This window comes from Hyperolius riggenbachi, chromosome 10 (genome assembly GCF_040937935.1).
Source record: "Hyperolius riggenbachi isolate aHypRig1 chromosome 10, aHypRig1.pri, whole genome shotgun sequence".
Taxonomy (NCBI): Eukaryota; Metazoa; Chordata; class Amphibia; order Anura; family Hyperoliidae; genus Hyperolius; species Hyperolius riggenbachi.
In genome coordinates, this window is record NC_090655.1 from 204351796 (window position 1) to 204495974 (window position 144179).

The window sequence follows — 144179 nt, forward strand, 5'->3', positions numbered from 1 at the left end:
TTAAAAAACGTGTAGGTGAACACATTGCCAATATCAGTAGAGGGTTCAAGGGACACAATGTATCAAAGCATTTTTTAGAAAAGCATGAATGTAATCCAGCATTATTAAAATTCTGTGGAGTACAAAAACTTACAACGAAATGGAGAGGATGCCATAAGATTAGAGAAATCTCAGCAATGGAAACGAGGTGGATATATGATTTACAAACGATGGTGCCGGGTGGGTTGAATGTAGAGCTAGACATTAACTGCTTTATAGCTGATGATTAAGATCGTGGTGTTGTGGCTGTATGCACTACAGCTCCATCCGTATACTGTCTGCAATGTGTGTTGGGATGGTAACCACTAGATGGAGCTGAGAGGTGTAAGCTTTGTGGATTTGTGGCAATATGATTATAAATGTAGCTGATTTGATGGACAATTGCTTTCTAATATTATGGTTAATTGCTGCTATTATTAAGGGGGATGTCTATGGAAGTATGGGAGTGATATGTATACTGTACCTTGTATATATATAAAATAATTTATAAAAAAAAAGGGGGGCTATGCATAATTCATGAGCAGCTCATGCAAATGGAAACAGTTTAAATTTATTATCCCATAAACCTTGATTATATTTTATTACAATTTTATATAAATTTTATAATTCTTATGAATTTTGATACATTTTGGGGGACCGGTGGTTTGCGCAGTATTCTAGTGGAGTGAGAAGTGTGTAGACTTGGAGGGGTTAATAGAAACAACAAGCTTTCTTAGTATGTGGAAGCGGCAATCAACCTGTGTTTCCATAGAAGATACGGGAGGAGATGAGAGGGCTTCTGGGAAATGTAGTCCGTTTTGGGCGCATAGCGTTTATTGTGGGGGAAAAGAAAAGGAATTCATATGATGGTAAGCAACGTCTGACACTTAGCAAAGACTGTCTAGGTAGAGAGAAAGGGAGATCTAAGCAACTATTTGAGAAAGTAAGCTGTAGCAAGAGGGGAGTTATGGGTAATGTAGTCCGGATACGAGTAATGGCCGTAGCTCGGCGGGAACACTAAGACTCTGGTAAACGGAGGTAGGATACAACCAATCATGTAGCCGCTACTGATTACATAGGTATTGAGGGTGCTATTAGCCAATTATGGTTATTCAGGAAGCCGTGAGTGAATCATGCAAAACCCCGTGTACGCTGTTGATCATGTGATGGGTGGGAGGGAGTATATAGCGTCTCCTCGCTCTGAATGGCCCTAGCCCCTGATGAGTCATAGGACGAAACTAGTTGGGCGTGGCCTAAGGAGCGAGGGACGCTGAACGAGCTCAACTGATTTTTGTTATGTGCAATTGATTCTGCTAAATTGTGAGTGCACTACTTTTTAACACTTTTTAATAAAGAAGGTTTTACACTATGCCTGGCCTTGTTTGAGCCCTGGGATTAATGTCACTAAACGGAACAAGATTGATGTCATCTACAAAGTGATTGCTGCTGGTCTGTGCTGGTTCAGCCAGGCTATACGGTGAGAGGCTTTATTGATCTCTGGTGATGGAGCACTGGTGCTGATGTGAGAATTGGGAGCACTGGTGAAGTTTATTGACCTTACCATACAGTGTTACACTATTGGCAGAGCCGGATTAAAGCTAAATGGAGCCCTAAGCAAAATAACTGATTTGGGCCCCCCCCCCCCCCCCCATCATGTCGTAATAGAATCAGAAGATGCAGCTGCACAGCAACATGCCGCACACACTGGGGCAGCCGAGCTACTGGTTGCTATGGGCAACAGCCCGCTTTCCTCTGTGGGTGCACAATGCAGGGAATAGCAGCGGCAAAATGCAGAGTGAGAGATGAATGGCTGGGACATTTGCACTCAGGGGCTGGGGCACCCCTGTGAAGAGGGCGCCAGATATCACAGCAGCAGCACTTTCCCCCTGCATCTCCAGCCTGGCAATAGCAGAAAGCTCTGGACACCGCCAAACCGGAAGCCGTTCCCCAGACAGAAATATATAACCACCCCCACCACCGAACAACCGATTTCCTCCCAAACTAGACAGCCACCATGCAGCTTCCATCCCAGTGAATACGATAGTCCAGCAGAGAAGGCAGCCGCAGCGGGGGAGAATGACAGCACCAGATGACTCACATTCACCTATTGCGATCCAAGCAATAGAGGTCCCGTCATCCGGAGCCCATATGTCTCCTCTAGAGTGCTGCCGCTCTGTTACTACTACTATTACTACTTCCTACTTCCTGTCTGATCTGAGAATCAGGAAGTTCAGAGCGAGCGGCTGCACTGTAGAAGAGACAGATGGGTTTCAGATGACGGGATCTCTATCGCTTGGATCATGGATAGGTGAGTGAGCGTTTGCCATCTGCTGCTATCATTCTTGCTGCAGCTGTAGTTCTCTGTGGGAAGGGAGGGAGAAGTGGGCAGCGGCAGAGCGCACAGTAGCAGGAGGGGGACCTAGGAGGAGAGCCTGGCTCTGAAGACAATCAGTAGCACACGGCATCATTTGACAAGACAAGACAAATAACATTTATATCGCGCTTTTCTCCTGGCGGACTCAAAGCTCCAGAGCTGCAGCCACTAGGACGCGCCCTATAGGCAGTAGCAGTGTTAGAGAGACTTGCCTAAGGTCTCCTAATAGGTGTTGGCTTACTGAACAGGCAGAGCCGAGATTCGAACCCTGGTCTCCTGTGTCAGAGCCCTTAAAGGGAATCCGAGCAGTGCCTGTGTGTGTGCCTTTAAGCATACCCACAACTAATTAATTACATCCTCACACCTACCAGCATGATGTTTGTAATTATATCCCCCTGGGTTCCTTATATTTCATTGCATTGTGCTGAATCGAGCTGCTGACTTTGGAGAAAAGTCGTCCTGTGTAATACAATGTAACTAGGGAAAGATGCATATCATTTTGAAGCTCTCTTTCTCCTCTTTCCAATGATAGATAAACTGCCACCCTACGCCTTTTAGTTTTCGCTGTGGCCGCGATTTTGATCGTGAAAATAGTGAAAACTAAAAAGGCATAGGGCGGCGGTTTATATATCATTGGAAAGAGGAGAAAGAGAGCTTTAAAATGATATGCATCTTTCCATAGTTACTACACTGCTCAGTCCCTTTAACCATTATACCATCCAGCCACCGCTGACAGGATGGCGAGGGCTGGTTTATGTGCTGATGGGGCCCCTTTGACTCTGAATGGGGCCCCAAGCGACTGCTTTTGTTGCCTGGTCGGTAATCCGGCCCTGACTATTGGAGGTTTTTTCTTGTCTCTTATGGTTGGAGCGACCAGGGGAGAGGAAAGGACATTGAAATACCGAGGGATTGCTGGCTGGGCCAAAAGTGCTTTGGGATGATCCTGAGAAGGGCAGCTGTCATTTCTGGTAAGCATATATTGTAATTACACATGTCAGGAAAAGTGTGAAGTTCATCCTTGGGAAGGCTGGAAGAAAAGTTGTGGGACTTTTATACCCATTTTTTAACAGGGACATTTTACAAATGATTATCAATTGTACTGTATAATAACTATCAATTGTATTATAAATGCTAGCACTATACTTGTAACATACTGTAGAGCGCCCTGTTACTGCCCTATATTATGTATACATTTTGTATAATTATTCAGCTCTGAGTCTCTTTAAGTCAAAGTTTGCCAGGGGTATGAATAATTATGGGCAGCACTGCCCATATATTATTTATATATATATATATATATATATATATATATATACATATATATATATACAGTATAAGTATGTGTGTGTGTGTGTGTGTATATATATATATATATATATACTGTATATATATATATATATATATATATATATATGTATGTGTACTGTATATATATATGTATATATATATATATATACACACACACATATATATATATATATATATATATATATATATATATATATATTTATAATATAGTTATCTTATGGACTCAACTATTTTTAATATGTATGTCATATTTTTTTAATATGTATGTCATGGGGGTATATTACTATTCATTTTGCAAGTAACGACTTATAATTAGTGACTGACACAAAACTGAAAAAGTACAGCTTTATTTCCAAATAAAATATTGTCACCATACATTGTACTATGGACATAATAAACTTTGTAATAACTGGGACAAAAGGGCAAATAAAACATGTGGCTTTGAATAGTGTTCAAATCCAGAGTTCAGAACAGAACAGTTCTGTAGCTGCAGCTCTTGAGCGCTTTGAGTCTGACAAGAGGAAAGCGCTATACAAATGTTCGTATTATTATTTATCCACCGTAGCATTTTTTTTGGTTTTTTTTAACTGTAATGGCCAAAAACTGAGAAATAATTATTTTTGTTTCAATGTTTTTCTTATTATTCCGGTTAAAATGCATTTACAATAAAATAAATCTTAGCAACATGTACCACTCAAAGAAAGTCTAATTGGTGGTGAAAAAAACAAGATATAGATCATTTTATTGTGATAAGTAGTGATACATTTATTGGCGAGTGATTTGGAGGAGCGCTGAAAGGTGAAAATTGCTCTGGTCCTTAAGGGGAAAACCCTTCGGTGGTGAACTGGTTAAAGGGAAGGTTCAAGCAAAATAAAAAAATGAATTTCACTTACCTGGGGCTTCTACCAGCCCCATGCAGCCATCCTGTGCCCTCGTAGTCACTCACTGCTGCTCCAGTCCCCCGCTGGCAGCTTGCCGACCTCGGAGTTCGGCGGGCCGCATTGCGTACATTTTTACACATTAACACATACATTTTTACGCATTACTGGTTAAATGCATGTTCTTGCACTAGTGGGAATGCATAAAAATGTACGCAATGCGGCCCGCTCTCCTCCGAGGTCGGCAAGCTGCCAGCGGGGGACTGGAGCAGCAGTGAGTGACTACAAGGGCACAGGATGGCTGCATGGGGCTGGTAGAAGCCCCAGGTAAGTGAAACTCTATTTTTTTATTTTGCTTGGACCTTCCCTTTAAGTACTTTGTCCCACTGTTAAATAACAACAAGGTGTTTTCCGAACTCCAGTACCCAGCAGGAGGTATAGGTAATTTAATGAGGAGCTGTATGTGCTATGATTATGTACGTGGTTCAGAGGTGCCTCAGTAAAAATACATTATTCATTACTTGCCGACTGCGTCACGCCGATGGGCATGATCGTGACTGCAGCCCCAGGACCGCCTAACACCAATCAGTCCTGGGGCGGAGATAAGTCCTGGGGCAGGGATTTGCAGGAGATTGAGCGCTCCGATGCATGCGCATCTCCGCTTGGATGACGGAGCTCCGCTCCTCCATCAGTCTCCCAGCGGCGATCGCCGCTAGCAGACTGTTATTTAGTCTGTACAGTGCTGAGATCTACGGCAGCGCTGTACTGGGGACAGCCATGTGATAGGGCTGTCCTCCTGGGACGCAGGAGAGCAATCAGCTCTCATTGACTGAGGCCTATGACAGCCGATCACTGTCATAGGCTGGCTAGGCGAGGGAAGGAGGTGCTGCAATAAAATAAATAAAAAAAAATGGATACATTTATTTTAAGAAAAACAAATAAATATTTGTATAAAAAAAAATAAACATCCCTGCACTGATTCGCTTCCACCAACAGAAAGCTCTGTTGGTGGGCAGAAAAGGAGGGTGGGATCACTTGTGTGCTGAGTTGTACGGCCCTGCAGCGAGGCCTTAAACCTGCAGTGGCCTATATTGTAAAAAATAGCCTGGTCACTAGGTGGGTGTAATCCTATGGTCCTTAAAGGGAACCTTAACTGAACGGGGGGGAGGGGGGGTAAAGAGTTTCACTTACCTGGGGCTATTACCAGCCCCCTGCAGCACTCCTGTGCCCTCGGAGCCGCTCTGGAATCCTCCGGACCCCCGCTGTCACTTAGTTTCGTCTTTGACGACTCACCAGTCGGCCGGCCGCCATGCGTATTATTGGACGCATTCCCTACTGCAATTAGCGCTGTTGCGGACCGCAACGCGTACAAAAATACGCGTTGCCGCATTCCGCATGCGTAGATATGTGGCAATGCGTATTTTTGTATGCGTTGCAGTCCGCAACAGCGCTAATTGCAGTAGGGAATGCGTCCAATAATACGCATGGCGGCCGGCTGACTGGTGAGTCGTCAAAAATGAAACTAAGTGACAGCAGGGGACCGGAGGATTCCAGAGCGGCTCTGAGGTCACAGGACTGCTGCAGTGGGCTGGTAATAGCCCCAGGTAAGTGAAACTCTTTACCCCCCGTTCAGTTAAGGTTCCCTTTAAGTGGTTAAAAACAGTTTTAAAAAAAAACAGGTAAAGGTAAACATAAACACTCAATGGTAAGGTTAAGAACCGTAATCTTATCGAGCCAAATGAACAAAACTCTTATAGTTGCAACTATCTTCCTGTGTCTTTAGACATATAAAGACTAGGCTCTGCTATGGCTCATTGAGGATTTTACTCACTTTATATGCCTGAAGAAGCAGGAATCTGGTCCCGAGAAACGCATTGCAATATATGAGAATTTTGTTTATTTGGATCAATAAAATTATGGTTCTTCCTCACCATTTTTTGCCCAAGTTTTTTTTTTCTGTCTATACTGGCTAGGGATGATTGTAATTGGCTAATTATTCAAAATTGGCTAAAAATTCAATTTTTTTCAATTTTTTTTTCAATTTTTGTGTAATTCATTCATAATTTCTAGTAATTTTGCCATAATTTTGTGTCAACTTCAGTGGCTAATAGCAAAGCCCCCTTACATGCTATTGTCACCTAATGGCTTAATATATTAACGTATATGTAGCAATTTGGTGACAATAGCATGTATGGGAGCTTTGCCATTACCGTAACCACTAAAGTCGGCACAAAATTACATGAAAATGCGAAATTACGGTTCTTGATTATGATTACAGATGAAATTAATTACGTTTTTTCCACAACAGTTTGCATTACGATTTTGCATTAAAAATAAATCTTGATGCACAATTATGATTAAGCGAAATTTGTGCTCATCACTAAGACTTGCTACAATCCCCAGCGCAACTGACCAGCAACCCTGGCATCAGTATATCTGAATTGCCTACCAAGCCTTCTCATTAGTTGATTCTTCTAAGCCAATGACAATCCTCTGTGGCAAATTCAAATAAATCAAAGTAGGAATATTGTATATGAATTTGCTATCGAATGCCCTATTGGTGTAGATCCTAGGCTCTCAACACATGGTATATGTACCCCAAGGGGTGAGCTGGTCATAGTCTGCACCAAGCGCAGAGTCCAGTTTTGTATGGCCCAACTTTTCATGGAGTTACATGGATACCCATTCTGTTTAACAGAGACATAAATTTCAGAGGTTAAAGGAATACTATCAATGCCCAAGTGTTCTAAAATGACAATGTACAAATAATGTCTAAGTAGCTGTGTAAACATTTTGCTGCTTTTCATGTTAAATATCAGAGGCAAAAGCTTTAATTTATTGAGTGTAGGATTTAGCTATATTGGGACAAATCAATTGCAGAAGGGGTGTCTGCTTCAATGCACATCCAGTGTTGCATATCAGACTACAGAGTATTTTTCTAAGATAGCAAAAACAGTATGAAAAGCTGTGACAATTACAAATGTTTATAACAAGTTTCCTCTGCTCTCTTCAGACACTTCAGTCAGAAACACAGGACACAGAAGCTGCAGCTGTTCTGAGCTTTCTCTCTCTCACACACAGAGTTACACACAGGGTTAACTGATCAAGTGTGAGGGGGATTTCCCCTCTCCTCATGGCTCATCCTGCATTCAGTTTTGGTTTCCAGTGAAATGTATACACCAGTACTTAGCAGCACTTCCCAAACAATCCCTATCTTAATTGAAAAAAATATGTAAATCGATAGTGTTCCTTTAACTCCAGCCCAGGAAGCATTTGGCCTTAATCCACCTCTGCTATTTAGCAACATCCATATGTGCACACTAAATTCAAGGGGGAGAAATTCACATACAGACACACTGACCTTTTCTCCCCACTTTTGGGGCAGAAAAAGTGCATCTTATGGTCCAAACAATACGGTAGTTTTCAAACAAGCAGTCTGGCCATCCGGCATTTTTTATAGACTGTTTCCAGGGAGTGTTTTTATGAAGAATAGACAAAACATTGAGAACCCCTCATGAAGAGATAGACTAGTCCAAAACATATTAGATCAATAAGATAAAGTACTTTGTGCATAAAGTAAAGTGCATCTTGCTGTGGGAGAATTGTGCATTGTTTATGTATGTGTAAACATGTATTTTCAACTTTACATTTTTTTAGAATAGTGGTCCTATAGGATCTGCTTTATTTACCACTACTGGAAGCAAATCCCAGTAGCAATGTCATGTTCTGCATCTGAATAATAGACATGTTTTATTAAAATAGTTAAAATTCTCTTTTGTATTGAGAAAACAACACCTGTTTGGAAAAAAAAAATATTTTCAAGTCATAATGGAAACAATAATAATAATAATAATAATAATAATAATAATAACAAATAGGATGCATTAAAATTACTCTTTTTTACAGGGAGGAGGCGCCTGGAGATGGCAGCCTCGGCAGCTTGTTCTGTCTTTCTATGTTTGTTTTATGTATTTTTGTTTTTCAACATTGCCTTGTGCAACCCAACCCGGATAACCTTCACCAGTGAACAACTACTGAGCATTCACACTGTCTGTCTATGTATTGTTTTTGTTTGTGTTTGTTAAGCAACTACCAAGACAAATTCCTTGGAGGTGCAAACTTACTTGGCGAAAATAAATTGATTCTGATTCTGGTTCTGATTATAAACATATACATTTACTGTATATTATTGTCATATTTAGAAAAGCTACATTTGAATGTGCCATATTATTATCAAAGTGACAGTAGAAAGGAGTGTTTGCTAGTTAGGCCCGGTTCAAATGGGCTTTTCGCTGGCATTGCATTTAGCCAACGCTAAACACTTCATTGCAGATGAGTAGAGCAGCATTTGGCATTGATACCCACTGTTCACTAAACATGTCGGAATATGACCCCCACAGGGGGGCATGGGTATGTGTAAATATACACCCCAAAACACATTATACTACTTCTCCTGAGTACGGTGATACCACATGTGTGGCACCTTTTTGCAGCCTCGGTGCGGTAAGGGGCCCAACATCCTATGAGCACCTTTAGGCTTTACAATGGTGGTTACAATTTAGCAACCCCCAAAATGCCAGGACAGTAAACACACCCCACAAATGACCCCATTTTGGAAAGTAGACACCCCAAAGTATTCAGAGAGGGGCATGGTGAGTCTGTGGCAGATTTCTTTTTTTTTTTTGTCACAAGTTAGCAGAAATGGACATTTTTTTGTTTGTTTTATTTTTATTTCAAAGTGTCATTTTCCGCTAACTTGTGACAAAAAATAAAATCTTCTATGAACTCACCATGTCTCTTAGTGAATACTTTGGGATGTCTTCTTTCCAAAATGTAGTCATTTGGGGGGTATTTATACTATCCTGGAATTTTAGCACCTCATGAAACCTGACAGGTGTTCAGAAAAGTCAGAGATGTATCAAAATGGGAAAATTCACTTTTGGCACCATAGTTCGTAAACGCTATAACTTTTACCCAAACCAATAAATATACACTGAATGTTTTTTTTTAATCAAATACATGTAGCACAATACATTTGGACAAAAAATGTATATAGAAATTTTACTTTATTTGAAAAATGCCAGCACAGAAAGTTAAAAAAATCATTTTTTTGACAAAATTCATGTCTTTTTTGATGAATATAATAAAAACTAAAAATTGCAGCAGTAATCAAATAGCATCAAAAGAAAACTGTATTAGTGTCAAGAAAAGGAGGTAGAATTCCTTTAGGTGGTATGTTGTATGACCGAGCAATAAACCGTTAAAGCTGCAGTGGTCTGAATGGAAAAAAAGTGTCTGGTCCTTAAGGGGTAGAAAGACTGTGGTCCTAAAGTGGTTAAAAAAATGGAAATTGGAAATCTGTGTAAGCGGTAATTGCCATTGCCAGAAATTGGAATTTCTGTGGAATCAGAAACCACCATTTCCAACCATTCCTAATGATATCTAGCCCTTGGCAGTTCTTGCGCATTGCCTGTAGAAACTAAATGCAAGGTACTCCTCATTCCCATTGCTTTTGCCAATGTCATCTTCCTGAGGTCAGTGGTGGGGTAAAATACAAATACGAACACCATGAATAAGTCAAATATAATCAGATTTAGTATCGGTACAATTTTGAATCACACCACAAGCTGTGCAGTTTTTGGTGGAGCCATATTGTGCCACGTGGATCCCAGCCGTGACGCTGTGGCAGATTTTCTCATTACTACTTCCCATGTACATTCATTTGGGTTGCGACTTGTTGGCAATAACAGGGAAGGCTGTGGACGATATACTGATGAAATTCTCAAACACTAATACCTATAAACAGAAACATAAACATAAGACAATAATTTATTACTGTAGTGCAATATTAATAAGCTGTTTCCATTTAATTAATTAAGTAAAAAAATGATTTATTTTATTTTAGGCACATTGGGCTCAATTCTGGTAGGGGTTTGCCATGAAGAAAGACTAGTCAGGAAAATACCTAATTCGTTATCTTTTTTTTCCTTTGTTGAATTCTGATACATTTTCCCGCCTGTAAATGATGTTTGTTAAATTACCGACACAGGGGGGAAAACATGCAGCACTGAGTAGTAATCAGTGAGGTATTTTCCCGACAGTTATGTGCAGAGCCCACTGATCCTCCCCCCACCCGCACATTCCCTCCCGACGCCCAGCCAATTCTAATTGCGCCCCCACACACTCCCTCCCGGTGCCCAGCCACTATTTAATTAAAGTAACTAAAAGTGCTCAGATTCCTTAAGCCGCCTGCTGCCCCCCCTCCCCCCGCTCGATCCCCCTGCGTGCAGTGAGATGGGCACCCGTACTACTACTCACTGTTATGGCTCTCTCCAGCGTTGATGCCGCACCCTACTCATCCACTGTACAGCTTCGGGCTACTGTTCCCCGTCCCGGGGACGCGGCTTGATGACATCACCAAGCCGCATCCCTGGTACGGGGAACAGTAGCCCGGAGCTGTATAGTGGAGGGGCAGGGTGAGAGCCATAACAGTAAGTAGTAGTATGGGTGCCCATCTCACTGCACGCAAGGGGATCGAGCATGGGGTGGGGGGGGTGGGGGGGCAGTGGGCGGCTTTAGGAATCTGAGCACTTTTAGTTACTTTAATTAAATAGTGGCTGGGCATGGGGGGGGGGGGGTGTTAGGGGGTTGGGCAGTGGGCGGCTTTAGGAATCGGAGCACATTTAGTTATTTTAATTAGATAGTGGTTGGGCGTTGGGAGGGAGTGGGGGGGTGGGGGGTGGGTGGATATGTGGAATCGGAGCACTTTTATTTGTCTCCTTAGAGGGGCTGGCTATATACTCAGGCTTTTCACAGGGGGAATATTGCTATAAACACTTGCTGTATAGGGGGTTGCACTATATATATATATATATATATATATATATATATATATATATATATATAGGGGACTGGCTATATACACTGGCAATGTACATGCGGAATATTGGTATAAATGCTTGCTATATACAGGGGGGCTCTGACTATATACATACGTCTTCAAGCCGCGTCCCCAGTACTGTGAACGGCAGCCTGGAACTGTACGGCGGTGGAGGATGCACGGTCATCGCTGGAGAGAGCCATGGTGAGTAATACTCTCCATGCTCATCTCCCAGCGCCATTGGGGGGGGGGGGGGACCAGGAAGGAGAGGGTGGCTAACTGGGATGGAGGAAGGTGGGGGCTTAAAAATATAAATACGCTTTTTTACCTATAATGGGGACAATTATAACTTGTTAACCTATACTGTGGCACCTATAGCAGACCTACCTATACTGTGGCACCTATAGAAGAGCTACCTCTACTGTGGCACTTATAGCTGACCTACCTACCTATATTGTGGCACCTATAGCTGGTTAACCAATACTAGGACAACTCACTCTAACCTTAGCCCCTCACTCTCAACACTAACTTCAGACCCTCACTCTCAGCACACTCGCTCTCATTTCAGGCCCACATTCTCAGCACACTCACTAGGGATGATCAATGAGATGCAAATTTTACCGAGTTGATGCAAAATGATTCTAATGCAAATTTATGCAAATATATGCAGTTTGAAAATTGACCAATCAATTTCAACCTGGGTTTAAACTGATTGGTCCATTTTCAAGATGCATATATGTGCAAAAAAATTGCATAAACTTGCATCAACTCAGAAAATAATGCATCTCATTGATCATCCCTAACACTCACTCTAACCTCAGGTCCTCACTTTCTCATTTTCATCTATGACTTCTTACAAAAATGACGACCAGGTACGGGCAGGTCTTAAACTGAACGGTAAATTTTGTGCTAACATGCCCCCTTTTCTTCATGAGAATTCTGATTTGAGGTAAAATACCGCACAAATCACCTCATAATTTACCGCATGAGGTAATTCATGACTAAAATTTTCCTCATGAGGTAAAACATGACTAAAACCTACCAGAATTAGTAAATGTCATTACCTCATGAGGTAAATTACTTCACATGAGGTATTTTGTTTGATAACCCTACCAGAATTGAGCCCATTGGCCCTTATTCAATTCACTTTTTCTCTTAAGCTTTCTCCTAGGAGATCATTTTTCATTTTCTGTTTAAAATAACATTTCCGCGCCTTGCAATTAAAAAAGTACCAAAAAGTAGGTAAAAAAAATAAAAGTATTGTAAAAATTAGTATTGACTATTTTCAGCTGGTGGTTTAAAAGGCATTTTATTAATTAGGTGTGAAAATAACAAGAACAAGAAAGGGGGGGGGGGGGGGGGAGGCATGAGGTGTTAATCGCTCAGGCATGCACCATCTTTACTATGCTAAGAATGCATGCCCTGCATCCAAACAATGCTACATTTATTACGAGGTGTGAGGTAAAAATGTTACACATTTTTGCCTTGCTGCTCCCAGGGTTATACATATGTTGTTTAGGTTAGGCCTCCTGCCCGGAGGTTTACCTGATTGTGGTGCAAGAGTCCAGTAAATTATACTTTGCTTGCAAACTATAGTGGAAGCTAAAGTTCCTCCATAGTATAATAAATGTAGCATGTGTTTGGACCCAGAGCATGCATTCTGAGGCCTCGTTCACATTACACGCATTGCCGTCCATATTTCGGCAACACATGCGTGAGGCGGAAACGCACAACATCATAAGTGCATAGTATGCATTGTCCGATGTTCACACTGCATGCGTTCCGAACCAGAGCGGTCCGCAAACGCATGCTGCTTGCATTTTTTACAAAACGCGCAGCTGACGTTTTCAGTATAATTAATGGGATCAGCCAGGCAACGCATTGAAACGCAGATGGTGTGCGCTTAAATGCGTTGCAATCCATTCGCAAGGCCATCTGCCTTTGGTAATGTGAATGGGGCCTTAGCCTAGCAAAGGTGGTTAACGCCTGAGCGATAAACCAATGAATTTCAGCATGTTTGATGATTTGAATGTGACGTGCGCAGATAGCTTATTGGAGGTACTACACATGTGAGCTGTTTGTCATTTACCTGTTGTGGTATGCGCTGGCCCTCTCTTTGCTGTGAAAATAACACTTTGGAAAAACTTAGGCTATGTTCATAGTGGGTGTGCAGGAATGCAATGGAGGGGAACGTATAAATAGTACCACATGTTATCCACGCGTTGCTTTGCATACAGTGAAGCATACAATCAATTAAAAATATGCTTTACTGTCACCATTAACATGCAAGTTTTGCGGTAATGCACTGCCGTTAGACTGCACCAAGATACCAGATGCCTTTAGAATGCACCAGCTGTAGTGTGAACGTTGCATAGGTGGTGCATTGTTGTGCTGCCATTACATTGCACTGCAATGTCCCAGCATGAAAGTAGTCTTAGGAGAAACAGTGAATTTCATAAAGGCCACTGTGTCTTTGTATCTGATTATTTCTCTAAATAATCACTTTCTTTGTTTAAGCAATTATTTATTTATACCAGGTTTTCTATTTGTTGTAGTAGCATCACACTCCATACCTATGATTCGAAGGCATTAGGGATGGGGAGCTTAATGTTAATGCTACTAAATAATCAGTTACCAACATTCTGCAGTCACAAGTGGTGCAGGGAGAAAAGAGATTAACTTGACAGATGCAAGTTAAATTACACCAAAAGTATACCTTGTCTGGCAGATAAAGAAATTGGCTGTTACTTTTTGGATGACCCGTCTATGTACTCTATATAAACAAATTATAAAATAATTTGTTTGCACAGCTGCACTGGATGTCATGTCACTTGCAGATTTTTATCGAAGTAATATTCGCATCAAAAATGCTATTTTCAATTTTGAAAATATATTCCCCAAATTACATTGTATTTCCGCAATGTGAATTTTCCCCAAAACTGCAAATTGTCATTCATGAATTAAGAGAAATTTAGACCTTCTAAAGCGAAAAATCACAAAAAAGTTAAAAATTACACCTTTTAAGGTAATAAAAAAAAAAATCACAAAAAAATGTGAAAGAAGCACACATTTTAAAGTGAAAAATTGCAACAACAACTAAAAAAAAAAAAAAAAACAAAGCCCACAAAATTAATTTAGAAGGCATTTTTGTTCAAAAGTCAAGTTTTACATTATTTTTGTGAAGATTAAAGCGAAAAAATATAGACATTTTTGCTCATCAGTAGATGTCAAGCAACAGCATTGCTATGAGAGGAGGGGATGACCTCTTGGGACACCTGTGCACTCTTTAAGGCCTCTTTCACACCAAGACATTGCGTTTTAGGGGGCGTTAAGGTCTCATAACGTGCCCCTAAGGCAACGCATGGTGGTGTTGAAGTTAGACGTCAGATTGAGTCGTGTTATGAGGCTCTTGGTGCTATCCTGGGAAGTCCGGATCTTTTCAATGATCCGGATGATCTTTGAACCAAATGTTTGAATAATTTTACTAGGGAAGTAGGAAGCAGGGGTGCAGCAGAGTGAGAGGTGCAGGTGGATGAAGGCACATTGAGGGTGCTAATGGGGAAGGGAGAGATGCAGCAGGAAGATTGTGCTTGTGCACAGAAGCTGCAGTTCCTGTTTCTTCCAGACATCCACTGTGAACTGAATCATTCATTGTGATGATCTGGATGATTAAACTCACAAAAAAGATCCACAAAGATCTGAATCATTCATGATCTGGACAACACTACAGTGCAGTGAATATTAGCCATGTGGCTAAGAACAATAGCGACTCTCCCCTTACTGAGCATGTCTAACGCAGCTAAAACCACATATAATGCACAGCACGCTGCACTTTCTTTGAACGTCCAGCGTTACACTGTAACGCAACGTGGGCACCCATGCTGGTTGGGAGAAATATCTCTGTAAATGACAATTTTTTTAATTATTTTTTTTACACACAATTGACATTTACAGAGATATTTTTCCCACCCAGCATGGGTATGTGTAAAAATACACCCCAAAACACATTATACTACTTCTCCTGAGTACGGCGATACCACATGTGTGACACTTTTTTGCAGCCTAGGTGCGCTAAGGGGCCCAAAGTCCAATGAGTACCTTTAGGATTTCACGGGTCATTTTGAGGCATTTAGTTTCCAGACTACTCCTCAAGTATTAGGGCCCCTAAACTGCCAGGGCAGTATAGAAACTCCACAAGAGACCCCATTTTAGAAAGACTACACCCCAAGGTATTCTGTTAGGAGTATGGTGAGTTCATAGAAGATTTTATTTTTTGTAATAAGTATTATATTTATTTCTTCATCAGAAAGACAAATATATAGAACATGATTTTATATTATTAAGTTTTAATATGCAATTATATCTTATGTGATTAATTGTTTTAACCTCTTGCCGACTGCGTCACGCCGATGGGCGTGACCGCAGCGGCAGCCCCAGGACCGCCTAACGCTGATTGGTGTAAAGTCCTGGGGCCAGCTAATGCAGGAGACCGCACGCGCATCTCCTGCTTGGGGGCGGAGCTCTGCCCCGCCTTCAGTCTCCGAGCGGCTATTGGAGAGCGATCGGCTCTCATAGGCAGAAGCCTTTGACAGCCGATCGCCATAATTAGCTGGCTGTGGGGAAGGAGGGAGGGAATAGATTTAAAGAAACATATTTTGTTACTGTTTACAAACAGTAACAAAAATATTTGTAAAAAAAAAATAAACAATCTGGGGGCGATCAGACCCCACCAACAGAGAGCTCTGTTGGTGGGGAGAAAAGGGGGGGGGGGGGAATCACTTGTGTGCTGTGTTGTGCAACCCTGCAGCTTAGTCTTAAAGCTGCAGTGGCCTATTTTAATAAAAATGACCTGGTCACTAGGGAGGTTCAGCACTGCAGTCCTCAAGAGGTTAAGAATAATTATGTTATAAGCTTTATATTTAAATGAGTATATTAGAAGCCCTGTGTACTTCAATAAGCATTACGTTACTATATCTGTAATTCACAGATTGTTTGAGTCAACATGCCCTATTTCTTGCTTAGGAAAGTACAGACACATTCCAAACTAATTAGCAGAAGGATACATTATCAGAAATGCGTCATAAATGACATTGTTTACTGTTTGGAAGTTCAATGTTGGGGTAAAAAAAGTCAACCAGCAGACAAGATGGCTGGTGACGTCCATTTTTAATCAACTGCATCAGAAATGACCCAATCAGAATTTATAAACAATAATATTATGATTTAGGTATTCAAAACATGATAAAGCATTGACGCACAGAAGCTTTAGCCAATCAGAACCTGGGATTCTGGGAAATTCCAGATTAGACAGCCATATTGCATACAATCACTATAAAAGTAGGAGTTGAAAGCTCATAGTTTGCACTAGCCTACCAATCTCCTGAGAAGACACACGAGACAGAAGCTACCTTCCCACACGTGGTTCTAGATGCTGAAGTGATGACAGAGAATGGGTAATATTCTTAATATTCTGGTGATTTACTTTATAAATTTTTCAGCATTAAGTTCTGTTAAGATGTTAGCAAGAAGTTTTCTTAGAAGCTTTTTTTTATGTTATTTATTTAAGAAGATTACTACAAGTTTTACGCAGCTACTATATACACAGCTATTGATACAGATGAGACTACTTTTGATCTTATTCTACATAATACAACTGTTATATTCTTTTTTGAATGTACTTAGAAGATTGAGGTTTGCTTGGCTATATAGGCCATGATGAGATGGAATACCGTTAGAAGGAAACACTACGTGGAACTGTTCATATTTTGTATATATGCTGTATGATAAGCAAATACAATTTTTTATATAAAATTATATACTGAGTGCTCTTATTCATTTCAAGGTACACCATCAATCTATAATTACTGTTATAGAGGGTTCAGACCCCGCTATGCCGGATTTATATGATAGCAATACTTTAAAGGCTGGTCCTTTACTGAGTTAGCAATCATGAAAAAGGCAAGAACCGCTCAGGTTTTTTTACACCTTAGCGCACCTAGGCTGCAAAAAAGTCACACCTATGTGGTATCGCTGTAAAAATACACCCCAAAATACACCCCCAAAACACATTATACTACTTCTCTTGAGTACAGCGATACCACATGTGTGACACTTTTTTGCAGCCTACGTGCGCTAAGGGGCCCAAAGTCCTATGAGTACCTTTAGGATTTCACAGGTCATTTTGAGGCATTTGGTTTCCAAACTACTCCTCACAGTTTAGGGCCCCTAAAATTTCAGGGCAGTTTAGGAACCCCACAAGTGACCCCATTTTAGAAAGACGACACCCCAAGGTGACTTGTTAGGAGTATGGTGAGTTCATAGAAGATTTTATTTTTTGTCACAAGTTAGCAGAAATTGATTTTTTTTGTTTGGTTTCACAAAGTGTCATTTTCCACTAACTTGTAACAAAAAAATAAAATATTCTATGAACTCATCATACACCTAACAGAATACCTTGGGGTGGCTTCTTTCTAAAATGTGGTCACTTGTGGGGTTCCTATACTGCCCTGGCATTTTAGGGGCCCAAAACCGTGAGAAGTAGTCTGGAAACCAAATGCCTCAAAATGACTGTTCAGGTGTATAAGCATCTGCAAATTTTGATGACAGGTGGTCTATGAGGGGCCGAATTTTGTGGACCCGGTCATAAGCAGGGTGGCCTCCTGAAGTGCAGGAAGAGCAGGATGTTCTCAAATCGTGACCTGGACATGGCAGCAGAGAACATGGGCATGTGATGTATTGGTTGCGTAGACCAATAAGACTGCAATATATTATTTTTGACTAGACCCATGTGCCCCAAAAAAATGTTAAGTTTGGAAAGTTGGAGTGGTTTCCAACGAAAAGGCTGGGCATTGTAGTTTCTTGGATTGGCGGTTGCGTATTGTGTGGCATAATGGTTGGTCTCAGCCACAATTAAGTCGTAGAGATCCACGGTGCAGAACAGACGAAAAAAGTCTAGGGCCAATCCTAGATTATCTGTCTCCACCTGGATTCCAGACTGGTTGGTGAAAGGGGGCAGTACGGATGTGGCAGAACCAGGGGATTTCCAATTGGGATTTGCCAGCACCTCTGGGAGACTATGGGTAGTACAGGCCCGTATTGCTGGTGGCTGCGACTCGGGTCCTAATGCACGTGCCACCGAACCAGTTTCTACTACCATGCTGGTGCTCGCCACTTCACCAGGGTCTACGGTAGTACTGGTGCAAGGTCCAGGAGATGCTACGCTGCTGGTGCATGCCTCACCAAGAAACTCTCGGATCAGCGCTAGCACCACTCTGCTGCCCTTGAGTCTGATCCTGCGGTCCAGTGACATGGGGTGTGGTACGCCTGGCTCTAGCCGGGATCTCAACCTCGTCATTGCTATCGGTCAGAGAGCCACTGCTGTTCACCGGTTCGTATTCTGACCCGGATGATTCGTCGGATGAGGCTTCCCAATCGAACTCACCCCACTGGGCCAGAATCTCGGTGGCCTCTTCAACTCCTTTTTTTGCCATGGTGAACTGCTAAATTTAGGGGGTATTCCTCTGAGACTACCAAGGAAAAAGAGCACCTACCTAGTAAAACGGAGTACTTGTGAAGTAGAAAGCTGTGGTCACTGAGCTTTGATTTAAAAAAAAAATCGAAACTAATCTTTACAGCGCCACAGTTATCATACAGTGTTTTTTGCAGTGATCAGAAAAAAAAATTCTGTCACTGCGGTGGGGGTGGGTGAGGGTTTGGCCAGGTGATCAGAAGCCCGCAGGGGGCAGATTAGGGCCTGATCTGATGGGTAGGAGTGCTAAGGGGTGACAGGAGGTGACAGGAGGTGATTGATGGGTGTCTCAGGGGGTGATTAGAGGAGAGAATAGATACAATCAATGCACTGGTGAGGTCATCGGAAGGGGGTCTGAGGGGGATCTGAGGGTTTGGCCGAGTGATCAGGATCCCACACGGGGCAAATTAGGGCCTGATCTGATGGGTAGGTGTGCTAGGGGATGACAGATGGTGACAGGAGGTGATTGATGGGTGTCTCAGGGTGTGATAAGAGGGGAGAATAGATGCAATCAATGCATTGGGGAGGTGATGGGGGGGGGGTCTGAGGGCAATCTGAGGATGTGGGCGGGTGATTGGGTGCCCGCAAGGGGCAGATTAGTGTCTGATCTGATGGGTAACAGCGACAGGGCTTGACGGGGGGATTGATATGTGATCACGGTGTGATTAGAGGGGGCAATAGATGCAAGCAATGCACTGGCGAGGTGATCAGGGGAGGACTGAGGGTGATCTAAGGATGTGGGCGGGTGATTGGGTGCCCACAAGGGGAAGATTAGGGTCTGATCTGATGGGTAGCAGTGACATGTGGTGACAGGGGGTGATTGATGGGTGGTTGATGGGTGATCAGTGGGTGATTAGAGGGGAGAACAGATATAAATAATGCACTGGGGAGGTGATAAGGGTGGGTCTGAGGGCGATATGAGGGTGTGGGCGGGTGTTTGGGTGCCCGCAAGGGGCAGATTAGGGTCTGATCTGATGGGTAGTAGTGACAGGTGGTGACAGGGGGTGACGGGGTGATTGATAGGTGATCGATAGGTAATCAGGGTGTGATTAGAGGGGAGAATAGATGCAAGCAATGCACTGGCGAAGTGATCAGGGCAGTCTGAGGGCGATCTGAGGGTGTCCTCAAGTAATTGGGTGCCCGCAAAAGGAAGATTAGGGTCTGATTTGATGGGTAGCAGTGACAGGTGGTGACAGGGGGTGATTGATGGGTGATCAGTGGGTGATTAGAGGGGAGAACAGATGTAAATAGTGCACTGGGGAGGTGATAGGGGGGGGGGGGTCTGAGGGTGATCTGAGGGTGTGGGCGGGTGTTTGGGTGCCCGGAAGGGGCAGATTAGGGTCTGATCTGATGGGTTGCAGTGACAGGTGGTAAAGGGGTGATGGGGTGATTGATAGGTGATCAGGGTGTGATTAGAGGGGAAGATAGATGCAAGCAATGCGCTGGCGAGGTGATCGGGGGGGGGGGGGGGGGGCTGAGGGCGATCTGAGGGGGTGGGCGGGTAATTGGGTGCCCGCAAGTGGCAGATTAGGGTCTGATCTGATGGGTAGCAGTGACAGGTGGTGACAGGGGGTGACGGGGTGATTGATAGTAGGGATGATCGGAAAGTGCAATTTCCTTTCCGCCGGAATTCCGCCTGAACCATATTCCGTCGCCATTGTTTTGAGCAGCAGGAGTTGTCGTAGGCCATGGGACCTACTGGTTCCACGGCAGGCATAAAAAAATTGTGGTTTCATAGGAAAATTGTGAGCAGCAGGATTTGTCGTAGGCCAATTAGTGTAGTCAGTATAATAGTCATCTTATGAGTCAGTGAGAAGGGCCTTGTAATTGTCAAGTAATCATTCACCATACGCGCCAGCCGCTGCCGGTGACCACTTTGTCCCCTGGTGGTGCTGCTGCTAGGAGTTTCTAGCATTGGCTGGTAAAATTCCTTTAGCATACTCAGCAGGTTCACAGATTGGGTAATGATGCTGCTGCTGGGAGTGGAACCACCAGACATTTGCTGAGTATGATGATGACGAGGCTTGGTGGCTTGGGCCCGGGATACAGGTGCAGGAAAGCATCTTCTATCCAACGAAGAAGGGCATTCCAGATCTGGCTCATCCTGGCGTCTGCTTGGGAGGGGGGTATGAACTGGCGCATTTTCCCCTTGCACCAGGGATCTAAGATGGTGGCCACCCACATGTCGAGCCTTGATTTTAATTTTTTAATCTGGGGGTCTTTACGGAGGCACTGGATCATATGTGCAGCCATGGGGAAGAGATGTCTGCCATGAATCACCTCTTCCTGGCTGTCAGAACTGTCGTCGGACTCGTCATACTTCAGCTCCACATCAAAATCTTCTTCCCACCCCCGGACAATGGGCTCTTCTGCTTCCACAAGCTCTGCCTCCTCATCCAGGACTGGAGCATGTCCACTCACTCCCCAACTTGACTGACCACTGTTCAGTAAGACTTCCTCCACCTGTTCAAGCAGTTTGTCAAGAGCTTTTTCCATCATTAAGACAAGAGGGAGCACCTCCGATATGCTGCAGTGCTCCTGACTGACCACTTTTGTTGCCTGCTCAAATGGCTCCAATACTTTGCAGATGCCTCAGACAGGTATAGCCTGAGTTCCACCGTGTCGGGCAATCTGAAATAAGCCTGTGCTGCGGCAGGCTATGGCGGCGCTGCAGCAGTTTCATGGCCACGGTGGCTGTTGCGGAGTGACGGATTTGGGCTGACACCTTTCGTGCTGAGGCCACAGCGTCCTTCAACCCGTCAAAAGTGTTTAAAAATTTCTGGACTACAAGGTTGAAGACGTGGGCCAAGCAAGGTAAGTGGGTATAGCCACCTTTTGAAATGGCAGCCAGCATGTTGGCACCATAATCGGACACCACTACACCTTTGTCCAGTTTTCCGGGGTGAGCCACTGGCGAATCTGATCCTCAAAGGCTGCAAGGATTACAGATCCGGTTTGCCTGTTCTCCTCCATGGATTCCATTTTCAGCACTGCTTGGCATCGATGGTGTTGCAGACCAGTGTAGGAGCGGGGCCACTTGCTGGGAGGCTCAGCAACGGCAGACTGGCCCTGAACAGAATGGGTAGCAGAAGGAAAAGAAACCCACGTGGCGGCACCACCAGCTGAGATGCCCCAGATCTTGCACCCTCCTCAGCAGCACCATGGAGGGTGACTCAATGGGCGGTAAAAGTCAGATACTTTCCCTGCCCATGCCTGCTGCTCCAGCCATCCATGGTGAAGTGCACCTTTCCACCGACAGCGTGATCCATAGACCATCGGACACACTCCGCAATGTGCTGGTGAAGGACAGGGATAGCATTCCTAGCAAAATAATGGTGGCTGGGGATCCGCGCATTGTGAAACAACACTGTTCATCAGTCTGCTGAAGGGGGCACCGTCCACAAACTGGTAGGGCAGCAGCTGTTGGCCCAACAGCCTTGCCAGGAGCGCTTTATTTTTGACAACGAATGGATCAGCTGAAGGCACAGAGGCCTGACGCTGGAACACTGGCGATTCAGAGGACACGAAGGGTGAGGACGAGGTGCTTGCTGAGGTCTGGAGTCCTCCACCAGTCAGGCTTACAGAGGGAGTTGAACTGGAATGGGACTGAGCAGATTGGATAGGGACAGGAGTCACAGGACAAGTATATAAAAAAGAGGAGGGGCCTGTTGCTGTTCCTCCACCTATCTTATTGGAATTTTTCACATATTCAAACTCACGTTTGTGGTGGACACGCAGATGGCTTATCAGCCCTAAAGTGCCGAACCCGCTGCCCAGTTTGCCTCTGCTCGCTGATTTACGGCACACAGAACAGACTGCCCTGGATTCAGCCTCTTCCAGAATACTAAAATAATTCCATGCAGGGACGTGCATGCATGTCCAGCAGTGGTGTGAACTGGCACCTCGATGCTCAGCATTGGCGGTTACTGACAGATGGGAAAGCACTTGCAGGCTGCTGGTGGCCAACCGTCTGCTCTGTTTCTACAAGCTGCTCACGCCTGCTAGTGCCCAACACAGATGGCGACCACGTTGGATCAGTCGCCTCATCATCAAAAAATATCAGCCAGTTGAATGAATGACTCTTCTTCTGGACCCTCCACCCGGCCACCAAACACCTCTGTAGGTGACTGATGTTGACTGGTGACACTGGATGAAGCAATCACAGTGGCCATTTCTGTCACCACAGAACCCACCACTTCTTGGGAGCTTGGTCCCATGGTCTCCTCCAATGCCTCCCCCCAAACGTTCTCGACATCTCTCTCTGCGTAGGTGTGCTGTACTTCTGGAGCGGAGAACTGGGAGGAAACAACCTCGTAAACAGAAGCAGCTGCGGTCGGGTTCTGGTCAGGAGGAACCTGGCGGCCACTACTGGTGCTGCTGCCACTAGCTTGAAGTTCCTCGGACTTGGTAGGGGGTTCCCGGTCTAAGTAATCGACAACTCTATCTGCCTCCTGCTCTGTCAAAATTTTCCTGCGTGCTGCGAACACAGGGAAGACATTTCTGACCAGGGGGGAACGCTTCCTGCTGCTGCTGCCACCCTCAACCTGATCACGTACTTGCCGTGATCCACCAACACCACCATCACTCCACTGCCTTTTAGGAGTGTCAGTAAATTGCTGCTGCTCTCGCTCCATTGTTTGGGGGACAAAAACTTTATTGGAGAAGGGGTATGAGCAACAGAGCAGATCACAAAATAAGGGGATGAAATAAAGAAAATAAATAAGACAAAACAAAATAAAGAAAACAAAAAAAAACACAAAACTTGCACTACACTCACTCAACTAATCAATCACTAATCAATCAATCAATCAACTAATGGCCCATACTCACGGGCAGCAAATGTTGCCTGTCGCCAGCACACGTGAGCGTGTGGGCGACAGGCCGGCGACAGCTCCTCGCCAGGTCCCTCCGCGTACACACGCGGAAGAGGGACCAGCGGCATGACGGAAGCTGTCGCCGACGTTCCTCCTCCCCCCGCCGGAAGCTCGCCGGAAGCTCTGTGTACCTCAATGGAGGTTGCTGTCGCTAGTCCGCGTACTCACGCGGACTAGCGACAGCTGCGGCGGAGTTGCGGCGGCGACTGTCGCCAGGCGATTGAACTTTTCAATCGCCTGGTGACATCAGTGACGGGCGACAGTTCGGGGTGCGCGCCCATTGCGGGCGACAGTTCGGGGTGCGCACGGCCCATACTCACGGGCGACCTGTCGCCGCAACACGCGACAAAAGTCCCTCGTGAGTATGGGCCATTACTCACTCTCTCTCACTCTGTCAAACACTAAGCCTGCGGCCGACTGGCACTGCAGTAACTACTACTAGCACACTACACTACAATCTATCACTCAAACTACAATCTACTGTCACTCTTTCACAAATACAGCTAGCTTACTACTACTAATACAGCTCACACTCTAACTCTCTCTCACAGAGACTTTTGGTTTATATACAGTCTTGAAAAAGACTTTTGTTTTATGTTAAAACAGCTAGTATGGGTCTGTCTCTCCTCTGTCTTCAACACCAGACTGAAACCCACAAGCTTCGTGACTGCACACCTCTCTTATATACAAAATGGGTGGGATAGGTGCTGATAGGTAGCTAGGGAGCTGGTTGCTAACGTACGATTGGTTGGTAATTCTTAAGGCTCTAATTGGAGCAGAAATTCCTATTTTCATGCAGAAATCCATTTGTTAGCTTCTGTCTACAGTGTCTAGAGTCTTCCTTGTGAATGGCTTTAAAAAATGTGCATTCCGCCGGAAATACGAATCGTTCCGCGGAAATTCCGCCGGATCGCTAGACCAATTCCATTCCGATGCGACAGAATGGAATCGTCAATTTCCGACCGGAATCGTGGAAATCTTAATTCTGCGGAATCCAGCGACCATCCCTAATTGATAGGTGATCAGGGTGTGATTAGAGGCGAGGTTGAGATCTGAGGGTGTGGGCAGGTAACTGGGTGCCCGCAAGGGGCAGATTAGGGTCTGATCTGATGGGTAGCAGTGACAGGTGACAGGGGGTGATTGATGGGTGATTGGATGAGTGATCAGTGGGTGATTAGAGGGGAGAACAGATGTAAACAATGCACTTGGGAGGTGATCTAAGGGCGGGTCTGCGGGCGATCTGAGGGTGTAGGCGGGTGATCTGGTGCCTGCAAGGGGCAGGTTAGGGTCTGATCTCATGGGTGACAGTGACAGGTGGTGACAGGGGGTTATTGACAGGTGATCAGTGGGTGATTACAGGGGAGAATAGATGTATACAGTACATGGGGGGGGGGGTCTGGGGAGGATCTGAGGGTGTGTGTGTGTGTGGGGGGGGGGGTGATCAGGAGCCCCGAGGGGACAGTTTAAGACCTAAATCTAATATATAGCATTGACAGATAGTGACGGGGGGTAATTGATGGATGATTAGGGGGGTGATTGGGTGCAAATAGTGGTCTGAGGGGGTGATCGGGGGGGCTGAGGGGTGGTGTGGGCGATCAGGGAGTAGGGGGGACAGGATCAGTGTGCTTGTGTCATTACTACAAAGGCTGCCTCCTCCCCTGCTGGTCGCTCGATCACTGGGACCACCAGGGGAGGAGGCAGCCTGTATAATACAATTTGTGGGCGGGTAGGCGGAGCCTAATGCCGGCAGATGCGCGCACATCTATGCGTGTGATCCTCAGCTAACTAGCCCCCCAGGTGCTGCCGCCGATCGGCGTTACGTGGTCCTGGGGGAGCCACCTTGCCGACGCCCATAGGTAGTGGGCGGTTGGCAAGTGGTTAAAGTTGAATTACTGAAATAAATGGACTTTTGTACAATATTCAAATTTTTCTAGCTTCACCTGTATAATACTTGTAAAATTCTTTCTCCCATTAGACGACAAGTGCATTATATGTCTCAGTTCAGTAATTAGTGAAAACAGCTGTATGAGTGAATAGCAGAGTAAACAGGTAGCTTTGGATCTGTGTGAGACAGGACCTAGCTCCTGACATCACACTGTGGGAGCTTTGTTGCATTGTGGGAAATAACATCTGTTTCCAACTGCCAAGCAACCAGTATCTCCCTCTGTGCATATGTATATCTATAAACAAGACAACAATCGCAATGTTAGTGGGTGTGGTTATATATAATAGCAGTTGGTGCTGTTGTTTTTTTCATGTCTGCCAGTAGTAAAGATGATGATGTGCAGGTTGATTGTGGATCAAACAATAGGAACAAATTACATGGCGAATATCAGCCATTTCTTGATCTCTCTTCTATTTTTTAACTTGTATTTATTTAACTTCGCTAAAAACCCTCTTTAATCAGCAATTATTCTGAGGGTTGGGAGCCACAGGAGCTGTTTTAGCCATGCTTTACACACTGGCGATTCCAAAAGCGCTAGATTAATGAAAGCCAATGGAGGTGATTGCACAGGAGGGATTGCAATTTCCCCAAATCGCAGTTGTGGGTCCTGTCACGGAACAGCCGTGAGAAACGTGGGCGAATTGGAAGGATCCGCACAGTCCAATTTCTGATCGCTTTCTGGCTAAATTTGTGCAGCCATTACAGGAATCAGATCTGACATTCCTGGGGTTTTTTTCTTTCCCTCCTTCCACCAAAAGGCAAGAGCCTGCTGCAGAGTGTCCCTGGCTTTAAGCTGTGCTGATGGCCCATCCATCAGATATAGTTGATAGGCAGGATGGCAGAACCAATTTAGTTGAGAAGAAGTCAGACATTCTGGCTACCCTCCCAGCAGGGTTGCTGACACGTAGCTTGCTGCTGCAAGCTTCAAAAGAGCAGTCACCTAGGAATGACCTGCTGTAAATCCCAGATGTATATCATATTCCATAAACTGCTATATGTGTCATATTTTCTGTATTGCCAGGCTGGCAGACCCTCCAAACTAACAGAGCATGATGGGCCCTGTCTGGCGCTGGTTCTGAGAACGTTTCAGAACATTCTGAGGTAAAGACTGCCAGTTAGGCAGTTCAAAAGTGCCCTGATGATACCACAGGGGTCCCACCCCTCATGTTTGGTATCAGACTGTTGGGTAAATCGAGACAGACCTGAAAATGTTAGTAAATCTGCCCCGACCTGTATGGTTCTGTGAGATAGAGCCCATATATGGTTAGATATGATTTCTGGTCCCCAGGACAAGGGGAGGACTCATCTCATCTTCTAAGGGGATGTGTGGCTCCCGCCCTCACTCCCTCCTACTGGATCAGGTGCATAAGAATGGCAGAGGAGCCAAACTCAGTGTCCTTCACCCTGAAACACCATCTTGATCACATCTGTGCCAGCTTGAGGATATGCTGGCATCCACCTGGTCTGAACTCTGAACTTTGAACTGAAACAAAGGACTTTACCAAGGACTTTATGATTCGTCCCACAAAAGGACATCTTTCCGTGAAACTAAGTATTTTTTCTCCCTTTCTTGTAGTTTTCATACTGCGCTATTAATGTCTCAATAATTGTTGATTTTAATGATTGTCTGTATATATTAATTATTTATATTGTCCGTGAATAAAGACTTTATCAAAGTCATTCACTGTTTCGCTACCCTGCTTCTCAGCCGCACAAACTGAACCAGACTTCTGAAGAGACGCTACTGTTGATACTAGCCAGACAGAATAGAGTGTGTTTAACCGTTTTTATTTGCAGGACTAGTCAGTCAGTTGGGTCCACTGGCCCATACCAGTGGTGGTGGCAGATACCCTGAAATAGTGTGTAAGTTGTAATTACCGTACCTCACAGGCTCCCTTCTGGTCGGGCTGCTGCCCAAATTTCTGTCTGTTTCTGTGCAAAGATCGCGACCAAAGCTTGCATGGTCTGTGTGCTGAAACCGATTGGAAGGCAATTTGCGGTCTGACCACTAGGGCTCCTGTGACAGGTCCTGTCACAATTTTGGAGCTATTGTGATTTGACTCAAAGTATAGGATCAAATCAAGTTTGCTTTTCAATCACTGCACAAAGTGTTATTGCAGTAATTTTACTACTCAGAACAGAAAAAAAGGCAATTGCAATTGCTGTACAAATTGCTAGCATTACATTCAAGAGCACTTTACAATCACTTTGGAAAACGCTGCTAAAGTCACCAAAAAGGGCTTTGCGATTGTGTTTTGTGATTCCTTGTGGGCCCCCCGGCCCTGAATGCACACTTACAATCATCTAATTTAACATTTTGTAAAATACTTTATTATGCAAAGGAAATGTACATACCTGGGGCACACTTAATACAGCTTCTTGTAAGCGCAGCATCCAAAGCAGAGAGATAAGACGGAGAAAAATATCATAAACCCGTTTGTACCTTTGAGGCCCCAATAATAAGGCATTGCAGCAAACTGTAAATAAACAAAAACAAATAAGTACATACATACTATAACAACCAAACATTGTGCAACAAATTGCTTAAATGTAGCTATAGAACATGGAAAACTTCACAAAATGACACTGGTTTGAACATTGCCTGGGAATAGCCATGTGATGATCCGCTCAGCTGGCTGCACAGGCAGACAGCTGTTTGTCCATTCCTCTAGTCTGTGGGCTGCAGGTCTCTGGAACAGAGACCTGTCTTTCCATTGCAAGTTTCTGGTCTGTTCTCTTGCTGGGGAATTTGCATACATTCGTTATGCAAATCCCCTACCTGCCTTCTTTGATGACTGGCACTATAAGAGCTTTATGTTTCCCAGAAGGCTTTGCTGGTCATTTCCTTTCCATGGTCTGTTCCTGATGGACACTGCTGGAGTGTCAGCCATTGCTATCTAGTATAGTTAATTCCTGGGGGTTGCTTTAGGCTCCCCTTCTAGCCCAGTCAGGTTGTATTATCTGTATTGCCTGTTCTGTCTTGTCTTGCCTGTTGCCATTGTCCTGTCCCAAAGGTGGTCGACAGGAAATGGTTCTGATCTCTGTTCTTGGAGTATAGCTGGTGCAGCGGTTGCTACCAGCTATCTCTTCTGTTCTGTCTCCTGGGATCGCGCTAGCTACTTTTCGCTAGCGCTGGGGATCCTTCTGTTCTGCTACTCTGTACCTGGATCGCGCTAGCCACTTTTCGCTAGTGCTGTGGATCCTATCTCTCGCTTGTCCCTGTTTTCTTGTGTCTGTCTTGTCTGCTACGCTTGCTGGAGGCTCGGTGAGGTAACCGTTAAGCAAGCGCTCGCGTCCTCTGTTTCATGTTTGTCTGTCGATGGTTAGTTAGGCGTGCTTGTCTCTATTGTGCTTATCACGTGGAGACCGCGCATAACCGCGTGCACTGCTGTGAATGAGTGCGGTGTTCGCGGTTAGCTAGCGTTTGTTATTTTCCGTATCTCCTTATTGTATTATTTGCTGTGCCTTTGCTACCCTCGTATTCTATTCTGATCTGCCTTGTGTCACGTCTGGCGATCGCACCTCTCGCGATCGCGCTCCTATTTCATATCTGCTGTTGTGTGTGCGCGGTCACGGGGTGGCGACTGGATTGGCACACACACATACAACCTGTCCCTTTGCTCGATCTCATTCGCAATCGCCTCTCTTGCGATTGCGTTCTGCGCTTCGTACAATTCCTGTCTGGCACTTGTGGAGGTACAGAGGATTGGTTCCTCTGCACTCCTCAGTGCCATCTGCCGACAGGGTGGGTGCCTGCAAATATATACGCTTGTGGAGGATTTCCGCCGTGTCAGCGCACGCGTTATGCGCTGATCACGGAGAAAGTTCCACAATCGTTACAGAATGACCAGCCCAACCCAAAACCCCAGTGTAGACGGAATTTCCGATTTGTACGATTTTGTCGAATATGGCTCTTGTACCTTTAAGAGATTTAAAAAACTTGAACCTGAATCAGCAGATGAATTTTTGTCTGAGTGTACGAAACTGTTAGCGAACCCTGAATTCCAATGCACCCCAGTGTCTACCTGGGCCCCCCAAATGGTCTACATTCTGTTGGGGGGCGAAATGTCAATGTGGGGTTATGATGTGTTAGATCATACCACCCTGAGTCAAAGACCCCTGGAATTCTTGGCCTTTTTAATTCACAATTGGCTGAGATTACCTCAATTACCATACCCCCTTAATGAGTTGTTGTCAGCAGCTCAATCAGCTGTTCCATCTACTCTTTCATCCATAAAGCAGCCATCCAAAGCCTCTAAGTCTAAACGTAAAAGATCTAGGAAGGCTTCCCAGCGGAAAGATCCGTTGCCCATGGCAACCACAGATAGAGAGGTTATTTCTGTCAAGTCTGAAATGGGCAAAACCATGCAGTATGATAATGATGTTTATAATGCATTTGCTGATCAGTTTCCAGGTTTTTTGCCCCAATCCAAAGCTTATGTGGATCGTGCTATAGGTAGGATCGCACACTATATTAAAGCAGTTAAAAAATCTGTACTCGTTCCTGATCCCCACCCATATGGAGATTTTTTAGATACTGGGTTGTTCGAACCGCCATTTGCCTCATGGGAAATCGGGGCCTTGGTGGAGGAATTTGATTTGGATTGGAAAGCCTTTTGCGATTTTTACATCGCAAAAAGCGCAGATGTCCTGAACGATTGTCTTGACTCTGTGTGCCTTTTGATTGATTCTGATGAATGTGACGAGTGTGTTGTGGATCTGGTGATGTATGTGTGGCAGATCATTTTGGATGAATTACACACACACCAATTAATTGATCCCAATAAAGAGGTAAAAGATTCCCGTTCCGTTCCTGCTCCAGTTCCATCTGTAGACTGTGCGCACTATGATTGTTCATCCTTTGTTAAGTGTGCATGGGAGCCCCCGTTTGAGAAATGGGAGATCGAGCTCCTGGTCTATGAATTGGAATGTGATTGGAGATCGTTTTGCAATCATTACCGTTCTAAAAACGAAGCAGTTTTGTAAGCGTGCATTGAGTCTGCGTGCACTTTAATCAAGACTGGTGAATGTATCTCTGACTTTGTGACTCCGCTGTTTGACGTGTGGAGAATGATTTTGGATGAACTACATGCGCTTCAATCTGCTAAAAACACATTGTCAGCGGACGATTGTTCCAATCCTCTGGATTTAAAGAAAGTGAGTTTTGAATGCATTCCCTTTCCCAAAGCAACTGAGTGTTTGAAGTCTGAGTGGAAGTCGTTCAGAGCAGTTGCTTGTGTGGAAGTTGAACCAGTGCGGTCTGATGTCGCCACCGCACGTATGGCTGCAAAAGGTCTGTGTGGTCCTGTGTCTAAGGAAGACAGATTTTTTCCCTCAGGTTCTCTAAGATCGTCCGTTTGTGAGCCTGCCATGGGGAAAATTCCTAAGTTATGCAACTTTAACCACTTGAGGACCCACCCTTTACCCCCCCTTAAGGACCAGCGCTGTTGTAGCTGATCTGTGCTGGGTGGGCTCTGCAGCCCCCAGCACAGATCAGCGTGCAGGCAGAGCGACCAGATCGCCCCCCCTTTTTTCCCCACTAGGGGGATGATGTGCTGGGGGGGTCTGATCGCTCCTGCCTGCCGGGTGTTGCGGGGGGGGGCACCTCAAAGCCCCCCTCCGCGGCGAAATCCTCCCCCTCCCTCTCCTACCTGGCCCCTGTCTGGAGATCCGGGCTGCACAGGACGCTATCCGTCCTGTGCAGCCAGTGACGGGACGTCCCCTGTCACATGGCGGCGATCCCCGGCCGCTGATTGGCCGGGGATCGCCGATCTGCCTTACGGCGCTGCTGCGCAGCAGCGCCGTACAAATGTAAACAAAGCGGATTATTTCCGCTTGTGTTTACATTTAGCCTGCGAGCCGCCATCGGCGGCCCGCAGGCTATTCACGGAGCCCCCCGCCGTGAATTGACAGGAAGCAGCCGCTCGCACGAGCGGCTGCTTCCTGATTAATCAGCCTGCAGCTGGCGACGCAGTACTGCGTCGCTGGTCCTGCAGCTGCCACTTTGCCGACGCGCGTTATGAGTGCGCGGTCGGCAAGTGGTTAAGAAAATTATTGATGTGTCTAATAAAGTTTCTCCTGTTGTTGTCGCCACTTCTTTTGCAAATGAATCTATGTCTTATTCTGTTCGCACCTGTGCAGGCCTGTTGCCTGATGACAGTTGCTCCAGTGTTTCTGTCCTAGATGCCTTGCAGTCTGCTCCGCAGATCGCGGAGGTTTGCGATATGGAAGCGTCAGTTTCGCAACCTAAAGCGATCTTGGATCCGCAAATTTTGCGTTCTGACTCCTCGGATTCGACATTGTTAGCCGAATCTAAGAGTGAGACAGCGATTCGGTTTTGCGAATCTGATGCTGAAGCTTCTTTGCCTTGTCCAGAGATGCTTTCTCTGAACCTGCCCTGTACCATGAATGAAGGCATGATGTCCACTTGCATTGACATTTGCGAGTCTGATTCTGAAGAAAGTATTGACTCTCCACCCAGTACTCTGGATGAGTCAATATTGCCTTGTACAATATCTCCTGCCCTGCCCCTAGAGGCTCGTCTAGGTATTGCTGCTATTTTTACCTGTCTTTCTGCAGTTTTGGAGTTGCAAGCTAGTTTGACTGCTACGCAGAGTTCTGGGTGCAGCGAGATTAAAGTTAGGGAGTCAGTGTGTGGTCCAGTGAGTATTCCTGTATGTTCCACTCATGATGATGAAATTCAGTCTCAGTTTATGGTGGAACCTTCCCTGGGACATCTGCCCTGTTCTCAAAGTAAAGTTCCAGTTTTGCCCTGTAACATGGATAGTACAGAATCCTTCTTAGACAACTTGAAAAATGATGTTCCTGAGGTCTTGTTTGATGATCTGAAGGTCTCCGAGTTCCTCCCAAAGGGTGCAGAACTTGTAGGAGATGTCTCCTGCCTCCCAGGTCCTTCTGAGGTGTTGCCCACTTCAGTAGGCATTGCTGCCTTGCTGACTACTTTTGCAGCTCTTGTGGAGCTTCATTCATGTGTAGTCAATGATGATATTACAGTTACAGAAAATTCTGAATTTGAGTCCGAGTCTTCTTTTGAAAGACCAGTACCTGTGACCTTTACTCGTGATGATTTTCTGCCCGGTACTGGTTTTGGTCTTGTCGTGTCGGACTCTGAGGTTGGCAGTTCCCCGACATGTCCTGAGGTTTCTCCTGTACTAGTGTACCCCGATGTGCTCTGTGACCCAGAAAGCCCAAGTGTGCCTCGGTTACCAGCGTACTCAGATGCTTCCTCAGTGGAGACATGTTCTGATATAGCCTGCCTGCTTGCATGCCCAGAAGTGGTCCCTGAAAGTCCTGATCTTGATGGGTGTGCTGCTAATTTTGAGTCTGGAATGATCATAGGTTCCATAGGGGTTCTTGGTGGTTCTCCATGTGAGCCTGGTGAGCGTTCTGGCTTCTTGGGATCTCTGCGGAGCTTCAAGGCGTTCTGGGAGATTCCGGGAAAGGTTTTGCTTGGTGCCCTGAATACGATCAGCAATGGCTTTGGTGTTGTGAGGGACACGTATTGCGGCAGGTTTAGTATTCTTGGACGCTCCTTGGAAGGTGGTGGGTATTGTCTGGAGGGTGTCGATGGCTTCTTTTCTGGTGTCCACAGTCCTGATGGGTGTTACGCTGAGACTTGTAGTGCTGATGGGCATGTTTCGGTGGCTTCTGCTTCCGATGAGGTCGGTTTAGGATGGACTGACTCTGGAATTGGGCCTTGTCGGGCTGTCCCGACCTTCATGAGTCTTCAGTTAGAGTTTTGTGATGATACCAGTTTTGAGGGATGTCTGGAATCCATCCCTAGAGGGGGGGGGGGGGGGGTACTGTGATGATCCGCTCAGCTGGCTGCACAGGCAGACAGCTGTTTGTCCATTCCTCTAGTCTGTGGGCTGCAGGTCTCTGGAACAGAGACCTGTCTTTCCATTGCAAGTTTCTGGTCTGTTCTCTTGCTGGGGAATTTGCATACATTCATTATGCAAATCCCCTACCTGCCTTCATTGATGACTGGCACTATAAGAGCTTTATGTTTCCCAGAAGGCTTTGCTGGTCTTTTCCTTTCCATGGTCTGTTCCTGATGGACACTGCTGGAGTGTCAGCCATTGCTATCTAGTATCGTTAATTCCTGGGGGTTGCTTTAGGCTCCCCTTCTAGCCCAGTCAGGTTGTATTATCTGTATTGCCTGTTCTGTCTTGTCTTGCCTGTTTGCATTGTCCTGTCCCAAAGGTGGTCGACAGGAAATGGTTCTGATCTCTGTTCTTGGAGTATAGCTGGTGCAGCGGTTGCTACCAGCTATCTCTTCTGTTCTGTCTCCTGGGATCGCGCTAGCTACTTTTCGCTAGTGCTGGGGATCCTTCTGTTCTGCTACTCTGTACCTGGATCGCGCTAGCCACTTTTCGCTAGTGCTGTGGATCCTATCTCTCGCTTGTCCCTGTTTTCGTGTGTCTGTCTTGTCTGCTACGCTTGCTGGAGGCTCGGTGAGGTAACCGTTAAGCAAGCGCTTGCGTCCTCTGTTTCATGTTTGTCTGTCGATGGTTAGTTAGGCGTGCTTGTCTCTATTGTGCTTATCACGTGGAGACCGTGCATAACCGCGTGCACTGTTGCGAATGAGTGCGGTGTTCGCGGTTAGCTAGCGTTTGTTATTTTCCGTATCTCCTTATTGTAATATTTGCTGTGCCTTTGCTACCCTCGTATTCTATTCTGATCTGCCTTGTGTCACGTCTGGCGATCGCACCTCTCGCGATCGCGTTCCTATTTCATATCTGCTGTTGTGTGTGCGCGGTCACGGGGTGGCGACTGGATTGGCGCACACACATACAACCTGTCCCTTTGCTCAATCTCATTCGCAATCGCCTCTCTTGCGATTGCGTTCTGCGCTTCGTACAATTCCTGTCTGGCACTTGTGGAGGTACAGAGGATTGGTTCCTCTGCACTCCCCAGCGCCATCTGCCGACAGGAATTTCCCTCTACAGGTGCGTAGCACCTTTTGCTGGGTGCCTGCAAATATACGCTTGTGGAGGATTTCCGCCGTGTCAGCTCACGCGTTGTGCGCTGATCACGGAGAAAGTTCCACAATCGTTACAAGCCATTTTTAATTCAACTGTTTATTTTATATATGCATTTAAATATTTATATGCTATCATTCAAAAGTTATCAGCAGAAAATATAATAAACACCTTCTGTAGCCAATTAGAGGACTCTCCCATTTGTAGGAGATAACAAGAGAAGGGATGTCTTAATTTAGGGGAAAGATGGTAGTAAGTATTGTAAATGGCTATTTTAAGGCACTGTTATTAGCCTGAGGAAGGGGGCTTAGACCATGAAACGCGTTGCCTGTGCTAAATAAATATTGTAAAAACAAACAGACTGCGCTTGTCAGAATGGAAAAAGAAAAAACTTTAATAAGGTTGTCAATTGCACAACCCGAATATTGACAACCATATTAAAGTTTTTTCTTTTTCCATTCTGACAAGCGCAGTCTGTTTGTTTTTATAGTATCACAATATCAGGAAGTGGGACCCCCTCACAGTCATCGCTGCTGTCTAAATTGGGCGCAACACCTTATTTTGATTCTAAATAAATATTGGACTGTACAATGATATCGTCATTGTAAGCCACTTTTTTTTTCGAGTTTATCTTGTTTTTAATCCAATTTTATTCACACTGGGGCGCCTCTTTACCCAAATTGTTTCAAGAGCAAAAAGTTGTTTTCGTTCCACAAGTAAAGGAAGAAACAGCTTTCAAATACTGATTGTAGAACTAATTATAACTGAAGGATACCTATTTTTCCCTAGCACATCCTTGAGATATACTGTAAAGTAAATGTGTAGTGAAAAATAATAATGAGACTGCTAGCTTCTTGGTTGCTATACAATATTGGAGTAGCCCAGCAAGTTTGTGCATGTGAGAAAATACTTAAAGTGAACCCAAGGTGAGAGTAATATGGAGGTTGCCATATTTATTTAATTTTAAGCAATACTAGTTGCCTGCCTGGCTGTCCTGCTTCTCTTCTGCCTCTAATACTTTTAGCCATAGACCCTGAACAAGCATGCAGCATATCAGGTGTTCCTGACATTATTGTCAGATCTGACAAGATTAGCTGCATGCTTGTTTCCGGTGTGTGATTGAGCCACTGCTGCAGCCTAATAGATCAGCAGAGTTGCCAGGCAACTGGTATTGTTTAAAGGGAAATAAATATGGCAGCCTCCATATCCCTGTAACCTCGGGTCCACTTTAAACTGTGGTGCAGGGGTGTGTGTGTGTGTGGGGGGGGGGGGGGGGAGTGCTCGGGTAGTACTTTTTAAAAACACTTAACGACCGCCTAACGCCGATAGGCGTCGGCGGGTCGTTAGTGGTTTTGCATGGAAACGGCCGCTCGTTCGAGCGGCCTTTCCATGCTAGTTCACGGAGGGTGTCTCCGTGAACAGTGTGCGAGCCACCGATCGCGGCTCGCACACGTAATGTAAACACGTGGGGAAGAAATCCCCGCTGTTTACATCATACGGCGCTGCTGCGCAGCAGCGCCGTAAGGCAGATGGGCGATCCCCGGCCTCTGATTGGCCGGGTATCGCCGCATTCTGATTCGCTGTCATCTGTTCTAGGTGGCGCAGGACGGATCTCCGTCCTGCGCTGCCCATAGCAGGAAGGGGAGGCACGGAAGGGGACGGAGGCAGAAAATGGCTGCGGAGGGGGGCTTTGAACAGCCCCCCCTGCCGAACGAACAGAGCCGGCGGCGATTAGACCCCCCCAGCAGGACATCCCCCTAGTGGGGAAAAAAGGGGGTACGTCTGATCGCCCAGCCTCATTGCTGATCTGTGCTGTGGGCTGTAGAGCCCACGCTGCACAGATCAGCCAAATCACCCCTGGTCCTTAAAGAGACACTGAAGCGAAAAAAAAAATGATGATATTATGATTTGTATGTGTAGTACAGCTAAGAAAAAAAACAATAAGATCAGATACATCAGTCTAATTGTTTCCAGTACAGGAAGAGTTGAGAAACTCCAGTTGTTATCTCTATGCAAAAAAGCTATTAAGCTCTCAGACTAAGGGCTGGTTCAGACGGACGCTTGCGGAGCGTTTACCGCAAGCGTTCGGACCGTCGCGGTAAACGCTCCCATTCAAGTGAATGGGAGCGTTTACACCGAGCTTTTGCACGCTTTTACCCAAACGCGGCGTTCGGGCTGCCCCTGGAAGCAACATGTAGCTTCCAGGGAGCGGCCAACCGCGACGGCTAATGTTCCCCTACGGGAAAAAAAAACGCGACCGCATCACGACGCGACCGAAGGCTACTGAAAGCCTGACCGCGCAGCCGCCACAACGCCCCCAGATGCGACGCTACGCAGACGTCCGTCTGAACCAGCCCTAACTTAGTCCTGGAGAGGGCTGTTATCTGACTTTTATTATCTCAACTGTAATTGAACTGTTTACTTTTCCTCTGCTAGAAGAGAGTTCATTACTTCACAGACTGCTCTGAAAGACTCATTTTGAATGCTGAGTGTTGTGTAATCTGCACATATTATAGGATGATGCAATGTTAGAAAAAACACTATATACCTGAAAATAAAAATATGAGAATATTTTCTTTGCTGTTAATCTTCTAGTAATTATTCATAGTACACAACCAATTCATCATATCATATATTTTTTTTCGCTTCAGTGTCTCTTTAAGTGGTTAAAACCCACCCGGATCCGGGTACCCAGATATCCAGATCCGATTCGGATATCCAGATCCGACCTTGCGGATATCCGAATCGGATCCGGATATTCGACCAAATTACACGCGGGTACCCGACCTATTCGGGTACCCGGATAGAAAAAACGGAAGTGCCCTTTAAATAGCTTTAAAAAGGGTTTTTAGGGTAAATGATGCATGTAGCATCATGTTTTTTTTAAAGGGAAACACTATTTTATTATTTGTTGGACATAAATGAAGGAAAAAAAAAAAGCTGTCAATTAACATCAGGACTAGGTTCCAGACAGCGGTCGTGCAACCCACATTGTGTCCAAAGTCCAATCGCACAACTGGGACATGACAGTTTTCAGCCCAGACACCTCCAAAAAATGACGCAAAAGGTGGATCAGCGCAACACCAGGCCGCCTCCGAATGGCCTCCATCAGAGATGCGCTGAGCCCCCCCAGGAACTACATACGCACCTTGAACCCAAACAGAAGCTCTGCATATACACCAAAAGCATGGCTGTTAAGTGGGAGCAGCTGACCAAAAACGAATTACATTAGTACATAGCAAGGAAATGAGCAGCGCTACTTAAAAACAGACTAGTGCCTACCTGAAAAGAGTGCAAGCCCCACTTGTGGGGTCGAATACACACCGAGCATACACATGACCTGTCTACCACTAGAGGAGGATGTTGGGTTCCATTAACAGCTTGCATGCAACCTATTAAGTACTCGTCCCTCCCACTGCGAAGAAGTCAATCCTCCATGGGAGGGGCCTAACACTAACTAAATCCTAACCTATGTATATGCATAGCCTGGGTGCGGCTAATCAAATAAAATCGAAAATTGAAAATTGCGCAAAAGGTGGATCAGCGCAACACCAGGCCGCCTCCGAATGGCCTCCATCAGAGATGCACTGAGCCCCCCCAGGAACTACAAACGCACCTTGAACCCAAACAGAAGCTCTGCATATACACCAAAAGCATGGCTGTTAAGTGGGAGCAGCTGACCAATAACGAATTACATTAGTACATAGCAAGGAAATGAGCAGCGCTACTTAAAAACAGACTAGTGCCTACCTGCAAAAGAGTGCAAGCCCCACTTGTGGGGTCGAATACACACCGAGCATACACATGACCTGTCTACCACTAGAGGAGGATGTTGGTTTCCATTAACAGCTTGCATGCAACCTATTAAGTACTCGTCCCTCCCACTGCGAAGAAGTCAATCCTCCATGGGAGGGGCCTAACACTAACTAAATCCTAACCTATGTATATGCATAGCCTGGGTGCGGCTAATCAAATAAAATCGAAAATTGAAAATTGCGCAAAAGGTGGATCAGCGCAACACCAGGCCGCCTCCGAATGGCCTCCATCAGAGATGCGCTGAGCCCCCCCAGGAACTACAAACGCACCTTGAACCCAAACAGAAGCTCTGCATATACACCAAAAGCATGGCTGTTAAGTGGGAGCAGCTGACCAAAAACGAATTACATTAGTACATAGCAAGGAAATGAGCAGCGCTACTTAAAAACAGACTAGTGCCTACCTGCAAAAGAGTGCAAGCCCCACTTGTGGGGTCGAATACACACCGAGCATACACATGACCTGTCTACCACTAGAGGAGGATGTTGGTTTCCATTAACAGCTTACATGCAACCTATTAAGTACTCGTCCCTCCCACTGCGAAGAAGTCAATCCTCCATGGGAGGGGCCTAACACTAACTAAATCCTAACCTATGTATATGCATAGCCTGGGTGCGGCTAATCAAATAAAATCGAAAATTGAAAATTGCGCAAAAGGTGGATCAGCGCAACACCAGGCCGCCTCCGAATGGCCTCCATCAGAGATGCGCTGAGCCCCCCCAGGAACTACAAATGCACCTTGAACCCAAACAGAAGCTCTGCATATACACCAAAAGCATGGCTGTTAAGTGGGAGCAGCTGACCAAAAACGAATTACATTAGTACATAGCAAGGAAATGAGCAGCGCTACTTAAAAACAGACTAGTGCCTACCTGCAAAAGAGTGCAAGCCCCACTTGTGGGGTCGAATACACACCGAGCATACACATGACCTGTCTACCACTAGAGGAGGATGTTGGTTTCCATTAACAGCTTGCATGCAACCTATTAAGTACTCGTCCCTCCCACTGTGAAGAAGTCAATCCTCCATGGGAGGGGCCTAACACTAACTAAATCCTAACCTATGTATATGCATAGCCTGGGTGCGGCTAATCAAATAAAATCGAAAATTGAAAATTGCGCAAAAGGTGGATCAGCGCAACACCAGGCCGCCTCCGAATGGCCTCCATCAGAGATGCGCTGAGCCCCCCCAGGAACTACAAATGCACCTTGAACCCAAACAGAAGCTCTGCATATACACCAAAAGCATGGCTGTTAAGTGGGAGCAGCTGACCAAAAACGAATTACATTAGTACATAGCAAGGAAATGAGCAGCGCTACTTAAAAACAGACTAGTGCCTACCTGCAAAAGAGTGCAAGCCCCACTTGTGGGGTCGAATACACACCGAGCATACACATGACCTGTCTACCACTAGAGGAGGATGTTGGTTTCCATTAACAGCTTGCATGCAACCTATTAAGTACTCGTCCCTCCCACTGTGAAGAAGTCAATCCTCCATGGGAGGGGCCTAACACTAACTAAATCCTAACCTATGTATATGCATAGCCTGGGTGCGGCTAATCAAATAAAATCGAAAATTGAAAATTGCGCAAAAGGTGGATCAACGCAACACCAGGCCGCCTCCGAATGGCCTCCATCAGAGATGCGCTGAGCCCCCCCAGGAACTACAAACGCACCTTGAACCCAAACAGAAGCTCTGCATATACACCAAAAGCATGGCTGTTAAGTGGGAGCAGCTGACCAAAACCGAATTACATTAGTACATAGCAAGGAAATGAGCAGTGCTACTTAAAAACAGACTAGTGCCTACCTGCAAAAGAGTGCAAGCCCCACTTGTGGGGTCGAATACACACCGAGCATACACATGACCTGTCTACCACTAGAGGAGGATGTTGGTTTCCATTAACAGCTTGCATGCAACCTATTAAGTACTCGTCCCTCCCACTGCGAAGAAGTCAATCCTCCATGGGAGGGGCCTAACACTAACTAAATCCTAACCTATGTATATGCATAGCCTGGGTGCGGCTAATCAAATAAAATCGAAAATTGAAAATTGCGCAAAAGGTAGATCAGCGCAACACCAGGCCGCCTCCGAATGGCCTCCATCAGAGATGCGCTGAGCCCCCCCAGGAACTACAAACGCACCTTAAACCCAAACAGAAGCTCTGCATATACACCAAAAGCATGGCTGTTAAGTGGGAGCAGCTGACCAATAACGAATTACATTAGTACATAGCAAGGAAATGAGCAGCGCTACTTAAAAACAGACTAGTGCCTACCTGCAAAAGAGTGCAAGCCCCACTTGTGGGGTCGAATACACACCGAGCATACACATGACCTGTCTACCACTAGAGGAGGATGTTGGTTTCCATTAACAGCTTGCATGCAACCTATTAAGTACTCGTCCCTCCCACTGCGAAGAAGTCAATCCTCCATGGGAGGGGCCTAACACTAACTAAATCCTAACCTATGTATATGCATAGCCTGGGTGCGGCTAATCAAATAAAATCGAAAATTGAAAATTGCGCAAAAGGTGGATCAGCGCAACACCAGGCCGCCTCCGAATGGCCTCCATCAGAGATGCGCTGAGCCCCCCCAGGAACTACAAACGCACCTTGAACCCAAACAGAAGCTCTGCATATACACCAAAAGCATGGCTGTTAAGTGGGAGCAGCTGACCAAAAACGAATTACATTAGTACATAGCAAGGAAATGAGCAGCGCTACTTAAAAACAGACTAGTGCCTACCTGCAAAAGAGTGCAAGCCCCACTTGTGGGGTCGAATACACACCGAGCATACACATGACCTGTCTACCACTAGAGGAGGATGTTGGTTTCCATTAACAGCTTGCATGCAACCTATTAAGTACTCGTCCCTCCCACTGCGAAGAAGTCAATCCTCCATGGGAGGGGCCTAACACTAACTAAATCCTAACCTATGTATATGCATAGCCTGGGTGCGGCTAATCAAATAAAATCGAAAATTGAAAATTGCGCAAAAGGTGGATCAGCGCAACACCAGGCCGCCTCCGAATGGCCTCCATCAGAGATGCGCTGAGCCCCCCCAGGAACTACAAATGCACCTTGAACCCAAACAGAAGCTCTGCATATACACCAAAAGCATGGCTGTTAAGTGGGAGCAGCTGACCAAAAACGAATTACATTAGTACATAGCAAGGAAATGAGCAGCGCTACTTAAAAACAGACTAGTGCCTACCTGCAAAAGAGTGCAAGCCCCACTTGTGGGGTCGAATACACACCGAGCATACACATGACCTGTCTACCACTAGAGGAGGATGTTGGTTTCCATTAACAGCTTGCATGCAACCTATTAAGTACTCGTCCCTCCCACTGCGAAGAAGTCAATCCTCCATGGGAGGGGCCTAACACTAACTAAATCCTAACCTATGCATAGCCTGGGTGCGGCTAATCAAATAAAATCGAAAATTGAAAATTGCGCAATTTCCTCCTCTAGTGGTAGACAGGTCATGTGTATGCTCGGTGTGTATTCGACCCCACAAGTGGGGCTTGCACTCTTTTGCAGGTAGGCACTAGTCTGTTTTTAAGTAGCGCTGCTCATTTCCTTGCTATGTACTAATGTAATTTGTTTTTGGTCAGCTGCTCCAACTTAACAGCCATGCTTTTGGTGTATATGCAGAGCTTCTGTTTGGGTTCAAGGTGCGTTTGTAGTTCCTGGGGGGGCTCAGCGCATCTCTGATGGAGGCCATTCGGAGGCGGCCTGGTGTTGCGCTGATCCACCTTTTGCGCAATTTTCAATTTTCGATTTTATTTGATTAGCCGCACCCAGGCTATGCATATACATAGGTTAGGATTTAGTTAGTGTTAGGCCCCTCCCATGGAGGATTGACTTCTTCGCAGTGGGAGGGACGAGTACTTAATAGGTTGCATGCAAGCTGTTAATGGAAACCAACATCCTCCTCTAGTGGTAGACAGGTCATGTGTATGCTCGGTGTGTATTCGACCCCACAAGTGGGGCTTGCACTCTTTTGCAGGTAGGCACTAGTCTGTTTTTAAGTAGCGCTGCTCATTTCCTTGCTATGTACCTCCAAAAAATGACACCGCAATTGTGTTTTGGGTTGAATATAGGTGGTGGTATCAGCAGCAGTGGCCTGTGGCACCGTGGCAGTGGGAGCCAGCGCCAGCTTGCTTCAGCCTCTTGAACTCCTCATGCTCAACAACATTTTTTTGGCCAGATGGGTGATGAAGCTGGAGGTGCCATACTTGTAGGGGTCACAACCTCTGCTCATCTGTAGTTTGCACACATGGGGCTCGATTCACCAAGCGGTGCAAAGTGTTAGCACCGTGGTGAAAAGGCCCTTATCACGCCTAAAGTCACTTTAGGCATGATAAGAAGAAACTCGCGCGAAGTTGCCGCGCGCAAAGTTTTGCGCGCGCAACCACGCGCGCGTGCACGCGCAGCGTCCCCGCTTCGCGCGAAGCTCCCATTAAGCCCTATGGGACTTTGCACGCGCTCTCACGCGCGAACGCGCGTTCGCGCGTTCGCGCGGTAACTTCGCGCGAAGAGCAGGAAAAAGCGGTGATAACTCAGTGGTGAAAAGGTCATCACGCCTAAAGTCTTTTAGGCGTGATAACTGGGTTATCACCGCTTTGTGAATCGAGCCCATTGGGCCTGATTCACAAAGCAGTGCTAACAGTTAGCACCCTGGTGAAAAGCCCTTTATCATGCCTAAACTCAGTTTAGGCATGATAAGTTTAGGTGTGATAAGTTTAGGTGTGATAAGTTTAGGCATGATAAGTTTTGGTGTGATAAGTTTAGGCATGATAAGTTTAAGCGCCAACTGCGTTAGCACCGCAGTGCACAGCTGATCAAAAGTTTTACGCTAGCAAAGTCTGGTGCACTTCGTATAAAGTTTAATGGCGCTGCTTTGCGTGCGGGACTTTGCAAGCGATCTAAACTTATCTAAACTTATCATGCCTAAACTTATCACACCTAAACTTATCATGCCTAAACTTATCACACCTAAACTGGCTTTTCACCAGAGTGGTGCAATGGTTATCATGCCTAAAGTCTCTAACTGGGTTAGCACCGCTTTGTGAATCGAGCCCCAAAAGTTTTGCGCTAGCAAAGTCTGATGCACTTCGCATAGAGTTTAATGGTGCTGCTTTGCTAACGGGACTTTGCGCGCGATCTAAACTTATCATGCCTAAACTTATCATGCCTAAACTTATCACGCCTAAACTGGCTGTTCAACAGCGTGGTGCAATGGTTATCACGCCTAAAGTCTCTAACTGGGTTAGCACCGCTTTGTGAATCGAGCCCATTGCTTATTAGAGATGTCGCGTACCTCCGATTTTCGGTTTGCGAACCGGGTTCGTGAACTTCCGCGGAAGGTTTCGGTTCGCGGAAAAGTTCGCGAACCGCAATAGACTTCAATGGGGAGGCGAACTTTGAAAAATAGAAAAAATTATGCTGGCCACAAAAGTGATGGAAACGATGTTTCAAGGGGTCTAACACCTGGAGGGGGGCATGGCGGAGTGGGATACATGGCAAAAGTCCCGGGGAAAAATCTGGATGTGACGCAAAGCAGCGTTTTAAGGGCAGAAATCACATTGAATGCTAAATTGCAGGCCTAACGTGCTTTAAAACATCTTGCATGTGTATACATCAATCAGGGAGTGTAATTAGAGTACTGCTTCACACTGACACACCAAACTCACTGTGTAACGCACCGCAAACAGCTGTTTGTGTAGTGACGGCCATGCTGGACTACTGCGCAACATGGCGAGATTGCTCTTCCTCACTCAGTGATGTCAGGTAATGTGTGACTTTCTTCTCAACTTTCCATGGCATTGTTAAAAAGCTTACGTTTTGTTTTTAAATTACATTTTCTAATTGCTGTGTACTTGTTCAGTACCGCTACAATGAGAATCCTGTGGAGGCGGGCAAGTCTGCCATTGTGACCCCGGGTAATGGCCGAGGAATGAGGGGTTTGAATCTGGTGTGGAGCCTGAGCAACGGCTACCACTACACATCCAAGGAGGGCAGCGGGCAGGCATGCACGCGGCACGCCCGCCCGCCCCGAGGTAGTGACCAAAAATAACAATACAGGAGGCGGACTTTCGAGGCGCTGCTGTGTATTTGAAATGAATGTACTTTAAATCCTTGAACAAGAACCAGTAATGGCGGGCAAAGATGACACCACATTCCTTTCACGAGAATCATATGGAGGCGGGCAAGTCTGCCATTTGTGACCCCGGGTAATGGCCGGGGAATGAGGGATGGAATCCGGTGTGGAGCCTGAGAAACGGCTACCACTACACATCCAAGGAGGGCAGCAGGCAGGCATGCACGCCCGCCCCGAGGTAGTGACCAAAAATAACAATACAGGAGGCGGACTTTCGAGGCCCTGCTGTGTATTCGAAATGAATTAATTTTAAATCCTTTAACGGGAATCCGTTATGGAGGGCAAGTCTGCCATTGTCACCGCGGGGAATGAAGTTGTATTTTTAAATAGTTTGAAAGTTTAGATGGCTACACTTGCCCCGATCTGAGACACACACGTTAAAAAATTTCCAAACCGCTGAGCCCCCCTGGGCTGATGGCGCTACGGTGGCATCAGCAGCTGATGTTGAAGGACATGTTGGCTGTCTGGCGGGCGATACATGGTGCCGGACACTGCCCCCAGCTGTTTCTGAGGACGAGCTCCCTCTTGTATTGCGTTCCGGAGTTGGAGCCTGATCAACGGCTACCACCACACATCCAGGAAAGGAGGGAGGCAGGCAGGCATGCACGCCCGCCCCGAGGTAGTGACCAAAAATAACAATACAGGACTCAGGAGGACCTTTTGCGGCCCTAATTTAAATGAATTAACTTTAAATCCTTTAACGGGAATCCGTTATGGAGGGCAAGTCTGCCATTGTCACCGCGGGGAATGAAGGTTGGATTGCGGCCCGAAGTGGGAGCCTGCTGCGACCCATGCTGTAGCTGCCCTGACCGTGCTTTGCAGACCAGGCATCTGTGGTCAGATGGACCCTTGAGCCAGCGGAAGACAAACCAAGTCGAAAGCATTTGCCAAGAATGTTTTACGGAGGGCAAGTTTTTTTGCCCTTTTTTTAAATTGTTTGAAAATTCTAGATGGTTGTATTTTTAAATTGTTTAAGTGTAGCCATGCAAGTGCAAGTTATGCACTGACTGCCAGGTATAATGTGCAGTCACAGATGCAGTGAAAGGTATGCAGTGACTGCAAACAGCCGTTTGTGTAGTGACGGCCGTGCTGGAATGGTGCGCACCATGACGAGAGTGCAGGTGATGGTGGCTTTTCAGCCCATATGCTCGCCCGGCTGATGTAGCTGAATGACAGAACAGTGACTGTCCAGCTGATCAAATTTGGTCTGACCACAATGAAGCAACAACCTTATTATATTTGTGTGCCACCCCCACCCGAGACACTCAAATAGCCGGTGGTCATTGCTTCATTGTGATGCGCAAGCCCCTTCACCGCGGCAAGGTAATGATCACGAAGGGGGATGGGCACATGTACACGCACCAGAAAAATTAGTGTAGCGGCCGCTGCTAGCAGCGGCCTTAAAAATTCAGGAATCCGCCTAGAGTCCTGGACCCTGTTGGTGGTGGCGGAGAAGGCAGTCAAGCGGCCTGCAGGCAGAGATGCTGTGTGTGGGGACTGACTTAGTCTTCGGTCGTGCAGTAGCCCTCTGTGATCCATTCCTCATTCATTTTGATAAAGGTCAGGTACTGAACACTGTCGTGACTTAGGCGACTTCTCTTCTCAGTAACTATGTCTCCAGCTGCACTGAAGGTCCTTTCTGACAGGACGCTTGCGGCAGGGCAAGAGAGAAGTTGTATGGCAAATTGGGACAGCTCTGGCCACAGGTCAAGCCTGCGCAACCAGTAGTCCAAGGGTTCATCGTCGCTTTTCGCAGAGTCTAAATCCACACTCAAGGCCAGGTAGTCGGCTACCTGCCGGTCCAGGCGTTGGTGGAGGGTGGATCCGGAAGGACTATGGCGAGGAGTTGGACTGAAGAACGTCCGCATGTTCGACATCACCCTGAGATCGCTGGAGCATCATGTTCTTGCCTGCGTGGACTTGGGAGGAGGAGGGTTACTGCCAGTGGTACCTTGATTGCGTTGTGCAGCCACATCACCCTTAAATGAATTGTAAAGCATCATCGACAGCTTGTTCTGAAAGTGCTGCATCCTTTCCACCTTTTGTTGAGTTGGTAACAGGTCGGCCACTTTGTGCCTGTACCGAGGGTCTAGTAGCGTGGCCACCCAGTACAGGTCATTCAACTTGAGTTTTTTGATACTGGGATCCCTCAACAGGCTGGACAACATGAAAGAGGACATCTGCACAAAGCTGGATGCAGACGTACTCTCCATCTCCTCTTGCTCTTCCTCAGTGACGGGACGCAACTCCTCTTCCTCCCCCCAGCCACGAATAATACCACGGGAACGTGGAGCAGCAGAAGCCCCCTGTGATGGCTGCCGCGGTTCCGCCGTCTCTTCCTCCTCCACAGAAACACCTTCCTCATCATCACCATCATCAGAGTCTGACTCCTCTCCTTCCCCACATGACTCCTCTTCTTCCTCCTCCTCCCCCCTCTGTGCTGCCGCCGGTGTTGTGGAAACATCGGGTTCGGGTGTAAATGGATCCCATGACTCCTGCTGCCGTAACTCTTCTTGTTCACGCTCCTCCAGTCCACAGCTGTATCCACCACTCTACGCACGGCACGCTCCAGGAAGTAGGCGTAGGGGATCAAGTCGCTGATGGTGCCCTCATCGCGACTCACCAGTTTGGTCACCTCCTCAAAGGGCTCCATGACCCTGCATGCATTTCGCATCAGTGTCCAGTTGTTGGGCCAGAACATCCCCATCCTCCCAGATTGTGTCCTTGTACTGTAATTATACAGGTACTGGGTGACGGCTGTTTCCTGGTCTAGCAGGCGAGAGAACATCAGCAGGGTGGAATTCCAGCGAGTCGGGCTATCGCAAATCAGGCGTCTCACCGGCAAGTTCATTCTACGCTGAATCTCCGCAAAGCGTGCCATGGCCTTGTAAGAGCGCCTGAAATGCCCACACAACTTCCTGGCCTACTTCAGGACGTCCTCTAAGCCTGGGTACTTGGACACAAATCTTTGCACGACCAGATTAAGCACATGTGCCATGCGGGGTATGTGTGTCAGCTTTCCCAAATTCAACGCAGCAATGAGATTGCTGCCGTTGTCACACACCACGTTGCCGATCTCAAGCTTGTGCGGGGTCAGCCATTGCTCCACCTGTTTTGTTAAGAGCAGCCAGCAGAGCTGCTCCAGTGTGACTCTCTGCTTTCAGGCAAGACATGTCTAACACTGCATGACACCGTCGCACCTGGCATGCATAGGCCCTGGGGTGCTGGGGCTGTGTAGCTGGAGAGGAGATGGCGGCACCAGCCAAGAAGGAGGAGGAGGAGGATGACGACAGCGAAGCGGTGATAGCAGGTGGAGAGGAGGTGGCTGGAGGCCTGCCTGCAAGCCGTGGAGGTGTGACAAGTCGGTCCTCTGCGCAGCCACGTACTCCCTGCTTGCTGCCATTGGTCACCAGGTTGACCCAATGGGCTGTGTATGTAATGTAGTTGCCCTGCCCGTGCTTGGCAGACCAGGCATCCGTGGTCAGGTGGACCCTTGACCCAACGCTGTGTGCCAGAGATGACACCACTTGCCTCTCAACTGCACGGAAGAGTTTGGGTATGGCCTTTTGTGAAAAATAATTGCGGCCTGGTATCTTCCACTGCGGTGTACCAATGGCCACAAACTTACGGAAAGCCTCCGAATCCACCAGCTTGTATGGTAATAGCTGGCGAGCTAATAGTTCCGCCACGCCAGCTGTCAGGCGCCGGGCAAGAGGGTGACTGGCAGACATTTGCTTCTTCCGCTCAAATACTTCCTTCACGGACAGCTGGGTACTGCTGTGGGCAGAGGAGAAGGAACCGCTGAAGGGAAGAGGCGGTGTGGAGGAGGGTGGCTGTGAAGGTGCAAGGGAGAAAGTGGATGAAGACGATGCACCTGAAGGAGGAAGAGGAGAAGGAGGGTGGCTTGTCTTTTGAGGGGTGCTGCTTTTCTTCAGGTGTTCTTGCCATAGCTGTTTGTGCCTTTTCTCCAGGTGCCTTCGTAAGGCACTTGTCCCTACGTGAGAGTTGGCCTTTCCACGGCTCAATTTTTGCTGGCAGAGACAACAGATGGCTTTGCTCCGATCTGAGACACACACGTTAAAAAAATCCCAAACCGCTGAGCCCCCCTGGGGTGATGGCGCTACGGTGGCATCAGCAGCTGACGTTGAAGGGCATGTTGGCTGTCTGGCCATAGCTGGCGATACATGGTGCCGGACACTGCCCCCAGCTGTTTCTGAGGACGAGCTCCCTCTGCTTCTATCATGGAGTCGTCTCCTCCTAGTCCTCTCTGACTCCTCCTCTGAACTGTCCCCCTGGTCATCTCCTCTACCGGGAACATATGTGGTATCCGTATAATCGTCATCATAATCCTCCTGGCCAGCTGCGCTTTCCTCAGAAACCTCCTCAACTGCACCAACTTCAGGTGGTCCATCATCCACATCCACACACGTTACGTCCATACTATCGCCACCTAACTCAGACGTAGGAGGTGGTGTACCTGCGCCTTCTACTTGTTGTTGCAGTAGTGGCTGTGAATCGGTGATTTCACCACCACCACCACCAAATAACTCCTGCGAAGTGTCAAATGCAGCGGATGTGGTGCTTGTTGTAGCGCTGGTGGCTGCGGGAAATGAGGTGTTCTGTGCTAAATACTCAATCACCTCCTCACGATTTTGGGAAGTGATGGCACGTGCCTTCTTCTGTGCACTGTACTTTGGGCCAGGTCCGCACGAAATCACAGCAACACCACCTCGCACAGACCTGCCGGTGCCTGGTGGCCTTCCTCTGGGTCTGCCTCTACCTCTTCCTCTACCTGGTTTGTCCATTTTGTCCATCTCGGGGGGATGCTAGGTATATGCAGTGAGCTGGGTTCACTGAACAGTAAAGGTACTAGGATGCAGTGAGGTGGGTTCACTCAACACAACAGGTAGTAGGATGCAGTGAGCTGGGTTCACTGAACAGTAAAGGTACTAGGATGCGGTGAGGTGGGTTCACTCAACACAACAGGTAGTAGGTTTATGCAGTGAGCTGGGTTCACTCAACACTACAGGTAGTTATGTGCAGTGATGAGGTGGGTTAAGTAAACACAACAGGTAGTAGTAGGATGCAGTGAGCTGGGTTCACTCAACACAACAGGCAGTAGGTATATGCAGTGAGCTGGGTTCACTCAACACTACAGGTATTTATGTGCAGTGATGAGGTGGGTTAAGTAAACACAACAGGTAGTAGTAGGATGCAGTGAGCTGGGTTCACTCAACACAACAGGTAGTAGGTATATGCAGTGAGCTGGGTTCACTCAACACTACAGGTAGTTATGTGCAGTGATGAGGTGGGTTAAGTAAACACAACCGGTAGTAGTAGGATGCAGTGAGCTGGGTTCACTCAACACTACAGGTAGTTATGTGCAGTGATGAGGTGGGTTAAGTAAACACAACAGGTATTAGGTGTATGCAGTGAGCTGGGTTCACTCAACACTACAGGTAGTTATGTGCAGTGATGAGGTGGGTTAAGTAAACACAACAGGTAGTAGGTATATGCAGTGAGCTGGGTTCACTCAACACAACAGGTAGTAGGTATATGCAGTGAGCTGGGTTCACTCAACACAACAGGTAGTTATGTGCAGTGATGAGGTGGGTTAAGTAAACACAACAGGTAGTAGGTATATGCAGTGAGCTGGGTTCACTCAACACAAAGCTAGGTATATGCAGTGATGAGGTGGGTTAAGTAAACACAACAGGTACTGGGTATATGCAGTGAGCTGGGTTCACTCAACACAACAGGTAGTTATGTGCAGTGATGAGGTGGGTTAAGTAAACACAACAGGTTGTAGGTATATGCAGTGAGCTGGGTTCACTCAACACTACAGGTAGTTATGTGCAGTGATGAGGTGGGTTAAGTAAACACAACAGGTAGTAGGTATATGCAGTGAGCTGGGTTCACTCAACACAACAGGTAGTTATGTGCAGTGATGAGGTGGGTTAAGTAAACACAACAGGTTGTAGGTATATGCAGTGAGCTGGGTTCACTCAACAGTACAGGTAGTTATGTGCAGTGATGAGGTGGGTTAAGTAAACACAACAGGTACTGGGTATATGCAGTACTGGGTAGTACAATGTGCAGCTCCCTGTCACACACACAGGCAGTCAGTCACTGAATGTGCTGGGCTGCTGGCAGTGGCACACACACACTACCAATTAGCAAGGCTGTGCATGCAACAAAAGTGTCAGTTTGACACACAGTAAAAAAAAAAAAAGTACTGGATGAGCTCTGACAAAAGCTAGGGTGCTATAAAGCAATAACAATCAGCCAAGGAGCAAACTAAGCAGCCAAGAACCTAACTAATCTGTCCCTAGAAGAACAAGTCTGCAGCAGCTGTCCCTTTCCTCTTACTAGCAGGCACACGAGTGACTGTAATGGCCGCCGGAGGCTGCCTTATATAAGGGGGGGTGGGGCTCCAGGGCTTAGTGTAGCCTGAATGGCTACAATGTGCCTGCTGACTGTGATGCAGAGGGTCAAAGTTGACCCTCATAGTGCATTATGGGGCGAATCGAATTTCCGTAAAAGTTCGCCTGGCGCAGGCGAACGCGAACCACCAATGTTCGCTTGGAACCGTTCGCCGGCGAACCGTTCGCTACACCTCTATTGCTTATGGCAAACTTGTTGTCCAATGCGGGTTGAGTGAAAAAAAGCCACATTGGGGAGGTGAAAATTCCCCTGCGGCCTGAATGGGATGCTGGGGCTTTTCTCCCTGTGGCGGTTGGGGGTTGAGTGGTGCGGCTGGTGGTAGCGGCAGAAGGATGTGGTGGGTCCCGCATTCCACGGCCACTGTCTGCAATGCTGATCCTCCGTGCCAAACCCACCGACGCATTCACCTCCTCAGAGTCAGAGCTGACATCTCCATCCTGTGGATGGTAGTCACGGTCCTTCATCCCATCATCAACATCATACCCCCCCCCCCTCCTCAAAACCCAGAACATCCTCCTCAAACTCCTTGCGGCTAACAGCTCTGAGTTCAATCGTGGTGCCTGGAGCGAAAAGCTCACTGACTGAGGGTAGGCTGCCCGCTGGGGTCGACACTAACACGGCAGACCTTCTGAGTTTGGCCGTAATGTTGCTCCCTGTCCTCTTGCCCTTGCTGCCCCTTCCCTGGCTGCCGGTGCCAGCAGACATAGCACAACTTATACATGATGATACCAGATGATGTGGGGTACTTTTACTTTAAAGAGACTCCGTAACAAAAATTGCATCCTGTTTTTTATCATCCTACAACTTCCAAAAGCTATTCTAATGTGTTCTGGCTTACTGCAGCACGTTCTACTATCACCATCTCTGTAATAAATCAACTTATCTCTCTCTTGTCAGACTTGTCAGCCTGTGTCTGGAAGGCTGCCAAGTTCTTCAGTGTTGTGGTTCTGTGATGCATCTCCCCCCTCCAGGCCCTCTCTGCACACTGCCTGTGTATTATTTAGAGTAGGACAGCTTCTCTCTTCTCTCTTATCTTTTACAAGCTGGATAAATCCTCCTCTGAGCTGGTTGGGCTTTCACATACTGAGGAATTACATACAGGCAGAGCTGTCTGCACTCTGCAGGAAGAAACAGCCTGACACTTCAGTGAAAGATAGCTGCAGGGGGAAAGAAACTCACAAATGATCTCTTAAGATCAGTGGCATAGCTAAGGAGCTGTGGGCCCTGATGCAAGTTTTACAATGGGGCCCCCCCAAGCACTCCATACATAACAATTTATATGGCGCACCAAAATCTGCCAATGGCAACTACAGTGTCAGAGGTGCAAGAAGGGGATGGGGAACAGTTTGTTAATGATTACCACTATTCAAAGTATCTATAGAAGTGATTATTATGAGCACAGGACCAATACAGAGCTAATACTGTAGTTGAGGAAGGGCCCTTTGGGGCCCCTCTGGCCCAAGGGCCCCGATGCGGTCGCTACCTCTGCACCCCCTATTGCTACGCCCCTGCTTAAGATTCAAAAGGAAGGGTGTATACAGCCTGCTTGTGTATGAATGTATTTTCTATGTGTGGACATACTGTACATCAACCTACTTCCTGTTTTGGTGGCCATTTTGTTTGCTTATAAAAAACTTTTAAAAACTGTTTTTAACCACTTTTAATGCGGTGAGGAGCGGCGAAATTGTGACAGAGGGCAATAGGAGAGGTCCCCTAACGCACTGGTATGTTTACTTTTGTGCGATTTTAACAATACAGATTCTCTTTAATGAAATTGGGGTTGGACTTTAAATCAAATAAGCAAGGAGTGACAGACCGCAGAGTAGAGGACAGACAATGCACACTATGGGCCTGATTCACAGAGCGATGCTAACTGTTAGCACGCTGGTGAAAAGCCCTTTATCATGCCTAAACTCAGTTTAGGCATGATGGGCTTGATTCACAAAGCGGTGCTAACAGTTAGCACCCTGGTGAAAAGCCCTTTATCACGCCTAAACTCAGTTTAGGCATGATAAGTTTAGGTGTAATAAGTTTAGGTGTGATAAGTTTAGGCGTGATAAGTTTAGGTGTGATAAGTTTAGGCATGATAAGTTTAAGCACCAACTGCGTTAGCACCGCAGTGCACAGCTGATCAAAAGTTTTGCGCTAGCAAAGTCTGGTGCACTTCGCATAGAGTTTAATGGCGCTGCTTTGCGTGCGGGACTTTGCACGCTATCTACACTTATCTAAACTTAGCATGCCTAAACTTATCACACCTAAACTTATCACACCTAAACTTATCACGCCTAAACTGGCTTTTCACCAGTGTGGTGCAAAGGTTATCATGCCTAAAGTCTTTTAGGCGTGATAACTGAGTTATCACCGCTTTGTGAATCAGGCCCGATAAGTTTAGGTGTAATAATTTTAGGTGTAATAAGTTTAGGTGTGATAATTTTAGGCATGATAAGTTTAGGCGTGATAAGTTTAAGCGCCAACTGGGTTAGCACCGTAATGCACAGCTGATCAAAAGTTTTGCGCTAGCAAAGCCTGGTGCACTTCGCATAAAGTTTAATGGCGCTGCTTTGCGTGCGGGACTTTGCAAGCGATCTAAACTTATCATGCCTAAACTTATCACGCCTAAACTTATCACACCTAAACTTATCACGCCTAAACTGGCTTTTCACCAGCGTGGTGCAATGGTTATCATGCCTAAAGTCTCTAACTGGGTTAGCACCGCTTTGTGAATCGAGCCCTAACTGTCACACTGACAATGCTCAGCACAGCAGTAATCTGTAGTAAGCTAATACAGTACTACTCTCTCTAACAACTAACTGCAGTACTAACTAACTATTAGAGTTGGGCCGAACGGTTCGCCTGCGAACGGTTCCATGCGAACTTCAGTGGTTCGCGTTCGCGTCCCGCAGGCGAAATTTTGCGGAAGTTCGGTTCGCCCCATAATGCACCATGAGGGTCAACTTTGACCCTCTACATCACAGTCAGCAGGCCCAGTGTAGCCAATTAGGCTACACTAGCCCCTGGAGCCACTCCCCCCCTAATACAAGTCAGGCAGTGGCGGCCATTAAGCTCACTCGTGTGCCTGCGTTAGTGAGAGTAGGGCGAGCTGCTGCAGACTGTCTCTCATAGGGAAAGATTAGTTAGGCTTAGCTTGTTCCTGGCTGCATACCTGTTCTGTTCAGTACCTGCATACCTGTTCAGTGAACCTGTTCAGTGAACCTGCCACTGCATACCTGTTCTGTGAACCCACCACTGCATACCTGTTCTGTGAACCCACCACTGCATACCTGTACTGTGAACCCACCACTGCATACCTGTACTGTGAACTCACCACTGCATACCTGTTCAGTGAACCCACCACTGCATACCTGTTCAGTGAACCCACCACTGCATACCTGTTCAGTGAACCTGCCACTGCATACCTGTTCTGTGAGCCTACCACTGCATACCTGTTCTGTGAACCCACCACTGCATACCTGTTCAGTGAACCCACCACTGCATACCTGTACTGTGAACTCACCACTGCATACCTGTTCAGTGAACCCGCCACTGCATACCTGTTCTGTTCAGTGAACCCACCACTGCATACCTGTTCAGTGAACCTGCCACTGCATACCTGTTCTGTGAACCCGCCACTGTATACCTGTTCTGTTCAGTGAACCCGCCACTGCATACCTGTTCTGTTCAGTGAACCCACCACTGCATACCTGTTCAGTGACCCTGCCACTGCATACCTGTTCTGTGAACCCGCCACTGTATACCTGTACTGTTCAGTGAACCCGCCACTGCATACCTGTTCTCGCCATGGTGCGCACCAGTCCAGCACGGCCGTCACTACACAAACAGCTGTTTGCGCTGCGTTACACAGTGAGTTTGGTGTGTCGGTGTGAAGCAGTACCTTAATTACACTACCTGATTGATGTATACACATGCAAGATGTTTTAAAGCACTTTAGGCCTGTCATTTAGCATTCAATGTGATTTCTGCCCTTAAAACGCTGCTTTGCGTCAAATCCAGATTTTTCCCGGGGGACTTTTGGCATGTATCCCACTCCTCCACCTGGGGGTCTAGGTGTTAGACTCCTTGAAACATCTTTTCCATTACTTTTGTGGCCTGCATAATTTTTTTTTTTTTCAAAGTTCGCATCCTTATTGAAGTCTATGGCGGTTCGCGAACTTTTACGCGAACCGAACCTTAAGTGGAAGTTCGCGAACCCGGTTCGCGAACCTAAAATCGGAGGTTCCGCCCCACTCTACTAACTATATAATACAATACAATAACACAGTAATCCTATTCCCTAACCTATACTGTCCTGCTGGCCTGCACAGCACACACAGACACAGACAGCAGGCCCTAACTGAGTGAATGAAATCAAACAATTACACTAGCTAGCTAAAAAAAACAATAGAACAATAGTGTAGTGAAGGTGTTTAGCACTCAAAGCTTTAGGTTTATCATGGTATACAGGCAGCACTTGCTAAGCCAGCAGCACTGGAGCAAGTCTGTCAGTGACCAGCCAGCCACACAAGCAAGGACGATCTGTCTCATCATGCCAACCCTCTTATTACAAAGGGGGGCTGGCCAGGGTTCCCTTCTGTGATTGGGTGCCAGGGCTTAGGCTGGGAGGCCTCTGATTAGCTCAATGAGGTCAGGTGGGGCTGGCCAGAGTTCCCCTCTGTGATTGGTTGCTAGGGCTTCTGCTGGGAGCCCTCTGATTGGCTGGGAGCTCTCTGATTGGCTCAATGACATAATCTCCCTTGTTACAGTACCCAGATCCGGATATCCGTCGGATATCCGCGGGTAGCCGCGGGTATCCGGATTATGCGGCCAGATATTCGTATAGAGCTATCCGGATATTGGTCCAGGTATCCGGATCCGACCCGGATAGCGGAAAATGATCGGATACCCGGATTAATCCGTATGAGCATCCCTGGGGGGGGGGGGGGGGGTCTACTGTAGGGAGAGATTGGGAGAGAGCATCGAAAGGTACATGCCACCAAATCCTAGGCCAGTCAGAAATATTGGATCAATCAGATTGCAGAAGTGTACCAAGGAAATTGAAATACCAGAGACATTTTAGACCAATCAGAAGACTTGGAAACTTGTGAGTGTTGTGATTGGCCTAAAATGTCTGCAGCATTCCGATTTCCATGGAAAATCTCCACATTCTCTGATTGGTCCAATACTTCCAAGCATTTCCTAGTCCTGTATCAGGCCTACAATGTCTGCTGTATGTTGATTTCTGCGATAAAACTTTGCATTCTCTGATTGGTCCAATACTTTAGACTTGAAATGCCATGTGATTGTTTTACCCCAAAACAATCATGTGACATTTTTCCACAAACAGCACTCTCCACCCCCTGATTTTGTACCAAGATCCTGGTGAGTGAATTAATGGCTTTACATTTTTCCATCTGAACAGGTAAAAACCCTCACACCTTGGTCATCCTCCCTCCTGAACTGTGACTGCAGACTATCCTCTGTACTAAAGAAGTACATGTTAAAGTGAAACTTAACAGACTCTCTGATCTATAAAAAAAAAGAAAAAAAAAAGAAAAAAAAAATTGCCACAGCATGATAACCTTTAGGTGGAAAAAATCTTCAGTACAAATAGAGATCCTAAAAAACCTGAAGTTTTAACTTGGCTACACATTCCTGGGAGCAAAGAAAGGGTTAAGTCTCGGTGTTTACTTATTAGTAGACAGCCTGGACAGAGCTTATAGTTCTGATTCACAGCTGCTGATCTAATTGGACACTTTAAACTGGCTAACAAACACAGAACACACAGCAGAAATTTTTTTCAGCAACTTTATGTGGAATAAAGACTTTTTATTGTGTGCTGTGCAAGAGTTTGGGTTTACTTTAAGAGTTTGGGCTTGATTTAAACTCAGTCAGGAACCAAAATCTTTGGAGAACCCCATCAGCGACAGGCACTGTGCTGCACTCCTGATATTGCAAAATTGCAAACTATGAAGTTTGAGTTTACAGTGACTCAGTCTAGGTTGAATCTAAAAAACTATCAAAACTTACACAATCATAGCTTGGTCCCGAATAGTCGGCTCTGAACCAGCAGTCAGTTGTATTGTTGATATCCCGTACATTGAATACTAAATCAATAGCAGAAACAATCAAGGTCCCTACAGTCAGGATAATAGCACAGATAACCTGCAGAAATAAATAACAAATTGGGAGAATTAAAATATTCTGGTGACAGTATTGCCAGGAAAAAAAAATGCTTACAGTGTAAATAGCAAAACAAAAAGATTGTGTGCTGTAACAATTTGGTTGTGCAAGTTTTCCTTAAAGGACTTACGAGGTCAAGTTACCCAAAAAAGTTAATTACCTGCTTCATCTTTTAAGGCACGGAGGACGCCGTCCGCGCCCTCCGTGCCAATCCGCTGGGTCCCCCCGCTCATTAGCCCCCCCGGGCCGGCTCCCGACCCCACGGCCCGGGTCGGGCTCTCATGCCTCTCCTAAAATGGCTGCTTGTTTTGGCCGCGGCTGCGCAGTCTGCATAGCCGCGACTGCGGCTACGCAGCTCTAGGGCCAACCCCCCCCCCCCCCCCCCGATCCACGCTAAAAGATGAAGCAGGTAATTAACTTTTTGGGGTAATTTGATCTCCTAAGTCCTTTAAGCTAGGTTGACACGGTTGGCCATCAAGAAACTAGCATATAAACAGGAGCCCCCTGACATCAACTAAAGATCTGACAGGCCGAAATCAACACCCAGCTTTCACTCATTTGGATTTATCTCCTCCTCACCCCTGCCACCCGAAGCTGCTCAGTCATGAATTGTGCATGGTCCCTCCTCCTCCCCCACCCCCCATAGCAACAGAAGTGTCGCAATAGTTTAGAATTGTTCTCCATCTGTGCAGCACTCAGTCCCAAACTGTTGGCTGAGGGACTAAGTCATGATTCCTGCATTAGTACAGGTGGATGTGTACAAGTCTTTAACCTGCTCTGTACATCTATACACATAGGCCCATAATGCAACATTTTTCCTGAGTTTTCACCTATGTGATATTTTTGGATCTTGTCAAAAAAATGCCATTTGAACCATCAGCAATCAAAAAATACTTAATGATAACGGTACTTTTCACCTACGTTTTGATACTTTTTCAGTTGCAAAGTGCTGAAAAGTTATTTTAAAGAGAAGCTGACAAATTATCTCCTAGGACATGTCCAAAGTCCGGCCCGCGGGCCATTCGCGGCCCGCCGGTCAGTTAGATGTGGCCCTTTGGACAGCCATCACTGTTTTAGGCAATGCGGCCCGTCCGCCGCTATTCTGGCCGCATCATGGGCCGCATTCTGGCCGCATCATTGGCCGCATTCTGGCCGCATCATTGGCCGCGTTCTGGCCGCATCATTGGCCGCAATCTGGCCGCATCATTGGCCGCGTTCAGGCCGCATCATGGGCCGAATCAGCGTGGTGTGGGGCGTGGCGGTGTGACGCGGCTGAGTGGAGGGGCGGGTGACGGCGGCGAGGGTATACACACCCCCTTCTCACAGAGCACAGCTGGAGGGGCGGGCACAGGGGCGGGCACAGGCGAGGGTTACAGACAGAGAAGTCACGGAGGCGTGTGACGTCATATGCCGGCGCCTGTGACACAGTGGACGGACTGCCAGCACTGAGAGCCTCAAGGTCAAAGGAAAGGAGAAAGGAGGGGGTCAGGAGTACTGCAGAGTGACGTGAGCTGAGACAGGAGCCAGAGAGACAGCCAGTTGAACAGAAGACTGTGAGACAGCAATTTAATGTGCTTGGATATTGGGAGCTGGACAGGGGTAGGCCTAGTTGTGAAAGCAAGTAATACTTAAACCTGCCAAGTTCAAACAACACTGCATCCTTCACCCTCCCCCTTCTGTCCAATTTAAAAAATGGCTACTACAAGTAAGAAAAGGAAAGTTGACAGTGAGGGCTGCCGTTTCCAGGAAAGGTGGAAAGTGGATTTTTTTTTCACAGAAATAAGGAATAACTGTGTTTGTCTGATATGTCAAGAGACTGTGGCCGTTTATAAAGAATTTAATATCAAAAGACACTACCAGACAAAGCATAGCAGCACATATGACAAACTAACAGGGCGTGACCGCAGCGAAAAGTTAAAGCAACTTGAAGCAGTTTTAACGTCACAACAGCGATTTTTCACAAGAGCCCGTGAGTCAAATGAAAATGCCACAAGGGCAAGCTATGATGTGGCATTGTTAATTGCTAAAAATAGCAAGTCTTTTACTGAGGGTGATTTTATTAAAGAGTGCGTTATGAAAATGGTTGAAAATATCTGTCCTGAGAAAAAGCAAGAGTTTGCCAATATATGCCTGGCTCGTAACACTGTAGCACGCAGAATTGAAGACATATCATCAGATATTAAGAGACAGTTGATGTCCAAAGGAGAGGTTTTTGACTTCTTTTCAATAGCCTGTGATGAAAGCACAGACCTATCTGACACAGCTCAGTTGCTGATTTTTTTGAGAGGGGTGGACGATGAAATAAATGTGACTGAAGAGCTACTTGACCTCCAGAGCCTTAAGGACCAAACTAGAGGAAAAGATTTATTTGTTGCTGTTAGTTCTGCAATAGATGACATGAAACTGCCCTGGAACAAAGTTTCTGGGATTATTACTGATGGGGCACCTGCTATGGCTGGTGAACGAAGTGGCTTATCAACCCTAATCTGTAACAAGGTTATTGAAGAAGGAGGTGAAGCTATTAAACTCCATTGTATCATTCATCAACAAGTTCTCTGTGCTAAATATTTCAAATATGATCATGTTATGAAACCGGTTGTAAAGACTATTAATTTTATTCGTGCTAAAGCTCTGTACCACCGTCAGTTCAAACAGTTTCTACTGGACATCCATGCTGAATATGAAGATGTTTTATATCACAACGATGTTAGATGGCTCAGTCGAGGGTCTGCGCTGCAGCGTTTTAACTCTCTCAGAAAGGAAATAAAAGAATTCTTGGAAACAAAGGGACAACCGATGCGAGAACTATCTGATCCTATTTGGCTGGCTGATTTGGGGTTTCTAGTTGACATAACAAGTCATCTGAATGTACTAAACACGAGTCTTCAGGGAAAAGATGCAGCGGTGAACCAGCTTTATTCACACCTCAAGGCATTTGGAAGAAAGCTGCAACTTTTCCAAAGGCATTTGTCACAAACACAGGCCAATACCATACATTTCCCAGCATTGCAGGAAATAATGAACAGTTTTTCACAGGACAATATCAGTGTGCAAATGAGCAGGTATGCAGCAGACATTGCATCTCTGGCTGAAGAGTTTAAACGGCGCTTTCAAGATTTTGCAGCTATTGAAAAGGAGATCAGCCTTTTCTCCTCTCCATTCTCTGTTGACCCAGATGATGCTCCAGAACAGCTGCAGCTTGAGCTCATTGAGCTGCAATGTGACAGCGAGTTACACAGTCGTTACCAACAACTCTCTCTTGTGAACTTTTACCGCCAACTGGATAAGGGCAGGTTTCAGGAGATTCGAACACAGGCTAAGAAAATGCTGAGCTTGTTTGGCTCAACATATTTGTGTGAGAAGACATTCTCTGCCATGAACTTCAACAAGAATCGTGTGAGGACAAGACTACGTGACTCTCATCTGCGTGACATTTTGCGCATCAAAACCACTGCCTTTGTACCGGACCAAGCCTGTTTGCTGGAGCACAGATCTCAGTTTCACCCTTCCCATTAGTGCAGGTAAGTTTTTTTTTTAATTTATTTCAAATACATTTTGAAAACTCAGCTTTTATGCAAAATAATTCATTTGCATTTAATTGTAATTGTTCAAAGAATGTTCGGAAAAATGTTCGGCCCTCCGGCATGTTCACTTCATCCAATCTGGCCCTCTTTGAAAAAAGTTTGGACACCTCTGTCCTAGGAGAAAACTCTGGAGAAAAGTTCATTGCATTTGGGCCCGAGTGTCTGCTTTCTCATAAAAGTAGAAAATGGTGTGGTTGTAAATATCTTGCTTGGGAATCATTTTATATTCCTAAATACTTAGGGTGCTTGTACAAACATCTCTACACAACTCTAGATTATCTAAAGAGAGGGGGTAGTACTAGTTGGATTAGTTGCTAGTACTGACTTGGACTCCCTTTTGCCTTCAGAACAGCCTTTATTCTTTGTGGCATACCTTTAAAAAAGATGTTGGAAACATTCCTCAGAGATTCTGGTATATATTGACATGATAGCATCACATATTTCATCCCGATTTGTTAGTTACACATCTATGATGCAAATCACCACATCTCAAATGTGCTCTATTGGATTGTGATCATGGCCGGATTTCTGGCAAGGCCACATAGGCCATGGCCTAGGGCACCAGATAAACAAGGGGCGGCCTGCAGACAGTGGGCATTATTTGCAGGGCATTATTTGCAAGTGTCCAAACAAATGAAAGTGGTCAGGATAACTGCACTATTAGTACCAGCTGGCATCTGCCTGTGCTGTGCTACAGGCAGCTGCAGTCCGTTAACCAAACGTTTGTGAACAGTGTGTGACTAGCAAAAAGCCAGACCTTGTCCAATGACATAGCAGCAGCTCCAGGCAGTTACAGAAGGCCGGGTCTCACACACTTGGTGTGGGGATGAAAGGACCAGGTGCAGCACCAGCAAATAGTACAGAATACAGAAGGCAGCCTCTCACAGTACCTATTTCTTAATTATTGATTGGCCAGCGCTGTTACCCTGGAGACAGCAGTGGGTACAGGACTCACTTTTACGTGTTGCTGACCCCACCCAATGTCCAATTGTGAGCCACTTTTGACTGTGTGTGTATGGTGGAAGGCTCCTACCACGCCCATCACCTGTAGATCGCTTGATTGACCAGTTCCCCCGTGTGACATGATTGATTCACTTCACGTTGCCATGGAGACCTCGGCACTAGCCCCAATAGTGGACACCATCGGCCCAAAATTGTTTTGATGGATGTGTGTGGAGAGAGGTGGTAGGATACGGTTGGGGCGGCTGGTAATAGTCGGCCTTGGGCGGTAAGAAGTACAAATCCGGCCCTGATTGTGATCTGGTGACTGTGGAGGTCATTGAATTACAGATAACTCTTTGTCATGTTCAAGAAACTAGTTTAACCTCCTGCCGATCACGTCACGCCAATAGGCGTGGCCGCGGCGGCAGCCCCAGGACCGCCTAATGCCGATTGGTGTAAAGTCCTGGGGCTAGCTAATGCAGGAGATCGCGCGCAGGCTGTGCGCGCATCTCCAGCTTGGGGGGCTATTGCCGCTCGGGAGACTGTTAGACGGCATGATCGCCGTCTATTTACATGTACAGCGCTGCGATCGGCTGCAGCGCTGTACTGGGGACAGCCGTGTCACACGACTGTCCCCCTGGGGGACAAGAGAGCGATTGACTCTCATAGGCAGAAGCCTATGACAGCCGATCGCCATAATTGGCTGGCTGTGGGGAGGGAAGATATTTAAAGAAACAGGTTTTTTTTTTATTAAAAAACACTAACAATAATATTTATACAAAAAAAAAAAATAAACATGGGGGGAGCGATCAGACCCCACCAACAGAGAGCTCTGTTGGTGAGGAGAAAAGGGTGGGGGGGAATCACTTGTGTGCTGTGTTGTGCGGCCCTGCAGCTTGGCCTTAAAGCTGCAGTGGCCTATTTTACTAAAAATGACCTGGTCACTAGGGAGGTTTAGCACTGCGGTCCTCAAGAGGTTAAGACAATGGGCTTGATTCACTAAGTTAAATAGCATCCCTTATCAGAGTTAACATGCCCTCCCCTGTCAAAGTTAACATGCCTTATCAGAGTTAAAACGCCTTATCAGAGTAGCATAACGAGCGCTACAAACGTATGCCTGCTACTGTAATTGGCAATGATGTATCTTTTTTGAGGTGATCTTACCTTGCAGCGGGTAATTGAAGCATGAGCTGCAATATTGACGGATCCTGTGATGATGTGCTTTAAAAATAAAAAATAAAAAAAATAATTAGAATTAGTTTTAAATTTAAAATTGGATTGCACAATACTGTGTAAGTATAAGGGCCATATAGGAGGGCAGGAGGGGTCGCAGCATGAGGAGAGAGCTGGTCACTTACATCGGCAGGGAGGGGGGACAGTCCCCCCCTCACCTTGGGCTCTCCCCTCAGCGCGCTCCCCTTCTGCAATTATCAGTGGCTGGCAGAGGGCGGCGGCAGGATCACATACCTCCCTGCGTTCCACCGCCGAAGCTTCCTCTAAGTGTCTCCCTGTTAGTAGCATGAAGCACTTACAGATGGACCTCCGTGGTAGATGGAGGTATGTCTCCTGCCGCCGCCCATGTCTCCTCCACTTCCTGATCCGTTTGCAAGTGCCATGCAGCCAGCCAATCACCATGTGAGGGCTGGAACTGCATGGGGATTGGCTGGCTTCATAGAACTTGCAAACTAAACAGGAAGTGATCACTGGGAGCAGGTAATGTATAATAACTCAATAATGCTCCTCTGTGCTTTGCATAATAATGTGCAAGACTGACACCCTTCCCCCAGCTTCGGCCCCCTGCAGGGGTGGCAGGGGCTATAAAAATTCCAGTGCATTTAGGCTTAAAGAGAATCTGTACTCTAATATTCTTACAATAAAAAGCATACCATTCTATTCATTATTTTCTCCTGTGCCCCTCTGTGCTGTTTCTGCCACTATCTGCTGCAATCCTGGCTTGTAATTAACAGTTTTAGGCAGTGTTTACAAACAAACTAACCAGCTTCTAATAGGCTCAGCTAAGCATAGTGTGTGAGTCATTCAGAGTGTGCAGGGGGCCTGCAGAGGGTGTGTATCGCTTCTACCAATCACAAGCAGCCCTGCACATTCCACACAATCAAGCCTTAGCCCGACAAACAGGACAGAGGAAAGATACATTGATTTATACAGAGACAGTGCAGTTAGGAAAGACTGCAGTAAGCCAGAGCAGATTAGAACAGGCATAGGAACTTATAGGATAGAAGAACTAAGGTTCTTTAAGTCAGAGCACCTGATCTGCATGCTTGTTTTAGGATCCACGGCTAAAAGTATTAGAGACATGATCAAGGGCAATGTGCATTGTTTAACCACTTGCCGACCGCACGCTTATACCGTGCGTCGGCAAAGTGGCAGCTGCAGGACCAGCGACGCAGTACTGCGTCGCCAGCTGCAGGCTGATTAATCAGGAAGCAACCGCTCGCGCGAGCGGCTGCTTCCTGTCAATTCACGGCGGGGGGCTCCGTGAATAGCCTGCAGGCCGCCGATGGCAGCTCGCAGGCTAAATGTAAACACAAGCGGAAATAATCCGCTTTGTTTACATTGTACGGTGCTGCTGCGCAGCAGCGCCGTAAGGCAGATCGGCGATCCCCGGCCAATCAGCAGCCGGGGATCGCCGCCATGTGACAGAGGACGTCCTGTCACTGGCTGCACAGGACGGATAGTGTCCTGTGCAGCCCGGATCACCGGGGAGGAGAGGTAGGAGAGGGAGGGGGGTGAATGTCGCCGCGGAGGGGGGCTTTGAGGTGCCCCCCCCCCGCAACTAGCCTGCACGCAGGAGCGATCAGACCCCCCCCTGCACATCATCCCCATAGGGGGGGAAAAAGGGGGGCGATCTGATCGCTCTGCGTGCACCCTGATCTGTGCTGGGGGCTGCAGAGCCCACCCAGCACAGATCACAACAAACAGCGCTGGTCCTTAAGGGGGGGTAAAGGGTGGGTCCTCAAGTGGTTAAAATAAAAAAGATATGGCAGCCTCAATATATTGTCAACTCTGGTTCCTTTTAAAGGGGACCCAAATTCTAAAAGATACGCAACAGCATGATAACCTTTAAACAAAAAAAAACCATTTCTTTCTTACAGCTGATTCAAATCCTAAAATAAATCTGCACTGTTTCTTCTTCCTGATTCATGGAAGCAGACATATTGTTAACATCCTGTGCTTTCAAATGAGCTTATCTGCCTTTTCTGCCATGGCAGTCATGTGACACAGTGGAAAGATCAAATTAAAACTTGTTATTAGACACAAATGATAGGGAATTAAACAGGCTAAACACACACGGTGCATTTCTCTTTTTTCCTTCTGTCCAGTGCAAGAGTTCAGTTCCACTTTAAACCTGCTTCAGTCATTTACCAAAACTGCACCTTGTCCTCGTGACAGAAGTGTGTTACATATAAATAAATGCCTAGACGACATTTTAATTGAGACAATTATATGATAAGTTATGTGTTTTATACTAACCAATGCAGCTCCCCAGAAGGGAATGCCACTAGAAATAGTTGAAGATCCGCCACCATGGTAATTCACTGTCAATGCAATGCCGATTCCAAGGTGTGCAATGGCCAATATAATCATAAGAATCTGTAGGACAAGAGAAATAATAATACATTTACCTATTGTAACATTACATTTAATGTATATTTAATGCACATACATATACAATGTCTGTTAATATGAATATAGTTACTCTTTTAAAATGTACTTCTATTAAAAAAAAAAAAAAAACCTGCCAAGCCTTGACACTTGCAGGACTCAAAATTTGAAACGTGTATAAATAAACTTGTTTTTGTGTTGAAAACTAGACAAGCCAAATTTAGAATCTACAGATATGTGGACGCTGCTTGCTGATACAGAGATCAGAAGTGGATGCATTGTATGTGGTACATATTGTAATTAACATACTCATGCCCATGTACAGGAGGTATCACATTATAGAGATGTCGCAAACATCAAATTTTCTGTTCGCGAACGGCAAACGCACTGAGGAACAAGAACACAGGCCTAGCTAATGCTTTCCCTATCTATCTGCAGAAAGTCTGAGCCTGCTCTCACTAACAGTCAGCAGCCAGTAGTGTTGCTCGGATACCCACAATCACAAATGCAAGTAAATCCGGCCATGGTAGAATCGAAATCCGGATATGTTATGCTCACCACCTCTTCCTCCCCCACCAATACCTATTCCCCACCCCACCCACCACTCACTGCCTTTACTCCTATCACAGAGGACCAAGTCAGCCGTCTCCTAGCCACTTCTCCTGCCACCTCCAGCCCCCTACACCCTGTGCCATCCAAATGCCTCCGTCCTCACTTCCCTGTTCTGGCTCCTGTCCTCACCACTCTGTTTAACCTCTCCCTCTCCACGGGTACCTTCCCCTCTGACTTCAAACAGGCCACTGTACTTCCCCTACTTAAAAAACCCTCACTAGACCCCTCACTTCCATCCAGCTACCGTCCCATCTCCTTACTCCCTTTTGCATCTAAACTCCTAGAGCGTTTAGTCCACCAACGCATGACCCATTACCTTGACTCCAACTCCCTGTTTGATCCCCTACAATCAGGATTTCGGCCAGGCCACTCCACCGAGACTGCCCTCACCAAGGTCGTCAATGACCTCACGCTTGCCAAGGCCAAAGGAAAATACACTATCCTTCTCCTCCTAGACCTCTCATCAGCATTCGACACTGTTGATCACTCCCTGCTACTCCAGTCCCTGCAATCTGTGGGTATCCAGGACCGTGCCCTAGCATGGTTTTCCTCCTACCTCTCAAATCGCTCCTTCAAGACCTCCTTCAATGGTTCCTCCTCAACCTCCTTCCCACTTTCAGTTGGGGTCCCCCAAGGCTCTGTTCTTGGTCCCCTGCTGTTCTCCATTTACACCGCCTCCATCGGAAAACTCATCTCCTCTCTGGGTTTCAACTATCACCTATATGCAGATGACACCCAGATTTACCTCCATACCACTGACCTCTCCACCACCACCATGGAGAAGGTATCCTCTGGTCTCTCAGCTATATCATCGTGGATGTCTGCCAGGTTCCTAAAATTAAACCTGGATAAGACTGAGCTCCTAATCTTCCCGCCCCGTGCTGCTTCACCCCCCACTGACCTCTGTCACTGTCAATGGCACAATCATTCATCCAACCACACAAGCCCGCTGCCTGGGTGTCACCCTAGACTCGGCCCTCTCCTTCACCTCCCACATCCAAACTGTAGCTAGAGCCTGCCATTTCCACTTACGCAACATCTCCAAGATCCGGCCTTTCCTGACCCCAGACACTACCAAACTCCTTGTCCATGCCTTCATCATCTCCCGCCTGGACTACTGCAACTCCCTCTTGTCAGGCCTTCCTCAAAACCGCATCGCCCCCCTAAAATCCATCATGAACGCAGCAGCCAGACTCATCTACTCCTCCCACCGCTCTGTCTCCACAACTCCCCTACGCAAATCCCTTCATTGGCTTCCAATTCACTTCAGAATCAGCTTCAAGATCCTATGTTTGGCATACAAATCCTTACACAAGTCCTGCCCAACCTACATCTCTGACCTGGTCAGCAGATATACACCTGGCCGCCCACTTCGCTCCTCCAACGACCTCCTCTTAACCACCCCACGCATCTCGCACTCCCATGCCAGACTGCAGGACTTCACTAGAGCTGCCCCTATCCTGTGGAACTCTCTCCCGCTGCCCATCAGGCTCGCTCCCACCTTCAACACCTTCAAAAAGGCACTCAAAACTCACTTCTTCAAGGAGGCCTACATCAACTCAACACTACCCTAATCCTTTCTGCCAATAACTTCTTGATGCACCCCCTCCTTTTGTGTCACCAGCCCCTCCCTCTAGATTGTAAGCCTTTGGCAGGGCCCTCTTCCCTTGTGTATCATATTTGACTGTGTGCACTTTACCCAGAATTTGGAACTGGTAATTTTTTACCACTACCATTCCAGTTTATGATCTGGCATTGTACTATTATCTGCATTGTGTTGCGTATCTTATTGCTATTACCTGTATTGTTGTATCTATGGTCTGTTACCTGTATTGTTCTGTCAACCCTGTTATCATTGTCTGTAATCCTATTTATTGTACAACGCTGCGTAATATGTTGGCGCTATATAAATCTAATTAATAATAATAATAATAATGATCCAGATTTAAATCGGAGCCCCGGATTCGACTCGGATTTTAGCCATGATTACATGTAGAATATGTGATCACGGCTGTGATCACGGATTTGACTTTAACATTTATAGTAAAGCCCCCATACATGCTACAATCACCAAAATTGCATGAATTATAAAGCTACAACTATGGCTAAAAAAAAATCCAAAAAGACCTATTAGTTTTTGAGAAAATCGATTTTAAATTTTCAAATGAAAAAAGTATTCGTGATTCGTGAAAACCCGCAAATTTTATTGGTTAATAGCAAGGCCCCTTACTTATAAGAAACACCAAATTTGCAGGATATGTTAAGTAGAAAAGTGGGAACAAGGGGGAAAAACTTTTCAAAAAGACATTATTGTTTTTGAGAAAATCGATTTTAAAGTTTCAAAGGAAGTTTCATAGAAAAAAAGTATACATGTAAATGTGGTAAATACATTAACTGTCATTTACCGCATTTAAATGTAAACCATTTTCCTTTGAAACTATAAAAATCGATTTTCTTGAAAACTATAAGGTCTTTTTGAAAAAGATTTTTTTTCCAGAGTTTCTTTTTATATACACAGATGAACTCTAATAAGCAAAACAATTACTCAAGTTAATTTGCCTCAAATTAAGTATGTTACCAACTTTTAAATAGAGATGTCGCGAACCTCCGATTTTCGGTTCGCGAACTTCCGTGGAGGGTTCGGTTTGCACAAAAGTTCGCGAACCGCAATAGACTTCAATGGGGAGGCGAACTTGGAAAACTAGAAACATTTATGCTGGTCAGAAAAGTGATGGAAAACATGTTTCAAGGGGTCTAACACCTGGACCCTCAGGTGGCGGAGTGGGATACATGCCAAAAGTCCCGGGGAAACGTCCAGAGTTGTAGCCTAACAAACGGCTACCACCACACCTCCAGGCAAGGAGGGCAGCAGGCATGCCCGCCCCGAGGTAGTGACCAAAAATAACAATACAGGACTCAGGAGGACTTTTGAGGCCCTAATGTAATGAATCAACTTTAAATCCTTTAACGGGAATCAGTTATGGAGGGCAAGTCTGCCATCTATTCAAGTGCAAGTTATGCACTGACTGCCAGGTATAATACAATGTGCAGTCACAGATGCAGTGAAAGGTATGCAGTGACTGCAAATAGCCGTTTGTGTAGTGACGGCCGTGCTGGACTGGTGCGCACCATGACGAGAGTGCAGGTGATGGTGGCTTTACAACCCATATGGTCGCCCGGCTGATGTAGCTGAATGACAAAACAGTGACTGTCCAGCTGATTAAATTTGGTCTGACCACAATGAAGCAACGACCTTATTATGTTTGGTGTGCCCCCCCCCCCCCCCCCGAGACACTCATATAGCCGGCAGTCATTGCTTCATTGTGATACGCAAGCCCCTTCACCGTGTAAAAGGTAATGATCACAAAGGGGGATGGGCACATGTACATGCCCTTAGTTTTTTGCTTGCAGCCGCCCGCAATGCAGCCAGAAAAATTAGGCAGGCATGTACACACACCAGAAAAATTAGTATAGCGGCCGCTGCTAGCAGCGGCCTTAAAAATTCTGGAATCCGCCTAGAGTCCTGGACCCTGTTGGTGGTGGCAGAGAAGGCAGTCAAGCGGCCTGCAGGCAGAGATGCTGTGTGTGGGGACTGACTTAGTCTTTTTTCGGGCAGTAGCCCTCCGGGATCCATGCCTCATTCATTTTGAGAAAGGTGAGGTACTGAACACTTTCGTGACTTAGGCGATGTCTCTTCTTAGTGACAATGCCTCCAGCTGCACTGAAGGTCCTTTCTGACAGGACGCTTGCGGCAGGGCAAGTGAGAAGTTGTATGGCAAATTGGGACAGCTCTGGCCACAGGTCAAGCCTGCGCACCCAGTAGACCAAGGGTTCATCGTCGCTGCTCGCAGTGTCTACATCCACACTTAAGGCCAGGTAGTCGGCTACCTGCCGGTCCAGGCGTTGGTGGAGGGTGGATCCGGAAGGGCTACGCCGAGGCGTTGGAATAAAGAATGTCCGCATGTCCGATATCACCATGAGTTCGCTGGAGCGTTCTGTCCTTGCCTGCGTGGACTTGGGAAGAGGAGGATTACTGCCAGTGGTACCTTTATTGCATTGTGCTGTCACATCACCCTTAAACGCATTGTAAAGCATCATTGCCAGCTTGTTCTTCAAGTGCTGCATCCTTTCTGCCTTCTGTTGAGTTGTTAATAGGTCCGCCACTTTGTGCCTGTACCGAGGGTCTAGTAGCGTGGCCACCCAGTAAAGGTCATTCCCCTTGAGTTTTTTGATACAGGGGTCCCTCAACAGGCTGGACAACATGAAAGAGGCCATCTGCACAAAGTCGGATCCAGACGTACTCTCCATCCCCTCTTGCTCTTCCTGAGTGATGTCACGCAACTCCTCTTCCTCCCCCCAGAAACGAAAAATACCACGGGAACGTGGAGCAGCACAAGCCCCCTGTTACGGCTGCTGCGGTTGTTCTTCTGCCGCCGCCTCTTCCTCCTCCTCCACAGAAACACTTTCCTCATCATCCGAGTCTGACTCCTCTTCTTCTTCTCCACATGACTCCTCTTCTTCCTCCTCCTCCCCCTCAGTGCTGCCGCAAGTGTTGAGGAAACATCTGGTTCGGATGTAAATTGCTCCCACGACTCCTCCTGCCTTAACTGTTCTTCTTCACGCTCCTCCACAGCTTTATCCACCACTCTACGCACGGCACGCTCCAGGAAGTAAGCGTAGGGGATCAAGTCGCTGATGGTGCCTTCAGCGCAAATCACCCGGTTGGTCACCTCCTCCAACGGCCACATGAGCCTGCATGCATTTCGCATCAGTGTCCAGTTGTTGAGCCACAACATCCCTATCTTCCCAGATTGTGTCCTTCTACTGTAATTGTACAGGTACTGGGTGACGGCTTTCTCGTGGTCTAGCAGGCGAGAGAACATGAGCAGGGTGGAATTCCAGCGAGTCGGGCTAGCGCATATCAAGCATCTCACCGGCAAGTTGTTTTTCTGCTGAATGTTCACAAAGCCTGCCATGGCTGTGTAAGACCACCTGAAATGCCCACACAACTTCCTGGCCTGCTTCAGGAAGTCCTCTAAGCCTGGGTACTTGGACACAAATCTTTGCACGACCAGATTCAATGTGCCATGCAGGGTACATGTGTCAGCTTTCCCAAATTCAAAGCGGAAAGGAGATTGCTGCCGTTGTCACACACCACGCGGGGTCAGCCATTGCTCCTCCTCTTTGTTCAGTGTGTTCCAGTGTGACTCCCCGCTTTGAGGCAAGACATGTCTAAAATGGCGTGACACCGTCGTACCTGGCATGCAGCGTAGGCTCTGGGGAGATGGGGCTGTGTAGCTGGAGAGGAGGAGATGGCAGCACCACTAGAGTTGAACTGCCACTCAGCCAAGGAGGAGGAGGAGGAGGATGAAAGCGACGAGGATGTAGCAGGAGTAGAAGGAGAGGAGGTGGCAGGAGGCCTGCCTGCAAGCCGTGGAGGTGTCACAAGTTGGTCCGCTGTGCAGCCACGGACTCCCTGCTTGCCATCGGTCACCAGGTTGACCCAATGGGCTGTGTACGTAATGTAGCGGCCCTGCCCGTGCTTGGCAGACCAGGCATCCGTGGTCAGGTGGACCCTTGACCCAATGCTCTTCGCAAGAGATCACACCACTTGCCTCTCAATTGCACGGTACAGTTTGGGTATGGCCTTTTTTGAAAAATAATTTCGGCCTGGTATCTTCCACTGCGGTGTCCCAATGGCCACAAATTTACGGAAAGCCTCTGACTCCACCAGCTTGTATGGTAATAGCTGGCGAACTAATAGTTCCGCCACGCCAGCTGTCAGATGCCGGGCAAGAGGGTGGCTGGCAGAAATTGGCTTCTTCTGCTCAAAGACTTCCTTCAAGGACACTTGGCTACTGCTGTGGGCAGAGGAGCAGGAACCGCTCTAGGGAAGAGGCGGTGTGGAGGAGGGTGGCTGTGAAGGTGCAAGGGAGAAAGCGGCTGAAGATGATGCACCTGAAGGAGGTAGAGGAGAAGGAGGGTGGCTTGTCTTTTGGGTACTGCTTTTTCTCAGGTGTTCTTCCCATTGCTGTTTGTGCCTTTTATCCAGGTGCCTTCCTAAGGCACTTGTCCCTACGTGAGTGTTGGCCTTTCCACGGCTCAATTTTGGAGGCAGAGAGAACAGATGGCTTTGCTCCAATCTGAGGTACACACGTTAAAAAATTTCCAAACCGCTGAGCCCCCTGGCACTATGGTGGCATCAGCAGCTGACGTTGAAGGGCATGTTGGCTGGCTGTCCATAGCTGGCGATACATGGCACTGCCCCCAGCTGTTTCTGAGGACGAGCTCCCTCTGCTTCTTTTATGGACTCGTCTCCTCCTACTCCTCTCTGGCTCCCTCTCTGAACTGTCCCCCTGGTCATCTTCTCTATTGGGAACGTACGTGGCATCCGTATAATCGTCATCATAATCCTTCTGCCCAGCTTCGCTTTCCTCAGACATTTCCACAACTGCACCAACATCAGGTGCTTCATCATCCCCCTTCTCACACGTTCCGTCCATACTTTCGCCACCTAACTCAGACATATGAGGTGGGGTAACTTGCTTAGCGCCTTCATCTTGTTGTAGCATTATTGGCTGTGAATCAGTGATTTCCACACCAAATAACTCCTGCGAAGTGTCAAATGCAGCGGATGTGGTGCTTGTAGTAGCGTGGCTGCGGGAGATGAGGTGTTCTGTGTTAAATACTCAACCACGTCCTCACAATTTTGGCAAGTGATGGCACGTGCCTTCTTCTGAGCACTGTACTTTGGGCCAGGTCCGCACGAAATCACATCAACATGACCTCGCACAGACCTGCCTGTGCCAGGTGGCCTTCCTCTGGGTCTGCCTCTACCTCTTCCTCTACCCGGTTTGCCTATTTTGTCCATCTCGGGGGTATGCTAAGTATATGCAGTGAGGTGGGTTCACTAAACACAAAGGTAGTTAGATGCAGTGAGGTGAGTTCACTCAACACAAAGGTAGTTATATGCAGTGAGGTGGGTTCACTGAACGCAAAGGTACTTAGATGCAGTGAGGTGGGTTCACTGAACACAAAGGTAGTTAGATGCAGTGAGGTGGGTTCACTGAACACAAAGGTAGCTAGATGCAGTGAGGTGGGTTTACTCAACACAACAGCTAGGTATATGCAGTGAGGTGGGTTCACTGAACACAAAGGTAGTTAGATGCAGTGAGGTGGGTTCACTCAACACAAAAGGTAGTTAGATGCAGTGAGGTGGGTTCACTCAACACAACAGCTAGCTATATGCAGTGAGGTGGGTTCACTGAACACTAAATGTAGTTAGATGCAGTGAGGTGGGTTCACTCAACACAACAGCTAGGTATATGCAGTGAGGTGGGTTCACTGAACACTAAAGGTAGTTAGATGCAATGAGGTGGGTTCACTCAACACAACAGCTAGGTATATGCAGTGAGGTGGGTTCACTCAACACAACAGGTAGATGCAGTGACTGAGATGGGTTCACTCAACACAAAGGTAGGTGTATGCAGTGATGAGGTGGGTTAACTAAACACAACAGGTACTAGTAGGTATATGCAGTACTGGGTAGTACAATGTGCAGCTCCCTGTCACACACACAGGTAGTCACTGAATGTGCTGCTGGGCTGCTGGCAGTGGCACACACACAGTATGAATTACCAATGCTGTCTATGCAACACAATTGTCAGTTTGACACACAGGAAAAAAAAATGATCACAAGAACAGGATTAGCTCTGAAAAGAGCTGTTGAATGAGGGGTGCTATTAAAGCAATAAGATTCAGCCAGGAGCAAGCTAACACAAGCCAAGAGCCTGACTAATCTGTCCCTAGAAGAAAAAGTCTGCAGCAGCTCGCCCTAGTCTGTCCATTTGCAGGCACACGAGTGAGTGTAATGGCTGCCGGAGCCTGCCTTATATAAGGGGGGTGTGACTCCAGGGCTGAGTGTAGCCAGATTGGCTACAATGTGCCTGCTGACTGTGATGTAGAGGGTCAAAGTTGACCCTCATAGAGCATTATGGGGCAAATCAAACTTCCGGGAAAGTTCGCCTTCGCCGGTGAAGGCGAACCACCCGTTGTTCGCCTGGAACCGTTCGCCAGCGAACCGTTTGGACCATCTCTACTTTTAAACATATTTTAACTTGCTAGGGGCTGAAAAACTGTTTTGTGATAAGTAAATATTACCCGTGAAAAGTTTTGTTGAAGACTTGCCCTAGATTGGTCAGTTCAGAACACTCTAGTTCGGGGGTTTATTGAAATTTGTGTTTAACCGGTTAAGGTTCTTGGATGTAGAAATTATTTCTAAGGTTGAAAACCACTGCATATTGCACATTCATGAGAGCGCTCCTGCACATTTACACCCCTAATGTCAGTGCACAGTCTCCCTAACACTGCTGCTGCCTATAGAGCGCGTCCTAGTGGCTGCTGCTCTGGCGCTTTGAGTCCGCCAGGAGAAAAGCGCAATATAAATGTTATTTGTCTTGTCTTGTCTTGTCTTGTCTTGTCATTCACAAGCACACACACTTGTGTGCTATACCAAATGGTAGAAATCATTCACTAAAAAATAGGGATGGGGGTGTAAAGTTTTAAAAGCTAATTAAAGTTATATGGGCTTGATTCACAAAAGAGTGCTAACTGATAGCACGCCATTTTCATGTGAATTTTTGCATTTGCGCGCGATCACAAATTTTTTTATGCGAAACGATAAAGTTTTTGATCGCAAACGCGAATTTTTGCACGAAATCAATAGCATTTGCGCACGAAAATGTTTGTTTGCGTGCGAATAGTAATCGTTTCACGCAAAAATTTGCAATCGCGCGAAACGCAAAAATTCACGCGAAAACGGCCGTGCTATCAGTTAGCACTCTTTTGTGAATCAAGCCCAATGAGTTTCTTCCATTAAGTTTAGGTAGAAAAAACAAAGTCTTGTAAAAGTAATACCTTTTAATGGCTAACTGATAAAGTTAAATAATGCAAGCTTTCTGGGATCTAGTCCCCTTCTTCAGGCATATTTCTAGATGCTATCTGTAGTAAAACACTGATGCAGGGAAATTTAACTTAATTTAACTATCAGTATCAGTATCAGTCACTATATCAGTTAGCCATTAAAAGAAATTACTTTTACAAGACTTTGTTTTTTTCTACCTACATATATTGTTTGGCTAACACGGTACAGAAACATTTTTACTACTTCCATTAAGTTTTAAACCTTACCTAGCCTATTAACACCTTGGTAACCCCCTCAATATCTGTACCTGTCCATACACCTTTAATGACTGCTGCCTGCAGCTATGGTGACAGATCAAGGCCCCAGTAATGTACAGGGTCATTGCTCTGATGTTGCCTAGCGATGCATCTGTACAGCACTGGGGCCCCTGAACTGTCACCCTAGTTATTGCATCTGATCACTACAGATGCACAGGTGTGTTTTCCTTCTTCATATTGTTTACAAGTCTGAACAATCATTGACAAGCACTGCGATTTGGACTGCTATATTTATATCATTCTGAATTGTTTTAAGGAATTCAGAAAAAAAAACAATAACATGTTTCAAAAAATAGGGTTAAGGTATGGAGAATTGTCATTAGGTTTGAATAAATGAAGACACATTAAACTTTGCAAAGACAACCCAATGATCTATAAGCTGAAAGCACATATGTAGCATTGTCTAAAAGCTCTTTACTCATCACTTACGCCAAGACATGGATTTCCCCTTCTCTGATTTCTACTGACTGTCTCCTGGGGCCAGACTGGTACTGAAGTCTGAGTAGTGTTGCTCACTGCTGGATTTGTTGTCGGAGCGCTATAAGGGATATTGTTAAAGGTGGCTGATGGTTGTACGTTCCACTGTTGGTTATTAGCTTGAACCTGCACCTGGGAGCCATTGTAAAACCTAGGCCATGCATCATTAGGTCCAGCTGGAGCACTAGGAGTGACATTCAACTGGAAATCACCAGGATACGATGGGAAATCACTGATTGTTTCATAAGCCGGAGGAAGTTCAGGATCATGATATTGTTGAACAGGATATGGAGCTACAGGGACATTCTGTAATGGTAACGCATGTTGTTGAGGATGTGCTGCAATTCCAGCGTACGGAGGAGGAACATATCGCTCGCTTTTTACGTCATTTCCAGGTGTGGGCATCCCCAATTTAAACTGTGAAAATAAAATTGTAATTTTAATTAATTCAGTAACCTAAATACAATAGTATATTAACAAATATAATAACAAAATAAGGTCAATAAGAATAGAAAATGGGCCTGATACAATTGTCAGACTCGCCAGCGTTAGATGCTGCTGTGTCCGATAATCAGGCGATGATAACGTCACCTGAACCAATTGCATTTAGCCCTAGGCAGAGTGTTAAAAAATCTTGCTCGGGCAATGGTATCGCCCAGCAAGTTCTTTACACCCTATCCCATTACACTTTGCGTGCCTCCGGGAAGCAATGCTTCATGGCAGACATTAGCGTTAGCTTAGACCTGCAAAATCCAGGTCTAAACCAGCTAACGCACATTGTCGCCGCTATATCTTGGGGTCTCCTTTAATATGGAGACCCCCAGAGCTGCCCGCTGGGCCGCCGCTCATCTCTAAAGCCCCCACATAGCTGTGCAGGCACCCCGGGCCCATAGCAAATTTACCTCCCGCTGCTGAACACCCGCCGCCTCTCGCTGCAAGTCTCGTTGTAGTGTATGTGTCACTGTAATTACCGGATATATACTTGAGTATAAGTCGACCTTGTGTATAAGTCGACCCCAATTTTTGATCCTCTTAAGCTGGAATTTATACCAAACCTGGTGTGTCTATGGGGCAGGGGCATCTTGTGGACCTTTCCGACTCAAGCTGTCTCTATCTAAGCTACACAGCCCTCCACCTACACTAACTCCTGCTGCCCCATCTACTCTAACTTACACTGTACTCCCACATGACCATTTTGTACCTACTGCCTCGATTACTCACACTGCCTGCTCTTTTACGGTCAGAATCTGACATACATCATTAAAATAAATGAATTGCTTAACATAAGCGAGTAAGCTTCAGGATGTACAGTATTAATGTGGCTAGATGACATTACATTTTTTCAGTGTTAGAAGGTGCTTTTATTTAAGTGAAACTGGGAGCAAACAAGACATGGGTTAAAGAGGAACTGTAAGCTTGTGTTCTGCTTACCACCAATGTGTAGAGAACATACACTTTCTAAGGAAAAAAAATGGCTTTTATTTCAATTTGAATCCAAATAATCTTATTTTTCCTTTTTAAAGGCTGAAGCCACGCCCACCTGGAGTTTGCATCTGCGGCTGCTTATTAATTAGGTCCTACCCGAATTGCCTCATGGGTAGTGACGTCTGGAAAGATGAGCAGAAGCTCCTCCCGTGTCTGAGGGGGAAAAAAAGCAGGACTTCACCGTTATCACTGAGAGATACGTCTGGCTGCAGAGAGGTATGAGTCATCCGCAGTGTCAGCTTTCACACAGCACAAGCTGCCTGTGTGATCAGCTGATGCTGCTCGAGCTGTCAGCTGTTGAATTCTTTATGCACTCACTCACTCTGGGCGTGTTTACCACTGTTGGAAAAAAAAAATCTCTCCCTCAGCGTCCTACGCCGCCAGTACTAATCATGAATCCTCCCACGCTGAGTCTGACATTTTTACAACTCCTGGCTATCAGGATAAGAAGATTTATTAGCCTCTCCGGCTTATCTCTACACTTCTCTCTACAGCGGATCCGAGATGAAAAACTAACTATAACAATGGTTAATTTGCATATATTCAGCAGTGATGCACTGGGAGACATCTCAAGCTCACTCCAACCTGAATTATCGCAAATTCTTTCTGTTTTAGGAAAGCAAACTTTTGTTTTTCTTAACTATAACAAGTAACTTGTCTATATATTGTATCTAAAGTTTAGATAGTTTACACAGCAAATATAGCTGCAAACAGCTTTAATAGAAAATGATTATTTCTTCCTGTGATGCAATAACAGCAGCCATGTTGTTTGTAAATATTACACAGAGGCAGGCTTATCCGTATCTTGATCACTAAGCCTGTGAAAAACACCTAATCCTCATCCTCCCCTCTGCCTCTGAAATCAATGGCTAGTAACACCTCCTCCTCCTCCTGCCCAGACTGAGCTCCCATGAGCCCTTGCTACTGCCAAGGCTCTCGTGGTTTATTTAGTTTATAGGGAATTAGAGTATTAAAACAAAAACAAAAAATTATTTGGCTTGAGGAATGCCCTATAAACAATAGGAAAGGAACACAATTATGCAATGAGTAAAAGTTCACCTCGGATCCACTTTAAATGACTGGCAAATACTGCTTTTAAACAATCCTTTCTTTGTCCTTACAGTACCTCTGCCAGATGTCTTTCAAATGTGTGAGAAGTGTGCAGTGATCTTCGGAAGTGATGTGTGCTTTCTAAAGAAAGAGAGGGAGAATTAATCAGGATGGCAGGGGAAATCCAGAATCAACACACAGATAAAAAGGCAGAAAGACTGACAAGAAAGGGGAAGTTTAGCTAAACTTTCTCTGCAGTCTTCTCACTGAAGAACAGCTTATAACAGGCTGGAATTCAGAGAATGCAGAACGGACTTACACAGGCTTCTCTGCAAAGTGGGTATGGCTGGGCTTCTCACTGCAGTCTGTGCATGGAGAGATGGAATCCAAAGTGTGCATACAGAGAGGGGGAGGAGGAGTGTCACATGAGAGACTTCACAGACTTTTCCCCTTGCAGATATATTGATGGAGGAGAAGCCTTTGAAGATCGGTATGAAGCCAGAGTGGCAGTGTCCTGTCTGTTCAGACTATCTGATTATGCTGCCCGGAAGCTCCCTTCCACACTGAGTAGCACGCATGCTCAGTGTGAAGTTAACCACGTCACAACTGAGGGGTTTTCCCCTTAAAAACCAGAGCATTTTTCACATTTTGCACTCCTCCCATTCATTTGCCAATAACTATAACGCTACTTCACACAAGTAAATTATCTATATCTTGTTTTTTTCACCACAAATTAGGCTTTTCAGGGGTAATGCTTTATTTGAGTAATTATGTTGTTCTCTATGCATTTGAAAGTGAAAAAAAAAAAAAAATACACAATTTCTCTATTTTAAACCACTATAGTTGTAAAATAAACAATGCTACCATAGGTAAAACCCACACATTTTATTTGCTATTTTGTCCTGGTTATTCCAACATTTAAATGATGTTCCTAGTACAATGTATGGCGACAATATATTATTTTGAAATGAAGGTGTATTTTTTCAATTCTGTGTTATTTGTTTTCTCATTGTACTCTATTGGTAGTTACAAGCCCTTATTTGCAAACGTAACAGTAATACACCCTCATGGCATACCTATTTATAAAGCAGAGTCTCTAAGGTAACTATTTTTTTTTTTTCAATTCTGTCCCTTTTTTTTTTTTTTTTTACAAATGTTTTATTTTGGTACAGAGTATAGTAGAATAAACATTTTATTGCTTTTCATTCAGTTTGGGGCTAAAAAAAAATTCACATGACATAGGCCTTAGCTCTCAAACATCCCAAATTCTATTCTCCCACTTGTCGCGGTTAAAATGAAACCCTATATCAGGGCTTCCCAACCCTGTCCTCAAATACCACCAACAGTGCATGTTTTGTGGAAAGCCACACAGGTAGTTAATCAGCTCTGCTGCAACACTAATTACCCCACCTGTGATTGTGTGTGGTTTTCTGCAAAACATGTACTGTTGGTGGGCCTTGAGGACAGGGTTGGGAAGCCCTGCCCTATATACATAATCACATAGCTTTTTGGCCTCGCAATACACCGTTAACCATGAGCAGCGCCAATGGATTTTTCAAGGTCAGACGCCCGAGGACCGGATAGATCGCTAGGCAGGGAGATGGAGGCAGCTGCGGTGGTATCGCTGTTCGCCGCAGCTGTCTCGTCCGTGTTTGTTACATACAGTCATTCATTCTTAGCAAAGCCCCTGGAGTCTCAGAACATTCGATACAGGTCATAAATGTCATTATTCTGAAAACTAGAGGCCCGGGTCTACTCAGATATACCTATTGTGTAACATTTACATCCATGTGGTTTTGCTGAAATTGCACCACAACTTTGAAAATGGTATTTTTTTACCGTTTTTTTCACTTTGGCACAAAAAAATTATCCCATGACATAGGCCTCAGCCCTCAAACACCCCAAATTATATTCTATTGCTTGTCACGGTTAAAATGACACCCTCTACACATAATCACATAGCTTTTTGGCCTTGCAATACACCGTTAACCATGAGCAGCGCCAGTGGATTTCTCAAGGCCAATTTTTGCAGCAAAAGTAATACAGTCATTCATTCTTAGCAAAGCCCCTGGAATCTCAGAACATTCGATACAGGTCATAAATATCACCATTCTGAAAACTAGAGACCCGGGCCTACTCAGATATACCTATTGTGTAACATTTGGATTTATGCGGTTTTGCTGAAATTGCACCACAACTTTGAAATTGGTATTTTTTTTACCGTTTTTTTTTCACTTTGGCACAAAAAAAAATATCCCATGACATAGGCCTCAGCCCTCAAACACCCCAAATTCTATTCTCTCGCTTGTCATGGTTAACATTATACGCTACATACCAAATCAGATAATGTTTTAGGCACACAGCAGACTGTTAACCACAAGTAGTACCAACAACTTTTGCAAGGGCTATTTTTCTCACCAAAGTGTAATTCTATTTTTTAATTTTGGTACACACTTTCAATTATTATTGACCAATCACTGACACATTTTTACACCTCCATGTAGTATGAGAGTCAACACATATTCAATATTATGAATAGATTGTGTACATGGGAGCACAGCAAAGACTATAAAAATAAAAACTCACCATTGTAGAAGCTGTAGAAACGTGGAAGCCAGAGGGTGTTTAGAATCCATACCAGTAGTCGGAGGGTGTACAGCATCCATGGTAGAAGTCAGAGGGTGTTCAACAGATATGTCGGAGGTCAGAGTTTGTTTGGCAGCCATGTCAGAGGTCAGAGGGTCTTTGGCAGCCACGTCAGAGGGTGGTTGATAGCCATGCCAGTGGCCAGATTCCAGAGTGTGGTTGTCTGCTATCTGGAAGTCCAATAGGCCAAAGTTGAAGTAAAAAATTGTGAACTGAAAAAGTAAAAAAGAAAATCCCTAAAGGCTGGTGCACACTGCAAGAGTTTAATGCTAGTGGTTTGAAAAGCTCTTGCTAATGTATTGCTATGGGGGATTTTTATAAAATCACATCGCTCAAGTGAGATCACACCCATAGCATTACATTAGTAAGAGTTTTTAAAATCACAAGTGCTTAGAAAAAGCTCTTACAGTGTAAACCAGCCCTAAGGCTAGTTCACACTGCAAGAGCTTTTTCAAACTGCTTGTGATTTTAAGAGCTCTAGCTAATGTAATCCTATGTGTGTGTTCTCACGTGAGCAATGTGATTAAAAAAACATCACCCATAGCAATGCATTAGCAAGTGCTTTTCATTTTAAGAGCTCTAGCTAATGTAATCCTATGTGTGTGTTCTCACGTGAGCAATGTGATTTTAAAAAAAATCACTCATAGCAATGCATTAGCAAGTGCTTTTCAAGTCACTAGTGTTAAAAAAGCTCTTGCAGTGTGAACCAGCTTAATAGAGTAAAAAAAAAAATCCTCTAATACTGCAGGTCTGTGTGGTAGCTCTCGAAACACCCAATAACGCATAGTGCTGGTTTTGAAGGGCATTTTGCACAGTAATATTGGGTTTCCGATCGAATTGCAAATTTGCGGCAAACCTTACATTTTTTGGGGGCATATAGCTTCGATGAAGTAGAGAGGAGTACTGCAGGAAAATGCCTTTCATTGAGTCTGATGACATCCTCCGAAACAAGTTGCACTGGGTTCATTTCAGGTTGTACAGATCGGTGAATGAGTGTTCTGATGACTTGCTTCTGAAATTTTAAAAACCTGGCCTTGTTGCGTGATGATCTCTTATAGATGACAAAAGAGTTGTGAAGGGCCACCTGCATTAGATAAATTGATACTTTTTTGTACCACACCCTTTGTTTTCTATCGATGCGGTAAGGAGCAATCATCTGATCTGCCAAGTCCACAGCCCCCATGTGCTTATTGTACTCAGCAATGGCCACAGGTTTTGTCACTTCTTGTCTTCGGGATGTTACTGATGTAGTCGCCTCAGAATGTATGTTGTCAGAAGCAAAACATCCCTTTTACCCCTGTATTTTAGGGCAAGCAGTTCATCGTTTTGGTTGCTGTAACACTCCCCTCTTTTCAGTTTTTTTATTCAAGACCTGTGGTGGCAGACCCTTTCTGTTAGCTCTAATTAGTTCCGCAGGCCCAAGTCTGAGCTGTATGCAAAACTTTGAACAGTGGGACAGTATAAAAGTTGTCCACATACAGCTGATACCCTTGGTGGAGTAATGTGTTAATGAGATCCAGGACAATTCGCTCACTAGCACCCATGTAAGGAGGGCATCCAGGAGGTTCAATCACACTGTCCTTTCCTTCGTATATCCTGAAAGTATAGGTACAGCCCATACCATTTTCGCATCATTTATATAATTTGACCCCGTATCTGGATCGTTTGGAGGGGATATACTGCCTTATTCCTAGTCTTCCGTGAAAAGGTACAAGGGACTCGTCAATTGCGATTTTTTGCTTTGGAATGTAAAGCTCTCCAAATTTTTGATGCAGGTGGTTAATGAGGGGCCGTATTTTGAAAAGGCGGTCACGGTCAGGTTCGTCATGGGAAAGATTATTGGCATTGTCATTAAAATAAAAGCAACTCATAAGCAATTCGTAACGGTGTCTGGGCATTGATGCAGAATAAATGGGCATGCAGTCAGAGCCGGCCTTTGGGGGGGCAAGTGGGGCAATCGCCCCAGGCCCCATGGCTGAAGAAGGCCCCGCACAGAGCAGACCTATTCCCTACTCTAATGTGCTCATGCGTGCTCCGCAGTTATGTCCCAAGTGGCCGCATAAATCTCTAGCCTCCTTCTCCTTCCTTCACTCCAGTACACTGCTCGTAATCACAGCTCCTCCCCTCAGCCAATAGAAACGATCAAGGCAGCCGTCCCCGCCTCCACGACAAGTTTGTGCCAGCAGCAGCCCTCGTTCTGGGAGAGAACGTGTCCCCACAGCTCACATGGCAGGCAGGGGCATTCTATCAGTGCAGGACAACAGTGACAGCTCACAGCACCATTCCCTGCAGCAGCCTGCCCCATACTGCACAGGCTGTGAGTCAGACGACACACAGAGTAAAAATCAGTGAGCTGCACAACACTGCTGCTGTTACATGATGCCTGTCTGGGCTTAGGCTTAGTTCCTGTATTTTAACCTATATATATATTTATGATAGACATTTCCATACAAGTTCCCTGAAGTATCCCCTTGCAATGCCTGTTGTGTAATGTAGTACAGAGGTTTGCTTTATGTACAACTGGTATGCTTTGAAAGTGTGCCTGACTTGAATGGTACACAGGCATTTATACTATAATAACATTTCTATTGACCTGATCTTCCTCCAGCCCCCCAGTAGGCTGTGGGCTCCCTCAGTGTGCGTCCAGTTCTGACCATTCCTCCGCTGCCCACTGTGTGCTCGGAGACTACTGTACATGTGTGGCCCTGGCCATGTGTGTGCTTGGTCTCATTCCCATGGATGGTAGTGCTCAGAGCCTGCACAGTTAGAAGGTGATGAACGCTCCTGGCCATTGGAACAAGACCAAGCACAAGTATGGCCAGGGCAGTGCATGCACAATAGTGCGCCTCCGGCAGGTGGCGACAAAACTCCACCAGAGTTACATCTTTCCCTACTATTCATGTCAGCCTGGAGGGGGAATAGTAATTAGCGCCACCTGCCGGATGCGCCCGGCTAACGGATAAATACCCACAATAGTCCCCGACTACCAAGGTAGACAGCGGAGGAACGGATGGCACTGGATGCACATTGAGTGATACTACAACTTACAGGGGCCTGGAGGAAGACCCATTTAAGTATAAATGTTTGTATACCATTCATCTTATGGATCAGTGTGTGACTGACTTGTGTATATAAGGCACTGGGTCTGGGTTTTGCTGGGATTGTGACTTGTTTTTACTGTGTTGTGGGGTACAATTTTTTTAAAAATGAATGTTTCCTTATTGCATTTGTCAATTTGGGGCACATGGTTGCTGCATTTCTTTATTGAAGGCATATGGTGGCTACATTTGTCTATTGGGTGCACATGGTGACTGCATTTGTCTATTGGAGGGGACATGGTGGTGGCATTTGTCTATTGTGGTCACACGGTGGTGGCATTTGTCTATTGGAGGGGACATGGTGGTGGCATTTGTCTATTGGAGGGCACATGGTGGTGGCATTTGTCTATTGGAGGGCACATGGTGGTGGCATTTGTCTATTGGAGGGGACATGGTGGTGGCATTTGTCTATTGTGGTCACACAGTGGAGGCATTTGTCTATTGGAGGGGACATGGTGGTGGCATTTGGCTATTGTGGTCACATGGTGGAGGCACGTGTCTGTTGGGGCACACAGTGGCTACATTTGTCGATTGTGGTTTCTGCTAATAGAGGGATCAGAAATGACCTGTTGCATCCACTAATGTAGCCTAAAAAATGTACAATGTGTGACCACACCCACAGTGGGGCACCTACCTATCTAACCTATACAGGGTGTGTATTTTTACACAGTGTGTGTGTGTTTCCACAGCATATCTGTGTGTGTGCGCATGCATATACAGCATGTATGTATGCACAGAATATCTGTGTCTCTAGGCCCCGCATATGACACTCGCCCCAGACCCCACGTACTGTAAGGCCGCCTCTGCATGCAGTGAATCGAATCCTTGCTCCAGTACTTGTTTTGCTCTGGTTTTTTTGTAATGCCCATATTTAAGGTCAAACCTAAAACAAAATTTCAGTTGAGGAACATTTGTAGGGTTCCACTTTCCCACAAATGGTGAGGTGGGATCAGCCGCTATTTTTTGCTGGGCATAAAGATTTGTCTGTTCACAAACAAACTGCAGAAATGTGTCTGTAATGAACAGACTGAAAAAATCTAGTGGCTGCATGTTCTCAGTGGCCACTTGTGTACCACTACTGGCTGTAAAGGGATGGATGCTAGGGGCCTCCAAATTAGAGGGTACCCACTGTGGGTGGCGAAGCTCTTGCCTCTGACTTGGCCTGGCAGCCCTCTGACCTCTCTGACTGGCATTGCTGGAAGTAGCTGCGCTGGGTGCTGTCATCTCATCTGGGTGAGGTGATCCCCCTTCAGCAGCAGAATCGGTGTCACTGTTCATTGGATCAGGATCAGTGCCCCTCGCCTGCACTTCTGTCCTAGCTGGCTGAGCTGGTGGTGGCCCAGCGGAGTCAGAATCTGTGTCGCTTTCTGACAGCGAATCCGAATCTTCTTGGGGACACCACTCTTCATCTGAATCAGATAGGTCTTCCTCACTGCTGTCGCTATACTGCAGAATGGCACAGGCCTCTTCTGCCGTATATAGCCTCTTTGCCATCTTAATGACTAAGTTAGGCAGACAGGTAGGTAGGTATATTTCTTTATATAAAAAGGGACGTTAGCTAGTAGGGAGTAGGGTAAAAAAGGTGTAGGATATAGTATAGTATACACTATATGGTAGTGTATGAAAAAAAAGGAATGTATGGGCCTGAAATGCCTAACAAAAAAAGGAGGAAAGGAGAGGTTAAGTGGTGTGGCAAGGGAAGGGTTAATCAGCTTAATCAGCTACTGAAAAGCTGGTACTGAAAAGCTGGCAGAATCAGCAAATCTAACAAAATAGATTTCCCCTCAGGAATGTGATAAAAGTAACAAATACCTCAGATCACAGAAGGAGAGTGATCTGATTTTTTTTTTACTTTTATCTACACTGTGTCTCTATTTGTAAACTTTAGAATGAATGAAGACTGCCACTAGCTGTAGCAGCCGTCAATCATTTATTATAAACTCTGATTGGATTTGGGAAACTCTTTTCCCAGTATCCAATCAGTGATCTGTAACTTAGGGGGAGTTAGTGTGTGTGTATATATGTTTACATACATCACAATGAATGAAGGCTGCCACTGGCTGTGGCAACCGTCAATCATTCATCAGAAACTCTGATTGGATTTGGGAAACTCTTTTCCCAGTATCCAATCAGTGATCTGTAACTTAGGGGCATGTGTGCATGTTTACAGTAATGAAAGGGCAGCTGTCAATCATTGACAAAGCACTGTGATTGGATAATGGGGACTAGGGTCCCCAAAACCAATCAAGGTGCTCTAGAGGGTCATAGGATCACATGCCTGCGCGTGCACATACACATGCGCGTGCACGATCGCCGCATACCAATAGGGGGAATACATGTTTATGAATGAAGGCTGCCTCAAGCAGAGGCCGTCTTCATTCATTTATTTATCAGACAGCATGATTGGTTATTGGGGACTGGGGTCCCCAAACCAATCATTGCACTGTGGAGCTGGTGTGTACGTGCGCTCGAACGGCGTGGGGGCTTTGTTTACAACTTTTCTTATGAATGAAGACTGCCTCAAGCAGAGGCAGTCTCCATTCATTTATTTGGCATGTGGTATGATTGGTTATTGGGGACAGGGGTCCCCAAAACCAATAAATGGACTGCAAGGGCTGTGCGGGTGGGTGTGTGCACGCGCGATTGCGTGCACGCGGCCACAATAACAATGTGCCTGCTGTTTGTTATGAATGAAGACTGCTTCTATTTGAAGCAGCGTTCATTCATCAATCGGGGACTCTAATTGGATTTAGGAACACTTGTTCCTAATGTCCAATTAGTCAACTGCTGTGCGGGCTGGCTAAAGTGTGTGCGCGCGATCCCCCGCCCACTCCCAGCATGTAAATACAAACATACGCCTTTCTCCGTCCCTGGTGGTGAAGCGGTGCGCAGAGGGACGGAGATAATTAGCGCTGTGGGGGTAAAGTGGTTAATGATGCTGCTGGTGGTAGAATACTAAATATCTCCGCTTCCACACATCCTACCCTCCCTAAGTTTTCAGGGTAGGGAGGGGGACACCCCAATGACCTCTATGCAGAATTGCAGCCCCCGAGCCCCACTGGTTCAGGAGATAGATTATAGAAACCTATCTCGGGAACCAGCGGGGCGTGGAGGCTGAAATTTGGCATAGAGGTTGTTCTGGGGGGTCCCCTCCCTACCCTGAAAATTTGGGGAGTGTAGGATGTGTGGAAATGGAGATATTTAGAATTTTACCACCAGCAGCATCATTAAGGGCCCGTTTCCACTACACGCAGATTGAATGCAGAATGGATGCAGAAAAACTGACTTTAATGAATGCCTATGGGAAAATCTGCATCAGAAAAATCTATTTAGTGGAAACAGGCCCATAGACATTCATTGGAGTCAGTTTTTCTGCATCCATTCTGCATCCAATTTGCGTGTAGTGGAAACAGGCCCTAATAGGAAATGTGGCTGCACAGTCTCCCACTGCACATGCGGGGCAGCGCAAATCAACAGGAAGCGTAATCAGACACAAGCTGTGCTCTAGCGTGCACTGTTGTCAGCTACTGCTGGTCCAATTAGCAGCCGTTGGAGCATCACATGCTGAGAGGGGGTCAGTCCATTCTCCTGCTTGCAGGGGGAAGCTGCATTGTGGCAGAGCAGGGGGACACAATCTGGCTGGCTGGCAGCATTAGGGGGGCATAATGCAGCAGATGCAAAGCAGAGGAGTCACTTGATACTCGGCTACAAGCCAGAAATTTAGTACGATGTATGACCCTGTATCAGAAGCCATCAGATCTTAATAGCTTGTTGAGGTATGAAAGTTTTCATCCTGAACATTTGAAAAACTCGTTGCCGGTGTCTCAGTACCTTAGGGTGCTGCGCATTTGCAATGATGCGTCCGATCGAGCGGCCCAGGTTTCCCTGATGACACGTAGGTTCAAGGAGAGGGGTTACCCTGAGGATGTTTTAAAGATGGCCTTGGGGAGGGCAGAGGACAGATGGCGAGGATCGGATCGACGGGACCGTAACAGAGAGACGGGAATTCCCTTTGTGCAGACGTACAGTCGTGCAGCTAAGGGAATACAGCGCATTGTCGAGACTCACTTACCGATATTGACGGCGGATAAATCCCTGCCAAATTTGATTAAGAAGAAACCTCTGCATTCCTACAGGTCATGTCCCAATCTCAGAGCCAGATTGGTGGAAGCCGATCCCTGGCAGAAATATGCCAAACCCCAAGTTGTGTTGTCTCAGAAAACCGGGTGCTTCAAGTGCTTTAAGTGCAATGTATGTACAGCACTGAATACTGGAGGGTACTTTGTACACCCCCACACTTGCCAGAAGTACAGTATTAAACAATATCTCAACTGCGATTCTGACTTCGTTGTTTATCTCTTGAAGTGTCCCTGTGGCCTGGCCTATGTGGGTAAGACCACGGGGCCATTCAAGAAGCGATTTCAGAAACATCGCAGTGACATTAAAATGGCACTTGAGGCAGTAGAGAAAGGCAGAAAACCAGCTGCCACTAAGCCAGTGGCACTGCATTTTCTTGAGGCAGGACATAGCATGCACAGCCTGAGGGGGATGGCTATTGAACAGGTAGCGGCCCCTAGAAGAGGGGGGGGGGTCGGAAAAAGCGTTTGCTGCAAAGGGAAGCGCTTTGGATCTTTACATTGAATACTGTGAAGCCTAAAGGTCTTAACAGCAGTAATGGGCTGGCATGCTTTCTGGGTGAGCGATAAGGTGTCATATAATGATTTTGTTGCAACAGGTTGTTTTTAAATGTTTTTATGATTATATATGTTTCATGTTCTATTTTTCACAGGGGTTGTCACGTGCACTTCGAGGGTTGTTTGATGCCCCCTTCAGTATATCCTTTACATCTCTCAATGTAAATATGTGTGTTTCTGCAACATGATATTGTTTGGGCAGCTGTTGGATTTATCTTTACCTGTGGAGTATACAGCCCGCCTGTTTCTGGGCTCCACATGCCCATCGGAGGGATATTATGTTCATAATGCAGTTCTGTATTGTAGTAGTACAGGACTGCATTTGGAGGTTATGATCTGCTACCATGGCAACGGGATGCGGAGCGCACGCATGCGCGTGTAACGCACTGCATCGTCCCCGTGTTTATTATTTACATGCCGGCATGACAGTTGCGTGCGGCGTCATAGTCGCACGCCCCTTTGAGACTGCCTTGTGCAGCTGGGTTATGTGCATGCGCATGCGATGGCGTACTATTGTATGCCATGTGACAATGCGTCTGAGCGTACGTATGACGCATGACGCATTGGCACCCTGATTGGTGGATGGTGCCTGAACGGTGGATTGGCCCTCCGAGCGGCCATCGGCCACGCCCATCCCACGCACGGAGGATGAGCGGTGAGTGCTGAACTCTAATGTGGGCTTGTGGAGTCTTTGAACAAAACAGAGCGGACTGACTGACAGGTGGGGAAGCCCAATAACTCATGTAATTTAAATGTGTAATGTTTTTTTGATGGATGTGCACGCCCATGGGCGGAGTTGGGGATCTGTGTTTGGGGGTATTTATTGTGGTTTTTTGCACTGATAAGGTGTATATGTCTTTTCTGCTACCCGCCTTGACAAAGGGGACCCTGAGTGGCCCCGAAACGATCGTCGGCCTATGCAGGTCAGACTGTGTATTTATATACATGTGATGGGACAATAAACTTATGGTGATTGCTCCGATAAGTTTGTGTGCGGACTCCTTCATGACGATAGAAATTTAGGTCTGACGCGAGTATAAGTTGACCCCCCCCCCCCCCCCTATTTTGCAAAAGTAGATCAGTCCTAAACTTCTCACTTTGTAGTCAAGTATATACGGTAATGCAGGGGTTCCTCAAGATCAAAAAATAGTTTGCAGGGGACCCTTGAGATCCACAAGTTATTTACAGGGTTCCTCAAGGGTAAAAAGGCGAAAAGCTGTTATAATACACTGTATACAATATAAATCCATATTCACATACTGTATATTCTGTGGCAGTCAACTTCTGCTGCTTACTATTGGGTAGCAGACTCACTACAATCTCAAGTTCCCCCTCTCCCTCTACTAGTGACCATTCCCTATCTGCTGCATTCCATCCACTCACCCACCCACTCACCCTGTTCCCCGGCTGTGTTTATTGTCAGAGTACAGATTATGTTCTTTGCTATAGCACCCCTAGAGATGAGCCGAAGAGATGTACACAGGAATGTAACATGGAGGACCACTCCACAGACTACTACATGGACAGCACAGCTCATGGAGAGGTCTGTGAAGAAAAGTGCTGCGTAATCATGCATGGACAGCACAACTCATGGAGAAGTCTCCTGTGAAAAAAGTGTTGTGTAATCTGGACAGTTCAGAAATGCAGGAGCTTTTTGATCAGAATTGGGGCTTTCATAGGACTAAATAGGATATAAACATAGACAGTTTCTGAGGAATTTTCGTTTATAATTTACATAAACTGTTACTTTTTCATCAAGTAAACAAAGAAAATACAGTGAGTGGCGAGACAGCACTTTAACCACTTGCTGACCGCCCACTACCTATGAGCGTCGGCAAAGTGGCACGCCCAGGACCACCTAACGCCCATAGGCGTCAGCTCCTGGGGTACTGAAAAGCCGGGGCCTGGCATTAGGCTCCGCCCACCCGCGACGTCAACCCGCCGGCCAATTAGCAGCGACGGCGGGTTGTTAACCCCCGATCTGCCGCATGGAAAGCGTATAATACGCTTTGTAATGTATACAAAGTGTATTATACAGGCTGCCTCCTGCCTGGTGGTCCCAGTGATCGAGAGACCACCAGGGCAGGAGAAAACCCCCCTAGTAAGCACCCAAGCACACTGATCCTGCCTCCCCCTGCCCCCGATCGTCCACAGCACCCCTCAGACCCCCTCCTGATCACCCCCTTGGACCCCTGTTCGCACCCAATCACCCCCCTAATCAACCATCAATCACTCCCTGTCACTATCTGTCAACGCTATTTTTTAGATTAGGTCCTAAACTGCCTAAACTGCCCCCCTGGGGGCTCATGATCACCCCCCCCCACACACACACCCTCAGATCCTCCCCAGACCCCCCCCCCCCCTGTGTACTTTATACATCTATTCTCTTCTTTAATCACCCACTGATCACCTGTCAATCACCTGTCAATCACCCATCAATCACCCCCTGTCACCACCTGTCACTGCCACCCATCAGATCAGACCCTAACCTGCCCCTTGCGGGCACCTGATCACCCGCCCACACCCTCAGATTGTCCGCAAACCCGCCCTCAGATCGCCTCCGAAGTGCAATGTTTACATCTGTTCTCCCCTCTAATTACCCACTGATCACCCATCAATCACCTCGTCACCACCTGTCACTACTACCCATCAGATCAGACCCTAATCTGCCCCTCTCGGGCACCCAATCACCCATCCACACCCTCAGATTGCCCACAGACCACCTCTGATTAACTCGCCAGTGCATTGCTTGCATATATTCTCCCTGCCCTGTAATCACCTACTGATCACCTATCAATCACGCCGTCACCCCCTGTCACTGCTACACATCATACCCATCAGATCAGACCCTTATCTGCCCCTTGCGGGCACTCAATCACCCGCCCACACCCTCAGATCGCCCTCAGACCCCCCCCCCCCCCCGATCACCTCGCCAGTGCATTGCTTGCATCTATTCTCCCCTCTAATCACACCCTGATAACCTATTAATCACCCCGTCGCCACCTGTCATTGCAGCCCATCAGATCAGACCCTAATCTGCCCCTTGTGGGAACCTAAACACCCTCCCACACCCTCAGATTGCCCTCAGACCCCCCCCCCCCCTGATCACCTCGCCAGTGCATTATTTACATCTGTTCTACCCTCTAATCACCCACTGATCACCCATCAATCACCCTGTCATCACCTGTCACTGCTACCCATCAGATCAGACCCTAATCTGTCCCTTGCGGGCACCCAATTACCCGCCCAAACCCTCGGATCGCCCTCAGACCCCCTCTGATCACCCCCCCTGTGCATTGCTTGCATCTATTCATCACTCTAGTCACACCCTGAGACACCCATCAATCACCTCCTGTCACCACCTGCCACCCGTAGCACACCTACCGATTAGATTAGGCCCTAATTTGCCCCGTGTGGGCTCCTGATCTCTCGACCAAACCCTCAGATCCCCCTCATACCCCCTTCCGATCACCTTCCCAGTGCATTGATTGCATCTATTCTCCCCTCTAATCAACCCCTGAGACACCCATCATTCACCTCCTGTCACCACCTGTCACCCCCTAGCACTCCTATCCATCAGATCAGGCCCTAATCTGCCCCCTGTGGGCTTCTGATCACCCGGCCAAACCCTCACCCACCCCACCGCAGTGACAGAATTTCATTTTTCTTTTCATAGAATATTTTATTTTTTGTCACAAGTTAGTGGAAAATGACACTGTGTGGGAAAAAAAAAAATAAAAATCAATTTCTGCTGACTTGTGACAAAAAATAAAATCTTCTATGAACTCACCATACTCCTAACAGAATACCTTGAGGTGTCTTCTTTCTAAAATGGGGTCACTTGTGGGGTTCCTATACTGCCCTGGCATTTTAGGGGCCCCAGACCGTGAGGAGTAGTCTAGAAACCAAATGCCTCAAAATGACCTGTGAAATCCTAAAGGTACTCATAGGGTTTTGGGCCCCTTAGCGCACCTAGGCTGCAAAAAAGTGTCACACATGTGGTATTGCCGTACTCAGGAGAAGTAGTATAATGTGTTTTGGGGTGTATTTTTACACATACCTATGCTGGGTGGGAGAAATATCTCTGTAAATGGACAATTGTGTGTAAAAAAAAAATAAAAAAAAATCTCATTTACAGAGATATTTCTCCCAACCAGCATGGGTATGTGTAAAAATACACCCCAACACACATTATACTATTTCTCCTGAGTACGGCGATATCACATGTGTTTTTTGCAGCCTAGGTGCCCTAAGGGGCCCAAAGTCCTATGAGCACCTTTAGGCTTTACAGGGGTGCTCACAATGTAGCACCCCCCAAAATGCCAGGACAGTAAACACACCCCACAAATGACCCCATTTTGGAAAGTAGACACCCCAAAATATTCAGAGAGGGGCATGGTGAGTCTGTGGCAGATTTCATTTTTTTTGTCACAAGTTAGCAGAAATGGAAACTTTTATTTATTTATTTTTTTGTTTGTTACTAAGTGTAATTTTCTGTTAACTTGTGATAAAAAATAAAATCTTCTATGAACTCACCATGCCTCTTAGTGAATACTTTGGGATGTCTTCCTTCCAAAATGGGGTCATTTGGGGGGTATTTATACTATCCTGGAATTCTAGCAACTCACGAAACATGACAGGTGCTCAGAAAAGTCAGAGATGCTTCAAAATGGGAAAATTCACTTTTGGCACCATAGTTTGTAAATGCTATAACTTTTACCCAAACCAATACATATACACTTATTGGATTTTTTTTTTATCAAGGACATGTAGCACTATAAATTTGGACACAAATGTATATGGAAATTTTACTTTATTTGAAAAATGTCAGCACAGAAAGGTAAAAAAAATAATTTTTTTGACAAAATTCATGTCTTTTTTGATGAATATAATAAAGACTAAAAATCACAGCAGCAATCAAATAGCACCAAAAGAAAGCTGTATTAGTGACAAGAAAAGGAGCAAAAATTCATTTAGGTGGTAGGTTGTATGACCGAGCAATAAACCGTTAAATCTGCAGTGGTCTGAATGGAAAAAAAGTGTCTGGTCCTTAAGGGGTTTTAAGACTGCAGTCCTTAAAGAGACACTTAAGCCAGAAAAAAAAAGAGTTTTACTCACCTGGGGCTTCTACCAGCCCCCTGCAGCAGTCCTGTGCCCTCGCAGCCACTCACTAATCCTCTGGTCCCCCGCTGCCAGCTAGTTTCGTCAGGACTGGCCACGCGTAGCTTTTTCCGCACTCCTGACTGTAATTAGCGCTATTGCGGGCCGCAACGCGTACAAAAATACGCGTTGCCGCATTACGAACGCATAGATATGTGGCAATGCATATTTTTGTACTCGTTGCGGCCCGCAATAGCGCTAATTGCAGTCGGGAATGCGTAAAAAGCTGCGCGTGGCCAGTCCTAACGGGCCTGTCGGCAAAAACGAAACTAGCTGGCAGTGGGGGACCAGAGGATTAGTGAGTGGCTGCAAGGGCACAGGACTGCTGCAGGGGGCTGGTAGAAGCCCCAGGTGAGTAAAACTCATTTTTTTTTCTGACTTAAGGTTCACTTTAAAGGAATACTATCGATGTATGCATTTATTTTTAAATGCTGTATGTTGTAGCACACATTAGGGCAAGTACTAGGAGCAATTTGATTCCTCACACAGCTGTTCCTATCAGCTGTAAAATCCTCCCTCAGTTTTGGCGTCAGTGTTGGATACAAAATGTATCTAATACTGAGCTCCCAGAGGGCTAGACCATGTCTCTGCAGAGGGGAGATGCTATCAACTCCTCAGTTTATAGTTTAATTATCACCTTGCTAAAAGAATCTTGTTGATATGGTGGTAAGGGGTTAAAGATTCTAGCAATGTGTGTTTATTATCTTTGCTTCTCTTGACTGATAAAGATACTAATAATGCTAATTGTAGACAGTGGTCTGCCCCTCTCAGCAGCTTGTAAAGTGGATGCAGCCTGGAGTGAATCACCTCAAGCAGGCAGCCAGTCTGAGTGTAAACACAGACTAGTGTTATAGCTTGTTATATTCCAGCAATATTCCAGCTCATTTAGTTACCTGTTACCACCTCAGATCAGCATATTTCTCCTGATGTCTGCTGCATGCTGTGAGTGACACAGTGACATATATTTGTGAGCTGTGTGACAGAGTAACCAAGCAGCTCAGGGTGACCCAAACTACTATGAGCTGTGTGAGAAATTAATTTTTAAGCAGGGATAGTGAGAGAGAGACCTGGGTGAATAAATAAAGTGCCCCTAGCACTAGTGGTAATGTGTACACTAATATAGAGTATTAAAAAAAAAAGTTGTTTTAATCGATAGTACTCCTTTAAGTGGTTAATTCAGAAACTGACAAATCTGTGGCTTTTTCTAGAACAATGTTGCCATCTAGTGGCATTTGCAAATATTATATTATTAGCTTTGTAATTTTTTTTCAACAACATAGAAAAGACAAAGAGGGAATGAAAAATACAAGTAACCAAGGAAACAATGAGAAATAGAATAAAACTATGGGAATATAAACCAAAAATGTATACGAAGAAATGTATGTTATATAAAAAATGTATACACCTAGTGCAGCAATCACAGGGAAACAGCCAAGACCAGCATGTGGTCTGGTGGTATAGTTGATAGCAACTTCCCCTTACAGTCCAGGGTCTCCAATTCAAATCTGGGCCAGGACACTCCACACAGAGTTTGCATGTTCTTCCTGTGTGTGCGTGGTTTTCCTCCAGGCATACATTCAGATGAGTTAATTGGCTCCTGCTAAAAACTGACCTTGGACTGTGAAAGGGACGTATTACAATGGTAAGGATTAGATTGTTATGGCCTGGCTATAGCTATGCTTTGCTCATGCCATGACATCATTTTAACTACTCCAATCACTCCTTTCAACTCTGCTCTAGCTCTACCTAATAATTCCCTGTTTATTAGCAAACAATACCTGCAATGACAGGAACATGGGAAGTGTTGCCTTTACTGTTATAATTTCTGCCTACCTGTTTCTTCTAAGTTTGACCAAAGGAAAGGAAGACCTAATTCCTGCACCACATCTGGATTTTCTCTACATCTTTGGTAAGCAAGGGGCAGATATTCTACCTCCTCTCAGTATACACCAGCTGGGGCCCGGATATTCCATGTAGAAAAGAGAGATGGTTGCCTTAGACCATGAATTGATTACCAGGAGCTCAATTGTATTACGCTCAGGATCCATCATCCTTTGCCTCTGATGCAAGAAGGGAGGAGAAGAGGCGCCCCGGGGTGTGATAAAACTAAGTTAAAGACAATTAAACAAGAAAAAAAAATAAGTGACTTACCACAATGAAGACGAGTTCATATAAGAAATTAATTTTATTTTTTGTTATATGAATTTGTCTTCATTGAGGTAAGCCACCTAATTTTCTTCTTCTTTAATTTTTTTACTTTTATCACTCCTTGGGTGTTTCTTCTCCTCCGTTTGTGCCTCTTTGCCCTCTTTGACAGGATGTTTCCTTTGGCCTTTTGAAGCTTAGCCACACTAGGACCACTGGTTGTTTTTTTATGTGAGGAGGGTAACTGCATCCAGTTTCCCTGGTCCCCTCGAGTGGAGTCGGTTTATATGGCTCCACCTGCATCTTGTGGTTGGTTGCCCCGATTGCAGCCTACCTTTATGAGCAACAATTTTCTTTCCACTTTATTTTTGACCTCTTTGTGACATATTACACTAGCTCCTGTTGTCTCTGTGCTTTTTCTTTTTAAGGTGTCCACTCACACTTCCTACCTACAGCTTCTCCTCCTCCTATGGCATTACAGTCCTATCTGGGCTTTGGCCTCCTTTAGTTTCCTGCCCCATCCATCTCTGCCTGTTTTCCAGCTGAGTATCTTTAATAGTTATTTGGCATTTTTGTGCTGTGAGACAGTTCTCTCTCATAGTGAGCCAGCACCAAGGCTTTTCTCCACTGTAGAGCCGTCTTCTCCCATAAACTAACCCAATTGGAGAAAAGCTGCATTGATGATCAGGAATTGTTAGCGATTAAGGTGGCCCTGACACAATAGTCTTATCTTTTGGATGTGATTAACATCACTTCCAAGGGATGTACTTATCATCTTTATTGCTTATCAAATCAGAGAAATTTAAAAAAAAAATGCGCAAAACTCTTCCTGTTGCCCAGAGCAATTAACAAAAGTCATCATTTACTGTTTATTTTAACAACTGAACGCTGATCAGTGGTGCTCAGCAGAGCTCGAATATTCAAGTAGCTCGAATATTCGAGCTCTTTTTCAGCTATTCGAGCTCGAATACCGGGCTCGAATAGCTGCAGCTATTCGAATGGGCTATTCGAGTGAACTCGAATAGCCCATTCACTATTCGAGCTATTTGAGCTAACAGCGCTATTCGAGCTCGAATACCGAGCTCGAATAGCGTCATAGCCCAGATTGATGTCCTTAGAGCCAATCAGAGGGCTCCCAGGCCCTCTGACGGCAGCCAATCACAGAGGGGGACCCTGGCCAGCCCCTACCCTATAAATAGCGGCCGCCATGTTCCGTTTTTCCGTCCTTGCCTGACTTTGTACAGAGAGAGATCTGCTCCTTTGTGCTTTGGCTTAGCAAGAGCTTTATTGTGGTCAACTACCTAGCGTTTTTGCTCACATACACCTCCTATACACACCTATATTGTTGTTAGTTAGATAGACATTGTATTTTAGTTAGTAGCTTGTGTGTTACATAGAGACAGACACAGCTGCTGCAGGCAAGCTTACACTGCTTTAGGCCTCAGGGCCTTGCCTGTGTGGGCAGCTGTCCTCCTGTGACTGTCCTCTGTTAGTTTATTATACCAGTGTTTCTGCTGTCCTACCTTTACTACTGAGTGATTGTATTTTGTAGTAACTGTACTAGGACACTCACTGTCACTGTTTGTTCATAGCTCCTGCGTGTGTGCGTGCACAGTACACACACACACTCTATTTCCTTCTGATTACTATTGATTATTGTAATTTCTAGTTGTACTTACTAACTACTTACTACTAGGGACACTCAGTCACTGTTCATAGGCTAGCTCCTGCGCTGTGTGTGTGCGTGCACTCAGTACACACACACACTCTATTTCCTTCTACTTAATCTGATTACTACTGATTATTGTATTTTCTAGTTAGTGTACTAGGGGACACACTCACTGTTCACTGTTCACACTTATACTGATTACTGAATTATTGTATTTTGTATTAGTACTGTACTAGTAATCACTTAGCGATCTAATCACTTAGTGATTAGTGTCACCTCACCCACCAACCCACTCCATTAAAGTACCCCACTTTTTCACCAGCCCTTTTAAAAAACTTTTTTGTTTACGCCCAAAACATCAAAGATGTCTGGAAGTGGCAGCCAGCGCGGTTTGGGCAAGGGGAAGGGCAGCAAGGGAATCAAGAGGAGAGAGAGCAGCATTGTGGCAAGCCGCGGCCGCGCCACCATGCACAGTTCCGCAGCAGCAGCAGCTGCGTCAGTGGCTAACATTCCTCCTATAGCCACTGGCCGTGGATGCCTTGGGCGTCGCCCAGCAGGAGCAACTCACGCTGCAGAGACACAGCAGCAGCGTGTAGTACCTGCTCCTATTTTCCTCCAGCCGGGTCGGAAACGTCCCATTGAGGAAAAGGATGCAGAAACTGTGGTGCAACTGATGACGGAGGATGAGCAGCCCGCCATCAGCTCTGCATCCGAGGCCTCCACCCTCACCACCACCACCACCACCCCTGTTCGCAGCAGCCGCCCAGCAGGGCCTGGGGAGGAGGCCAGTTCACCGTCAGTCGCCGACCTGTCATTCAGCAGTCTTTTGACCCCAGGCATCATGAGTAAATTGTCTGCTGTTGTTGGCGATCTTGAGGAGGAGATGCTGATGGGCACTTTGGGGGAGGAGGGATTGGACAGCAAGACTGTGGCGACAGTCAAGCAGCCCATCCATGCATCAGGAGAGGAGTTTGGGGGGTCATCATCCCAACAGGACATGTTTCAGGAGGGGGATGATGATGATGACACGGTGACAGACAAAGACTGGGTGCCACCAGCTCCAGGGGATGTCGTCATCAACAGCTCTGAGGAGGAGGAGGAGGATGCGCTTGTGGGCCTTGCAAGGAGGCGCATCATTGCAAGCATTGGCAGCAGTAGGCAGGTCCCACAGCCTGTTGGTGTCTCAGGCTCAGCAGCAGCAGCAGCAGCATCTGCCAGTACCACCACCAGCCGCACCCAAGCCCCCGCCCCAACCACCACAGGGAGACAGGCAGCAGCGGCTCCAGGCCGTAGGGGGTTGTTTTTGTCACCAATCTGGCGATTTTTCACCATGCCCACAGTGTACAGCAAGTACGCCACTTGCAACCACTGTCAGCGGAAGTTGAGCAGAGGTGCAGACCCCTTAAAGTTCAGCACCAGCTCGCTCGTCAACCACCTTGCTGCGAAACATTTCCACCAGCATGAGGAGTTCCAGAGGCTGAAGGCATCTGGTGCTGGCAGTGGCACCACACCCATCACTGCACAGCCTTCAGCAGCAGCAGCAGCAACAGCAGCCACCCGCCCTCCTGCTCCTCCAGCAGCACCAGCAGGAGTGCGGAAACGCACTGCTCCTCCCCCCTCTGCAACTCCTGCCGCCGACACTGAGGCCTGTTCTGGCAGCCAGTCCTCAGTGGCCTCCTCTGCTGTGTCCGCTGATTCCCGTGCCAGCAAAAGGCCACGCCAGAGCCTTTTGAGCGAGTCCTTCCAGGGGGTGGTTAGGGCTCTGCCTCCCAGCAGCCGTCGCGTGCGTCAGCTGAACGGCTTGCTGGCACGGGCCATGTGCTCCCAACTCCTGCCGTACACGCTCGTGCAGGAGGGGAGCGACATGCGTGCGCTGCTTGCTTGTGCAGCCCCAGACTGGCAGCTCCCCAGCAGACACTTTTTCGCCCGCAAGGCCATTCCTGCACTGCACCGCTTTGTGATGGGCAATGTGGAGCGAGGGCTGGAGCACGCGGTTGGTGAAAGGGTCCACGTCACCATGGACTCCTGAAGCAGCCGCTTCGGGACAGGCCGCTACCTGTCCTTCACTGTCCACTGGGACAGCTTGGTGGAAGGGGGTGAGGATGGGAGAGCAGCAGCGGGCACAGCAGCAGCAGCAACACAGTGGGTGGTGCCACTCCGCAGGGTCAGGGGAACTGCAGCAGGTTCCTCCGATCCTCTGCCATCCTCCGACACACCTGGCCAAACCCCCCGCCTCAGCAGCAGCGTAAAGGCCCGCCACTGCCAAGCGCTGCTGCACTTGGTCAGCCTTGGGAAGACCAAACTGACGGCAACCCATGTGTTGGCCAAACTCCAGGAGCAGGAGAGGATTTGGCTGACCCCCAGAGGCCTCAGAGTCGGAGAGGTGGTGGCCGACAATGGGGCCAATCTGGTTGCCGCAATAGACAGGGGAAACCTGACCCACATCCCCTGTCTTGCCCACGTGCTGAACCTGGTGGTGCAGAAGTTCTTGCGCACCTACCAGGGGATGGGCGAACTGCTGGAAACGGCAAGGAACGTTGTGCGTCACTTCCGGCGCTCGGCTGCAGCCTGTGCGAGCCTGGAAGACGTGCAAAAGGAGCTGGAGCTGCCACGCCATCGGCTGATCCTTGACGTTCCAACTCGCTGGAACTCCACCCTGGCGATGTTGGAGCGTCTGGTTGAACAGAAGCACGCTGTCAACCAGTACCTTGCCCAGGCCACTGTTTCCGCCGCTCAGAGAAGGGACAAGACCAGCAACATCCCGTCCATCGTCCCCGATGATGACTGGAGGCACATGCAGCAGGTGTGCTTAGTGCTGGCTCCCTTTCTGCAGGCCACTAACATGGTGAGCAGGGACCATGCTATGGTCTGCGAGTGGGTGCCCCGGTTTGTCTGCTGAACAGGGCGCTCAAAGCTTTGCTGGAACAGGGAGCAGCAGCCTTGGACCAGCAGGAGCGGCAAGCAGCTGCACAGTCCACCTCTGAGGGGGAGGAGGACTTGGTGGAGGTCCCTGACCTTGCTGCTGATGAGGGGGATCAGCACAGCGCAGCTGAGTTGGTGCGGGGGTGGAGAGAGGATGAGGCGGCAGAGGAGGAGGATGAGGACAGCACTGCCGTCGATGTGCCAGCACACGTGGCCTGCCTCTTCCCAATGGCAGCGCACATGCTGACGTGCCTGCGCAAGGACCCCAGGGTGATCCAGATGAATCAGAGGGAGGACATCTGGATCAGCATGATGTTGGACCCACGCCTCAAGGGGAAGTTGAGCCAGTTCCTGCCGCCTGCAGGAGGAGACCCAGCGCAACAAATAAGGAGCTTGCAGCAGGCCCTTGTTGAGCGCTTGGAGGAAGCCTTCCCCCAGCCTTCCACCCCCATTGTCCAGCCAGCACAGAGGCAGCAGCAGGTGCCTGCATCCAGCAGCAAGCGCCCCACAGACCTGCTGTCTCTCAGCAACGAGCTCTACAGGACTGTAGAGGCTCCGGCAGCAGTGACTAGAGAGGAGGTGCATGCAGCAGCATCCTCCTCCGGTCACAGCCAGCGCCTGACCCGAATGGTGGCTGACTACATGGGGTCCTACAGCGGGCTTGACAGCGATGCCCCTGTTGATCCCATGGAGTATTGGGTCAAGCGCCTGGAGATCTGGAGCGAGCTGGCGCAGTACGCCCTGGAAGTGCTGTCCTGCCCCCCTTCCAGCGTGCTGTCCGAGCGCTGCTTCAGTGCAGCTGGTGGCGTGGTCACCGAGAAACGCTCAAGTCTGTCTCACAAGTCTGTGGACAGACTGACGTTTCTCAAGATGAACCAGGTGTGGGTGGAAGGCGAGTTCCTGGCCCCTGTTGTCGGCGAGAGGGGGACATGAACTGGCTGCCGGAAGAACCATCGTTAATGTGCCTTACCACCCTTTACCACCTCCTGGCTCCTGCTCACTAAGCCAGCCTGGTTCACTTTGACTACTACGTCGCCTGCAGCCACACATTTTACATCTACAGTGGGCTGCTGTGTACTGCCCTTCTGCTGTCTGTCTGTCTGTGTTTCCCACTGCCAGGGTACACAGATTTACCTTCTGCTGCCACTCTGCCACCAGCTATTACGTCAAACAATAGCTATATCTGTGTAATTTGCTGTATAAAAAAAAAAAAAAAAAAGTAAACCATTAAAAAAAAAAAAAAAAGGTTTAATTTTTCTGAGGTGCCCGGGTTGAAAACTGTGTTGTCCCAGTTGTGTATTGGACACGATGTGGGCTGCACGACCGCTGTCTGGGACCTCCTGTTGTGTTTATTTACAGCCCTGGTATCAACGCTAGGTACCAGGGCTATTATGTCATGCTGCCTACCTACCTGCTGCCACACTCACACTACTCTCCTCCATTCCTCCTGCTGCTGCTGCTGCCTGTCTGTGTTTCCCACTGCCAAGGGTACACAGATTTTACCTTCTGCTGCCACTCTGCCACCAGCTATTACGTCCAACAATAGCTACTCTCATTACTCCTCCATTCCTCCTGCTGCTGCTGCTGTCTGTCTGTGTTTCCCACTGCCAGGGTACACAGAATTACCTTCTACTGCCACTCTGCCACCAGCTATTACGTCCAACAATAGCTATATCTGTGTAATTTGCTGTAAAAAAAAAAAAAAAAGTAAACCATTACAAAAAAAAAAAAAAAAGGTTTAATTTTTCGGAGGTGCCCGGGTTGAAAACTGTGTTTTCCCAGTTGTGTATTGGACACGATGTGGGCTGCACGACCACTGTCTGGGACCTCCTGTTGTGTTTATTTACAGCCCTGGTATCAACCCTAGGTACCAGGGCTATTATGTCACGCTGCCTACCTACCTGCTGCCACACTCACACTACTCTCCTCCATTCCTCCTGCTGCTGCCTGTCTGTGTTTCCCACTGCTAAGGGTACACAGATTTTACCTTCTGCTGCCACTCTGCCACCAGCTATTACGTCCAACAATAGCTACTCTCATTACTCCTCCATTCCTCCTGCTGCTGCTGCTGTCTGTCTGTGTTTCCCACTGCCAGGGTACACAGAATTACCTTCTGCTGCCACTCTGCCACCAGCTATTACGTCCAACAATAGCTATATCTGTGTAATTTGCTGTAAAAAAAAAAAAAAAGTAAACCATTACAAAAAAAAAAAAAAAAGGTTTAATTTTTCTGAGGTGCCCGGGTTGAAAACTGTGTTGTCCCAGTTGTGTATTGGACACGATGTGGGCTGCACGACCGCTGTCTGGGACCTCCTGTTGTGTTTATTTACAGCCCTGGTATCAACGCTAGGTACCAGGGCTATTATGTCACGCTGCCTACCTACCTGCTGCCACACTCACACTACTCCTCCATTCCTCCTGCTGCTGCTGCTGCCTGTCTGTGTTTCCCACTGCCAAGGGTACACAGATTTACCTTCTGCTGCCACTCTGCCACCAGCTATTACGTCCAAAAATAGCTACTCTCATTACTCCTCCATTCCTCCTGCTGCTGCTGCTGTCTGTCTGTGTTTCCCACTGCCAGGGTACACAGAATTACCTTCTGCTGCCACTCTGCCACCAGCTATTACGTCCAACAATAGCTATATCTGTGTAATTTGCTGTAAAAAAAAAGTAAACCATTAAAAAAAAAAAAAAAAGGTTTAATTTTTCTGAGGTGCCCGGGTTGAAAACTGTGTTGTCCCAGTTGTGTATTGGACACGATGTGGGCTGCACGACCGCTGTCTGGGACCTCCTGTTGTGTTTATTTACAGCCCTGGTATCAACGCTAGGTACCAGGGCTATTATGTCACGCTGCCTACCTACCTGACTGCCTGCTGCCACACACTCATCCTCCTCCTCCTGCTGCTGAATTTACCTCCTGCTGTCTGTGTGTTTCCACTGCCAGGGAGCACATACAATGGCGCTTCCAACATGCGTGCGCCACCAGCTATTTATTAAGCTCAAAAATAGCTGCATTTCTTTAAAAAACCAAAAAAAATATATATTCTTTTTATTAATACTTTGTGATATTATTTTTAGAGGTGTCCGGGTTGAAAACTGTGTTGTCCCAGTTGTGTATTGGACATGATGTGGGCTTCACGACCGCTGTCTGGAACCTCATGCTGTGTATTTACGGCCTGGTACCACCGCTAGGTACCACACAGCCTATTATGTCTCGCTGCCTGCCTCATTGACTGCCTGCTGCCACACAATCATCCTCCTCCTCCTGCTGCTGCTGCTGAATTTACCTCATGCTGTCTGTGTGTTTCCACTGCCAGGGAGCACATACAATGGCGCTTCCAACATGCGTGCGCCACCAGCTATTTATTACGCTCAAAAATAGCTGCATTCCTTTAAAAAAAAATATATAAAAGAGAAATAAGTGAAGAAGAAGAAGACGATATAGAAGAAGAAGAAGAAGATATAGAAAAAGAAGAAGACGAAATAGAAAAATAATAATAAAAAGAGGATATAGAAAAAGAAGATATAGAAAAAGAAGATATAGAAGAAGAAGATGAAGAAGAAGATGATGAAGAAGATGAAGATGAAGAAGATGAAGGAGAAGAAGATTATGAAGAAGAAGAAGAAGAAGTAGAAGAAGAAGAAGAAGAAGATGAAGATGAAGAAGAAGATGAAGAAGAAGAAGATGAAGAAGAAGAAGATGAAGAAGAAGAAGATGAAGAAGAAGAAGATGATGAAGAAGAAGAAGAAGATGAAGAAGATGAAGAAGAAGAAGAAGAAGATATAGAAGAAGAAGAAGAAGATATAGAAGAAGAAGAAGAAGAAGAAGAAGAAGAAGAAGAAGAAGAAGAAGAAGAAGAAGAAGAAGAAGAAGAAGAAGAAGAAGAAGAAGAAGAAGAAGAAGAAGAAGAAGATATAGAAGAAGATATAGAAGAAGAAGAAGAAGAAGAAGAAGAAGAAGAAGAAGAAGAAGAAGAAGAAGAAGAAGAAGATATAGAAGAAGAAGAAGAAGAAGATATAGAAGAAGAAGATATAGAAGAAGAAGAAGAAGAAAATGAAGAAGAAGAAGAAGATATAGAAGAAGAAGAAGATATAGAAGAAGAAGAAGAAGAAGATATAGAAGATAAAGAAGAAGAAGAAGAAGAAGACTGAACTACTACTGAACAGAATTTTGGACACAACTTCTCTTCTCTTTCCACCTTTTTTTTTAAAGGAACATCCCCACATAATCACTTGCTGTTGTTACTTGGAAAAAAAGATGTTTCTTGCATCATTAACCCTCAAAACAAGTGTTGGAAGCTATTTAAGGCCAATTCGAATAGTCAGCTTGAATAATGAGCTCGAATACCGACTCGAATAGTGAGCTCGAAGTCCGAGGTCGAATCGAATAGTAAAAAATATTCGACTCGAATATTCGACCGAATTCGAATAATTTACTATTCGAATTCGACCAAACTCGAATAATAAAAAGGGGTATCCGAGCATCACTAACGCTGATTAGTTGACCTGAGCAGCTGTATGATGTTTGCACTAGTTTTCTTCCAACTAAGCTACATCAATCAGTCACCTTGTTCTTGGTATACATGCTCCATTTTTATGATGCTTTTGGTCTAGTACACAGGAATGAATTTATGGAAAGTCCAATAAGGCCAGACCTTGGGAGGTTGATGTCCAAGGGGTTGGTTGGACAAGAAAGAGGTGTAGCATCATATGGAAATGGAGGTAGTGAATGGAAAAGGGAGCCTTAAACTAGGTAGCAATCCATGAAAGAGGGTAGCCCCTGCCCAAGGGAGATTTACATGGAAGAGAGGGGCTGTTGTACATGGATATTACACATGGAAGAGGAGCTGCACATGAAATGGTGGGGCACTGCTGCACATGGAAAGGGCGTCAAAATAAAGTTGCCCTAGGGGCGGAAAAAGTATAAATCCAGCCTTGGTTGTACATGAATGTTTGTTAAAAAACCTAACCCAATATGTCTTAATTATCTGCAGAGTAGAAAACACATAAGGTTTACAGATTTCTTTTTAAGCCACTATAAATGATTTGCCATGTCAGAAATGTAGTGTTCTTGCTTAGAGTTGAGCCGAAATGTTCGTAATTTCGCATTACTATAATTACGCATGCGAAATTTGCGATTACGAAATTACGGTAGCGTAATTGCCATTAAAATCGTAATTGAAAATACCGTAAGCGTAATTTTCAACGCGTAATTTCGCATTTTGTTCATGCCGTAATTTCGCATTAAACGCTACCGTAATTTCGCGTTAAACCGTAACGCTTTGTATAATATAAAAAAGCCGCCGACTTTAAGGGTTAATAGCAAAGCCCCCTTAAATGCTAAGAGCCTCAAATTTGGAGAATATATTAAGGAGATCAGGAGGAATAAAAGGAAAAAAAATTTTTTCAAAAAGACCTTATAGTTTTTGAGAAAATCGATGTTAAAGTTTCAAAGTAAAAATGTATACATTTAAAAACCCGCCGACTTTAACGGTTAATAGCAAAGCCTGGTTAAAGTTTAGGAACACCAAATTCCTAGGGTATATTAAGGGGATCAGTGGGAATAAGAGGAAAAAAATTTTTTCAAAAAGACCTTATAGTTTTTGAGAAAATCGATTTTTAAGTTTCAAGGGCAAAAATGTCTTTTAAATGCGGAAAATGTCAGTTTTTTTTTGCACAGGTAACAATAGTGTATTATTTTCATAGATTCCCCCAAGTGGGAAGAGTTTTACTTACTTCGTTCTGAGTGTGGGAAATATAAAAAAAAACGACGTGGGGTCCCCCCTCCCAGACCTCTTTAACCCCTTGTCCCCCATGCAGGCTGGGATAGCCAGAATGCGGAGCACCGGCCGCGTGGGGCTCCGCACCCTGACTATACCAGCCCGCATGGTCCATGGATTGGGGGGTTTGGGAAGGGGAGGGGCAGCCAAGCTTTCCCCTCCCCCTCCGAGCCCTTGTCCAATCCAAGGACAAGGGGCTCTTCTCCACCTCCGATGGGCAGTGGAGGTGGAGGCCGCGATTTCCTGGGGGGGGGGGGTTCATGGTGGAATCTGGGAGTCCCCTTTAAAAAGGGGTCCCCCAGATGCCCACCCCCCCTCCCAGGAGAAATGAGTATAGAGGTACTTGTACCCCTTACCCATTTCCTTTAAGAGTTAAAAGTAAATAAACACACAAACACTTAAAAAAAGTATTTTAATTGAACAAAAAACATAACCACGAAAAAAGTCCTTTAATTTTCTTAATTAACCATTAATACTTACCTGTCCCTTTAAATAAATGATCCCTCGCAATATCCTCGGAAATGTTCTATCAGTTACAATGTAACAAAGTTATTACAATGTAACAACTTTGTTACATTGTAACTACGCCGCACCCGACGTCACTCGCCGCTCAGCCGCCGCACGGACCCGACAGAGCTCTGAGCTATATAGCTCAGAGCTCTCTAAGCATCTTTGTATTTGGGCTCCAAGGAGCCCCATTGGTCCTTAGCAGACCAATGGGGTTCCTTCTGATTTGAAGGAACCCCATTGGTCTGCTAAGGACCAATAGGGCTCCTTGGAGCCCAAATACAAAGATGCTTAGAGAGCTCTGAGCTATATAGCTCAGAGCTCTGTCGGGTCCGTGCAGGACGCTAAGTCCCGCCGGCTCCGCTGACCTCCCCGCCTCTCCCACATGTCACCCACATGTCACCCACATGTGGGTGACATGTGGGTGACAGATGTGGGCGGGGTGGACAGCGGGGGCCGGCGGGGACTTAGCGTCCTGCACGGACGCGTAAGTGTATGCTGCGGCGGCTAAGCGGCGAGTGACGTCGGGTGCGGCGTAGTTACAATGTAACAAAGTTGTTACATTGTAATAACTTTGTTACATTGTAACTGATAGAACATTTCCGAGGATATTGCGAGGGATCATTTATTTAAAGGGACAGGTAAGTATTAATGGTTAATTAAGAATATTAAAGGACTTTTTTCGTGGTTATGTTTTTTGTTCAATTAAAATACTTTTTCTAAGTGTTTGTGTGTTTATTTACTTTTAACTCTTAAAGGAAATGGGTAAGGGGTACAAGTACCTCTATACTCATTTCTCCTGGGAGGGGGGGTGGGCATCTGGGGGACCCCTTTTTAAAGGGGACTCCCAGATTCCACCATGAACCCCCCCCCCCAGGAAATCGCGGCCTCCACCTCCACCGCCCATCGGAGGTGGAGAAGAGCCCCTTGTCCTTGGATTGGACAAGGGCTCGGAGGGGGAGGGGAAAGCTTGGCTGCCCCTCCCCTTCCGAGACCCCCCAATCCATGGACCATGCGGGCTGGTATAGTCAGGGTGCGGAGCCCCATGCGGCCGGTGCTCCGCATTTTGGCTATCCCAGCCTGCATGGGGGACAAGGGGTTAAAGAGGTCTGGGAGGGGGGACCCCACGTCGGTTTTTTTTTTATATTTCCCACACTCAGAACGAAGTAAGTAAAACTCTTCCCACTTGGGGGAATCTATGAAAATAATACACTATTGTTACCTGTGCAAAAAAAAACTGACATTTTCCGCATTTAAAAGACATTTTTGCCCTTGAAACTTAAAAATCGATTTTCTCAAAAACTATAAGGTCTTTTTGAAAAAAAATGTTTTCCTCTTATTCCCACTGATCCCCTTAATATACCCTGGGAATTTGGTGTTCCTAAACTTTAAGCAGGCTTTGCTATTAACCGTTAAAGTCGGCGGGTTTTGGGGGGGCGTGGCCAAGATGGCGCTGTAGCAGGACGTGTTTCTTGGAGCTCCGCTGCCTGGCCACCCTTTATTCTCCTTTATACACATTTTTAGCACAGCTGCAACTGCATCCACCCTGTGCCTCATCGCTACCATCCTCTCCCACACTGGATTCTTGGGCCGATCCGTCAGCTGAGAGTGCGGGGACAGCAGAACCTGCCTGAGCGTCTACCCTGCAGTGCTGGGACTGTACTAGCGGGCCTGCCCGATCTCAAAGATCCCCCAGGAGGTACCAGCCCTACCCGGACATGCCACCGAAAACGTCTAAAAACAAAGACAAAGAGGAGCCTACCGAGGCCCCTGAAGACATTACCGGCATCCCTGCCCAGCAGAAACCAGCTAAGAGGGGCAAGCAGACTAATGACGGAGAGTCCCCGGCCGAACACGTGGCAGAAGACTTTCCGATGCCTAGTTCTGCAGAGCTGCTGGAAGCTATAAAAATGTGCCAATCGACCCTCACTCACAAGATTGAGAGTATGGAGGTGAATCTGGGGCTGCTGAGAAGCGATTTAAGCAAAATTAGAGGAAAACCATGGAATTGGAGCAACACACCTCAGATCTGGAAGATACTGTTCAAACCCACCGGATTGCTATTCCAGCTATTCATCAGCGTCTCTCCCAGCTAGAAAACAGGGCTGTGGACGCCGAAAATCGAAATAGAAGAAATAACCTGCGGGTCCTGGGTATCCCAGAGAAAGCAGAAGGCTCAGACATGGTTGCATTTTTAGAAAACCTGCTCAAACAGCTCCTACCGGATTCCACATTCTCTCCCTTTTTCGTTATTGAAAGAGCTCACCGCCTGGCTACCAGAAAGGACCCTCCTGGAGCGCTCCCACGGCCAGTAATTTTTAAATTGATGAACTTTAAAGACAGAGATGCTATTCTCTCTGCTGCACGCGAGGCTGGGGAGCTACGCTACCAAAATACCAAGCTGATGATTTTCCCGGACTATACCCTGGAAACCCAGAGGCAAAGGCAATCCTTTCAGGCTGTGAAGAGCAAGCTACGTGACAGACAAATACAGTATGCCATGATGTTCCCAGCGAAGCTCCGGGTACAGGACGGGGAGAAAACTCTCTTCTTCGAGACCCCTGCTGAAGCTCTAAAATGGATCGAAGCTCTCCCAGCACAGTAACACCCTTCACCTTTACCTTTTTGCCTGATACAACATTATAACTGATTGGTTCACCAGAACGACGGTATGTGACCCTTCTTCAAAGTACTGCTCCTGTATATAAATCGGCCCGGTAAGTGAACACTCCGGTATTTACACCTGGGACAATCCGATAACATGATACTCAGTTATTAGCAAATGTTACTTTTCTTTAATAACGCATACACTTTTGCTCTCAAAATGGAGGCTGTCATTTTTAGACTATCAGGGCGCTCTTTTGTACTTTTGCCCGCCCTTCTTCATACCCTTCAAGCCCGGGAAGTTAAGACTCCTCCCTTTATGTGCTGAACTCCATATCACTAGCGGAGCTAATGGACCCTCCGAGACAGTTGTTTGCTGGCTAACTGAACTTTACAAAATAATGACTGAGCCCTGGTGGTCTATTACAAATGAAGTACGGTACCGGGCAAGCTACCATTACAGCTCCCTGGCGTAGGGGTGTAGAAAAACATGCCGCTGTACTACCCCACTACCCTTCATGTTAATCAATGAGCGGATATAGCACACACTAAGGCGGAACATGCATCTATCTTCAATGTGCTAGCCTTGATGGAATTTGGAGTAATACGGACGGGCTGTCAGGGAGGGCTACAGCTCACAACTGTTTAATATACTATGTTCATATGCATTTTCTACCTGTTAACTTTTAAAAGTCTACATGTGCATGTTGCCTCTTAAGCGCTATTGAAAGTAGTGCAGGCAGTAAATAAGGGTACACATATTCAATCTATTTAGATGCCACCCGTTAGCTGGTGGACCTGAGTATCAGGCAAAATACTGGAAGTAGGAGCGGGAAAAATACTCTTTGAAATGTAAAGTAACGGTTAAGAATCTGTTTCACTGTGTTCATGCTCATATGATGTGTTGGTGAGGTTTGGGAGAGGGGACAGGGGTAATGGGCACATAATTATACGCTTGCTTGAAACTTTGCTGGGCTGGGATTGGGTTCAGGAGTAGAATTAAAATCTTTAAATATAACTCTTAAACACGGGGACAGGCTGGTAGTCTGAAGCGATGTCAAACTGGGACGAGATGAGAATAAAAAGCTATGCGCTGATGTAGGCACACGGCCAGGGTTTACAAAGAATTACATATTCCGACCACAGGGGGGCAGTGTTGACTAATAATCAGTCACGTCCTACATGTAGCCACTTAGGCTGTGAACAATTTTTCTAAGCCATTTTCCGCAATGAGAATCTGTTCTATACAGCTCAGATACGACTTTGATACTACACCGCATAACCAGTCATTATACTCCTGAGATAATTTAAAGAACAATATGGGCTGGTGGATGAGAAGGTGCTCACTGTCCTCCTGAATCACCTTATTAATCTCTTAAGATGTTTCACATTGGAACCCTATGCTATATATATGCTATGCATACATTATAATTCAGCTCCATGAGTATATTATCCCTGAGGCTGCGATAATACGCAGATTGAGTACAGTACGCCAAAGTAACTAAATGCTAACTTAAACGCCCTGGGTCCTCGGTTTTTGGGGGAAGTTGGATATAAATATATGGAATAAATAGTGGTTCCAAGCTAAAACCTGTTATGTTTTTAAAGATTGTATCCATACTCTCCTACTCCCCCCGAACAAGACGGAAGGAGCTAGGCCATTCATTTCCTCGGTCTCATATTTGCACATTGCCCGTCATCCTTACGGATTGTCAATGCCTGTCCCTAGGTAACTTAATCAATACCTGCATGAGCAGTCTCAGCCCTAATAAAAAAAAAAATATATAGTGCCCATGCGGAAGAATTGATTTGTGCCCAGATTTCCCCGTGTATGGACTTTCTCTCTCCTTGACGCAGTGTTGTGAGCGTGCGCTCACTTAATTGTAGGTGGCTAGGCGGCGGACTCATATGTTCCTGCTTCACCGCCACCCCCCAAGTAGAACACCTTTTCTACTTTTATTCTGGGTCCTGGGAACTGATCCAGAATACCTGTTTTGTTGGGGGTTTTTGGGTGTAAGCTGTAGGTATAGTTCTAAGGTAGTACCTCAGCAGGGTTTCTCTGTTTTGTTTGTTTTGTTTACCACGGAAATGTTGTATGCAGACTCCTCACGTCAACCTACTCACACACCACAATCTATCTTTAGCTCAAGCAAATTGCACCTCCTGATTGGTATTGCTCCTCACTTCATATGGAAGGAAGGAATTAGCAATGTTATCAAGAACCCCTTTCAAGGATGGAGACCTCCCTGAAAATACTCTCTTGGAACATCAGAGGTCTAAGATCCCCATTCAAGAGGTCCTTAATGTTTCAATACATTTCCAAAAACAAGCCCCACATACTGATACTTCAAGAGACACATATGGATGGCACCCTAGCCAAATCCCTAGTCAAGCCTTGGGTACACCGAGCATTCCACTCCACATATTCTACTTTTGCCAGAGGAGTCACGATCCTTCTCAACAAATCTCTTACCTACAAATTTTTCTCGGCGTTCCCGGACACAGATGGCAGGTATGTTATACTCCATTTGTCGATCTGTGGCACAGTTTACTGTATTGTGGGTATATATGCGCCTCCACCCCTGCAAAAATCATTTCTAGAAGAAATAACTCTTAAACTGCAAAAATACTTACCAGCTAAACTTCTTATCATAGGTGATTTCAATGACATTATCTCCTCAAAACTTGACTCTACCAACACGGCACGTAACGCAAACACTGACTTAACTAGCTGGGCTGACTCCCTCTCCCTTACGGAGATATGGAGGTGGAAGAACTCCCAAAAAATGGCATTCTCACATTTCTCTGCCACACACAAATCTGCCTCACGGATAGACCTCGCCTTTGGCAATACCGACCTACTAGCTTCCATGACAGCAGCTACATATCTCCCCAGTGGTCTTTCGGACCATGCCCCGCTTGAAATTACGTGCACAATACCAGTTCCACACAATAAAACACTATGGAGACTGAATCCGAAATGGATTAATGATGATAAGATTGCAGAGAAAATCACAACTACCATAAACCAATACTGGGATATCAATACTGATACAGCCTCCACTCAGAATGTATGGGACGCCTTCAAGGCAACAATTAGGGGGGAATATATAAATATGATTAGCGGCTGCAGGAAGGAATTGAGTAAAGAGTTGACCGTTTTGACGAATTCTGAAGAAAAAGCCACACAAAAATTTGCAGATGCCCCTTCGGACTCCACTTATGCCGAAATGATGCACAGCAAACGTGCACTCAACGTACACATGACCGACGTCACTAAAACATCATTAGTAGAATGGCAACAGGCCACCTTTGAGAAGGGGGACAAAAATGGCAAATTACTAGCTAACATAGCACGGGACCCCCAGCAACACTCCAACATCCCCGAAATCAAATCTGCGTCAGGAGAAATTCTTTCCTCCCCGAAAGACATCCTTTGCAGATTTCAAGACTTTTATGAAGAACTATATTCCTCCCACTTCGAGGGTTCCCCATCCGACTTATCCGCACTTTTGGCAAACATTAAGCTCCCAATGTTGGAAGAAGACATTTCTAATGCCTTGGATGCGGAGATCTCGGAGGAGGAAATTTTGGACTCAATTTTGTCCTTCCCCCCTCAAAAATCTCCCGGACCAGACGGAATCCCCATTGAATTTTATAAACGATACATGCGTATTCTCGCCCCACACTTAAAAACGACTTACAACAAATGTTTAACTAATGGAGAACTACCTAAGACCTTCTCACAAGCTCATGTTATTCTCCTATTGAAACAAGACAAGGACCCACTAGACTGTGGCTCGTATAGACCAATCTCCCTGCTTAACAATGACTTAAAGATTCTAACCAAAATAATAACCACCCGCATTAATAAACATATTGCCGATATAGTCGATCCAGATCAGACCGGGTTTATGCCCCACAAGACTACTGACATTAACTTGAGGCGCATATATACCCACATTCAGGCTTCGGAGGGTATTGCCTCTCCTCGGGCTCTGGCTTTTTTAGATATACAAAAAGCCTTCGATTCAGTGGAATGGGAATACCTTTGGGCTGTTCTTTCTAAATTTGGGATGGGCTCCCGACTAATATCCTGGCTTAAAACTATTTATAATCACCCTCGCTCTAATATCAAAATTGGTGCAGATTTGTCACAGGACATTCAATTGAAACGGGGCACCAGACAGGGATGCCCTCTTTCCCCGGCCCTCTTCGCGCTGGCCATGGAACCTATTGCTGCTGCTGTTCGTCAACAGCCAGATATTTGTGGTTTTCGGGTGGGGGGGCTGGATGAGAGGGTGTCCCTATATGCCGACGATATGGTCATTTACCTTGAAAATCCCACTGACTCACTTAAAGGAGTCCTGAAGCTATTTAATCAGTTCTCACCATTTACTGGTCTAAATGTAAATTGGGGCAAGTCCAAGTTTCTTCCACTAAATTACGCTCCATTAATACAGCCCCAACTGGAAGTAGTATCCAGAACCAAATATCTGGGGATACTGGTTTCCAATAACGCTGCGGATTACTTTTCAGACAACTTACTTCCCTTAATCCTATATACTAAAAAGAGGATTCAGGGGTGGCAGGCTCTCCCCCTCTCCCTAATTGGAAGAATAAATCTTATTAAAATGAAGCTTCTCCCTAAATATCTTTATCTTCTCCGGAATTGTCCAACCTGGCTACATAGGGCCTTCTTTAGGCAACTAAACTCCCTTTTGTCCAGTTTCATCTGGTACAATAAAACTCCAAAACTTAGCCTTAGAAAGCTCCAGCGACCGTGGACAGAGGGGGGACTTGCTTTCCCAGACCTATATAAATACTTTATAGCTAGTCAGTTAGTTACGGCTCATTGGTGGCTCGTTCAAGACAAATCAAATGCTTCCACAATACTAGACGCGGCCATCCTGGGGTCCTACGAGGCACTTGCCCAAATACTGTATAGAGGGGTAAGAGCGCCGTACCCATTAACTACAAATATGAAGGTGGTTCTGAGAGCATGGAACTTGGTCCAATCCTGGTTCTCTTCATCGCAAAACTCCTTCTCTCCAGGGGTCCCAATCTGGAACAATCCCTCCCTTTCACAATTTTATAAGATCCCTGATCCAATTGTATGGATCAGGAAAGGGATAACTAAACTGGAACACATCATTTCAAACAGAAAACTGACAGAGTTTGATGCTCTTAAGGTCACTTTTTCCCTGCCAAACTCCTATTTTTTTAGATATTTACAACTGCGTCATGCTTTTGGGGCACAATTTGGGCACGAGCCAATCATACTTAGCTCTACTGCTATTGAAGATATTATTACAAATGAAAACCTTACCAAAGCACTCTCAGCAATATACCAAAGTATAGTGTTAATCACTGAACCCCACGTCACGGTCTTTAAACTGCCCTGGTCCGCACTGATACCTGACCTAGATGACGAGGACTGGGAAGATACTTTAATTAAGCCCTTTGAATATTTGATTTCCGCCAGAGACAAGTTAATCCAATTTAAAATTATTCATCAGGCGTATCTAACCCCTTATAAAATGAGCAAGTTTGGCAGGGAAGCTTCGAGCGCATGCTGGAGATGTGGTGCCACTGGAGCGGATTTTTCCCACATCTTCTGGGACTGCCCCCTGATTGCCGACACCTGGAGAGAAATATGTACTTACATAAGCTCTGTTACTAAGACACACATTACACCAGAACCTAAGATCTGTCTCCTTGGTAACGTGCATATGATTGCTTCCCCCAGATCCCAAAGGCAATTGATAGGTTTACTATTATTTTATTACAGGAAAGCAATAGTGCTACAATGGAAACAACCAGCTCCCCCAACCTACTTATATTGGAAGAAACTGATAAACAACTCTCTTCACCTATACAAGGCAGCTTACATAGCAAGGGGATGCTCCGCCAAGTTTAATAAGATATGGGGAATGTGGATCTCCAATAAAGATACTGCATAGGGTGCACTGAGACTAGATCTCTGAGATTTACTTTAGCTTATTAAGGGTAACTAAGACATGTGGAAGGTCCTAGACATTAATATAGATATAGCTCCTAACTAAAAACTGGGTGTATGTAACTAAAGTACAATGTCTCTGATAAATTTTGCTTAATCTGCATAAATGTATTTATTTGTTTTCCAAATATGTAATGCAATACCTCTGCTTCTTAACAGCCAATTTGCTTGTATGCAATATATAAGACGTGTGGTAACAGTCTGCATTCTTTCCTGTGGTTCCTGTCGCCTCACCTGCGTGTGAGGAAGACAGGGTGTTTTGTTGGTGTTATTAGTTTTGTTTAAACCTGAAAATTTCAATAAAAAGAATTTTCAAAAAAAAAAAAGTCGGCGGGTTTTTAAATGTATACATTTTTACTTTGAAACTTTAACATCGATTTTCTCAAAAACTATAAGGTCTTTTTGAAAAAAAAAAATTTCCTCTTATTCCTCCCGATCTCCTTAATATATTCTCCAAATCTGAGGCTCTTAGCATTTAAGGGGGCTTTGCTATTAACCCTTAAAGTCAGCGGCTACCTTACATTGATCCATGCGTCAACTTTTCCGCTTGGGAGCATGGCCATACGCATTAATTTCGTAATACCCACTGTAATGCGAAAATTACGCGAAAATTACGCTTACGTGAAATTTCGCGAAATCCTTCTTCATTACGATTATGTACTTACGGCCATAATCGTAATTACACTAATTACGCAAAATTTCGCGAAATCGTAATTACGTCATTACGCTCATCTCTATTCTTGCTACACTCTTTTTAACTTAAAATACATTAACAATTATAGTGAGAGTGAAACCACCCCATGATGGCCATGGCATTTGGGATTAGCTGAAAATGCAGGCTCAGAGATCTTGCTATAAAAAGGTCCAAAACAACATTATATGAAGAAAGTGGTTTGGTAAATTCTAACAACCTCTACTCAAAGGAATAAAGCATGATTTATGGAAGGACTAGCCTTTCACTCTGCGTAGACAGAGCATGGCTACTAGGCTTGCTCAAATCACGAATTTGGATAAAATCCGAATAGGTGTTTTTCGGACTTCATCCACTTAATTACAGCACCTGTGCGGGTAGGCAGGGGGTGGGGTAATCTTACCCATCAGTCGTCTTCTTGCTCTGTCCCTCGGCGCCTCCCACGCTGCGTTCCAATCCACCGTCATGTGACTATACACTTTCTCCTTCAAACCAGAAGGAGGAAGTGTTTGTAATCACGTGACGGCGGATTGGAATGCAGCGTGGGAGGCACCGAGGGACAGAGCAAGAAGACGGCTGATGGGTAAGATTAACCCTGCCTTGCCCACCCACATAGGTGCTGTAATTAAGTGGACAAATCTGAATAACACTTATTCGGATTTCATCTGGATTCATGATTTGAGCAAGCCTGATGGCTACTACAGTCCAGTGCTGCTCAGATACCCCTCAATCCCAGATTCGACTATTCGGCCGTGATTGAAAAAAAAATCCAGAAATTCCATGATTCATTTCCGGATTTGAAACGGACTTATGAATTCAACTCAGATCTTTTCCGTGAATGAGGCAATCACGGAAATTCATGGCAGTGATCACGGAAAAGCGTTTAAGCTATTATTAAAGCCCCCATACATGCTACAATCCTCCAAATTGCATGCATTATAAAGGTGATAAGAGGCTACAACTTAAACAAAATTCCAAAAAGAACTTTTAGTTTTTGAGAAAAATGGATTTTAAAGTTAAATCAACACTTTAAATGTGGCTATTGATCGGTAATAAGTGGTTTTAAACAGGGAAATACACTTTAAGCAATCACAGAGGTGAAGGTGAGTCCCAATGGCACCTGGTGGGTGGATGTCCATGGGTGGATGTCCATGGGTGGATGTCACAGCAAGTTTGGGGCTGACTTAAAGGGAACCTAAACTGAGAAGGATATTGATTTTTCCTTTTAAAAGAATACTTTCATTGCCCTAGCTTCACCCTGCAGTAAAAGATTAACGCATTGCAATGAAAATGTCCCAATGTGAAAGGGCCTTAGTGAACTGGGAGGCTGGTAAGTATGTTGATCCAATGAATGAGTGATCAGGTTGGGGATGATTTAATGGTCAGCAAGGCTTGGTTCACACATCAATCTGTACCATTTCTGGTCCAGTCCAGTAAACGGCCTTCAGAATGAGGTAATACTGTGTGACAGTGATGAGAGAAAAAAACAATATTCTTTTCTCCTTATTCTCGTGAAAATTAGTAAAATTTTTGGTTTAGACAAGCAAAAGTTCGATCAAATATTTTTTTTCACCTAATATTTGCCAACTTTCGCGGTTAATAGCAAAGCACCCTTAACATCTAGAATCACCAAATTTGCAGGGTATGTGAAGGAGAAAAGTGAGTACAGAGGAAAAAAAATCTCAAAAAAGACCTTATAGCTTTGGAGAAAATTGATTTAAAAGTTATGATAGGAAATGAGTATACATTTAAATGACAGATAATGTAGCAACCTAATGGTAGTGTAAATTTACATATATAAAAAGAAAGAGCAATTTATTTTGTGACGTGGTTTCTGAAGGGGTCCATGCGCAGTGGGTATGGACCCCATGGAAACCCTGTGGAAGTGTAACGATCAGTGTAACACAGAGAGAGTCTGATTACCGGTGATCTGCAGTATCACCGAGAATGCAGATATATACCTGATTATTGATGATCTGCAGTATCACCGATAATCATATATATCTCTAACCTCTGGACACCTGAGAGAGAAGTGAGTGTTAGGAGTAACAGTAACACTTTGAGGACAGTACCTCAGGAATAGGTACAGAAGCAGTAAGGGGATGAGCAGCGCTACTTAAAAACAGACTAGTGCCTACCTGCAAAAAAGTGCAAGCCCCACTTGTGGGGTCGAATACACACCGAGCATACACATGACCTGTCTACCACTAGAGGAGGATGTTGGTTTCCATTAACAGCTTGCATGCAACCTATTAAGTACTCGTCCCTCCCACTGCGAAGAAGTCAATAGGTTGCATGCAAGCTGTTAATGGAAACCAACATCCTCCTCTAGTGGTAGACAGGTCATGTGTATGCTCGGTGTGTATTCGACCCCACAAGTGGGGCTTGCACTCTTTTGCAGGTAGGCACTAGTCTGTTTTTAAGTAGCGCTGCTCATTTCCTTGCTATGTACTAATGTAATTCGTTTTTTGGTCAGCTGCTCCCACTTAACAGCCATGCTTTTGGTGTATATGCAGAGCTTCTGTTTGGGTTCAAGGTGCGTTTGTAGTTCCTGGGGGGGGCTCAGCGCATCTCTGATGGAGGCCATTCGGAGGCGGCCTGGTGTTGCGCTGATCCACCATTTGCGCAATTTTAAATCACAGAAGCAGTAAGGACTACTGCACAGGAGGATGTTCCTTCCGCTAGCCTAGATTCTCCCGGGGGAGGAGCTAGGCAGGACGTGGGAAGGACAGAGCGTGAGTGACACCAGTGAGAGAGTGTCACTAACAGGCCTGGGAACTGCCTCTAACAGTAAGGCCAGTTCTCGAGGTCGGGCAAGTCAGGTCGTAAACACACAGACAGATAAGGTACAGATTCAGGAGACAGATACGGAATCCAATGAGCAGGCAGGGTTTGGCAACGGAGTATCAGAATAGCAAGGTACAGAATCAGGAGGCAGATGCAGAGTCCAGGAACGAGCAGAATTTGGCAACAGGATATCAGAAATAGCAAGGTACAGAATCAGAGTTCAGAGGAATAGTCAGGCAGGCAGAAGGTCATAACAAATAATACAGTTCAATTCCTAATGCTAAGGTATGAGCTCCGTGATCATCAACACCTTTGGAAACTATGCTAGAACACAGATACTGACAAGGTCTGAGTGCTACCACGTAGTGATCGCAACGCCAGACACCAGAGAAATGACCAGCATCCAGTTTATATACACCAGCGCTCTCCAGCGCCACCCCTAAGTGCTGGACCAATGAAAGCTGCTGAAATTGTCAGCTGACCGGCTAGGTCAGCTGACCTCCTTCTGACTGTCATAAAGGCCCTGCCTCTCTGCGCGCGCGAGCGTCCTCCTAAACCAATGTGGACTATCAGTCCCAGCCACACCAGACATATGTTGTAATGTTTCTGCTGTTTTGAATGCGGAATCTGCCGCACCACTGTCTGTGCGTGCGGCGTTTTCTCCGCATTCAGCATTACTGATAAGAGTCGGCCTATGCGTGTAACCTGCCGCGTTAGACGCGGAATCCGCCGCCCTGCTGTCTGGGCATGCGGCGGTTTTTCCGCGCTCCAACTGCGCGCCAGCTGCCATGTTGCACGCGGAATCAGCCGCCTTACTCTGAGTACCAGCGGCGGCTTTTCCGCGTTTCCTCACAGTACCCCCCCTGAGGGGTGGACTTCGGACAACTCCTACCCAGTTTCTCCAGATAACGAGTGTGGAATTCCTTTCTTAATTCATCCGCATGCATATGACCCTCAGGTACCCATGATCTCTCCTCCATACCATACCCCTTCCAGTGCACCAGATACTGTAGTGAGTTCTGCACTACCCGCGAGTCTAAAATCCTTTCTATTTCATACTCAGGTTGGTCGTCTATCAATATAGGAGGAGGAGGAATGGAACCTACATGAACTGCTGGCTTAAGCAGGGACACATGAAAAGAAAAGATCTTACCCCACGCATGCTGGCAGGGAGATCAATGGTATAGGTAACGTTGTTGATCTTCCTAGACACAGAAAAAGGCCCCACAAACCTGGGACCTAACTTGGCCGAGGGTTGTTTCAGGGTAAAATGCCGTGTGGACACCCAGACCAAGTCTCCTGGTTGGAACTTCCACTCAACGGATCGTTTCTTGTCAGCTTGACCTTTCTGACTTTGAAAAGCCTTTTCCAAATTACTTTTCACGATTCCCCAAGTGGTTTTGAACGACTCTTGCCAAGCCTCCAGAGCTGGAAACGGAGTGGAGGTCACTGGCAATGGGGAAAACTTGGGCAACTTTCCAGTTACCACCTGAAACGGAGCGAACCCAGAGGAAGAGCTCTTCAAATTATTGTGTACAAATTCTGCGTATGGCAAGAACTTGACCCAATCATTTTGTGCTTCCGCCACATAACACCTCAAGAACTGTTCCAATGACTGATTCATCCTCTCCATCTGACCATTGGTCTGTGGGTGGTAGCCCGATGAAAATGACAGTTCCATGCCCATTTGACGGCAAAATGCCCTCCAAAATCTGGAAACAAATTGGACTCCCCGATCTGACACTATGTTTTCCGGAATGCCATGGAGTCGGAAAACGTGGGTGACAAAAAGATCGGCCAACTCCTGGGCCGAGGGGAGTCCCTTCAAGGGCACGAAATGGGCCATTTTGCTGAACCGGTCGACTACCACCCAGATGACCGACATGCCTTCAGACCTAGGAAGCTCACCCACAAAATCCATGGACAAATGGGTCCATGGTTCACTCGGGGTGGGCAAAGGCTGCAGCGTTCCAACAGGTGCCAGACGGGAGAGCTTGCTTTTCGCACACACTGCACACTCTCTAACATACTCCTTGCAGTCTGTTGCCAGGGAAGGCCACCAAGCACATCTAGCAACCAAGTCTTGCGTTCTGGAGGCCCCTGGATGCCCGGCATTTTTGTGCGAGTGGAACATCTGCAAAATCTGGAGACGAAATGGCAGTGGCACAAACATAACCCCTTCAGGCTTTCCCTCAGGGACATCCTGCTGAAAGGGACTCAAAGTCTCCGTCCAGTCTCTCCAAGTCTCTGTGGCTCCCAGCACTACCTTCTGTGGAACAATGGGCTCTGGTTCTGAGGGCTGTGCTGTCTCTGGCTCGAAACATCTGGACAAGGCATCTGCTTTAATGCTTTTACTGCCCGGAGTGTACATAATTACAAATCTAAATCTCGAGAAAAACAGTGACCACCGGGCCTGACGGGGACTCAATCTCTTGGCCCCCTCAATGTGTTCCAAATTCTTGTGATCAGTGTAAACTGAAATTGCGTGTTCTTCTCTCTCTAGCCAATGACGCCATTCCTCAAAGGCCAACTTAACCACTTGCCGACCGCACGCTTATACCGTGCGTCGGCAAAGTGGCAGCTGCAGGACCAGCGACGCAGTACTGCGTCGACAGCTGCAGGCTGATTAATCAGGAAGCAGCCGCTTGCGCGAGCGGCTGCTTCCTGTCAATTCACGGCGGGGGGCTCCGTGAATAGCCTGCGGGCCGCCGATGGCGGCTCGCAGGCTACATGTAAACACAAGCGGAAGTAATCCGCTTTGTTTACATTGTACGGCGCTGCTGCGCAGCAGCGCCGTAAGGCAGATCGGCGATCCCCGGCCAATCAGCGGCCGGGGATCGCCGCCATGTGACAGGGGACTTCCTGTCACTGGCTGCACAGGACGGATAGCGTCCTGTGCAGCCCCAATCCCCAGAGGAGACAGATAGGAGAGGGAGGGGGAGAATGTGACCGCTGAGGGGGGCTTTGAGGTGCCCCCCCCCCCCGCAACATGCCTGCAGGCAGGAGCGATCAGACCCCCCCTGCACATCATCCCCATAGGGGGGAAAAAAGGGGGGCGATCTGATCGCTCTGCGTGCCCGCTGATCTGTGCTGGGGGCTGCAGAGCCCACCCAGCACAGATCCCAGCAAACAGCACTGGTCCTTAAGGGGGGGTAAAGGGTGGGTCCTCAAGTGGTTAATGGCAAGAAGCTCTCTGTTACCTATATCGTAGTTTTTCTCTGCTGGTGAAAATCTCAGAGAAAAATAGGCACATGGGTGTAACCTTCCCTGCAGCCCAGAGCTTTGAGACAACACAGCCCCCACCCCAACTTCTGAGGCGTCAACCTCCACAATGAATGGATAAGAGGTGTCTACATGTCTCAATATGGGTGCAGAGCAAAACAGTTCCTTTAGCGTGGAAAAAGCGGCCAGAGCTCCGGGAGACCAGTGATTTGTATCCGCCCCTTTCTTAGTGAGACTGGTGAGGGGTGCTATGACTTTAGAGTACCCCTTAATGAACCTTCTATAGTAATTTGCAAACCCTAAAAATCTCTGAAGAGATTTGAGTCCTACTGGCTGGGGCCATTCCAGTACAGCAGAGACTTTGGCGGGATCCATAGAAAGGCCAGAAGTAGTGTTGGGCGAACATCTAGATGTCGCTGCACAGAGAATTTAAATGTGTGCATTAAACACCAAGTGAACACCTGACACAACTGGCTGAGCAAATTTGGCCTTATTGGCTATTCATGAGGCAATGCTCATGCAAATATGCATTTGCTTTCGCATGCCAACTAATGCAGGGTCCATTGAACCAATGCCGCAAAGCGGTTTGCCCTGCGGGAATTAGTTCATGCTATACAGCACTATCCAGGAGCGCCTCGGGGAGGCTTCCCAATGCCCCCATACAACCGGGGGACCGCGGGGTCCCAGGCGCTCTCACTGCCTGGGAACCACAGCAGCACCCCGGAGGGGGGAGGCTGGGTGGCGCAGGCGGCCCCCCCAAGCGTGGCCAGCGCCGGGGAGAGCCATCCGCACCTTTCACCTCCCAATATTTAAAAACAGGCACTTACCTTGACGTCCATTGCGTTCTGCTGCTGAGCATAGCTTGGGCGCTCCTGGATAGTGCTGTATAGCATGAACTAATTCCCGCAGGGCAAACCGCTTTGCGGCATTGGTTCAATGGACCCTGCAATAGTTGGCATGCGAAAGCAAATGCATATTTGCATGAGCATTGCCTCATGAATAGCCAATTAGGCCAAATTTGCTCAGCCAGTTATGTCAGGTGTTCACTTGGTGTTTAATGCACACATTTAAATTCTCTGTGCAGCGATTTGTGAATGTCTTTCCCTTGGAGGCGGGTGGCGGATGGCTCATTCCAGGTAGTGTGAGCCCTGGAGTGGGCTGTCAGTGCCTGTCCTCCACCCCCTTGGAGTGCAGTGTGTGAGCCAGCCCTGAGCTCCAAAGCTCGGTGCGACCCATGCCTCATTCCTTTCCTTTTCAAATGTGTTGCACCCAAGCTATGCTCAGCAGCAGAACGCAATGGATGTTAAGGTAAGTGCTTGTTTTTAAATATTGGGAGGTGAAAGGTGCTGATGGCTCTCCCCGGCGCTGGCCACGCTTGGGGGGGCCGCCTGCGCCACCCAGCCTCCCCCCTCCGGGGTGCTGCTGTGGTTCCCAGGCAGTGAGAGCGCCTGGGACCCCGCGGTCCCCCGGTTGTATGGGGGCATTGGGAAGCCTCCCCGAGGCGCTCCTGGATAGTGCTGTATAGCATGAACTAATTCCCGCAGGGCAAACCGCTTTGCGGCATTGGTTCAATGGACCCTGCAATAGTTGGCATGCGAAAGCAAATGCATATTTGCATGAGCATTGCCTCATGAATAGCCAATTAGGCCAAATTTGCTCAGCCAGTTATGTCAGGTGTTCACTTGGTGTTTAATGCACACATTTAAATTCTCTGTGCAGCGATTTGTGAATGTCTTTCCCTTGGAGGCGGGTGGCGGATGGCTCATTCCAGGTAGTGTGAGCCCTGGAGTGGGCTGTCAGTGCCTGTCCTCCACCCCCTTGGAGTGCAGTGTGTGAGCCAGCCCTGAGCTCCAAAGCTCGGTGCGACCCATGCCTCATTCCTTTCCTTTTCAAATGTGTTGCACCCAAGCTATGCTCAGCAGCAGAACGCAATGGATGTTAAGGTAAGTGCTTGTTTTTAAATATTGGGAGGTGAAAGGTGCTGATGGCTCTCCCCGGCGCTGGCCACGCTTGGGGGGGCCGCCTGCGCCACCCAGCCTCCCCCCTCCGGGGTGCTGCTGTGGTTCCCAGGCAGTGAGAGCGCCTGGGACCCCGCGGTCCCCCGGTTGTATGGGGGCATTGGGAAGCCTCCCCGAGGCGCTCCTGGATAGTGCTGTATAGCATGAACTAATTCCCGCAGGGCAAACCGCTTTGCGGCATTGGTTCAATGGACCCTGCAATAGTTGGCATGCGAAAGCAAATGCATATTTGCATGAGCATTGCCTCATGAATAGCCAATTAGGCCAAATTTGCTCAGCCAGTTATGTCAGGTGTTCACTTGGTGTTTAATGCACACATTTAAATTCTCTGTGCAGCGATTTGTGAATGTCTTTCCCTTGGAGGCGGGTGGCGGATGGCTCATTCCAGGTAGTGTGAGCCCTGGAGTGGGCTGTCAGTGCCTGTCCTCCACCCCCTTGGAGTGCAGTGTGTGAGCCAGCCCTGAGCTCCAAAGCTCGGTGCGACCCATGCCTCATTCCTTTCCTTTTCAAATGTGTTGCACCCAAGCTATGCTCAGCAGCAGAACGCAATGGATGTTAAGGTAAGTGCTTGTTTTTAAATATTGGGAGGTGAAAGGTGCTGATGGCTCTCCCCGGCGCTGGCCACGCTTGGGGGGGCCGCCTGCGCCACCCAGCCTCCCCCCTCCGGGGTGCTGCTGTGGTTCCCAGGCAGTGAGAGCGCCTGGGACCCCGCGGTCCCCCGGTTGTATGGGGGCATTGGGAAGCCTCCCCGAGGCGCTCCTGGATAGTGCTGTATAGCATGAACTAATTCCCGCAGGGCAAACCGCTTTGCGGCATTGGTTCAATGGACCCTGCAATAGTTGGCATGCGAAAGCAAATGCATATTTGCATGAGCATTGCCTCATGAATAGCCAATTAGGCCAAATTTGCTCAGCCAGTTATGTCAGGTGTTCACTTGGTGTTTAATGCACACATTTAAATTCTCTGTGCAGCGATTTGTGAATGTCTTTCCCTTGGAGGCGGGTGGCGGATGGCTCATTCCAGGTAGTGTGAGCCCTGGAGTGGGCTGTCAGTGCCTGTCCTCCACCCCCTTGGAGTGCAGTGTGTGAGCCAGCCCTGAGCTCCAAAGCTCGGTGCGACCCATGCCTCATTCCTTTCCTTTTCAAATGTGTTGCACCCAAGCTATGCTCAGCAGCAGAACGCAATGGATGTTAAGGTAAGTGCTTGTTTTTAAATATTGGGAGGTGAAAGGTGCTGATGGCTCTCCCCGGCGCTGGCCACGCTTGGGGGGGCCGCCTGCGCCACCCAGCCTCCCCCCTCCGGGGTGCTGCTGTGGTTCCCAGGCAGTGAGAGCGCCTGGGACCCCGCGGTCCCCCGGTTGTATGGGGGCATTGGGAAGCCTCCCCGAGGCGCTCCTGGATAGTGCTGTATAGCATGAACTAATTCCCGCAGGGCAAACCGCTTTGCGGCATTGGTTCAATGGACCCTGCAATAGTTGGCATGCGAAAGCAAATGCATATTTGCATGAGCATTGCCTCATGAATAGCCAATTAGGCCAAATTTGCTCAGCCAGTTATGTCAGGTGTTCACTTGGTGTTTAATGCACACATTTAAATTCTCTGTGCAGCGATTTGTGAATGTCTTTCCCTTGGAGGCGGGTGGCGGATGGCTCATTCCAGGTAGTGTGAGCCCTGGAGTGGGCTGTCAGTGCCTGTCCTCCACCCCCTTGGAGTGCAGTGTGTGAGCCAGCCCTGAGCTCCAAAGCTCGGTGCGACCCATGCCTCATTCCTTTCCTTTTCAAATGTGTTGCACCCAAGCTATGCTCAGCAGCAGAACGCAATGGATGTTAAGGTAAGTGCTTGTTTTTAAATATTGGGAGGTGAAAGGTGCTGATGGCTCTCCCCGGCGCTGGCCACGCTTGGGGGGGCCGCCTGCGCCACCCAGCCTCCCCCCTCCGGGGTGCTGCTGTGGTTCCCAGGCAGTGAGAGCGCCTGGGACCCCGCGGTCCCCCGGTTGTATGGGGGCATTGGGAAGCCTCCCCGAGGCGCTCCTGGATAGTGCTGTATAGCATGAACTAATTCCCGCAGGGCAAACCGCTTTGCGGCATTGGTTCAATGGACCCTGCAATAGTTGGCATGCGAAAGCAAATGCATATTTGCATGAGCATTGCCTCATGAATAGCCAATTAGGCCAAATTTGCTCAGCCAGTTATGTCAGGTGTTCACTTGGTGTTTAATGCACACATTTAAATTCTCTGTGCAGCGATTTGTGAATGTCTTTCCCTTGGAGGCGGGTGGCGGATGGCTCATTCCAGGTAGTGTGAGCCCTGGAGTGGGCTGTCAGTGCCTGTCCTCCACCCCCTTGGAGTGCAGTGTGTGAGCCAGCCCTGAGCTCCAAAGCTCGGTGCGACCCATGCCTCATTCCTTTCCTTTTCAAATGTGTTGCACCCAAGCTATGCTCAGCAGCAGAACGCAATGGATGTTAAGGTAAGTGCTTGTTTTTAAATATTGGGAGGTGAAAGGTGCTGATGGCTCTCCCCGGCGCTGGCCACGCTTGGGGGGGCCGCCTGCGCCACCCAGCCTCCCCCCTCCGGGGTGCTGCTGTGGTTCCCAGGCAGTGAGAGCGCCTGGGACCCCGCGGTCCCCCGGTTGTATGGGGGCATTGGGAAGCCTCCCCGAGGCGCTCCTGGATAGTGCTGTATAGCATGAACTAATTCCCGCAGGGCAAACCGCTTTGCGGCATTGGTTCAATGGACCCTGCAATAGTTGGCATGCGAAAGCAAATGCATATTTGCATGAGCATTGCCTCATGAATAGCCAATTAGGCCAAATTTGCTCAGCCAGTTATGTCAGGTGTTCACTTGGTGTTTAATGCACACATTTAAATTCTCTGTGCAGCGATTTGTGAACATCTAGATGTTCGGGTTCGGGCCGAACAGGCCGAATATGGCCGCGATGTTCGGGTGTTCGACCCGAACTCCGAACATAATGGAAGTCAATGGGGACCCGAACTTTTGTGCTTTGTAAAGCCTCCTTACATGCTACATACCCCAAATTTACAGGGTATGTGCACCTTGGGAGTGGGTACAAGAGGAAAAATTTTTTTAGCAAAAAGAGCTTATAGTTTTTGAGAAAATCGATTTTAAAGTTTCAAAGGGAAAACTGTCTTTTAAATGCGGGAAATGTCTGTTTTCTTTGCACAGGTAACATGCTTTTTGTCGGCATGCAGTCATAAATGTAATACATATAAGAGGTTCCAGGAAAAGGGACCGGTAACGCTAACCCAGCAGCAGCACACGTGATGGAACAAGAGGAGGGTGGCGCAGGAGGAGAAGGCCACGCTTTGAGACACAACAACCCAGGCCTTGCATGAGGACAAGAAGCGTGCGGATAGCAATTTGCATTTTGTCGCCATGCAGTCATAAATGTAATACAGATGAGAGGTTCAATAAACAGGGACCGGAAACGCTAACCCATCACAGATGTTCATTGTTCATGTTACTTGGTTGGGGTCCGGGAGTGTTGCGTAGTCGTTTCCAATCCAGGATTGATTCATTTTAATTTGAGTCAGACGGTCTGCATTTTCTGTGGAGAGGCGGATACGCCGCCGATCTGTGACGATGCCTCCGGCAGCACTGAAACAGCGTTCCGACATAACGCTGGCTGCCGGGCAAGCCAGCACCTCTATTGCGTACATTGCCAGTTTGTGCCAGGTGTCTAGCTTCGATACCCAATAGTTGAAGGGTGCAGATGGATTGTTCAACACAGCTACGCCATCTGACATGTAGTCCTTGACCATCTTCTCCAGGCGATCGGTGTTGGAGGTGGATCTGCACGCTTGCTGTTCTGTGTGCTGCTGCATGGGTGTCAGAAAATTTTCCCACTCCAAGGACACTGCCGATACCATTCCCTTTTGGGCACTAGCTGCGGCTTGTGTTGTTTGCTGCCCTCCTGGTCGTCCTGGGTTTGCGGAAGTCAGTCTGTCGGCGTACAACTGGCTAGAGGAGGGGGAGGATGTCAATCTCCTCTCTAAAGTCTCCACAAGGGCCTGCTGGTATTCTTCCATTTTGACCTGTCTGGCTCTTTCTTCAAGCAGTTTTGGAACATTGTGTTTGTACCGTGGATCCAGAAGGGTATAAACCCAGTAATTGGTGTTGTCCAGAATGCGCACAATGCGTGGGTCGCGTTCAATGCAGTCCTAGGCCGAAGAGGTCATAGCCTAGGGTCACAAAACCTGTTTATTGGGCAATTTCAATGGTGGCGAGTCTGACGTACATAAATCGCAGCAATGGCCGTTAGCAACGTCTGAATCTCACGAAATGTCTCATGCAGGTAGAAGACATATTGTTAGACTTGGGCTCCAAAGATGGGTTCCCTACATCTCTGCAAACCAGAGTTACAGGGCTCCAAATTTGGTAAAATCCCCCATAGGCTTTCATTGGGCCTCCTATTTACAGTTCCAAAATCTCACATCTTTTCAAAGGGCAATTACTCAGCAGTGGCAAATTTTCTAGCATTGTAGGGACCCTTAGGGGGAACATGACTGGTGAGTTTCGGGCCCCTAGGCCGAAGAGGTCATAGCCTAGGGTCACAAAAACCTGTTTATTGGGGCTATTTCAATGGTAGTGATGGTGACGTACATAAATCGCAGCAATGGCCGTTAGCAAAGTCTGAATCTCACGAAATGTCTCATGCAGGTAGAAGACATATTGTTAGACTTGGATTCCAAAGATGGGGTCCCTACATCTCTGCAAACCAGAGTTACAGGGGTCCAAAATTGGTAAAATCCCCCATAGGATTTCATTGGCTCCCTATTTCACTTTCCAAAATCTCACATCTTTTCAAAGGGCAATGGCTCAGCAGTACCAAATTTTCTAGCATTGTAGGGACCCTTAGGGGGAACATGACTGGTGAGTTTCGGGCCCCTAGGCCGAAGAGGTCATAGCCTAGGGTCACAAAAACCTGTTTATTGGGGCTATTTCAATGGTAGTGATGGTGACGTACATAAATCGCAGCAATGGCCGTTAGCAAAGTCTGAATCTCACGAAATGTCTCATGCAGGTAGAAGACATATTGTTAGACTTGGATTCCAAAGATGAGGTCCCTACATCTCTGCAAACCAGAGTTACAGGGGTCCAAAATTGGTAAAATCCCCCATAGGATTTCATTGGCTCCCTATTTCACTTTCCAAAATCTCACATCTTTTCAAAGGGCAATGGCTCAGCAGTACCAAATTTTCTAGCATTGTAGGGACCCTTAGGGGGAACATGACTGGTGAGTTTCGGGCCCCTAGGCCGAAGAGGTCATAGCCTAGGGTCACAAAAACCTGTTTATTGGGGCTATTTCAATGGTAGTGATGGTGACGTACATAAATCGCAGCAATGGCCGTTAGCAAAGTCTGAATCTCACGAAATGTCTCATGCAGGTAGAAGACATATTGTTAGACTTGGATTCCAAAGATGGGGTCCCTACATCTCTGCAAACCAGAGTTACAGGGGTCCAAAATTGGTAAAATCCCCCATAGGATTTCATTGGCTCCCTATTTCACTTTCCAAAATCTCACATCTTTTCAAAGGGCAATGGCTCAGCAGTACCAAATTTTCTAGCATTGTAGGGACCCTTAGGGGGAACATGACTGGTGAGTTTCGGGCCCCTAGGCCGAAGAGGTCATAGCCTAGGGTCACAAAAACCTGTTTATTGGGGCTATTTCAATGGTAGTGATGGTGACGTACATAAATCGCAGCAATGGCCGTTAGCAAAGTCTGAATCTCACGAAATGTCTCATGCAGGTAGAAGACATATTGTTAGACTTGGATTCCAAAGATGGGGTCCCTACATCTCTGCAAACCAGAGTTACAGGGGTCCAAAATTGGTAAAATCCCCCATAGGATTTCATTGGCTCCCTATTTCACTTTCCAAAATCTCACATCTTTTCAAAGGGCAATGGCTCAGCAGTACCAAATTTTCTAGCATTGTAGGGACCCTTAGGGGGAACATGACTGGTGAGTTTCGGGCCCCTAGGCCGAAGAGGTCATAGCCTAGGGTCACAAAAACCTGTTTATTTGGGCTATTTCAATGGTAGTGATGGTGGCGTACATAAATCTCAGCCATGGCCGTTAGCAACGTCTGAATCTCACGAAATGTCTCATGCAGGTAGAAGACATATTGTTAGACTTAGATTCCAAAGATGGGGTCCCTACATCTCTGCAAACCAGAGTTACAGGGGTCCAAAATTGGTAAAATCCCCTATAGGCTTTCATTGGGCCTCCTATTTACCGTTCCAAAATCTCACACCATTTCAAAGGGCAATGGCTCAGCAGTGGCAAAACTCACCAGTCATGATCCCCCTAAGGGTCCCTACAATGCTAGAAAATTTGGTACTGCTGAGCCATTGCCCTTTGAAAAGATGTGAGATTTTGGAAAGTGAAATAGGGAGGCAATGAAATCCTATGGGGGATTTTACCAATTTTGGACCCCTGTAACTCTGGTTTGCAGAGATGTAGGGACCCCATCTTTGGAATCCAAGTCTAACAATATGTCTTCTACCTGCATGAGACATTTCGTGAGATTCAGACTTTGCTAACGGCCATTGCTGCGATTTATGTACGTCACCATCACTACCATTGAAATAGCCCCAATAAACAGGTTTTTGTGACCCTAGGCTATGACCTCTTCGGCCTAGGGGCCCGAAACTCACCAGTCATGTTCCCCCTAAGGGTCCCTACAATGCTAGAAAATTTGGTACTGCTGAGCCATTGCCCTTTGAAAAGATGTGAGATTTTGGAAAGTGAAATAGGGAGCCAATGAAATCCTATGGGGGATTTTACCAATTTTGGACCCCTGTAACTCTGGTTTGCAGAGATGTAGGGACCCCATCTTTGGAATCCAAGTCTAACAATATGTCTTCTACCTGCATGAGACATTTCGTGAGATTCAGACTTTGCTAACGGCCATTGCTGCGATTTATGTACGTCACCATCACTACCATTGAAATAGCCCCAATAAACAGGTTTTTGTGACCCTAGGCTATGACCTCTTCGGCCTAGGGGCCCGAAACTCACCAGTCATGTTCCCCCTAAGGGTCCCTACAATGCTAGAAAATTTGGTACTTCTGACTGAGCCATTGCCCTTTGAAAAGATGTGAGATTTTGGAAAGTGAAATAGGGAGCCAATGAAATCCTATGGGGGCTTTTACCAATTTTGGACCCCTGTAACTCTGGTTTGCAGAGATGTAGGGACCCCATCTTTGGAATCCAAGTCTAACAATATGTCTTCTACCTGCATGAGACATTTCGTGAGATTCAGACTTTGCTAACGGCCATTGCTGCGATTTATGTACGTCACCATCACTACCATTGAAATAGCCCCAATAAACAGGTTTTTGTGACCCTAGGCTATGACCTCTTCGGCCTAGGGGCCCGAAACTCACCAGTCATGTTCCCCCTAAGGGTCCCTACAATGCTAGAAAATTTGGTGCTGCTGAGCCATTGCCCTTTGAAAAGATGTGAGATTTTGGAAAGTGAAATAGGGAGCCAATGAAATCCTATGGGGGATTTTACCAATTTTGGACCCCTGTAACTCTGGTTTGCAGAGATGTAGGGACCCCATCTTTGGAATCCAAGTCTAACAATATGTCTTCTACCTGCATGAGACATTTCGTGAGATTCAGACTTTGCTAACGGCCATTGCTGCGATTTATGTACGTCACCATCACTACCATTGAAATAGCCCCAATAAACAGGTTTTTGTGACCCTAGGCTATGACCTCTTCGGCCTAGGGGCCCGAAACTCACCAGTCATGTTCCCCCTAAGGGTCCCTACAATGCTAGAAAATTTGGTACTGCTGAGCCATTGCCCTTTGAAAAGATGTGAGATTTTGGAAAGTGAAATAGGGAGCCAATGAAATCCTATGGGGGATTTTACCAATTTTGGACCCCTGTAACTCTGGTTTGCAGAGATGTAGGGACCCCATCTTTGGAATCCAAGTCTAACAATATGTCTTCTACCTGCATGAGACATTTCGTGAGATTCAGACTTTGCTAACGGCCATTGCTGCGATTTATGTACGTCACCATCACTACCATTGAAATAGCCCCAATAAACAGGTTTTTGTGACCCTAGGCTATGACCTCTTTGGCCTAGGGGCCTGAAACTCACCAGTCATGTTCCCCCTAAGGGTCCCTACAATGCTAGAAAATTTGCCACTGCTGAGTAATTGCCCTTTGAAAAGATGTGAGATTTTGGAACTGTAAATAGGAGGCCCAATGAAAGCCTATGGGGGATTTTACCAAATTTGGAGCCCTGTAACTCTGGTTTGCAGAGATGTAGGGAACCCATCTTTGGAGCCCAAGTCTAACAATATGTCTTCTACCTGCATGAGACATTTCGTGAGATTCAGACGTTGCTAACGGCCATTGCTGCGATTTATGTACGTCAGACTCGCCACCATTGAAATTGCCCAATAAACAGGTTTTGTGACCCTAGGCTATGACCTCTTCGGCCTAGGACTGCATTGAACGCGACCCACGCATTGTGCGCATTCTGGACAACACCAATTACTGGGTTTATACCCTTCTGGATCCACGGTACAAACACAATGTTCCAAAACTGCTTGAAGAAAGAGCCAGACAGGTCAAAATGGAAGAATACCAGCAGGCCCTTGTGGAGACTTTAGAGAGGAGATTGACATCCTCCCCCTCCTCTAGCCAGTTGTACGCTGACAGACTGACTTCCGCAAACACAGGACGACCAGGAGGGCAGCAAACAACACAAGCCGCAGCTAGTGCCCAAAAGGGAATGGTATCGGCAGTGTCCTTGGAGTGGGAAAATTTTCTGACACCCATGCAGCAGCACACAGAACAGCAAGCGTGCAGATCCACCTCCAACACCGATCGCCTGGAGAAGATGGTCAAGGACTACATGTCAGATGGCGTAGCTGTGTTGAACAATCCATCTGCACCCTTCAACTATTGGGTATCGAAGCTAGACACCTGGCACAAACTGGCAATGTACGCAATAGAGGTGCTGGCTTGCCCGGCAGCCAGCGTTGTGTCGGAACGCTGTTTCAGTGCTGCCGGAGGCATCGTCACAGATCGGCGGCGTATCCGCCTCTCCACAGAAAATGCAGACCGTCTGACTCAAATTAAAATGAATCAATCCTGGATTGGAAACGACTACGCAACACTCCCGGACCCCAACCAAGTAACATGAACAATGAACATCTGTGATGGGTTAGCGTTTCCGGTCCCTGTTTATTGAACCTCTCATCTGTATTACATTTATGACTGCATGGCGACAAAATGCAAATTGCTATCCGCACGCTTCTTGTCCTCATGCAAGGCCTGGGTTGTTGTGTCTCAAAGCGTGGCCTTCTCCTCCTGCGCCACCCTCCTCTTGTTCCATCATGTGTGCTGCTGCTGGGTTAGCGTTACCGGTCCCTTTTCCTGGAACCTCTTATATGTATTACATTTATGACTGCATGCCTACAAAAAGCATGTTACCTGTGCAAAGAAAACAGACATTTCCCGCATTTAAAAGACAGTTTTCCCTTTGAAACTTTAAAATCGATTTTCTCAAAAACTATAAGCTCTTTTTGCTAAAAAAATTTTTCCTCTTGTACCCACTCCCAAGGTGCACATACCCTGTAAATTTGGGGTATGTAGCATGTAAGGAGGCTTTACAAAGCACGAAAGTTCGGGTCCCCATTGACTTCCATTATGTTCGGAGTTCGGCCATGTTCGGCCCGAACCCGAACATCTAGATGTTCGCCCAACACTACACGTGACCCGTTCGGCCAATCACAGCGCTAGCCGAACGTTCGGGTAACGTTCGGCCATGCGCTCTTAGTTCGGCCATATGGCCGAACAGTTTGGCCGAACACCATCAGGTGTTCGGCCGAACCCGAACATCACCCGAACAGGGTGATGTTCTGCAGAACCCGAACAGTGGCGAACACTGTTCGCCCAACACTAGCCAGAAGTGGAAATTATGTATCCCAGAAAAGCCACAGATGTCACCTCAAAAATACATTTCTCTAATTTAGCGTAAAGCCTGTTTTGTCTAAGCTTGCGCAGCACAAATTTAACATGAGTTCTGTGCTCAGAGAGGTTGTTTGTGAAGATCAAAATGTCGTCCAGGTAAATTAGGACAAATTTACCCAACACCTTTCTGAAAACCTCGTTAATGAGTTCCTGGAAGACGGCCGGAGCGTTACACAACCCGAAGGGCATCACCAGATACTCGTAATGCCCGTCGGGTGTGTTGAAGGCCGTCTTCCATTCATCGCCCTCTCTGATCCGCACCAGATTGTATGCACCCCGCAAATCCAATTTTGAAAAGATCTTGGCATTGGTGACTTGAGTAAATAAATCGTCTATCAAGGGTAATGGATATCGATTTTTAACTGTAATTTTATTCAGTCCCCGGTAATCAATGCATGGACGAAGACCTCCATCCTTTTTCTTTACAAAAAAGAAACCTGCTCCGGCAGGTGACCGGGAATGACGAATGAAACCCTCTTTTCTGGCCCAGACAAATTGTAGAGGTGACCTCTAGGGGGCATACAACCTGATCGGAGATCAATCGGGCAATCGAAAGGGCGATGGGGCGGTTAGTTATCGGCGGCTTTGGGACAGAATACGTCTGAGAACTCAACGTAAGAATCCGGGACTCCCTCCACATGAATCCTGGTCTGGCCCAAATTTACCTTCACTAGACAATGCTGAACACAATGGGCGGACCAGCTCGTTAACTGACCAGTGGCCCAATCTATGTGCGGGGAGTGAAGGTGTAGCCACGGCATACCAAGGATGATTGTGGAGGTTGTCCTGTGCAAACAAAAAACTGCAATCTCTCCTTATGCAATACCCCTATAGTGACTTCCACCTCTGGTGTCTGAGACAGCGGATGATTACGCTGTAGGGGGGAGTCATCTACTGCCGTAACCTGAAGTGGTGGTTTAACCGGAGTGAGCGGAACACCTAATCTCTTAGCAAACTCGTAATCCATAAAATTAGCTGCTGAGCCTGAATCAACGAAGGCCTCAGAGACTTCAGATTTACCCTCCCATGTGACAGTACAAGGAAGAAGTAACCGTTTATCTTCTAGGGGTAAAAGTCGCGCGCCTAGGGTGTTACCCCCTACAACTCCTAGGCGGTAGCGTTTGCCGACTTGTTAGGACAATTACGTACTCTATGACCCCTCTCTGCGCAGTAAAGACACAGCTGCTCAGACATCCTACGTCTTCGCTCCACTTGAGATAGCTTCGACCGACCAATTTGCATTGGTTCGGGTGGAGGCGAGACGGGCGGAGGTGGAGTTACAGGAGGTGCAGCGTAGGACACCATTCTTACATGACTACTACCCCGGGTCTGTTTCTGATAAAGCAGCCTGCGGTCGACTCGAATGGCCGATGAAATGGCCTCATCGACTGTTTTTGGTTCAATTTGGCAACAGGATATCAGAAATAGCAAGGTACAGAATCAGAGTTCAGAGGAATAGTCAGGCAGGCAGAAGGTCATAACAAATAATACAGTTCAATTCCTAATGCTAAGGTATGAGCTCCGTGATCATCAACACCTTTGGAAACTATGCTAGAACACAGATACTGACAAGGTCTGAGTGCTACCACGTAGTGATCGCAATGCCAGACACCAGAGAAATGACCAGCATCCAGTACAGACGCGTATCTACCAGCATGCACATATGTCATTTGCCCTGGGCGCCCGCTTCTCCAGACAACTAGGGGCGCAGACTGACTATATCATTCATAGTTATCACATGCGCCGTCATTAGCAAGTGATCGGCACCTAATTTCCTCTATCACATCAGTTGTATACAGCCACGCTAGAAACAGCCTCCTTGTATTTCCTGCAGAAGCCCCGCCCAGAATTCTCCGCCTTCTCCAGTCTGCTGTGTGAGTGAGATCAGATGTGCACAGCATGGCACTCAGTCTCTACCCACAGCCGCAGCCTCCTCCTTGAGCCCGCCCACTGCACACCACAAAAGGAAACATCCTGTACTCGTAAGTTACTAGGTGTATGTAAATAGGATAGGATGGGGGGGGGGGGGTTGTGTCTTGTAGTGAGGTGTGTGGTGTGGCTGGGACTTGTAGTGCTGTGTGTGTGATGTGGCTGGGACTTGTAGTGCTGTGTGTGTGGTGTGGCTGGGACTTGTAGTGCTGTGTGTGTGTGGTGTGTCTGGGACTTGTAGTGCTGTGTGTGTGGTGTGGCTGGGACTTGTAGTGCTGTGTGTGTGGTGTGGCTGGGACTTGTAGTGCTGTGTGGTGTGGCTGGGACTTGTAGTGCTGTGTGTGTGGTGTGGCTGGGACTTGTAGTGCTGTGTGTGTGGTGTGCCTGGGACTTGTAGTGCTGTGTGTGTGTGGTGTGGCTGGGACTTGTAGTGCTGTGTGTGTGTGGTGTGTCTGGGACTTGTAGTGCTGTGTGTGTGAGTGGTGTGGCTGGGACTTGTAGTGCTGTGTGTGTGGTGTGGCTGGGACTTGTAGTGCTGTGTGTGTGGTGTGGCTGGGACTTGTAGTGCTGTGTGTGTGTGGTGTGTCTGGGACTTGTAGTGCTGTGTGTGTGAGTGGTGTGGCTGGGACTTGTAGTGCTGTGTGTGTGGTGTGGCTGGGACTTGTAGTGCTGTGTGTGTGGTGTGGCTGGGACTTGTAGTGCTGTGTGTGTGGTGTGGCTGGGACTTGTAGTGCTGTGTGTGTGATGTGGCTGGGACTTGTAGTGCTGTGTGTGTGGTGTGCCTGGGACTTGTAGTGCTGTGTGTGTGGTGTGCCTGGGACTTGTAGTGCTGTGTGTGTGGTGTGCCTGGGACTTGTAGTGCTGTGTGTGTGTGGTGTGTCTGGGACTTGTAGTGCTGTGTGTGTGTGGTGTGCCTGGGACTTGTAGTGCTCTGTGTGTGTGGTGTGCCTGGGACTTGTAGTGCTGTGTGTGTGTGGTGTGTGCCTGGGACTTGTAGTGCTGTGTGTGTGGTGTGGCTGGGACTTGTAGTGCTGTGTGTGTGTGGTGTGCCTGGGACTTGTAGTGCTGTGTGTGTGTCTGTGGTGTGTCTGGGACTTGTAGTGCTGTGTGTGTGAGTGGTGTGTCTGGGACTTGTAGTGCTGTGTGTGTGGTGTGGCTGGGACTTGTAGTGCTGTGTGTGTGGTGTGGCTGGGACTTGTAGTGCTGTGTGTGTGGTGTGTCTGGGACTTGTAGTGCTGTGTGTGTGGTGTAGCTGGGACTCTTAGTGCTGTGTGTGCGGTGTGGCTGGGACTTGTAGTGCTGCGTGTGCGGTGTGGCTGGGACTTGTAGTGCTGTGTGTGTGGTGTAGCTGGGCTGGGACTCTTAGTGCTGCGTGTGCGGTGTGGCTGGGACTTGTAGTGCTGCGTGTGCGGTGTGGCTGGGACTTGTAGTGCTGTGTGTGCGGTGTGGCTGGGCTGGGACTCTTAGTGCTGCGTGTGTGGTGTGGCTGGGACTTGTAGTGCTGTGTGTGTGGTGTGGCTGGGACTTGTAGTGCTGCGTGTGCGGTGTGGCTGGGACTTGTAGTGCTGTGTGTGCGGTGTGGCTGGGACTTGTAGTGCTGTGTGTGTGGTGTGTCTGGGATCTGAAGTGCTGTGTTTGGGATCTGAAGTGCTGTGTGTGGTTTTCATTTGTCACTTGGGGGGGAAGGCCTCACACTACCTGCAATTGTCACTTGGGGAACACACTACCTGCAATTGTCACTTGGGGAAGCTGCATTTATAGCTTGGGAGGCCTCACATTAGCTGCATTTATCACTTGAGGGCCTCAGTCAGGCCATGCACACCCTGCCCACTCCCACAACCCCTCCCCCCAATGAAAAATACCTACCGAGTTAATGACTCCACCCGTCTGTAAAAAAAATTGTCTACGTTTTTTAACCTTTGTCCAGGAAAAATTGCATCAAACCCCCGGCCCCCCCCATTCCCAAAAGGGGCGCAATTGAATTGCTTGCCATGGGCGCCGTCATCCCTAGATACGCCTCTGATATACACCAGCGCTCTCCAGCGCCACCCCTAAGTGCTGGACCAATGAAAGCTGCTGAAATTGTCAGCTGACCGGCTAGGTCAGCTGACCTCCTTTTGACTGTCATAAAGGCTGTGCCTCTCTGCGCGCGCGAGCGTCCTCCTAAACCAATGTGGACTATCAGTCCCAACCACACCAGACATATGTTGTAATGTTTCTGCTGTTTTGAATGCGGAATCCGCCGCACCACTGTCTGTGCGTGCGGTGTTTTCTCCGCATTCAGCATTACTGATAAGAGTCGGCCTATGCGTGTAACCTGCCGCGTTAGACGCGGAATCCGCCGCCCTGCTGTCTGGGCATGCGGCGGTTTTTCCGCGCTCCGACTGCGCGCCAGCTGCCATGTTGCACGCGGAATCAGCCGCCTTACTCTGAACACCAGCGGCGGCTTTTCCTCGTTTCCTCACAAGAAGTGGCAATGCTTTGGCAGGGATTGCTATACAGCCGCAATAAGGCTGTATAAGGATCCCTGGCAACTTTATCTATTTTTTAAATATTTTTTGTTGTTCAGAATCAGAATCAGAATCAGAATCAGCTTTATTCGCCAAGTATGCCAGAGACATACCCGGAATTGTTTTTGGAGCACATGGCATGGCGTTTGTACATACAAACAAACATAAGAACTACGTACATACGGTGAAGGGTAGGCTACATAAACATGAACATAGACATGTACATAGTGGTCGGCATTTAGTCAAACCGGGGTTATATGCAAGGGGAAGGGCACAAGCTGTCACGAGTTCAGTTTGAGTACCGCTTGGGGGAAGAAGGTATTCCAGCGTCTGGTGGTTCTGGTGGGGACAGCCCTGTAGCGGCGGCCCAGTGGAAGGAGCCTGAAGAACCGACTGCCCGGGTGGGAGGGGTCGGTCGAGATCTTGGTGGCCCTAGTCCTCATCCTGGCCGTGTGGAGGAGATCGAGGGGTGGCAGTGGTAGACCGATGATCTTTTCTGCAGTGCTGATTACTCTGTGGAGTTTGTACTTATCGCTAGCAGATGCCCCTGCGTACCAGACAATGAGGGATGTGCAAAGAATGGACTCCACGGTGGCAGTGTAAAAGCTCCTGAGCAACTCGCGTGGGATGCCAAATTTTTTCAGTTGGCGCAGGAAGAATAACCTCTGCTGTGCCTTTTTCTGGGTTATGGTGGTGTTCTCCCCCTCATTTTAGGTCCTTAGTGATGGTTGTGCCGAGGAACCGAACGCAGGGGACCCTGGAGACTTCGACATCCCTTATGAGAATTGGGTGGAGTGGGGGGGGGGCGTCTCCTGAAGTCCACGACCAGTTCCACTGTCTTTGCTGCATTGAGGACTAAGTTGTTATCTGTACACCAGTTGCAGATCCTGTCTATCTCACCTCGGTAGGCGTCCTCATTGTTACCGCTGATGAGACCAATGATTGTGGTGTCATCCGCAAACTTGATGACCTTGACAGAGTCGTCAGTAGAGATGCAGCTGTTGGTGTACAGGGAGAACAGGAGCGGGGACAGGACACACCCTTGCGGAGCACCTATGTTGGTAGTTCTCACCTTGGAGAAGCAATTACCTAGCTTGACCCTCTGCGTTCTGTTGGACAGGAAGTCCCCGATCCACCTGCAGAGGGGGGGGGGGGGGGGGGGGGCTACTCCCAACTGGGCGAGGTTGGCCAGCAGGATTTCAGGGCAGATGGTATTGAAGGCAGAACTGAAATCCAAGAACAGTAGCCTGGTATAGGCGTTTGGCCTGTCGAGGTGCTCCGTAATGTACTCCAGGCTGATGTTGATGGCGTCCTCTACCGACCGGTTTGCCCTGTATGCGAATTGGTGTGAGTCAAGGAGGGCGTTAGTGGAGTGCTTCAGGGAGGCAAGGACCAGCCGCTCAAAGATCTTCATGATGGTGGGGGTTAGGGCCACTGGTCTGTAATTGTTGAGGTCTGTGTTACCCGACTTCTTGGGGACTGGGATAATCGTGGACCTCTTGAAGCAGGAGGGGACCTTGCCCTCCATAAGGGATCTGTTGTAGATGGAGGTGAGGACAGGGGCCAGCTGGCTTGCACACGTCCTCAGGCAGATTGACGTTACCCCATCCGGGCCCGAAGCTTTCCTAGGGTCAAGCTTGTGTAGGTGCCGTAGTACATCCTCCTCACTAACTGCGGTCGGAGCATCACCGCCACCTCCCGGGACAGATAGGGGGGAGTGCGCCCCATTGTACTTGGTCGCTGTCGTGCCAGACTGCTTCAGAGTGTGGTAAATTAAAAAAAAATTGTGGGGTCCCCCTCCAAATCCTCTTCAACCCCTTGACCCCTATGAAGGCTGGGATAGCCAGAATGATGAGCATGGAGCTTCGCACCCTGAGCAATACCAGCCCACATGGTCCATGGTATGATATGGCAAAGCCTCCCCCTCCCCCCCAGAGCCATTTCCCAATCCATGGACAAGGTGCTCTTCCCCACCTCTGGTGCCCCAAGAGGGCAAGACACCTACCCCTACACTCATTTAGGGGTCTGGTTTGGGGTTCCCTTCTTAAAGGAGATTTCCAGATGCCAGACGCCCCAGGGCGTCATCATTCCCACCTCTTCTTGGGGCACTGGAGGTTGGGAAGAGCCCCTTGCTCATGAATTAGACAAGAGCTCTGGGCCCCCCCATAGTATAGCTCAGGGTGCAAAGCCCCATGGGGCCAAGCCTCTGCATCCTGGCTATCCCAGCCTGCATGGGGGACAAGGTGTTAACCATTTCAGCCCGTGGGGGTTTTTCACCTTATGCATCGGAGCAATTTTCACATCCCATTCATTCGCTAATAACTTTATCACTACTTATCACAATTTATTGATCTATATCTTGTTTTTTCCGCCACTAATTAGGCTTTCTGTGGGTGGTAAATTTTGCTAAGAGCCACTTTACCGTAAATGCATTTTAACAGGATTAATAAGAAAAAAATTGAAAAAATTCATTATTTCTCAGTTTTTGGCCATTATAGCTTTAAAATAATCCATGCTCCCATAATTAAAACCTATGTATTTTATTTGCCCGTATGTCTCGGTTATTATACCATTTAAATTTTGTCCGTATCACACTGTATGGTGCCAATATTTTATTTGGAAATAAAGGTGCATTGTTTCCGTTTTGCGCCCATCACTATTTACAAGCTTATAATTTAAAAAATGTTTGTAGTATACCCCCTTCAAAAGCATATTTAAAAAGTTCAGACCCTTAGGTAACCATTTATGTCTTTTTTTTTTTTAAGGCCGGTTACACACTGAAAGCGTGCAGGAGAACGGCTCCTGCACGCGTTGCGGCGTGTCGTCGGGAAACTCCGGGGCGACGCTGAGTAGCGGCGGTAGTAGTTAATTTACCCGAAGAGGAAACGGCGATTCCCGATGATAAAATGCGCCGGGACGCGTCATACCGCAACGTATCGAAACGCAGCGGGTGTGAAAGGTAAAAGGAAAGTCTATGGACTTTCCTTTTACCTTGGTTAACGCAAAGTATAGACTTTGCGTTAAAACGCCAAAAGAGGGCTCTGGTGTGAAAGAGCCCTAATTGTAATTTTTTTTTCCATTAAAAATTTTATTTGGGGAATATTTTGGTGTGGGACATAAACAATTAATTTTTAATGTTGCTATATGTGGAAATTGTAATGAAAAACATGTGGAGATGTAGTTTTACTATTTGGCCACAAGATGGCCACCTTCATTTTTGGTTTCCCTCCTTGTACTTCTCGCTAAGCAGACGTACAAGGGGGATGCGGAAATTCTTCCGGGCAGAAGAACTGAAGCCTCACGGGTGAGCGCTTCGGTTTTTCTGCAGGGGGAAAGGGATCGGTGATCGGAAACCATGTTCCCTTTCACTGACATCAGGGGACATCATGGGGAGGCTGGGGCGCGCCCGCGATCGTGGATGGGAGCGCGCCAAAGCGCAACACAACGCATCAGAGCAGCCGCCCGGACGTGAGCTTCACGTCCGGGCGGCAGAAATGGTTAAAGCAGCTTGGGAGGTGGAAGCTCACGTCACTTTTTTTTTTAACTTCCTACACTCTGAACCAAAAAAATACAAAAAAATGTAATGCCTTATTGCAGCTGTATAGCAATCCCTGGCCAAAGCATTGCCACTTCCACTGGGTTTCAAGGGGGTCCATATGCGCTGCGTTTGGACCCCCTGGACACCCCGTCATGAAATTCATTGCTCTTTCTTTTGATATGTGTAAATATATACTACCGTTAGGTTGCTACATTATCTGTCATTTACCACATTTAAATGTATACTTTTCTCCTATTGAAACTTTAAAATCAATTTTCCCCAAACTGTAAGGTCTTTTTAAAATTTTATTTTTCCTCTTGTACCGACTTTTTTGTCAATAGACAATCGTCAATAGACGATAGACAGTCGTCTACAGACAACTGTGAAAAGACAATCGTCACTAGACAATTGACAGACAATCATCAATAGAGAATTGTTAATAGAAAATAGACAATCGTCAATAGAGATTCGCCTATAGACAATCAACAATAGACAATCATCAAAAGACAATAGACAATAATCAATAGACAACCATCAATCGACAATAGATAATCATCAATTGACAATAGAAAATCGTCAATAGACAAAAGACAATCATCATTAGACAATTATCAATAGACAATAGACAATCGTCAATAGTCAATCGTCAATAGACAATCATCAAGAGACAATCGTCAATAGATGATCATCAATCGGCAATAGACAATCTTCAAAAGACAATCGTCAATAGACAATCATCAATAGACAGTCGTCAATAGACAATCGTCAATAGACAAACGTCAATAGACAATCATCAATAGACAATCATCTACAGTCAGAAGACAATTGTCAATAGAAAATCATCAATAGACAATAGACAATCATCATTATACAATAGACAATTGTCATTAGACAATAGTCAATAAACAATAGACAATCATCAATAGACAATCAACTTTAGACAATTGTCAATAGGCAATAGACAGTCACCAACAGACAATAGTCAATACAAAATAGTCAATAGACAATCATCATTAGACAATCTTCAAGAGACAATCGTTAATAGATATCGTCAATAGACAATCGTCAATAGACTATCGCCAATAGACAACAGTCAATAGACAATACACAATCAGCAATAGATTATTGTCAATAGTCAATCGGCAATAGACAATAGTCAAAAGACAATAGACAAAAGTCAATAGACAATAGACAATCATCCATAGACAAGAGACAATCATCAATAGACAATAGAGAATCGTCAACAGACAATAGACAATCATGAATTGACAAAAGATAATTGTCAATAGACAATTGTAAATAGACAATCGACAATAAACAATAATCAATAGACAATTGACAATAGACAATCGTCAATAGACAGTTGTCAATAGTCAATCGCCAATAGAAAATTAACAATAGACATGTAACGATCGGTGTCAGCACGCGGAGAGAATCTGATTATTGGTGATCTGCAGTATCACCAAGAATGCAGAAAAATACCCGATTATTGATGATCTGCAGAATCACCGATAATCAGATATACCGCTAACCTCTGGACACCTATAGGTATGTGGGTGTTTGGTGTAACAGTAGTACTTTGAGTGAGGACCACCCGAGGAGCAGGTGGTCCTTGGAAGTATGAGAAATACGTCCCATGGGAAGTGCAGAGATCTTGCGGCAGCCTGAGACGTCCAAGGGGCGGAGTCCCAGGCTGGATAGCAAGAAGACCCGGTAGCTAGTGAACCCTGGAAGATGGGCGTCACAAGCAGGTCTGGAGTATAACACAAATGATAACACAGTTCCCTAGTTTTGGGT

The 144179-nt window shown here is 46.7% G+C and overlaps 1 protein-coding gene across 3 annotated transcripts; it reads right to left on the minus strand.

Annotated features, from left to right (window-relative positions):
- Positions 1-9627: 9627 nt before the first annotated feature.
- LOC137536220 (membrane-spanning 4-domains subfamily A member 8-like) lies at positions 9628-78994 on the minus strand. 3 transcript variants are annotated; one of them, XM_068258332.1, is made up of 8 exons: positions 78745-78994; positions 78502-78566; positions 75843-76307; positions 65430-65549; positions 63102-63158; positions 57259-57393; positions 28161-28282; positions 9628-10374 (listed from the first exon to the last, which is right to left on the minus strand). In XM_068258332.1, the coding sequence occupies exons 3-7, from the start codon at positions 76293-76295 to the stop codon at positions 28172-28174; spliced, it is 876 nt and encodes a 291-aa protein (XP_068114433.1). In that variant the 5' UTR covers positions 76296-76307; positions 78502-78566; positions 78745-78994; the 3' UTR covers positions 9628-10374; positions 28161-28171. The 3 variants fall into 3 exon arrangements, with proteins under 3 accessions (XP_068114433.1, XP_068114432.1, XP_068114434.1); XM_068258331.1 differs by having other exon boundaries at positions 78435-78566; XM_068258333.1 differs by lacking the exon at positions 78502-78566.
- Positions 78995-144179: the final 65185 nt, after the last annotated feature.

What these genes read in the sequence shown, in the direction of transcription:
- LOC137536220 (XM_068258333.1), bottom strand. Translation starts at nt 76,295, where the DNA reads ATGCCCACACCTGGAAATGACGTAAAAAGCGAGCGATATGTTCCTCCT. An exon ending in GGGGAAATCCATGTCTTGGC is followed by an intron (nt 65,550 to 75,842) that starts GTAAGTGATGAG and finishes CTTGTCCTACAG; the next exon opens with ATTCTTATGATTATATTGGC. An exon ending in CTTCAATTACCCGCTGCAAG is followed by an intron (nt 57,394 to 63,101) that starts GTAAGATCACCT and finishes TTATTTCTGCAG; the next exon opens with GTTATCTGTGCTATTATCCT.